Consider the following 129,187-nt stretch of genomic DNA (forward strand, 5'->3'; position numbering starts at 1 on the left):
ATTCCTGTCCTTTACATTGTGGAGACATGCAGTCCTACAACCACAAGAAACATCATCTCTCACCAGCTATCCAGGCAATTAAAAAAGTGAGAAAAGATAAATGAAATTTAAAATGTGAGCTGTTCCTCTCATTTGCAGTAGGAGTTTAAGCTAACCACATCACCATCCCAGAGACCCAAATGCAGATTGCTGCAATGTGAAAACTCATGACAGCCTGGCACCAGGAAAACACCATTTAAAGTACTCTGGCTTTGACTGCCCACCCAATTCCTCAGCCATTCCAGCTGAAATGTGCATTGTCCATTAGGTCCATGTAATACATTTTGGTGTCCATCCTGGGCCCACCCACACCCAGTCAGATGGATGTGATCAAGGCTGCTGCGCTCCTCCTGCACAGGCAGGGAGCAGCTGGCAGATATCCTCCATGGCATTTCCATCACTGCAGCCAGAACAGGCACAGCCCTCACACACACAGCCAGAGCACAGCACAAGCCAGCCTTTCATGTCAGAAAAACAAACACCTCTTTCCAACACCAGTAAGAAGTTTCTGGAACAGTAAGGGCCTGTTAAGTAACCCAGACCTGAGCTGTGCTGTGAAGCTTCCATGGAACAGCTGCTCAACAAAGATGAGCCTGAACTTTGAAGATGGCAAAGCCTTCACCAGTGTTCAAAGGAGCTTCCAGGAAGAAGAAAACATTAATACCCTTTTTTTAAACACTAAAAAAGATCAGGCATATATACGAGGTATATCATCATAAAAGCAATCTAGAAATTCTAGTATAGCTTCTTTTCTTCAGCAGAAAGGAAAATGTAAAGTCCCAAGGCAAAAACCTCAGAACACAGGATTCAGGCAAGAAAGATGTGCAAATATTTCTGAAGAAGAAGAGCAGGCTGCTAGTAGAGATGAACCAAATGTACCAAATGTTCACATAGAATGGCTAAAAGAGTTTGCAATTGCTGTCATGTCACATTTTCTTGTTTTTGTCATGGGCCTCCATTGTCTTTTAGGTCAACCAAATTTCAGTAGGAGTCTGTCACCACACTTGAACTCAGCTTCAATCTGTTAGATACATCCTTGCACAAGTGTAAGGTGAGACAGTTTTGAAAGAAGATACTTAATTACAAATGGGATCCAAGCTACAGACCTCCCCCTAGCCACGATAGAAATATACACATGTGTATATTTATATATTACATATGCACAAATGCACATATGTATTTGCATGTATGCATATTTTTAATATTTTAATATATTATTACACATACACACATGTCTATATCTGTTATGAAGTTCTAAGCAGAGAGATTTCACTGGATCAATAGTTATTATCAATTACTATCACAAGAGCTGAGAAGAGAGAGTGGGACATGAGAAAACATCATTAGCAGCCAGCCCCTGAATAATTCCCACAATTCAAGGGACATTCTTTGAAAACCAACTCGAAGTGCCCTGCACTGAATTCACCTGAAATGAAAACAAACCCCTTCAGACCAGCCCAAGGGAAAGTCTGAGCAGAGAGGCCACAGCTGATTAGGAACCCACCCTAGGCTCTGCTGCTGTTGCTTAAAAGTCACCCTGTGACTGAGCCCAGACTTACCACAAGCCTGTTCTCCCCCTCTATGGAACAATTAAATAGGATCCCATTAGCAGCATCAATTAAGGCAGATCAAGTAATAGCCCAATTGAATGCTCCAGGAGGCCAATGGCTCTGCTCTCACTCATAATGGATTGCACTCCCTGCTCTGTGCTATAGAGCCAGACATGGGATCAATACTTCCTTCTGCTTAGGAAGCCTGCTTGCCTGGGGCATAATAGATATCTAATTTAAGAGTCTTTGCTCAGGCTTTCTTCTCTTAATCAAGGAATAATATATCATTTCTTAAAAAGTACTTTTTTTAGAGGTGTAATTTCCCCATCATTGCATTTTAAGCAAGTTTTAAGTAACTTCTCCAGCTTTAATTCCATGGAAGCAAAAGGTCCATTTATCTTAGGACACATTCCAATGCTCCCTTGGTAAAGGAGACACTGCTGACCAGCTCAGCTGCAGGAATGTGTCCCTGTCTGCAGCCTCACTCTCCCAGAAGGGCTCTTGAGGGACTGCAGAATGCAGAGTTTGCATGTTTACAATAAAATTGTGGGGGAAATCAGTTTGGATAATTCCATTGCTTTTCTTGTTCAAGGAAGCATATGGGTTTTTTCTTCCTCGAGGAAGGCTAAAGTGAACAAATTTTGTAGCATTCCAACTCTGAATCAATGCAAAGGAGAACTCTCAGCCCCAAAATGCATCAGGAGACTGGATGCATGCCAGAAAAATGCAGCTACATCAATATAATTGAGAGCTCACATTTTCAAGGACAATAAATACATACTTGCTATTGATTGCTGAAAAAGTTTGTCATGAGTAACATGGAAAAACCTCTCAGGTTATTGTAGGAGTGGGACCTCTAAAAAAAATGAGTCATGAAGAAGGAAATAGTGACCTTTGCTACATTTTACTGAAAAGATGCTTCTATTAACAGAGACTAACCAAACAGACTAAATGGCTGCAAATGAGGATTCAAAACACTAAACAAATAATGGCATAATAAGATTTGCATTTAGCACTGAAATCAGTGAGTAGCTTTAGCAAAGAACAGCTTTTTTAGGCTGCTGATTCTGCATTTACCACAAAAATTAGAGCAATCATGCTCACAGGAGCCAAGATGTGAAATTTGTTAAGGATAAGACAAATCCAAGGGGTTTTAGGACTCTGTCCATTCCTGAGGGTGACAATACTGTGGGTCTCTGGTGCCTGGTGGTGCCCAGCAGAGGATGATCACACTCAGTGAGAGCTGGAAGCAGAAGGAGAAACAGGGAAGAGCTGCTGCTGGCACCAGGTGCAGGCTCCAAGATGTGCTAAGGAGGGCTCTCGGAGAAGCACTGGATAAAACAGGAATCCCAGAGCACACCCCTCTGAGCAGAGACAAGCAACACCTCCAAGGAGCCACTGCCAAGGAGGGAGGCTGAGCTATTTGGGGACTGAAAGCAGTCACTGACTTCAGGCAGTGGTTATAGATACCCTAAATGGGTCACACAATGTCATTTAGCCACTGCCACCATGGCAAAGGGGGACTGGAAACTGCCTCTGAGACTGACATGACCTGATCCAGAGACAGCTGGAACCAGGACTGAATGAAGCAGATCAGGTACCTGGTCCCAGAGTGATTCCTAAAGACTCTTCAACCCTGTGCCTTTTACAGGTGTGCCATGCAATAAACATTTCAAATATTTATTATTTAAAGCAGCCCCTCCAAATGACTCCCTTTGCTACTCTGAGTTGACCAGTCTGCATTATCAGTCATTCTCCTGAGGAATTCCCAAGCCCCGTCCACCACTGACTTGGGTCTGAAAAAGCTCCACCTCATTGAATATTAGTCCCGATGTTTCCAGGTGTGGGGTGCCTGGCTTCCTCTAGCCCTCGCTGCTAGATCAAAGGCAGCAGCTGTGGCGTTTTACCCCTGAGATACCTTTGGCTGGCTGGATTCTGCAGCTAGGCACTCGGAACAAATCCAGGCAGAGTAGGAACTCAGTTTACCTCTGGTGGAAAAGGTTCAGGCGACAGTGAAGAGAAAAGAGTGGGTTCTATCGTAGAGTCTTAATCCAGAGTTTTATTTCAGGGTGGTAGACCTCTGAATGTGGTAACAGCTCACAATAGAACTCCCGGCCGCATGGTCTCATGTCCTTTTAAGCCCCGGAGACAGGGGGAGGGAAGGGACAGGTGAAGGCCAACCAGATGTGAGGAGGGGAAGGCTCAAGGGATATAGACGCTTGGACAGGCCAATGAACCCAGACCTGAGGAGCATTTTTGAATTTCTGCCAACCACACGATGCCTTGCTGGAATGTTAAGATTGATGGACAGCTCTTAGCAGGAGGGCAAAGGGGGAGGGGAAAGGTTGGCACACCTGAGGGGGTTGGGATAGGTGAAACAGGAAATCACACTGCAACACCACCTCAGCGCTATCTGTATTAAATCAAGAGATTTAGCTCACAACTTGAATTACAGGAAATGCATATAAATAACTTCTAACACAGTAAGACGTCAATTAATCCAGAAACTTCACTGTGAAGGCTTCCCCATATATAAAAATTCTGCTTTATTGCAGTACCTAGACAAATTTCTGAAGAATGGTTAAGAAAAAGGTTTTAAGTGTCAATACAGAGGAGGTTGGCAACACTTTCTGAAATATAAATGAGTATTTATATATCTTTCTAAAAAAACCCCAGTAATCCCAGGAAATGCACGCTGCTTCTACTGTTGCTTTTTACTCATGGACAACCCAAGAACTCTTTAAAAGCCCTCTTAAACTGGAAAACAAGGTGCCTGTTCTAGGAAGGAAAATGCAGACAAAGCAGCCAGATATAGAACCTGGCCTCATGAGCTCAGACATCACATTTCTGGTCTGCACATGCTGAGAATGGACACTTGCAATGCTATATTCCATTCCTAAGGATGCTACAAATGCTCTTATGTCAGGGCAGAGACCTCCCCAGAATTAGAATGAGAGACAAAAGGTATGAGCAGAACTATTTTACTGCCATTTAGCTCTTCCCAGAGGTGCCCAAGGCTTTAAGGCTTGTCTCCCCCCAGCCAGTCTCTTGAAGTTCTTCAGGGTTTTTCAGTGAGCTCCCATAGGTTTACTGGGACCTCTCTGATTTCTGCAGTCCTGCTCTAAATCCAGAATTATTTTGCTTTCACAGTCTCTTCTCTGCCCATCCATGGCCCCCAGACACTTTGTGTTAAGCCATTATAAATCAGAAGTGAGGGAGGTTTTGTTTTTCCTCTGCCACCATTCCACCATTCCTGTCTGCTCCCAGTCCAACAGCCCACAGGAAAACCACCCATCCTATCCAAGCGTGCATTTGTACTGCTCCTCCCTGAGGGAATTTCAGCTCCCTGTTCACTCTCTGCACACACAGCATGAAAGGAGGCTGGGCTTGCTTCTGCACTCAGGCTGCCCTTCCGAACTGGAACCATTTCCTAGGGACTGTCAGAGAACAGCAAGGCACTCAGGACTGCCCAGGTGAGAAGGGAGGATGCTCACTAGGAAGGAGGTAGAGACAAATTCCTGATGTGCCCAAATGAGGTGTCCAAGTGACAAATTGAGGTAAAATGAGAACCAACATCACTATCAGAGCTTACCCCATGAATATTTCTTCATAAAGACATGTTGCAGAAAGCCTGGCTAAACACATCCTTTGCCTACTTTGAACTTAGCATTCTCAAGACACCAGCTGCATGAAGCATCTTGTCATTCTAAAATTTAATTTGATAATCATTTCTGTCTCCTCTATTAACTCGACTGAAGCAGGCTCATTAATTTTCCAACAGGTACTGCTTATTTCATCAAGATGATCTGTCAAAGCACAGCAGTGTGAGGAGGGCATTCCCTCCTTCTCCAGGCCTGCAGAAATTGCTCTGAAAGGCCAAGGGCACACCCTGGGTTCAGTCTGGGGTCCCAGAAGAGTCACACTTTGTAAAGCCTTGCAGAGTTATTGCTGCTGGACTGGAGACAGCAGCACTTCTGTGACACATGCAAGGACACCAAGGCAGTGCTGTTATCCCTCTTACCCCTGACAGATGAGGAGCACTCAACAGAAAAAATTAAGTCCTTTCTGATGTCTTTGCACAAGGCATATTGAAATGCTTAGAAGACACCAGCTAGCTCTTTATCTCTGGGAAGTTAAAAACACACACATCAATTCTGTCACTTCATCTCAGGTAATAAAACTGCCATGCACAAGTCACCCAAATCACAGCAATGGGGAACAGTGGCAAAAAGCTGAAGGGCACCAAAATCTCAACTACTGGCAACACCTCTGACAGGAGAGGCTGAATTTCCAGGAGAGAGCAAAGCATGGACTGTGGCTGCCTGCTGAAACAAGAGACATCTGTAAACCCCTGTAAATCAGAAGCTGCCAACAGCTTCAGAGGTTTCTATAGCAAGAAATACCCCATGCTAAGTGGAGTTTTAAGCATACAAAAAGGAGACTCAGAGAGCAGCATTCTGGAATTGGGTAGGCAAAAAAAATCATCATGTTTCCTATAACTAGTTCTGATTTCTCATTATAAAAATGTGCCTTGAGGAGTCACATTACTGCAGGGTTATTACACCCAGTCACTGCTGACCCCTAGGTGACAAATTAAAATCAACCAGATCTACAGCTCTATTTAAATTATAATACACCTCTCATTTCATGGAGGAATCTCATCATGAAGATCATAATTGCAAATTGCCCACCACACACATTAGGCAGAAGCTGGATTTATTTTAAATTAAAAAGTAGCATTTCTTGTACCCCACCAGCATACTGTAAGGGTCATTAAAACATTTTGGAAAGCTCCAGTTTTAGTTTGCCTTCAACTTTTCTGCAGTACAAAAATAAGTTCCTTATTTGAATTTACATTCTTGATCCACGATGTTAACTCTTTTCTGACTTATCTTGTCTTGGGTTATCAGAAACAGTTAAATTTATCCTTCTACCATAGAACATCAGAAGAGTTTAGGACCTGACTGTTAAACATGGATTTAAAAGAAATATTTTGATCAGGTTAGACTTCGTTCAAGTTTATGCTGCAAGGAAAGGAACATCTGCATCCAAACAGGCCATAAAAAAGATATTGATGGCACTGACCAAATGTAAACTGTTTGATAATCTGAAGTGTGTCAAGACAGGTAGAACTTTTCCACAAGACCTGTCAACAATACAAAATATTTCAGAGAAGAAAATATTTCAGTTGGAAGGGATCCACAACAATCATCCAGTCCAACTGCAATGTGTATCACCTGTAATTTTTATCCCAAAAGAGCTTAAAATGTTTGTCTGACTTTGTGCATAAGAATCACTTAATCCACTGAAATACAGCAGCTAAATTAATTAGGGCTGGAATTGAAGAATAGGGATAAAAATTTGAGAGAACATTGTCACTGTTTAGAGTTTATAACATTTGTTAAAGGACAAAAAAATCCAACCATGGAAGAGCACTTTAAAAAAACAAGCAGGAAAATAAGCACTAAAAATTAGATATGAAACTGAAGCAAAGTACTCTGGAATTCAGTTTCAAAGCATTAGAAGTGAATCAATGCTTAACATCATCTGTGGATTATATGTTTATTTTTTAGCAATCCAATGAGACATTTTTCTAAGAATGCACCTAAAATGAGCAGGGCAAAATTGTATTAACATTTATATTTCCAGGAATTTTTTTTTCCATCTCTGTTTGGCCAAAACTGAAAAATATCTATGTGACACACAGTTTGACCCCTCAGAGTGTGCAGGGTGTGATCATTTTGTCTAATGCCATATTAACAATTTTTCTTTTACATTACTGCTAAAAGTGTCAAGGAAACATCATATCCTTGTCTAAGCTCTCATGGTATAAAATGAAATGAAGTACAAAAAATTGAACAGAAATCACAAATACTGAAACATCAGCCAAGTTCAACTCTACAGGCAAAATTCTGTTCTCCAAGCACCAAATAATTCCAAACAAAGGCTAATGGAAAATGAACTACCACGAGCTGTCAGCTCAATCCCTTTCTGGACAGGGATTATTTGTGAATTGTCCCTGTGCTGCCCTGGACAAAGGTAGGGCACAGATTTCTCACATTAAGCAGTCAGCCTTTAAAGTGAAGGGCTCCCAGCAGGAACAGAAACCAAAGCCCTTTGGGGCAAACAGCACTGCCTAGAATGTCCCTGCAGCAGCCCTTGGGCAGCCAAGCCCAGGTTCCAGACTCACTGCACAACAGGCAGCAGGGAAAGGCAGAGCCAGGTAGAGCTGATGAACAGGGACAAGCTGCAGTGGCACTGGGAAATAAAGAGGGACACGGATCATCACGATGGACAGCTGACATGTACACAGGAGAGTCACTGTCAGGATCAGTAGAGTTCAAAAAAGGTGTTTGAGACAATGAAGTACAGATGTTTCTAGAAACTTTGTCACATATAATGTGGGGTCAATACACTGAAAAAGCACACAGAGGTGTATTTGAGGGAAATGGACCCAGGCAGAATCCAACCTCTGGGTAAACAACAGTGCAAAAAGGGGAAAGGGAAGCAAGGTCCTCTGAAGGTTGAGGTAAAATGTTTGATGTGAAAGAAAATTGGGAGGCTGCAGAGGAATAAAAAGCAAAGTTAAAAATGGTCAGAACCACCAGCAGTACATAATCTTTTGGCAGCATTCTCCAATCATACACAAATTTGTTACAAAAATTGGGACATTAGGCTTTGAAAGTCTGTTCAGGGAGCAATAGAGCAAAGCAACATCTTCAAGAGGCTTTGGGGAAAGAATCTGTAATGGTTAGAGGCTGAAAAGACTGAACTAAAGCAACCCAAGAACCTGATAATGGAGTCACAGAGCACCAGAAAGGAAACCAGTGTCAGTGTCCCTCAGAGCAAAGGGCAGAGACACAGCAACCTGTCCTACTCATCCTGAGCTGGATCTAATGGCAAAGGGATGGCCAGTGGGGTAGACAGATGGAGATGTGAGCTCAGAGAGAAAACAATTCTGAAAGGGAGCTGTGTCCAAGGGGTGCTCACATGAAGGAAATTATGTGCACATACTCACAGCAAGGCACGCCACTACACAGGCACAAACCACCCAAGTCACAGGAATAATATTCCCTTTGAGTATTTCCTGGTGCCAAAGTTTAAAAACATCACAAAGAACATCACAATATTTAGCCTGTTTTGTCCTGAGAACACCCATAAATCCTTTCTCACCAGATTTTGTTCCCATCTCAGCTGGAAGTATCCTTTTCCCTTTTATTCTCCTCCAGTTTTATTACTGGATGACAACAGGATTACAGAGGGCTTTGATCTCTGCTCAAGTACCAGGCAGACAAGCACTCAAAGTCTGCAGGTGAAATATAATTCTTACAGTGCTTGGGCTTGGGTTTATGGTTCTTTTTTTCCCTTTTGGGGGGTTGCTGGGTTTTGGCATGGGTTTTTAAATTTTTTTTTCATTTTTGCTTTTCTTTTTAAACCCAGTTTTTCATATTCACGTGTTTGAGGCAGTGATTTTTAGGTAATTTCAGAGAGCTGTCTGAATTTTTCCAAAGTTATTTAACTAGGTAAGTCAGCACTCAAATGCAGGTTGCAGCAAGGGAAATGCTTTAGCTGAACACACAGACAAGATTTCCCAAGCATGTTTCCTGTGCAAGTACTCAGCACAAGGAAACTCACACAGACCAAGCTGGTTTCTCTGCCAGACTTTATCCACACTCTGTGACTGAACTGTGGATAACTGAGTGGACCTTCAGGAGTACAAGATAATACCCAGAATTATTCTCTTTTGCTGCATATTTGCTTTTCATCATTTCCATTGTGGAACCAGCTAGACTTCTAACCTAGAGACAGTCCTTGTTTGGCTGGATAGACCCAAATATTTGGGTTTCTGTTTTTATGCAGCAATGGTTTCCAGTTTACAACCAACACAGAAGGCAAGGGACTGGAGAGGCTCAATTAGTACAAATGCTCTGGCCAAAGATTATCCATAAAGCCAATGCTGCAGAGTTCTGCAGGTTTCTGTTGTTTGTGTCAATATTCTCTGTGCAACACAAAGTTCACAACAAGAACAACTAAGAAAACTCAGATATGAGGTATTTTGCTGTTTATAACCCAGTCTAATGATTTAAATGAAACTTTAACTGTTTTCATGATGAAATGCCTTGTCAGTAACAACCAGGGCATCAAATTCAGTTTTATTTTCTCTAGAGGAGTGGCAGTGAGCTGTTTCAATTACAGTGAAATTGTTTTGTCAGCACACTGTTTAAAAGAGCAATAGGGCTGTGCTGTACAAAAATACAGATGCTGCTTACTGTGACTTACTAAACAAGAGAAATGGCATAACCTACTCATCTCTTCAGAGGGCTCAGTACTAGAAATATGTAAAAACTCCTGAAATCTCCATATTCAAGAATTTGAGAAGGTAGAATGTGAGTAGAAGACATTCACTCAAAGACATTACCACAAAGAGCCTTTGGAGCTACTTTTTACAATGTCATTCAATGAAAAGCTAATAGAGATTTTTATCTTTCCTTGATTGCTAGATCATTACATTTAATAAATGTAATGGTGTTTAACCCTATTGCAAATGAAATGTACTCTTCCAATGGCCTGAGTCATCTTGTGCCTTCACCCTCCTCTTCAAAACACCACTGGCTCTGGACTGACCATTAAGTTCTGATTTCATCTATAAATAATTGAGAGGGGAAAAGCACTGTTGCCACTCAAAAAGTAACCAAATTTTTACACTGAAAAAATGCAAACCTGTCCTGTAATGCTCCCTAATCTATAAATAATTAGATCTCAAGTACTTTCTAAAGGTCAGTGATATTATCTTTTCCCTCCTGAGAGGCAAACCAAGGATGAAACAGAGCAATGTGGCCTCTCCAGACCCACCCAGTGGCAGACAAAAACAAAACCAGATCTCCAGAGGTCCAACGGGCTGCTCCACTTTCAATCCTTGTCATACACCAGATGTACCTCAGGTACATCTTTAAAGATTGAAGGAGTCAGCTCTGACTTGTGTAACTTCCAGATTAAATGGAGCATGTGAATTAAATGGAATACCTAAAACATTTTCAACATGTAATATGAAGCAGTGATTTTAACCTCCTAGAGGTGGAAAAACGGCAGGTGAATTTTTGTGCTCACAGTTAGGCACAGACTTACCTGAAGAAATTAAGTTTGTAATTGAATGATGCACAATGATGCATACTCTTAAACATCTCTTGAAAACATGTGATTTCATTTAAACCAACACTCTTTATTCCTCCTGTTTGTTGCCGGTTTTGATTATTCAGAAGTTCACCAGTTTTTTTCCAGTTCCTGTGCTGACCTTGATCCTCTCGAATCTGACTGGAAATGTCACTTCAAAAGCAATAGCAGGCCAGGTCCTCAGAGCATGCAGTTTTCACTCCCTGCTTGAATTTAACACCAGCCTTCTCATTTGCACATTTTAAATTAGATTAGCACTTTTTTTACCTTTGGACACAGAACTCTTAATGAATTAGCTTGGTTACAGCCTCCTCTACCAATTTAACCATTACATCAGGGTGGGTGGAACTGGATGATCTTTAGGGTCCAATACTCATCAAGTCCATTTCCCATCACCTTGTACCTTCTCTCCTCCAATTGCCACCTCAAGTGACTCAAGGGGTCTAAAACAGATTTACCTATGGCTCAGAGATCTTGGAACTCCTGAGATAGTTTGAAAGAGAGCAAGCCCCAGAGCAAATAGGGATCTAAGGAAAACAAGGTGGGAAATCCACTGTCAAACAACAGGACAAAATTAAAAAAAAAAAATTCCCAACAGGTCATCTGCAGAAAATGTTATATTGGTACCAAAATACCAGAATGTGCTGATTGAAATCAATTCTTTTTTTTTAAACCAGGAAAACTCAAAATGCAGAACGCAGACTGTTTTTATCTCATCTTAAGTTTTCCTTTTTCTCATTTCAAATTCCCTTGTTCCATTTATCTTTAATCCTCCTGTATGCATTGATATGAATTATTCAATTGCAGTGAAAAATAATGTCTTCCAATGTTCATTTGATTATTTTAGCCTTTCCTTGAAATATTTTGAGACTTTGATTTTTTGCTATACTTCAGAGTGAAACCACTAAATCGATTGAAAATTTCCCTGTTTTTTTTCCAGCTCATGAAATAATAAAGTTATCATGGGGGAAGAAGCAAGAATATTCCCTCAACCTGTTAAAAATCAAAGAAATAGTGTAGAAACAATTTCCAACTAAAACCTACACGGTTTTCTAGCATGATGAAAACACCAGACTAGGAAGGTACAGCCCTCTGTGAGGTCATGGTACCTGAAGTCCAAATAAAAGCCAATAACATTTTGTATTCCTGTGTGATCTGCAATACCCAATGGCCCCTCATGTTGTGTCAGGTTAGGAGATTCACCCAAAAAACATTGCCTGATAAAATACTGTGAGGAACTCTACTGCAGGGCAGAGCTGACCTCACACGGCCTAAGGGCAGGTGCCCGGGAAGCACTGTCACCACCTGAGGTGAAAATTCACCTCATTTCCTTAACAAACCAACCTGATTTACATCCTTTTTTTTTTTCCCTGGAGCTGTGTAAGAATGTCGGGACCTTACCTACTCTGAACCTGCTCCCTAAGGGACAGAGTGCCATTTTTCCTTACTGCAACTTTCATCTCTGAGGTGAGGAAACAACCACTAGGAATGTCAGTTTTATGGTGTGTCCTGGAATGATTTGAGACAGGAAGCTCCTTTTCTGACATGAAAAGACAGTTTTCTACTGAGTGTCTGAGGCCAGCTACAGGAAAAGGGTTATTAGCACAATAAAAACCATGAATGGTTCACAACCATATTCCAAAGCCAGAAACAGCATCTGGATTTATGAGCTATAAATGTTCTCAGAGTCAAAGGAAAGCCCAGCTTCCTTGGGCTCTGTCCCTATCACTCCACCTTTTCTTCAGGGAAAATGTGTAATAAAAATAAAATACATAAATGGGTATGGAAAGGCTGGAGCTGCCCTTTCTTTTTCTCTAGAGTTTGCAGCTTGGTACCATGGACAAGCGTCTGCTTTAACTGTTATTATAAACCAGTACAAGTGCCACCATAATCTGGCAATTCCTCACACCCTAAATTCCACCTGTTCACCCAGAGCAAAGTTCCTGACAGAAACCCCCAGCCTATGCTAAGAAAATTGGCACTTGCAGGCTCCCTTCCCTGGAATTCAGCTCAGGCTGCTTTAGGGCCACCTGGATATCCTGTCAGACCCCTCCTGATGAGAATTGCCAAATGAAGCTCTTCCCCTCAATTGTCACGAGTGCCTGATTCCATCTGCAGCCTTGATTGCCCCTTCAAGTGCACCAGGGAAGAACTTGCTGTGCACATCAAGCAGGGAGATGGAAGAGTGCAAAACAGAGATCTAGGGTGATTATCCAAAAATCACACTGCTGAGAAATGAGCATTATATCAGTTCAAGTGTCACTGAAACACAGCGATGAGTATAGTCAGGTAAAACACTTGATAATTGCTTATGATTTTCAGTGTTTGGTAAACAATTTCCTGGCCAGATGCTTTCACATTGTATCAGACATTTCCCTCCCTGTCAAGTGTTGTACATTTTCCCCAGTTTATGATTCAAGGTGTTAATCATATCCAGTCTTTCAAGATGATTACCTGGTAGCATTAACATACAAATGTACAGTGATTATCTCTGCTTTTCAGAATTCTTTGCATTTTGCACAAGGAAAACAAATAATAAAAGAAATAAAGCAGTCTCCTTCAACTTGCATGTTGCCTATTACAAAATGAAATTACTATGAATTCACAGTCTATGAAAATTAGGTATTAATCAACTTCAAAGTACAAAGTACAGAAAACTTTCGCCTGATCTTGAAAGTAGCAACACAGTCTTTCAACAGGCTAGAGCTGACAGGCATTACTGCCTCATAAAACAAGCACATTCCTTACCTCCAGGAATCATCCAGTGCTTTCATATCCTGTTGATCACACTTACCAAGTACTGAGTATCTGCAGCCATTTCTGAGAAATATACACCAATTTACATCAGACAATCATGCAAAATTAGGACACTATTTTAGAGTGTAAAATACTGTTGAATCTCCAGGCTTCTATCATGAAACAGTAAAAATTAATGTAGTTAAATTGGGTCATGTTCAACACCACCTGAATCTAAAAAAAAATAGAGGTTATTTACAAAGGAACTTGATGAAGGCAGTATGATGGGAATACATCTCCAGTTTCCAGTGATTTCACATGAAGGATATAAATTTGTTCCTAGTGCATTAATACAGTGATTTTTCTGTGTCTGAATTCATTATGTGCTGCTTCTTAAAACAAACACGACAATCCCAGCAACAGTTCTGTGTGGAGTCATTGCCAGACACATTTATGCAAGATTTGCATTTTGAACCCTTGTCTTGTTAGATTTCTGAATGAGTTCATAAGATAAACTTTCATGTCCATAGCAAAGTGTCCTGTAACTGTGAGATATCCAATGGCTCATGACAGGTGTTCAGAGGAACAGAGCACAAGCCTCCTTCACTCCCAGCAGCAATCAGGGCTGAGTCCAAGGGACCACAGCCCAGGCAGGAGCACCAAATCCAGATTTACACACCCCCCACTAACATGGCCCAATGCCTTGGCTAATTCCTGCTGCTGTGCTCTGCCCACTGCTCTTGCTTCTGTTTTTCTGTTGGGCCTTTCATGCTACAGCATCAGGGCTGAGTGATTTAAAATGAAATAAATCTGATTAATCTTCCAGTTCCTTCAGTTCATTTTTACTCCTTTGCTCTCATGGTTGATACTCCCCCAGCCCTTTTGGCCCCTCCACAGTTCACAGTTCTGGTACTGAAAGATATTATTTTCAAAGAATATGGGAGAAAAAGCCAGAGGGAAACATCAATGCATCCACATTTCCCTTTGTCTTTCCTCACTAAATTCCTACATATTGGTACTGCAGATTAACATACAGCTCCTCTTATCAGGCAGGAGCCAGGATCACCTATTCCAGAGTTTTTCACTATTATCTAAACACTTGGACTCAAAACCAGAACTGATAAATAATTAAAAGCAGCAAATGAAAGGAAATGTTTCCTGAGGTTCAGAGGAGAAAACATAAATGGGAAAGTTTGGATCAAATCAATCACAAATGAGTTGCAGCATTTTGCCAATAATTGATTAGTTCTGATTTCACTATGATGAGAGTGCACCTGCTCCTGCTCATGTCTAGTGCTGGTAGACATTTGCTGCTTCACACTGAGTGCTCTCTTTCTTTGCAAGCAATGCCAACTCACTGCCAAGCCAGCTTTTGAGCTCCAGTGGCACTGATGACTCCAGGATTTTTTTGGAGTGAGGTGCCACCAGTGTCATCCACAAACCCAGAAAACCAAACCTGTGCCTAAATCACTCTCCTGTTCTGCGTTCCAGGCTGGTTCTCAGAAGTTAAGGTAAATTCCTGGTACTTTTGGCCATTTGCTAGTAACTTGCATGAAAACAGAATGTCACTTTAAATCTTGCACCTCAGAGCCTCATTAAACATAGAATCTGCTACTGAAAAAATGCCATAAAGACAGTAAGAGCCAGAAGAATGAATCCTGGCTTTTATTCAAGCCACAGGCAAAAGGATTACAAACTTCATGATGTGAAATGATGTCTGCACAGAGTAGGAATGACAATTAAGAGCTGGGCAAGGGATTTATATCCAACAGGCACAGTGATGATGTGTTTTGTCTAATGTGTTCAAGCCCACATTCTCAATACATCTCTGTATTTAATATTAATTTTACTTTTCTCTGTATCAACTCCATCATTTATCTATAAATATCTGATTTTATTTTTCTCCAATTTTTAAAGTCTAGCTAAAAAATAAAGCCTATGCAGAAATTGCACCAAGCTTTGCCCCCAGTGACTCACCAAAATCCCTGAACCATTTAAGAAAACCTGCTCAAAGCTTATCAGCCCACAGCATGTTCTCTCCTTGACATTGGGCTTTGAAACATCTTCTGGTGCACTCCAGTGTGCTCTGCTGAGTTATTACCTTAGAGGCTGCATTTCCAAAGAAGGAGACTGACTTTTGCTTGGCTGTAAGGCTTGCCGATTGACAAGGGGAAAAATCCCCACAGTGCTTTAAGGGCACAAGCCCCCATCACCACCTTTCCTAAACCTTGTTTACTCTTCCTGAGAGAGTTCCTAGAGGTAAGTCAGCATCCAAGGAAAAGATTGAAAGGATTCTTTTAAAAAGGTACCTCAAAAGAGGAACTATTAGCCCAGCAGATAGTCTTCATTCTCCACCTCATGTTCTGAATTATGCATCTTTTATTCCATATGACTTTGCTTTAGCTCCAGAGCAGTATCATATAATAAAATTGGAGACAAACAACATTTACCTAGCTCAGTTTTAAATGAGTAATTATTTCAGCAGAGAACATGACTTAGAATTTCAAGCACATTAAACTATACTGACACATGCTGTTACTTTAGATATTTTTCTGTTAAAACTTTACTGATTATTTAGAAACAAGGAGGCAAAGTGAGTGTTATTTCTGGAAAATGAGCCATCTTTCAACATTAGCTAAGACAAAGTCCCAACAAATGTAACTGTTTGAGGAGTAATTAATGCACTTGATGTCTATTTCTATTGCAGGACTACATGATTAATGAGCTGTCATGTTCCTAAGGCATTCCCTGGCATGTCTCTGTGAGCCTGTTCAGATAATGAGCCTTAAGAGATGAATGAAGCATGTCCTGCCAGACCTGCTGGGATGATTTCCTTGTACCATAACCAGGGGACATGAACTATCTCAGCTATTCCTAAAACAAATCTGTCTGCTCATTAATCACATCCTGTCTCACACTGTGTGAGAGCCACGATGAAGAGGAGAAGCACACGACAATAATGCACACACAGCATCCAAAAGCCTGGACTCCTCAGCTGTGTGGGCTTCCCCAGCTGGAGGAAAGGTGCACACAAGGTGTTGTCAGTGTGCAGTGACCATCACCAACAGATCACCTCAGACACAGCCAACAAAACTTACCTCAACCTGATCAACCATTTTCCAGGATCTTGGGAGCAGGACTTCAGTCAGGAGACAGCACAGCCCTCCAGCCACTGTCCCTTCCTGTGGGCTTACCTCAGAGAGAGCAGGTGCAGACAGGACATGGGGGCATCACTGCTCCAGGAATGAGTTCTGCTCTGGAAAGCAGGATCAGGGTGGTCAGCTGGCAGGTTCTTCTGCAGAGACTAAGTCAAGAGGTCATTAGAAAGCATTTTTAAAACAGAGGAATTCTACAGCAAACACAGGGTACCTTTAAAGCCTCTTTGTCTATTTTCTGGGTGGTGGTGTAGTGTTTTGGTTGCTTTTTTTGTCTTTCTTCAAAACATAATCCGAACTGTGACTTCCCTGACTCAGATATTGCACCTAAAGCCATGTGGACAGAAGGCACTGCCCAATAGTCTTTGCTCACTTAAGTTATTTGGCAAACTCCTGAAATGCACCTGCTGATACCAGGAAATTATTTGGATGGCTTTCAACAAGTGTGGAGCTAGACACAGTGAGAGCTAGAACTTGTGCCCTGATGGTCCCTCTGTACCTACCAAGTGAACGAGAGAGTGCAGCAGAAAAGCCACCCCTGCATCTACAATAGCAGCTCTGGGCTATTCATCACTAACACCAGCACCAAATGCAAAGTGACCAATTAGAAGTGAAGCCCTATCACCTCCTGGATTTCTTTTCCCTGCTGTCATGAGCAGAGCTTTAGACTGTCTGAACAAAAAGGAAAGCTTGTGAAACAAGCTGTAAAATTTCACATCACTGTCACATCCAATGAATTTAGAGAGAAGCATCTCTGGACTGCAGTGTACTGTGAGAAAGTTGACAGGAAACAAAGTATTCCTCCTGTTCTCTCTTATGTTTCTCTAACCTGGTTTTCCTTTCCCTGTTCCCATTCATCACATCCAATGACTTGTCCACCTCATTTTGTACCATAATATTTTGACAGACTACAGATTTTTGATAGTCAGATGGTAACTAGCTTTACTAGTTTTCAATTGCAAAAGAAAATAAATCCCAGCACAGCCAGCATTTCTTATAACTTGTCTCTTTTTGTTCTATTTCTTTTATTTGCCAAGCATAAAACAAGGACTGAAACTAGATTAAGTAATTTTCACAGTTTGTTCCAGCAGAGCAACAGCAAGTTATGATGCTTTCTCTCACTTCCTAAAGATCTAGGAGACAGGATTTGGGTTTTATGATTTGTTGGTTTTGTTTAGGGTTTTTTTAAACAAGAGTTAAAATCTGAAGGATTAGTTTGAACAAAGAGGCTTTCAAAACAGAAACAGTTATTGTATGGTTAGCTGCAGAGAATCCTGATAGAGATCAGGGAAACTGGATGCAATGATTACAGCTCATCTCTTGACTGAAGTCTAGGCCAGAGAAAGAAAACTGCAATCTTCTAACTAGACCACTACTTTTGCAACACAATCATCCCATGCTGGTGCTCATTAAACAGCAAAATCTGTCCACACCAACTGAATGAAATACATTTCTAATGCCTGAGGAAACAAACAGAGGACAGGGGAAATCTCTTCCTAGTCATTTCTCAGCTAACTGGGGGGAATCAGCTTTACTAGAAGCATTTTTGCAGTAACAGGTATGGCTTAGTACATGATTTATTGTGATGCAAGGGAATGCACATCTAAGTTTACATCAAGAATTAAGTCCAATATTATGGGATAATTAATGTGACATTGACAGAGCAGCTCGCTGTATGCACACATTACTTAGCAAGCCTAAAATACATTTGTCCTTTTCTGATAAGCAGCTGTGCAATAAATCACAGAAGCTTTTTTGTCTAATTCTGCAAACTACAACTTAAAGACTGACAGCATTAAATCAGGTCACTTCCAGCTCCATGCAGGATCCAAGCAGTTTCCTGAACTGGGCATGGCCGCTATTGGAATTCAACCATGGCAGGCACCCGGGCCTAAACTCAGCAAAACATGGAACCACACAGGATACCACAAGGGAAATTAAATTCCCTATGTCCAGCCCAAAGCAGCACAACCCCCCCACACACAATGGCAACACCTGTCAAACAAGGCTCAGTTCTGAAACCTCAATAGCTGAGACCTCCCACAACAAGACAGGCCCAAGGAAACCAACCTCTCCTGTACTCAAATGACAAACTCTGGGGGATTTTGTGTGTCTGTGTGGGTGGGTGGGAGAAACAATGCTGTGTGGTCTGAAAAAGAAAATATGAAAACAAATACATAGAAACATTGCTTTCTTTTTGGAATTTACAGATGACTTTTCAGTGGGCTGCCTTTCAGCATCAAATGCTTCATTAGACTGAAAAAGTATGGAGGTGCTGGAGTCTTAGGAAGCTTTTAAAAGAATAAAAACCAACAAAACAAACCAGAACATTTGCTAGTAAATAAAACAAGCTGCATCAGTTCTAGAGGGTAAAATAAGACACATCTCTCTGGGGTGGACACCATGAGAACACCGTTTCTGTCAGTCCTCAGAGCAGGGCCAATCAGGACCTGTCACCAGAATCACTTCTCAATCAGTACTAATGTGCCACGTGCAACACAGACCATGTGGAGGAAAATGAACAAACGCTGAAGAACATCACAGAGCTGCTGTGTCGAGCTGCCTGGAAGGCTCAGATCTTGTTTTGCTCTGAGCAAGACCACACCAAGTCTGCTCCTAAGCAAGCACAAGTTGGGTGTGCTTGTGGTTGCTGTGCTCTGCCCAGGTTCAGCTCTGCCCTATACAAACACACACAGTGCAGAAGGTAAAACTGAGTTTATCACACCTTGTATCTCCCTGAACTCCCCCAAAAAACCACTGCCACCCCAGGCTCTGTTCCTGGCGCCGTGTGCCCGAGCACAGGAAGCCCAGGGCCGGGGCCGAGCAGGAAACAGGGCCCCGCCGCGGGGGATTCAGGAGCCGGCAGGAATTGGGAACAGCCCCGCCGCTCCCGCTCTAAGTACCCGGCACTGCCCCCGATGAGCTGGAGCTGCTGACAGGTGACAGAATCATTTGTCTTCTATTCAACTCCAGCGCTGAGTTACTGCCGGCTGGATCTGTCTGGGGCCTAGAGGGAGGCATCGTGCTGGAGTTTCATTTGCTGCTATCGAAGCCAAAAGGTTTATAAAAGAAATACAGCCAGCAAAGAGACTGCAGAGGGTCTCCATCTCAGCAGCAGCACATAGATGCCTCTGGCTGTTACACAGGGCAGCAAAAAGGCACCAGCCTTTCCAGGCTCCAATGCCATCCAAAATATTTAACATTTTCACTGGAACTGCTGGTTTTCCATCATTTGACTAACTGCTAGAGCTGTTAATTTTCCTGACTTTTTTTATATTTTAAGTCAAGCACAGCAAGCTTATAGAACAGACACTGAAATGAAGACAAAATAGCCCAATGCTATTGAATATTTTCATGCCTTAAGAGAGGCTCTCAAGCAGTTCATGCCTACAATTGGCACAGTTAAAAATCTGCAGTTGAAGATGTCTCCTGCACCAGCCTGTTGTTAGGGATATGGTCTTCACCTAAGGAACGGGTCTCGTGGACTCTGACTACAAGTGCAAATCATTTCCAAAAAACTTTCTGACAGTTAAATTTTTAATCCTATATGAGGCACAGAAAGTCACATAATCCTAGTGTAAGATGAAAAGCAATTTGACAGAAAAAAAAATTAACATTGCTTTAGAGTCATCACTAAAGGACTTAACACCCGTTTACAAGGCTTGGTTGTGTGGGTTTAAAATAAATCTCACTAATACTTTGGGAGAAATCATGATGCTATTTGCTTTCTGGGATATAAAAAGAGATTAAAGTGTCAGGAAAAGCAGCACGTTTTCTAAGATGCACTGTTTACTGATAATGGCTAAATAACTTTCTCTCATTACAAAGGAAAATGATTCTGTAGCAAAATATCCATGGATATCCAGTGTGAGGAACTCTGTCTTTAAAGCAGCAATGCTCTTCCACTAGAATAACTTGGGGAGAAGAATTGCTCACACTTTTCTCTTTCAAACGAAACAAGGGCAAAAAGGTTGACCTTGAATGTCACTTGTATTACAGCAGTTCCTCCAGCTCTGTCACAAAGCCCCAAGGCTCTGGAACCCAATTTCCCTGCACAGCAGCACCAGTGCTGCTCTGGCTGCTGAGCATTTCCTGAGCTGGGCAGGGGAACACCAGGAGGGCTCCAAAGGAGTTTCCCAGTGCCTTGCCTATCAGAACCCCAAGCCTGTCTTCTGTGCTATCAAAGCTGCTGCCCGCACACCTGAGCAGTGTCCCAGGGAAGGTCCTGCCCCAAACTGCACAACACTGAACTCCTTGTTCTTCACCCAAACTCTCTCTCCATAAATCTGCACACTCTGCCCCTTCTACAAGCACCACAGCAAAGCTCCTGCCGGAACACCACCTAACCCCTTCCCATCCCCTGCAGCTGATTTTCTGGGGAAGCTGAATGTTGCAGTAATTCCTGTTCTGCTTTTGACCATCTCAGTCAGAGAGGCAAATGAATAAACAGGACAAAACAGTGAGAATACAGGGGCAGGTGTATAGGAGGCCAGAGGGGAGCACAGAAGAAAAACTGCTGCAAAGAACCAAGAGAGGGGAGAGGAAGGGAGAGGGAAAGTGTCAGAGGAGGGGAAGGAAGTGGCTGAGCAGCACCCCAGGTGAGGCTTTCCTGTTGCTTCTGATTTCTGCTACGAGCAAAGCTCCTCTCCAGTTAAAAATGAGCTTTTTCAAACTGCTGCAGAATAAAGCTGTACCCACACAACCCCTGAACTTCTCATTTGTCCCTGGGTGAGCTCTTAATTCACTGCAGCCAAGCACTGCTGTACAGCACCCTCCAGCCAGAACCCCTTATTCATACGCAGATACAAAAACACACCAACAGTCCCACACTTGCACATTTATTTACAGCTCCCTTCAGTTTTCCTTCAGCATTAACAGCAGTGAGATATCAAGCATTGTGGGTTTTACCTTGAAGGCTTCTGCATGTCTGAGCAGGCACACTCTTACCTGTAAAAACCCGGAGGCTGCTCCTCACCTGATAACATTCAGCCTTAGGCCAGGATGAAAACTTCCTTTGCAAAGAAGCTCAGAGGCAAACAAGCTTTATTTACTCACAAGACTTGCAGAAAGGTAACAGTGCATTCAGAGCAGAGAGAAGTGAAAGTTTTTCAACTGAAAACCGATGTAGGAACAAGTAAAACTTGAACAATGACTTCAATGTTCTTTGATGCTCCATGAACTATTTTCTTTCCCCATTATGCTGTGTTGCAGATTCATTTAGTACACACCAGATACTCTTTGCTCTGTGGAAATGTAATCCTATTCTCTCCAAGTAAAGCAGATTTCTTTCCCAAGAAGAAGCGGGATTGCACCCTTGCAATTACATCCCCCAGAGTTACCAAAGTACATTAAGCACTCTTGTCAGAAGTAGTTTTATCAGTCTGTCATTTCATAAAAGACTAAATACTGTATAAATCCCTGGAAATGATTGTGTTGACCATTTTAATACTCTCTATACTCCGTTTTCACTGCACTGGAGAATGCTGCATGCATATTTGCCCACCGTGCTCTGCCTGAAGATACTCACTGGTTCTGCACTGGTGGAGAAACACACTCAGATTTCTGAAAAAAATGCTTCTCCTTAAAGTTTAAAGCATTTTCTTCTTCATTCTTGTTCATTCTTTGATATATCATTTCTATAAAATACCTGCTTTTATGCTGCTCTCTAATCTTGTTCAAGCACTTGAACAAGTTGATTTTAGGGGAAGTTTAGGGGTTTTGTTTTGTTTCTTTCCTTGATCAGTTCATTTATTTTTTCAGAAAATTTATTTAGTTGGTTTGGGGTTTTTTTGGTGTGTTTTTCTTTATTTGATTTTCCTCCTATTATCCCAGATTCAGATTTTTTATGCCAAATTATCTAGGTTCTCTTGTCTCACATTTTCCCCCTTTTTCCATCCATGGAACCAGACTGTCTTCATGCTTTCCAAATGCCCCAGCAGAAGCTCTGAAATCACGGGAGACTCCTGTGGAAGCTTTTGTACAATTGTGCAGAATTGTGTTTGCCCTGAAGAATACTTTGTTAAAAATTCTGAAGGTTAGAATGTGCTCAAAGCTCATGTGATGCTCAATTTTTTTTTTGCGCTAAGCCAAGCACAAAAACATTGAAATGCTTTTCAGATTATTGAGAAAATTGATAGTCTTCAACAAGCAGGACTCACCTTTCAGCACCTCACCATGAAAAAAGCTCCACAGGATTCCCACCCGTTTAGCTCAGCTTCAGAAGCAGGAAAGCCAAGTTTCTGTAGCAGGAACACAGCTTTTCTGTCCTTCAAAAAATGACATAGGAAAACATGATATGCACACAAATTTGAACACATGTCATCAACCAGACACTCTACACTGAACCAGCCATGCACGAGGAATAAGGTTAATCCCGTGTTCCTCATTTAATCTCATTGCAAACACTTGGCTGATGTCTAACTGTGGACATCAACAGGAAAACCAGAAGAAACCTCGCAGCAAAGACAGCAGGGCAGGTAATAAAACAAAATAATAAATATAAGTTTTTATTTCATGACCCTAGGGTTTAGGGCTGCCAGGCAGTGTGCCCATTCCCATCCTGCCTGTGCCTGAAGGAGCTGTTCCAGGGCCATGTTTGCTGGAACCCCCGCACAGAGGATGGAGTGCAGGGTTTCAGCTGGAGCACTCACTGCTCCCTTGGCTGATACTGACTGACACTCCTCAGTGCTCCCTGCTGGTGCTCTGCAAACCCCAAACTGGCTGCAGTGCCACAGTCCATGCTCCACAAGTGCCTCGGGCCAGGATTGCAGCTGGAAGTTCCTGCTAGAGCAGCCTGTCATTTCCAAGAAACATTATCATTTTCTCTTCACCTTCTCTCCTTCCTCCCCCCGGAAGACTTTGTTTAATCCATGCTGAAATAGGCTATTTTTATTCAGCTGTCATCAGATTTCCATACACCTGCTCAAGGCACTGGGGTTTGATGGTGATGCTAAAGGTCATCCAGCTGCACATGCAACTCGATTTTATGTCTATGAGCATCCACCTACACACAGAAATGCCAAGTGGGGTTTTTTTGTTTGATTAGAAGTTTGAAGTCTACTGCCACTGATTTCCCAAAACACTAAGCTTTTAAACAAAATTCACATGCACTGAACATACAACACCTTGAGGTTAATCAACATTATTTGCACTCGATTCTCCCAGGAAATGAGGGAGGGTCTTACAGAAAGAACTTCTGCATGACAACAGAACCAAGCAGATCTGCACTTGCCGAGCACAGTAACACAGCAGCTCACAGCTCCCACCTAGATGTGTGTCAGTGATTCAGTCCAACCCTGTGTGACTTGAGGAGCCCTGGAAAAACTCAGCTGTGGCTGCAGCCTGTGCAATGCTGCAGAGCAATGGGTGCTCACAGCTCTGTTCCCCTTCTCTCTCTTTTCCCTGCCCTCACACCCCTGCTCATTTCACCCTCCCACACTGTACCCAAATCCAGGAACAGACACAACTGATAATTCTGCACTGGGAAAGTGCTGACTCCACACAGACTCCTCAGTGTCCCTCTGCCCCTTTTAGGAGCAACTTCAGGATCCCTGAAGGTGAAGAAGTTGAGAGCTAAGTCAGAAATCCAACAGCCAGCCACACTCTTTTCCTGTAGGATTGCTGTTCAGCCTATGTAGGAGCTCCCTCACTGCACTGGGTTTGTGCTTCTTTCACACCCACTGTCTGAAGCAGACTCTGGCCTTGTGAAAAAGGCTTTTCTGCAGCCCCCACATGTATTAATTATGGGAAAGATTGCAGATTTTTACTATGTTTTCTCAGAGAAACTGAATGAAAAGTATCTGAAGATTTTCATTAAAACCTTGCCACAAGCAAAAACCCTTATATTCCGCCAGAAAATGTGCTGGATTTCTCCTTTGTGGCATGCAGAAACAAATGACAGAATGGTTTGAGTTGGAAGGGGCCTTAAAGACCATCCAGTCCACCCCTCTGCCAGGAGCAGGGACACCTTCCACCAGCCCAGACTGCTCCAAGCTCCATCCAGCCTGGCCTCAAACACACCCAGGGATGGGGCCAAGCCACAGCCCCTTGGACCAACAAACTGGGGAACACCAACAGCACTGCAGAGTCCTCCACACACATCTGCACAAAAGTCATGAGGAAAACTCTCCCCCTTTAAACCTTCCATCAAGTGCTGCACCTGGTTTAATTGGAAGCCAGTCTCCCCCACTATAATGGACACTGAATTCTCAGCTCCTGTAGCTTTCAGACTCCTTGTCACAGGAGGGAACTCTTAGGACAGTCATTCTGTGTGGCCTTGTGTGCATTTACTGTTCACAGTCAGGCATTGACAAACACCAGTGTAAGAGTTTCTGAAGGGGATGTCCCTGCACAACAGAAACCATTGTCATTTTGGCAATTCAGAAAAGTCTTGAGCTTCAGCCCTGTTTAGGATGGGAAATACTCAGAATGACATGCCATGCCTTTCTCTGTTATGGGCACTGTTCAGGGAATGTGGTCAAGGAGCTGTCAGCTCCCACCAGAGGAGCATTTCTGCTGCACTCTGCTTGGAGCATCTCCTTTCACCAGGAGAGAGAAAGGAAAGGGTCAGAAGCACACACAGGTTTCCTCCAGCAACTTTCCCAGGCAGGGGTTTGGAGCATTTTGTCACCACCCATGACTGGTTGGGCTCAGTCAGTACTTTGTACTCTGGCTCTCCAAGCTGTACCCAAAGGGAGAAATATGCTCTCTTTAGATAAAGATTCATTTGCTGCGTCACACCCGAGGCCCTGTCTTGCTGTGCACGGATCTGAGGCTCGGCACAAAGGGGGGTTTGTAACCCGATCTGACCACGGGGATGCCAGGCTGCTTCCACAGGGACCCTTGGATTTGGGAGGCTGTGAGCCCGAGATGCCAAACTCTTAAAGGCTCCTCCCCAACATCTTCTGAACTGCTTTACAAGTCTGACTTGAAAAGTCCCCAGCATGCATTCACAAAGCCAGCAATAATCCTTTAGGGGATGTGAAATGGCGTCACAGCAGCCAGGGCCCAGACATTTCAAGGCCCCAAGATAGAGGCTGGCTGGCATAAAAGAAAATGTCTTGTACAAAAAGCTTTAAAGGCTTTCAAAGCCTGCAGTAAATTCCTGCATTCATTCCTTTCCCCCGTTACACACTGCAGTGACTCAGCCCCCTGCAGTTACCCTGCACTTTAAATACTGTATCAACATCTTGTTTCAGACAGAAACAGTTTCACAGCCATCACAAAAATACTGTGTCTTCCTGCTACCGACACCAAAGCCTTGTCTATACTTACACCTTCCATTTCCTTTTCTCCTCATTTGCTGTAGTTATAGCGTTGGACCTAATCCTTATCCCTTCTGCTTGAGGCAACATTAACATCAAGGTATTTCCAAGCAGATGTTTGCCAGTTTACAGAAAACACAGAACCTCCCAAAGAACTTACAAGTATTTGCTTCCATTAGAGATAGGACTAGGCAAAAATGTAACTCAGTTAAGATACATGCAATTCGGTAAGTTTGTGCTGAAAAAACAAACATGGATTTTATACAGAGTAACCTTGAAATCAGCTGGAAAAGTAACAGCCCAAAGCTGCTGCACAATTACCCAAAAGAGTGGTAAGAGGTTAAAAGCAATACAGCTAAAATGCCATTATTTATTTAACATAGTAAGCCTCTCTCAAGAACATTTTAGTTTTTACTTTAGGAACAAAAGGCTCTCTAAGAAAAGATGTCAATACCACCATGCAAGTTTATCTGATAAGAATCGAGATAATGGTAACCAAAAAGCCAGGAAAAAGGAATTCCTAATTAGCCCTGTGCCCTTACAGCTGGAATGGCAGCCTGAGTGAACACATGGGCCTTCTTTTCTCTTAGGTTCACCTGAAACACCTGGTGGGCACTCGAAGGCATTTCATCTCTTGCCTTCACAGCGGCCCAAGCATTTCAGCATTGAAGCTAAAGATGCCAAACTTGGACATACACACTAGAATTTACATAGTACTGCCAACTTCAAATAAATCAAGACATGAACTATACTTTCTGTCGCTGTTGTGAAATATACCTAACACATACAATGACACATAGCACATATACCTCAGGGAGCACAGTATATTGGAATAGGAGATGTCAGGCTCCCCATGGCTGGAAGACACACCAGTGTTAGCTAGGAAGTGGAAGGAAAACCAACCAGGCTGTTCAAACATATGAATTAATGGCGTCCTCAATATATTTTACATCTCATACACACATAGCCACATTTCTGACATAGCTATTCTGCCGTTAGGATGTGTTAAAGTGAGAAAGTGGGAATGGAAATTACAGTACGAGGCCAAAAAATCCACTTTAGCCCCCAGGGAAGGGGACAGAAACCATATCAGCCCAGACAACCGCAAGAGACCTGTCCTCACCACCCTGGCAGCCCTGAGGGGCCCTGCCCTGCGGTACCACCAGGCTGTGCCTGCCAGAGAGACTGCCGAGCCCTCATGGCCTCCCCACAGCAACCTCCTTCGCTCAACACCGACAGAACTCGCCCATCAGGCTAATCAAACACACCTACCTTCAGCACTGCAAAAAGTCCCATCCATCCATGTCTTTCCTCGGATCAGTTCCCTTTCCCTGGGTTGGAAGAACCCCGACCCCCGAGGGGCTCCGCCTCAGCGCCTGGTCCTGCCGCCTTCGCACCTCGCCCCGCCCTCAGCGTCCTTCACGCCGCCCTATCGAAGGCCAGAGCTCGCCAAGACCTGGTGAAGGTCATTGGCGCAGTTTAATACTTGCCTGCCCCGAGCCGCCTCGTGTCCATCTCTTACCCTGGAGGCTCTTACAAGGAAACAATTCGAATTTACACCGCTCCTCCCGCTCGCCCCCCGCCCCAGCCCTCAGCCACCCTCGCGCGCGAACCACCAATTCCCGCCCTCAGGCGCCGCACGTGGGGGCTCTCCCTCAGGTGCTCCCAGCCTGGTGGGCCCGGCCCCGCTCCCCTCAGGGGCACAAGTGGGCAGGTTGGTGACAGGAGCTGGGCAAAGGAGAGCGATCGAAGACCAGAGGCAGCAGCGGTGACCCGAGATGGAGGTGAGGGAGCCCCGTCCCTAAGCCCCCGCTGTCGGCTGTAGCCGAACTGTTCCCGCTCAGGCCGTACCTGGTGAGGAGCTGCTGGCTCAGGTTGATTTCCAAGAGCGCTGTCCCTGGGACTTAGCAGGTGTGGTGGGCAGGCTGCCACTAGGTCTTTGAGATTCTAATTGTAGATCACAGGAAATACCACCAAACTGTTCCATTAAATCCCAGATAGATTTAAAATCATATTTCCTAGACTGTTATACCATGTGGTAATTAGTAATAACAGTAATCCAAATCTTAGTACCTGTAACCTCACCTATATGACCTGGAAGTGTGAGCAATCTCTAATTAAAGTTTGGTAAGTGGCAGCTGATTGCAAAAGAGTTGATAACCCACAAAAATTCAAAAAGTCTCTGTGCAGCAAAACAGCTCATAGCTTTAGCAGAGAAAGTTTGGGGAACATAGAAGGGTTTTTGCACCAGTGCTAAACCCAGTATATTTTGTACTCTGTATTTCACAAAGTGCTGCAAAATACAGAGTACAAAACCTTGGAGAGGAGCAAAATGTTTACCAGTTTCCAAAACTTCCATCTTGGAAATCAGTGGTGGAAAAGCTAAACAGGGTTACGTAGGCCAAAATAAAACCGAGAGAAATGTGTTATGTGAAGATTAGAAAAATTAGGCCCAGTTTTGAAGGAAGGCTTTACCAAGCCTTCCATTGATTCCATTGATGCTTTTCATGGCCATTACCAGCACAGTTTTTGTGAACAACTTGAAGATTAGCTTCCCTCAAAAGGCCCATCCCATTTCTTTGGCGATAAAGCTGATGGGATTAAGAATAAATCCATTACTGTGAATAATGCATCATATGAGGAGTTATATTGGCTGAGTCTGAGTACCCTCTCTGTCAGAGGTAAATTCAGCACAGAAATGCTGCCCACCCACTCTGCAGAGCCCAGTTCAGTCACACTGAGCTCAATGTGTTACAGCAGAAGACACCAGGCATGGCTTTTCCAGCAGAACACCGTGCAGGAGGCTGCAGCTCATGAATGTTTCACACAGGTCGGGTTAATTGCAGCAGTAATAATCAGCTTTTTGTTGTATGAGGCACCACAGTCAGATTCAGCCTGCCCTGCCCTGGCTGTGGGGACGTGCAAGGAAACATTCCATCAGTCAGCTCCCAGCAGGCCTCTGCCTTATCCCTGTGTTAAACAATTTCTAACAGCCTGTTCCTAAGCACAGCTTTCTCCCAGCCTTCAGAGCAATCCAAACTTGCAAGCAAAGCAGGAGTTTAGGGGTTAACAGTAATTGGAGGAAAAGGTTCACCCATTGTAGTTGTTAAATGGGGGTTTGTTTCACTCTAATCACCCATTAATAGTGAAACATTATTTGTGTGCCTCTATATAATTCAGAATATATAGCTCTATACTTAATGCCTATATTTAGACGTGTATAAAGTATATGCATTTATAATTCATACTATATAATGATATAATCAAGTTTAACTTCTGAAATGAACAATTCATTTACATTTTTACCAGGCACCTACCAGAAATACGGGAATGCTTAGATTAGCCTGATCCACTCTGACTCAGCTTGGTTATGGAATGAGTGGATGGCAGCAAGTGTCCCCTGAGATGTGGAGTGCAAGGAAGGATCCAGCACACCTCAAAGTGGTTTTGTTTAATTCATGCAAGTCCATGGGTCTCAGGAATTGGTTTAAGGCTTTCTTGATCCGATTTTGTGTAGCTTCTTCCCCTTGTATGGTGTTACTGTGCTCAAGGGGCCACAGCTCAGGGGAAAGTGGTTCTGTTCTGCTCGTGGCATTCCAGGCTTAAGGCCAAATGGAGCTGCACAGGTGTAAATAAAGAGCAGATTTGGTTCCCAGTGTCCCTCGTGCAGGACTTGAAGCCTAACTCGTAAGAGAAAGGAAAAAGTGGACTGAGCTCCTGCCTTATTTAATTCCCCTAGTAACTATCCTGTTCTTTAATTACATTTATGTAATTGCAGAACCTAGGAAAAGACTGACATGTAGTCCCTGTGACTGGAGTTTCTGCTTTTAAATTTAGATCACTGGCTCGTTAAATACATCCTGTAGTTGTATGGCCAGGAACTGACTTAGTGTTGATCTGTTTGACATGATAATTCCTCCTGTCACCGAGTTTACAGCTTCTCCTTGGAGCAGGGCACTCCAGAGAAATCCCTGCTCAGAAACCTTCCTGCCAGGCAGGGCTGTGGCTCAGAAGCTCTGCAGCACTGCTGATCCATGAACTGGCAATTAAGGGCTGGTAATTCAGGTACTGCAGGGCACTGAGTCTCTTCAGCAGCACAAGCACACCAAGGTATGAGTCTGTGCTGAACTCACCTGATGGTCCTTGTTCATGGATGGGCAGAGGAGCAAATGTCCCTTTATTTTTCCCAAATGGAAAAAGGATCTCAGGAGAAACAGGCTTATTTAGTGTTTGCCTCCCAACTACATTTGACTTTTCAGTTTCAGAGAACTGATCCTGTTTTTACTGAGGAAAGGAAGTTTAAGAGCAATCATTCTATGCCTCCGTGCAACTTATCCTTCTGCCAGGTTTTGGTTCCACTAAAGAGGGAAAATATCCTTGTATTTTAGATTTGCTCATTAACCAGAATTATGAGATAGCAGACTCTGAACCTGAGCTGTAGAGGAAGCAGAAATGGCTTTGACAACACCCACTGCAGCAATTTTGCTCTGTGGGTATTAATTAGACAACATGAAAAAAATGCTGAAAAGCTCAGGGCTGAGCTTCTCTGGCCCAAGGAAGGAATTTAACTGTGAGAGCAATTCCTCACATTTCCAAAACCAACTCCTGGTCGGTGCAGTGGACAAACACCATCCATGTGTTCTCTGGCCAAAGGGACATGCTCTGATTTTCTCAATGCAAACTCCTCCAGTCTCCATGGAGCAGGACCCCTGGACTGCCTGGCATGAGAGCACGTGGCCTGGCTGTAAGGCAAGACATCTTCATCCTCATGCACACTGCTAATGTTTAATTTAGGTGTGCCCAGTGAGCAAACACATGAGTGTATTAATTCCTTTGCAGTCTCCTGATGTATACAGCAGCTCTGTGATTTGATTTGAATTGATTTTGCTGCTAACTCTGGTGACCTCCAATAAGAAATGGTTGCATTCGCCACAAAGTGATTTATGATGGCAGAACACTCTATTGTATAAATACTTTGCAATGCATTAGTCAGAAATCCACTATCTTACTTCATTAAACCAACAAATACAATCAATTCTTATCTGATTTACAGTTTTTATGCATGGAAAAATGATTTTACCTTTATGCCAAATGGAGTTGAAACGTAGCTCACATAATAAGAAATGTCTCTGCCTCAGTGTGTAAGTGCCACTAATCGCAATCAGAGCCTGCAGTCCAGGACCGAGGCTCTGATCACTCTCTGGCTGGCACATTACAGGAATGAAATGCACATGCATGTTTAGGTAAACAGTGCTGAGCATTAGCACCGTGCCTGTTTGCAGCTAAACACCCACCTCGTTTTAATCACAATGGGAAATGAAAGGCATGGCTGGAATGCCAGCATGGAACAAATGGCATTAGGGGACCAAGTGTTTACCAGCAGTACATTATTAGTTACTGTTTCTCCTCTCAAATATCCCCCAGGTCTGTAACAGCTGATATGTGTCTCTTAAAAATATCATACACAGGAATCACTTCAGTCAGACCTGAAATGCAGAGCCAGGACTTGCTTGCTGTATGTATGCAAGCAAAATAACACATTTTCAAAAGTAATGCATCTTCTAATTTAAAAGGATGGATGTGCTGCTGAATCTATGGCTCCTTATTGCAACACAGAGTCAATGAAAAGAGCTCTCACCCAACTGCTCTGCAGTCCATCCATAATTCTGCCAGAACCTCCAAACACTACATTGCCCATGGAGTCCCTCTGTCCCAGTTATTTGCATCACGCTCCAGGTTCTGCTGATGCACAGCCCTCCCCTCTCTCCCATACTGATGGGGAAAGGGCCCTGCCCGTGGCTGCTGCTGCTGCTGGGAGGGCTCTGCATTTCTATGACATCAGCTGCACCTCTGCAAAGGCACATGGCAGCTCCTGAAGGAACAATCCCACACAGATCCATTGCTGCATTCCTATTCTTTGTGGGCACAGGTCAGACACCAGTGGGGCACTGTTAGCAGCACACTCAGCATCATGTCATTTGCCAGACAAGTTATTTTTGAGCTTTTAGGACCCAACACTTCCAGTTCCACAGTAGGCTTTTTTCTGTAAGGAATGGCAGGACCCTGGACAGATGCCTGGAATGTCAGGGGACACTCACAGAGGAATCAATCTGTCTCTTTTTGAGCCCCTCAAGCTAGAGCAGTAACTCTGCTAGCTGTCAGGAAATCACAGCCCCCCCCCCCCCCCCCCCCCCAAAGCAAAACACCTGATCTTGATCATAAAGCCTGTGCCCTACACTATAAATAGGAAAAAAAAAATTAAAAACCAGGAAACACTTGATAGCTGGGAAGGAACAGAACCACAAATCTTTGCGGCATCTAAGAGTAGTTTCTGTTCTCTCTTGATGCAAGAATAAGAGGGAAAGGATAAAAACCACTGGTATCAAAGAATTTTTCTTGTCAGAAAGGCTGCATTGTTGTCCTTAGTAAAGGAATTTCAAGTGGGTTTGATTCATCCAGACAGTTCAGTGATATCTGTACCTGTCAGACCTATGGACTTTTTCCAGCTCATACATTTTTTATCAGCAGGTAAAATGTTGCTACATCTTCCAGGAGTTCCTAAACACTAAATTGCTGTTTCTGGAATCAGAGATCCTTTTGTACTTTTGTACATGATCCAAGAGGTTGGATTTCCACTAGTTCTAAGAAACCTGCCCAATTACACTGCAATACACCATGAAAGCATCTTCATAAAGATGAATTAACAAAGATATCAGATGAATACATAGACAAAGCCTGACTTCCAGAACCAAAGTCCATTTAAGAAGATATTTCTCCCAGGCAAGGAGATTTCTCAGCTTGATGCACTGTCAGAGCATTTTCCTCTAAGATTTTTATCTTAACTTCATGCACAACTGAGTGCACAATTCATAGGTCAAAACTCTTTGTTTCATATTTTCCCACACGCTCCTTTTCCCTTTGCCCCTGTCACACCGTGGCACTGCAGACTGTGCCTGTGCAATGTCACAGGGGGTGTGCTGGGCTGGGACAGAGAGCAGTAACACCCTCCTGGTTACAGGGTACCCCTGAGGAGTGGCCAGGTGTGAGTGCAGCTTTTTAAGGGCTGACCTTTGGAGAAAGGTCAAAATAGAAACTTACTTCTGATTTGGCATCCCCAGTTTTGCAACTGAGTCCTCTTGCTGAAAGGTGAGAATGAACAGCAGGGACATAAATGGCCCTCAAAGCTCTTTAGGCTGGGGCTGACCAGCTGCTGCAAACACAGCTGCTCACAGGCACAGGGTAATGAAGAAAAGGAGTTTTATAAGTGCCACAAAAAAGCCTTGCTGGTTGTTCCTCTGGCTCCACTTCTCACTGGCGGAAATCTGTGCTTGGGAGTGACAAGTAGTGCCTGAGCCAAGAACCTGACACCTGGTGGAGGGGAACTACCTCATTGATAAATTAATGGACAGAGTGCTTTTCTGGCTGTGCATGTGCTCCAAAATGGAACCAGGAATAAATAAATGTTTGGAAGATCCTCTTGATTATGAAAAAATGAGTTTGCATGTGTTTTCAATGAGATGAAGGCTTATTTCCTGCCCATTTCCCCACTGAGAGCCCAGTTGTAGGGATGTCTGCCCCTGCCTAATCTTTCCAGAGTGGGAAAGCCACTTAGCTTATACACCAAGAAAAATATTGCAAAAGAAAAAAAAAAAAAAGGTATGAGACAAGTTTGATGTAAGCTGCAAAACCCCAAGTATTCATTCTGTGACCAGGTGAGAAGCTCTCATTAGCAGGTGCAGTGCTCTTACAGAGAAAAATGGCATTTGGAAATTACAGCCCCCATGCTTTCTTCAAAGCAAACAGCCAAGGGCACAAAGAAAACTCCTCAGTGAATCATGAACTCCTGTAGTGCAGTGTGCCTTGTGTTCAGAGGTTTGGCTGAAAGGGTGAAAAAATCACCTCCTTTGGTGGAGCTGTATTAGCACAGTGCCAGACAAATGAGACAGAAGAAATTTCTTGGTGGCCTAACAGTAGACAAGCCTTGCTTAAATGATATTTTGCCATGTGAAATGTGTGTTTTTAGCTATTACCTGTAGATATTCCTTTCAAAAGTGTTTTCTCTAGAAAGGATTTTGCCCTCAGAATGATGTGAGACCATTTATCCATGAGTTTCAGGCCTATCACATGAAATTAAGCACCAGAATGCTCAGTAATTAGAGACCTCACCCTGGAAAATGGATAATGACAGAGTCCTTGAAATCAATGAAGGTTAAAGCTGCCTGTTTATAACAACACCTCTATAAACCCAAAATAAGATGTTGATTAGGATATTGTATCAGCCACATAACAATTCTATTTAATGCTGTAGGGAGAGTTTATTTTGAGCATTGCATGACCTCACAGGTTTATCCAGCAAATAACCCCCCTACTTTGCAAAGACACAAATATTGTGCTTTGTTTCAACTTGTCCCATGTGCATACACTTCTCCCAGATAATCATTTAGGGGCATAAAGGACACATGAGGGGTTCCTGAAAAGAAATGTCTGCAGCAAATCAACAAGTCCAATGTTGTTTTTCCCAATAGGAATGTATAAATGAGCCATAAGTCAGCCAAAGCTCAGACAAAAGTTCCCTACAAAATAACTACAAATTGTATTTAGGTCAGTTTGGAACCAGCTGACTGTCAAAGCAAATAGATGTGGTGCTCTCCTCTTGCCCTGCCTGCCTGAGAGGCTGCCTGGCAGGTGGCAGATGTCCCACCCTGGAACCATTCCAGGCTGGGCAGAGTTCTGAACACCCTGATGTGGCTGCAGATGTCCCTGCTCAGTGCAGGGAGCTGCTCCAGGTGCCCTCTAATGGTCCCTTCTACCCCAAACCATTCTGTGACTCTGTGACCTTCCCAAGGGACTGACATGGGTAAACAGAAACTATCCCTTGGCCTTTTTCTCATGAATTCTCATTATTAAGTAATTACAGCTTTTGGAAATATGTTGGTTTAAGTTATGCTTTTAAAAGAAGTTTATAAATATTTTATGATTTCGCTTTCATACAACAATTTTAATCTCACAGGCAATAAGGTTCTCCAAAATGATCTGTACAACCTCATATCTACCCCTGAGCAAGGATTCTCACACAGGCAGTGCCTAATGCAAGGTAAGCCCACATTCTTCATTTCTCTGTTTGCATCATTCCTGCAGTTAACCCTTGAATGTGCCCCTAAAGTGTTAGGAAAGATCAGACTTCCTTAAAATTTGATGCATGCTGTTCATAAAGAGTTAAAGATTTCAGGGGGGGTGGAATTGTTTTAGTACTTCTCAGGCCTTACAAGCATTTGGGTGTTTGCAACAAGATGTGTTTTATTTTCCTGGTCAAGAACTGAAAAATAGGATTATGAGGGAGAAGGAAAGAATATCTGACCTTCTCCAAACACTGCAATTTTTGTCACCTGAAATCAGATCTGCCTTCCATTACATCCACACAGCACTGTCAGCATGTACATGACTGGAAAGATGAGCTCTAAATCCTTCTGAGAAGTTCAAGTCCACAGGTTTGTAACAGATCTTCCTTTGTGCTCTTTTGTCTTTAAATTTGCTCTCACAAAGAATCCATGAACTACAGGATTTATTATTTCTCACTCCTGGCTGCATTCAGCTTTTGGAGACCAGGCCCTGATCTAATTTTGGTGGTTGTGAATAGTTTCTTTAACTGAAAAGAAAATCACCAGAGAATTTCATTGTATCGCCCTGTCTCCTAATGAACACAGACAGTGCTGCTCTAGAAAGTTCCAGATTTCAAAGGACAAGGTTTTGAGTTTTAGTAGTCCATATTGGCCAGTCAGAGACTTCCTTCTGGCAGCATCAATAACCTTCAATGCTGCAGATCTCTAAACTGTGGAACCTGTCAGCTGAGAACTTGCTCTACACTGACTGTGATGAAAGTGCTAGGTGATAAAACTTTCCAGCTCAGCCTAACTCTGTTATTAAGCCTTTTTTATGATTTCTAAGCCAAGGCTCATCGGGGATTCTAAAGTGAATGGAACCCCACACCTGCAGCTGGACAAGAGGCTGTCTACACTCTGCCTTGTTTCTATGCCAGAGCCTAAGTAACCAAGGAATTCTTTCTCAAACATCCCTTTGTGAAAGGTTACGTTGTTTAAATAACAGCTTTAGGCCTAGACAGATAAAATAAGACACATCTGTTATTTTTTCCTCTTAGCCTTAGTATCTGGTAATAATAAGAATCGTTCCTTCAACTGACTCAAAGCAGCAGGCTTGTTTCTTGTGATGTTCCTGCTTTTGCTGGAAGGTAAGTTAGCAGCATCAATTGTATTAGTGCTTCTGTCAACACCCACACTAAATATGTTTCTGTCTAGGAGACATCACATTCCAGCCTACTCTGGACATCTAAATTTATCAGTCTTTCATCACATCCATATTGAAATCCAGCTACCACCTGGATTCCTGTAGGGTTTACTTCATGAAATGTTCAGAATATTTCTGTTCCAAATATCAAATTAAAAATTAACTAAAGTTTATATTTAGGCAGGACAGCCAGTAAACCACAGACACTTTCTCTTCTATCTTTCTGCTTTTTTGTAGTGTCAGAGCAAATTCCCGTTATCCAAATCAGAATTTGGTACATGCTGTGCTTTTTTGGTATTCCTTTATGCTGCATTTATTTTCCCTTATTTTCCAAGTTTAGAATGCCTTAGTGGCACACCCACTCAGCTTTGCACTCTTGACTCCAAAACCAGCTCCAAAAGGGAAATATTCCTGCCTACAGTTTTGTTTGCTGATTCCTTCCAGTTTTTTGTAAGACAAGATACTCTTGATTCAGGCCAGGGAAAGCCATGACAGGCTGGAAACAAAGGTGGAAATTCTATAAGCCTATTAAAATCCCAGCTGAATGCAAAATTTAGCCCAGGCTTAGCTGTAAACATTTAAGTGGCCTTGTTTTGCTGAACTGGGGTCTAAAGCTCCCTACTTCTAATGGACAACATAATTTAACTTTACACTCAGGATCACTATGAATGAGCTAATGCAGAAATCAATGGTAAAACCTAATGGAAAGTGAGAAGATTTGAAGTTTCACTTTTTCTTTCCTTTGGAAAGAACTATGCCCTTTTTCCCCTCAGTCCTCCCCACCTACCATGGCATACCCATAAATGCACATTTAAGAATGCTAATTAAGAACATATTCAAAGCAAGAGCAGTAGAAGGGTGGACACAGAAAAAGAGTTCAAGCACCAAAGAGCAAATTAATACCCATAAAGAAGAAACAAAGACAGGAGAGAGAAAATGAGAAGGAGAGAAAAGAAGAGAGTTTGCTCTGTGCCAGTAAATAAGCTGAAAATTACATTCCCAGATGGATACCAATAGCCTTTTCTGTCTGCAGAACACCAGGATTACTGCCACATGATTGAACATTATACATATTTCTTGAAGTTTACAGGACTTTATGTGAGCATCCAGCAAAATAATTAAGGAGCCACTCCAAGCTTCCCCCATAAAAGCGCTGTGGTGTCTGGTTTTGCAGAATAATAGGGTATTAAAGCATCCATGGGAATGCCCATTTACCTGCTAAATGGATGTGTGCAGCCCTAAGTGTGGATACAAATTCTCCAGGAGCAGCTTTTCAGCTGCCATTTCGGGTGATGCTTGGTAACAGCACCCTGTGCCTGGGCAGAAGCACAATTGCCTGAACAGATGTGGGACACTGACTACAATTTTCCTTTTGTTAAGGTCAAGGACCAAAATTTCTGGTGTAAAAAAATTATTGCAGGTAGCCAAAACATCTCAATCATTGTAAACAACACAGCTACTGCTCAGAAACTCTGATGACAAAAAGTAGTCTTTCAATTATCTTTGAACACTTGCCCTGAAGTTTTGTTCATGCACACAGGTATTTGTATTCAGGGATGTTGATTTGCTGCCATGGGATGAGACTGCTGGATCCTGTGGTTATCAGCATGTGGTTAATGGAAATATAAAAATGTGGTGGGAAGAAAGCACAGCCCCTTTGGATCCTATTTGATATCAATTATTTTTTGAACAAGCCTGTCCAAAAGAGTGATGTGCTGTGAGGGATTTCATCTCAGTCCTTGTTTCACATGAGATTTGGAGGTGGGAAGGGGATTTTGTTATGAGTGCCTGGCAAAACACCTACACACAAAGGATACTATGTAGTGTACAAAGAGTGACTCCTTGTTCTTGCTCACCAGAGTCGGTAAGGGACACTTGAAAAACATCATTGTTACCTGAAATGCCTTGGTAGTCTCCAAAAAAATTTCACAGTGCCCATCAAAAATTTATTAGCTAGAACAAGTTGAAATGGAAGGTTAGAACTGAGTGCATTACCTATAACAGATTATGAGTATGACCAAGGCAATTTTTATCCACTTTTAGGGACCCATTCAGATTAATTATGAGAGGCACTGCCACCAGAAAACACATGAGCAGAAGAACAGGATGTTGTAACAGGTTTAAAATGTGTCCAAGAAAACACTGAAGGTTTGGATTAGCATTTCCTTAATTGCTGGAGCTGTGAGCTGTCAGGAACCCCTCCCATCTAGCTCTGTGCCTCAAGCTGTTTAAAATACTGGTTCATCCAAAATAACAGCATTGGCTGAGTTGAAGCTGTTGCCTCAGCTGGAATTAAAGCTGGAGCTCCTCCTACACAAGAGGACTTTTACTGTAGTCCCAGTTTCTCTGGGAAAAATGGATGAGTAAACTGCCTTTAGGGCAAGGGCACCTACAGGCTGAGCAGACCTTAGTGCATCCTACTGCAGCTAACTGAGCCAGGAATGAGCTTCCCAAGGAGTGCCAGGCCAAAGGAGAGAGACCCTGCCAATGAAAGCACAGCCCTCCTTACAGACACTCAGCATTTCCCCACTGCTGTGACATGTTCTGGCTCATTTTACAGAACCGACAGTGCCTGCAGCAAGGGATGGCTTGGAGTCCCACAGGTATTGATGCTGGGGAAGCCTTTCCCAAGTGCTGAGTGCTCATTTCTTGAAAACCAGCTACTTGGAAAGTGCTCCAAATTGAGGAGCCAAAACCACACCTGTCTTAACACATCAGGTTTGTCATGGAGAATGCCAAACACAAAGCTTTTCCAGTCTTTACAAGGATTTTTTCCATTATATTTGGAGAGCCTGTAGAACACAGAAACCAGCTAAAACCCAAGCCCTGATTTACTCCGTGTGTAAGCTGTGCTAAATCACACACTGAGAAAACACAGCATCTCTAGTATTTCCAGGCTCATTTAAAGTTAGATATTTAATATTCTGTCTTATTTGTTGGATAAAACTTTTAATTTCTTGGATTCAGATTATTCCTGAGCAACCAACATTTGACATGAAGAACATTTTGATGGAACATTTGGTGCTCTCAATATAGGTTGCTTCTTGATTGTATGCAAGCCCTTAGAAAATCAGAGCCATGCTGCTTGTATTCACAATTCCAAATTTAATTGCTGAAACTGTTCTGCAATTGTTGCTTTAAAGGCTCTGGTTTGACCAATGCTCATAGTCTCACAAGGTGAACTAATACAGTTCAAATACAAAAGACCTTGGTGATAGAGCAGGAGGGACAAAAGCTCTCTCCGTCCATTTTCATGTCAGGTTTCTTCAATCAAAGTCCAAGGGTCACAGGCACCAGGGCTGGCACAGGAAATTCCCTCCCACAGCTCCAAGGACAAGCTCATCTCCCCTGCAGTGCACCCCCTGCACTTTGCTCTCACTCTGTTTCCCACTTGTGAGCATCTTTTGCTCAGGCAGGGAAGGCACCAACTGATCATCTGTCCTTCTGCACTGGGAGCTGCTCTGTCTCATGGCTGGGACAGCAGCAGTTTCTCTGCTTAACAGATTTTCAACTCTGTTTCCACCTTTTTTCCATCTACCTTTCCTGCATTGTGAGATTTCCAATATGAACAGGACTCCTGCTGGCTACTGGAAAAGTGAAATACCAATAAATAATTTTGCTGGATGGCAATCAACCACACTTCTCCCACCCATCACTATTCAGACATGCAACTAAAGCAGAAGTATTGGAACAGAGATCCCTTATTTTTATTTTCTTTTTCCCCCCTTTCTCTTCATTGTGCTTTATTGATAGGTGAAAGGCTAATTCAGTCTCAAGAGTGTTCTGTGTCCACCCCAACTATTTCACTGCAATAAATGACCTTGCTGTGAATACATTTTAATTAGTGATTTCATAGTTGGAATTGTGCAATTGGAATACAGTAGGCGTGAGGAGCAATTGAAATAGTATAAAAAGGCATAATTATTTTCAAAAGCTCTGTGGGAATAACACAGGTAAAAAAATCCCCTGCTGGCACCTGTTTTCTGTGTCCAATGTATCATTAGCACCTCAGATTCTCTCTGTGTTCATCAAAGGCTAGATCACAGGTGCTGCAGGATGCTCCCACAGTGCTGGAGATTTTTCCTTCTTTGTTTGCTGTTTCTTGCTGAGGTCATTATAATGAAGACAAGATTTTTACTTCATTTGACAATTTTGTTCTAATTGACTGAAAGATGTTAGAAAGAAAAATGGGAACAAACCCTAGAGATTCAGAAGGATTTTCCTGACTCTGGGCCTGGCCTGGGATTCTTTCATGCAATGTGGAGTAAGTGAAGTAGGGCCTAAGAATAAAAAATCAAACCCTTGTCATATGCGTTACTGCTGAAGGCAGGCTGGCAAGGGCTCTGAGGAGTGAGCAGAAGAAAAATCTTGAAAGAAGCGTCAGCTCATTTCAGATCTGAACTCGAACTTGCACGCAAGATACTGGGCTAGAGGAACTTGGTATAAAATGAAGGCTCGTGACAATGATGTCTGGGATGGATTACATCAGGCACTGGTTACATTTACTGGGATGCAGTTCTCTTAATTTGGCCATTGCTCTCAGGACACCCCCTGTGGCACAGAAGAACAAGAGTGATAAAGGCCAGCTGCATTCTTAAAACCGGCTGCATTTGATTTACATGCGCCCTTGAAGGCCCTTTTTGTATTTTATACAAAATTATCATGTTTAAGAAAACTGCCAGAACTTCACTGGCATGTCAGTGAAAACAAGAAAGTTGTTCTTAAAATGCAGCAATTTACACCTACTTAGAGTGACTACAACTAAGGAACAGCACACATGAGCTGTCATGTCTGCTCCCTTCAACTCCCTCACGTGTGCTGTGGCCATTCTGGGAAGATTCCTGCCCTGCACAGGCTGAGGGAGTGGCTGCCTTCAGCTCCAATGTGCTGGCACCTGAGCCAGCTCTACTAGCTTGGCCAGAGCAGCCCTCAGTCCCTCTGCAGAGAGGGGAGCCACAGGGTGTGCCCAGGCTGCTCCTCCTTTCTGGGATAACCACCATGCTGGTAATTCCCACCCTACCTCTGTGCTCCCATCTCCCTTTGGTTCTGGACTGTAAATCCCAGAATTAAGAGAGGAAGTAGCTATAAAGCTTGGATCCAGTCCCTGTCTGAGCTCAGCCCTGTCCCTCACACAGCCACGAGAGGCTCAATGGGCTCCTGGGAACGATGGCATTCCCAAGAGGGAAGTTTGCTGCACGTGCAGCCACATGTGCCTCTGCAGAGGGAGCATGGCAGTCCTGAGCTCTGCTGTCCCCTGGGCCTGGAAGTGGCAGCTGCCATTGACTGGGTATGGCAGCACCGAGTTCAATGCAGCTGACTGCTCCTGGCTCCACTGTGCCTTGGCGGCTCTGTCAGAGATTGTGTTCACTGCTCTGCTCAGTACCTAACCATAGTTAATAGGGAGAGAAAAACTGATGGTCTCAAACCAAATTCATAAGAAAGGCAGTGAAATGGGAGTGTTGATACTCCATTTGAAACTTGACTAATTCAGAAAATGAGACTTTCCAAATCCTGTAAAACAAACAGACAACAAAAGCAATTCACTGAACCTGCCATGCCTTTCAACATGTATCTCACTGCAAAGGCTGACAGTGTCTCTGCTTCTCCTCTTGCAATGCAGATTTGGCCTCTGCCTTACTCATCCCTCTTTGGTGTTCAATTGTTCCACCATTTCTCCTGACTGGCTCTTAAATTTCTCCAATCCTAATCATCAGCTGAGAGGAACAGGACTGACAGAGGAGGAGCTTGCTTGGGAGTGACCTCCTCAGCACAGCACAGCAGCATCCCTCCCTGGCAGCAGACTGCTGGAATTAATTACCTGGGGATGGCTCTAGGCAGGAAGTCATCGAGAGCACCAAACAAACAGGAGTCCTGTTTGCAGAGAAACTTCAGGATAAATTATGTACAGGTGTCATGGGATCTCCTGCCTGAATCCATCTATACTAAGGGCTTTGGAAGAGGAAGAGAAGGTTCAAAGATGGGGACTGGGAGTTCAGAAAGCAGCCAGGTCACCTGAAATGCAGCAGCCCTAAAACCTGGGATCAAAAGCAGAAAAAGGCCAAAAATCATAAAATAGTCCCAAGTATGAACACTTGGTGATGCAAGACATGAAGACTGAGAGTATTTGCTGTGCTTTTCTATAGAATGCTTGGGAGGAAGTCTGAGCAGCCTGCACAGACTTGAAAGGAACATGTAGTAAAGCAACTCAACAGCAGAGAGTTTAAAAACTAGAGAGGGGTGGATGAAGAGTTAGGATATAAAGGTCCCTGTGCAAGGATCTTGCCAACTCTGTATTGGGTGCTTTCTTGGCTATCTCAGTTCTAAAAGGGAAGAGAAGCTCGCTCACTCAAGTTGCAATGTGGAATAGACTCCAGTCTGTTTTGTACAGATAAAGCTCCCAAAATGTTGCGTATCACTGAGGAAATCAAAACACAAAAAAAAGTTCTTCTGGGAAAAATAAAGACTGAAATCAAGAAATAAACAGAAAAAAATTACCCCCACCTGCTGCCTTGCAGTTGGAAATTGAACATGTTGGATGCATCTGTCTGCCCTGGACAAATAATTGCTGTTTACCATCCTAGGGGAAAGCCAGGAAAGCAGGGGAGTGAGATCATAATCCTCAGAGCATTCCACTCCTTTTCATGGAGTGTACTCAACAAAACTGTGATCACTTAGAACCCCTGATGAGATGCCTTCCCTGGTGATCAAAGCTCAGCTTTTCCCAGATATGGCAATCTTAAAAAGAGGAGAGCAAGGAAATTGTCCACTCCATTTATATATTGCTGAAGTCTGAGTGAGAACAAGTACCTCCAGCTGTTCAAGGAAAGGCAGAGGGATGCACCACGTGCTCTCCACCTCCCTCCCTGCTGTATAGGGCTCTCTGTGCACATCAGTAAGAAAAGAGGCCGAGTTCTATTCCTTCCTGAAGTTCCAGAGAGGAGCAAGTACCTAGGACTGCACACCAGCCTTACAGAGATTGCACTCTGCTCCTACAGAACAACCCCCCCTTCTCCTGGTACTTCCTGAATGGAGGAATGAGATGTGGGGGCTGTGTGGTTGAACAGAGGGAAAACACTGCTGAGACACTCAATATTAGCACTACACTTTCTGGGTCTCCAAATTAGGATGCAAAAGATGAATGCAGTCCCTGCCTTAGCCAATGTAAAGGGAACATTTTTGCATATTTTTGATATGTGATCTTATCAGCAGACAGCTTTTTCTTTTCAGTAAAACAAATCCTTGTAATTCCACAGTACAGAAATCTGACAGTACAGAAAGGAATCTTTATGATGGCTGAAAGTCTCTGCATAGCACATATTGCAGCTTAGGGTAATTATTTATTACTGGTGCTACTATTCCTGAGCCTTTAATGCACTTGTGGCCAGTGGGCAGAAAATGAGCAATCCCTGGTGACAACAGCAGAAATGCACTTCTTCCCATGGCAAGTAACTTTTTCAAGTTCCTGTCAGGCTGCAATATTTTTCCCCTCCATGCAAGAGTATTAAAATGAAAACTTTGGATATATAAATCAGAGTAGGGTGAGTTCACTTCTGTGCCAAGAGGGAGCCAAATGAATCCTGGGGATGTTAAAGCTGAGAGGGGCCTCCTAGATCATCTTGGTGTGCCTCCCTTCCCCTGGCCATGAAGAGCTGCTGCTGTCACTGGAGCAGAATCCTAAACAGCCCAGGGATGGGGAAGGAATGCCAGGCTCTCCCCTCCAGCTGCTCATTAGTGCATTAACATTTTCTACAAGATATTTACTACAACAAACTACTTCCTATTTACTTTTCTATGCCTCTCAATTTTCTCCTATATCTTATCAACTACTCACATCATCACCTCTACAGTTTCACAGTGAACTTTCTCTAGCTAGGTAATTGTCAGACTGACCTTCCCTCAAGAGGGCCTTTTTCTCCTAAAGCATAAAAAGAACTTTCTTTGTTCTGGTTTCCGTCCACCTTTTAACTACCCAATAATTCTTCAGCATCTTTAGAGTCACTACAGTGCAGGTATTTATAGACAAGCACATCCCTCCCTCTCTGCTCCAGTATGGAGGCACAGAAGTGACAGCCATGTAACAAACAGCCAAGCTGAGGAACCACGTGGGAGCCTTTCAGAGCCATGAAGAGGAATTATCAATCCCCAGTGCCAGCATGTGTGCACACACAGGTGTGCCAAGGCAGAAGCAAAGAGAGCAGGGATTTGCTGCATGACCAATATTCCTCCTCCAGGAATGGCTCTCCTAAGGTGCTTTCAGAGCAGTCAGATGGATCTCTTGGGATGCAATTTCATCTCTTTCCACTTCACAGAAACAATCACTCTGGGGGTGAAATAAGTCACATGAGGGGATCCCAGCCATCTCTTTGCCATTAGGCCCTGCAGAATAATGCCTCATGTTTCCTGAATTCAGCTGCCCAAGCCTTAAACAACAGGCTCTCCTTGCTTCCTGCATTAGCACCTGAGGTTTAGCCATGCCATGCTTCCTTACTGGCTGGACCAGGAGCAGAGACCTGCCAGTGCCCAGCAGGAGCTTCATCCCCTTCCCCTCTAGGTCTTCTGCAGCTGCAGCACCCAGGTTATCCACCACCACTTCCCTTAGGTGGAATTTATCATCCACACGTGGCCCTGCTTCCTCCTGGTGTAATGGTACCTGTGTTTTCCCTGAAAGGACTTTGCAGATGTTATCTTGAAAGAAATCTACCACAATGTTTTACACTCACAGCTGACTGCATTTCCTGGTTTTCCAAAAGGAAAACTCTCTTTGCCATGTTCCTTCTCTCACCAATCTCCTTGTCACAGCTTTTGAATATCTTCAGACCCTTTACCTGGTATTACCTTTCTGCCTCCTGAACACCAGAGTACCTGCCTAGCAGTTTTCTGATGGATCATCTGAATGCAGGCTACTTTTTCCCATTATGGAATTTTTTTTTTTACTGAGACTTTGATCTATTTCCATGTACATTAAAGAGTATAACAGCTAGTGCTCTTATCAGTGGCTGCAACTTAGACATATCCTGAAATTAACACCATTAATGCTGGTAGTATAAGCTTAGTAACAGATAAAACTTACCAAAAAGTGTTGGAAAAATAAAAAAAGTCCAGTAGGTTTGGAAGAAAAGGCTAGCTGAATCCTCAGAGTAACCAATTTAAATATTGCTAAATATAAAGTTTTATCCACTATAAAAACTTCACAGGATGGTCTCACGTTGGATTTGAGTTTAGTTCAGGTCTGTCATTTTCAAAGGCTTCTTTTGCTATAGTTCAAAGCTCCATAAAGTAGGTGCAGAGATGGTAGCATAGCAACCACCACAAAGTGAGTTTAAACACTGAGAAAATGAGCTTTTAGCTTTCTAATAGCAGAGCTTTCATATTCATATCTTCTTGCTGGCTTTGAAACACCTGTATCTATCTCAGCTGACTGGGCTTCATTCTATCAGTAGAGAAAGCTGCATGGCATTACTGAACTGCAATTAAATGAACCTGGTTTATGTGAATATTCTTTGGTCATGGACAAACAGAAAACTGAATTGTCAATGGTGAGGAACTAATTTAGTTTTTAAATTAAATTATCATTTCCTTGAAACAGAAGAAGGGTGGTTTTGTGCATGAAGCAGAATTTGTTCCCAGAGTGGGCACAAGAATAAACCTACTTTTTCCTGCTGACTCAGGAAAACCAAATAAACCCAAACATTCACCACTGTGATTTTAAAAATCAGTTTTGAGGTTATACATGTGCCCTGTCTGCACAATAACATGAACTCTGTCAGAACAGCTGAGGGACCAAGAGTTCAGAGTTTTGGCACCTTGGTGACTTTTCCTGTTCACCTGAACCTGAGTTTAAAACCATGACTGGTCTTGGCTTTGCATCTTTGTTTGAAAACATCTTGGTGCCTGGAGAAGTGGATGTGAAATGCTGATTTAAAGAGCATCTCCAGCTGGTAACATCTGCATGCCCATGCAGACACACAGCCAGAAAAGCAGTGGATAATAATCAATGAACACTTTTGAACTCCAGTTTTGCATCTTTGTTAGGCTTGAAGCCTTTTGCCTTCTCCATTATTTTTTCTAATGGGGGTGATTTTTCCTGCTGATGTATTAACTGCAATAGACACAGAAGATCCCCTGGGAGGTATCTCACACCAGGCACACCCTCCAGCCTGGATTTATCCTGGAATGAAATGATTTCTACCCCACTGCAATCTCCCTATCCCCACAGTGCAGTTACTGACAGGGGATCTTGGGTCAGTGCATTTTCACCTGCTCTCTCTCCTGAGCAGTCAGCCCCACAGACACACACAGGAAGACTCTAAACCTCTAATAGCCAAAATTGGTTCCCAACACACCAGTGCAGATGGTGCAGCTGGGTGTGATCCTCTGGGAATGCCAGAGGTGGCACAGACGTGTCCAGGGCACCTGGATCCTGTCAGTCCCACTGCGGTGCCTGCGAAAGGCAAGGGTTGGATGGCAGGGCCACGAGGCAGGATGGAGAGCTGCTGGAGTGCACTCAAATGAGCTTCCACCTCCAGGCTTGTGCACAATGAAATAATTCCCTACTCTTACACCCTGCATGCAAATCTTCACTTCCTCTCCTGCCTGTTCCGTACCCAGTTTTCCACAAAAAGTCAAAATGAGAAGTTCTTCAAGAGAACCCCACCACTGAGAAGCAGCAAGCTGCTACCACTTAGACATAAAACCTTAAAACTCCAGTCAATCTTTTGCATGACTAAGCTTCTAGGATGCCCTTTACTATGGAATCTTCCACTTGTCACCCAAACATTCAGTTTTCCTCTTCCAACAATAACTCTGTTGGCAGCATTTCAATAGTTCTAGAAATGGTGTTATAATTCTTCTCATCAACATGTGCAAAGCCTCTCAAATTATGGAGCTTTAGAAAGAACCTAAAATTCTTACATCAGGGTTACAGGGGATTATCCAAACCCCCGAGGTTATGCAAATTGGCTGTAGTTATGCAGAGCAGAGCTCTGGAGAACATACTCATGTCCTTACTCCACACCTCATTCCTGTCTGACAGGAAACAGATCCATTGCCATAATCAGTGCTCCTATTTATGACTGACATCAGCTTTCAATATATGCTGCTTACTCATCTTCATTTTCCATAAACATTCTGCATTGGAATGTCATTGCCAATGACTTATTAGCAGCAAAATAACAACAGCAAAAAAGAACAGCTGTGTTGGATAGTTACTGATTATTGAAAAATGTGTTATTAAAAATGTCAAGTGCCCATGTCATTCTAGAAAGCCTCAAATAAATTTATCAGAGCTCCCTTCTAACTGTTCTTTTGGGTCTAATATAGGTATTCTTGTATTCACCAATATAGGGGTGTGTTGGGAAGTGTTGCTTTTCCCTACTCTATGCTCCATATTAAATCAGGATCATACAGATTGATGGCTACAAATGCCATGAGGTGTCATTAACTCATTTTTAAATAACCCCTGAATGTGTGAATTAATGAGATGTAAACTGCACAGAAGTTCAGAGAAACCCACTCTGCCAAATCTCACATTAGTTAAGAGCTGGAAATGGTCATTTACAGAGCACAGACCCCTGCATTAACTGTGAGTTTCCTGTAATTCTTCTCTTTCATTGCATCCACCTATTTTGAGACCCTGGCTAGTACAGCCAGCCACAACCTGCTCTTTCCCACTCTCTCCAGATTCCTGAAGTAGCAGAGAGCAGAAAATGAGACATATGGCTCCAGAAAGGAGGCCTAGGCTGCCAGCACAGACTGCCACATCAGCAACAGGAGAGCCCCTAGGGATGCATCTAGATGCTCAGGAGGGGACCTGGCTTCAGGTAAAAAACCTGGATGGAAAATTGAATTCAGAGTAAAAACCCAAACTCACTCATACACCCAACTATTTGATAGCCCATATTCACGTCTTGGACAAAGGGGGTTTTTTCTACTCCTTTTTGTATCTCTGGTTTCTGCTCCTGTTGGTTACTTTTCTTTCCTATTCTGTGAAGAATTCCAAGATACCAGCAACAAGAAGCTGCTGTGAGGCTCCCTGGATCAGTTCTGTTGGGAAACAGTGAAACAGGGAGTGCCACGGATTTCAGCCTCACTGACTGAGCTCCAGGGCTGAGTACAACATTTACAGTGGGGCTTGTCCTTAGTGTCACTGCTGGAATAGAGATGTAATAAAAATAATTTAACCATCTCTGTACTTCCACAGCTTAGGCAGGATAACATAGGAGAGATTTCAGGCAGTAAATAAGTATAGGAGAGAAATTTAGGATATGAACTTGTTTTAAAGGGGCATGGATCTTTCAGTGTTCCAACTACCCAGGGGGTTGAGACAGATGGAAATCAGAGCCTTGTGCTGAACAACACAACAAAACCAGAGAAGCACAAAAGGAAAGCATAACTATAACTGTGCTCATGTGTCCCACAGGAAGGGAACAGGGGATACAATCAGAAATGCAGAGGATTCCATGCACCCCAGACACATGTCTACAAATGCTGTGTCCAGGACAGACACCACAAACTTGGGTCCTTTTTCTTATGGCTTTGTCCAAGCACCTGTATTAAAGGAGGGCTCACACTTGCTGTGACCTGGTTACTGAACAGAACACTGTAAGCTAAAATGGGACTTTTCCCCCTACAACCTACAATTAGGGAATCTACAAAATTAATCTCCTTCATGTCTAACGAGGCTCTGTGATGTGGTTTGGCGTGCATTACTGCGTGTGTTAGTCACAGCCTGGCTGAAGGGAAATGCACCATCAAATTTACTGTAACAGCGATTTTCCTTAAGGTACATCAGCACAGATGAATTGGCAGACCCCTAATCCAGGGCTTAAAACCATCTGTGATACAACATTGCCCTCTATGGGAGCCCAAGGTGTAACAGATTTACAACAGAAACACCACGCTGCTGCTCTCTGGTCCTGTTCATTTTTTTAGCATAGTATCTACTTTCCTAAAACACTTCTCTTGAACATAAAAGCTTTATGCCACCAGGAGAAATCAACCTACTATCATCTCATCATGTAGTTTATTTCTTTCAAGCCTACCCTTCAAATTGTAACAGATATCTCCATTACTGGTATTTAGCTTTTATGTGATAATTTCAGTTCACAGAAGCCCTGCTCCAAGTGTGTCAGCATTTCTATCACATTCAATAAATAAACAAAACTTAAACCCAAGTGCACACAAGGCAGTAGCCTCAGCACTAGTATGAATAGGCAAACAACACTTGGAATATTATTTCTAAAGTGCCCCAAACTCTTCAGAGAGACAAGATGTAACTCCAGAATACATTACAGATATTTTCAAATGTAACCTGCTGAACATTAGAGCCACAAGTAAAGCAGGAATGAGCATGATAAAGAAGTACAATGGTTAAGTATCAAGCTCTTATTCACTGGAATGCTCTCTGGATTATTCCATCCATAGTTTCCTTTGCTTATTTTAATGAAGTCACCTTTGTTTTCTTTACATGAGAAAAATATATTTTAAAAAGAAACCTCAGTCAAGAGATGGCTGGAGAGCAATGATCACTGGACCTTGTTCACACTGAACTGTATTGCATATCCAAAACAAAAACCCAACCATTCCTTCTGCCACCATCCTGATATTTTAGGGTTAGTGCTGGAAGTCTGTAAGCAATTCCTACCTCCAGCAAAGGGAATCAATAGCAGGGAGACATTAAAAGCATTTCTTTAGCTTATTAACTCTGTTCTAGCAGATGTTGCAGAGAGATTTCACATCTCTAGAGAAGGCCAGTTCAAAGTAAATATAACATCATGATCTTGATTTCCCTTGTCAGACTAGAGCATTTTCAAGTCTTTAGCCTCCCTTTTGCTGAACACAGGTTTGTGTGCGTTTTTTAAATTTTATTTTGAAGCACAGCCTAGTCACATCAGTCTAAAAAGAGACACTTCCATTTGAGGATTTCCCACCCTACTGGAGCATGAGCACGAGGCCTCCTCCTATAGCACCAGATAAAGCAGAAAACAAATTATAATAGGATGACCTAAAAAATTAAAAATTAAACATGGCTAAGAGGTGAAACAAAACCCTGCACAACAGGATCATTTATTACAGCAATTCTAGAATACCAGTTTGGGAGTGTGTCAGTAATGGATTTTTCACTTTGAGGGTTTTTTAAGTTTTAAATTATGGGATATAAAAAGCTCTGCTTGTGCAAGCTAACCTAGAAAAGAGTCATCCTTAGAATGCAATGGGAGCTTGATATCTAGATGGTAAGGACAGAAGAGCAAAAAGAGAAAGATAAATGTTCTTTGTAGTTCCTCCTTTGAAACTACCATTCCTGGTTTCACCTTTAATTCAGAGGTGGATTAGAGTATTAAAAGAGTCTCTGTAGACAAGTTAAAGGGGACTCCCACTGGAGCTCTGGTCTAATTAAGCTACTTTATGAATCATTCCAGTTTGACTAACTCAATTTCTTTTAAAAAGTAATGACTTAATACATCAAACTGAGAATTCAAGCCCCTTTGTTTTTAATAATCAAAGAAGAAATGTTTGAGATTTGTAAGCCATCACTTCATGTTATGGATGACACTCTCTATGATAATTGCTGTGCCAGCAGCTGGCCTGCATTGCTGTCTGTCAGCAGTCCCCTTTCCCCTGCCCTCCTCAGCAGCCCTCCTCAGCTCAGACATGGCAGCAGAGTGCTGCTGTCACACAGAGATCATTGACCCGACCCATGGAGATCATCAGTCAGATTTTGGTGCTGGCTTGGCTGGAGATCAGCAGGAGCTGGAATGGCCTTGCTGAAGTTCCTGCAGGGAACAGCAGAGCCCTGCCCAGCCTGTCAGGAGCCCCTTGCAGTGCTGGGGGCAGAGCTGTACAAAATGTGTCACCACCCAAGCCAGCCCCTGGCCAGCCTGAGCTGGGGCTGGGAGCAGCTGCACAATGGGGTGACCCCACTTCTGTCTGCAGCACTGGGGACCAGAGAAACCCTGTGGTGGTCCCTGGTGAAGCAAAACCTTTGTGAGTCACACAGCAAATGATTCCCTGAGCTTTCACAGGAAGGGGACATGGGGGCACAGCCAAAGTTCCTAGATCTGGTTTTGTGACAGTTTGCCATGCAGGGGGACAGCAGCCAGCTTTTCTGGGTGAGGCAGTGAGGTGAATGGGACCTGCACCTGCATTTAGTCTTGTTCTTGCAAGGATTTACAAAACCAGACTGACTTGCTTACCAGCAGGGAGGTCACAAAAAGAGTCATCATGGAAACAGAGCAAAGGGGACACAGCTCTTAGACAGTGTCACATGCTACAGGGACAAACAACAAATCCAAGGGGGCTGAGCAGAGCTTAAACCTGCTCGCTGCTTTAGTCTCTGCTGCTACATTCAAGTGTGGCCTGGGAAAAAAAGTTCTTCTCTCTCCAAGCTCCAGTCCTGCCCCCTTTCACTTCCCAGGAGCTGTCAGCTCCTTCAGGCCAAAGCAGATCCTGGGAAGGGTTCTGTTAGGAAATTGTGGGGCAGAGCCCAGAAGGCTCCATGGATGCACACAGACATCCATCTCTCTCACACATCAGGAGCCCTTGGCTCAGTGTCACAAGTGGTGACAAAGGTCAGGCTGTGGATTAAGCACAAACCCAATTTTTGCTTTGATGGTATCTCAATAGGAGCACTTAAAACTGCAGTTTATATTTTCATAGCTGAGTAAGCACCTAAGACATAAAACAGTACTGTAATTAGAGATATGTGGAGAGCTCTAATGCTGGATGTAAATGAATGTGCATTGGTTTAACAGATATTTCTACATCAGTTTCTATCAGCACCCTCTCTGAAACTAATACACCCAAAGCCATACAGGAACAAAGCCACATTAGGATATCAAAGTTATCTTACGGAGGAATAAAAGCATAAGATAAAGGTCATTACAGAACTGGTATGCACTGATTTGCCTTTATCATCTGTACAAGTGTGTCCAGACAAAAAGAGGGGATCATAGAAGCTGGAAAAGAGATTGTGTAGCTGGAGAAAGTCAACAGTCAGGGAATCCACCTACCTATTTTTTACATTCTTTAATTTTACTTGAGGACTGAGCAGCATTTTGGCTGCTGATGTTGTTGCAAATCAGCACTTCATGCTTAAATGCACCACCAGCAGCATGTTCTGCCCTGACATCTGGGAAACAAGAGCAGTCTAGGACAAGGCAGGCACTTCCAGTACAAGACATGAAGGCCTTAACCAAGTTCTAATGCACAAACCTCAGCTCCAAGAGTATCCATATTTCATCCCTACATTTCTGCTTCTGTAAAAGCTCTGACATGTTTTGAGCCAGAGACAAAATATTCAGATGAAAAACCCTAACAATTTATTGAGACATCAAGACAACAACATAGACTTTTCTTAATGAAATATATGAATACTCAAAGAAACCCAAACCACATTCCAGTATGCCTTTGTGTTTCTTGCACTTTTGATGTTAATTAAGTTCTGCATATCTCAAACTGCTGCTGGAGAACTAAGACTAATCTATAACTCTTATAAGTTGTCATAGTTCCTCTGAAATCAAGGGAGGTTTTGACAATTTACACCATCTGAGGAACTGCTCTGTGTGTCTAATAAGGCACACTGCTGTTTAATTACAGGCAGGTTCAGAAGGAAGCTCCAGAAAAAGCTGGTTCTGCCAGGAAGAGTCTTTTTTTTTTTGTTCTCTTAAACTTAATATGAACTTCAGTGTCAAAAGCCATCTTTCTTTCACTAAAGACCACAGATGTGTCTTGAGCTGAAAGAAAAGGTTCTGTATCCTGCAGGCAGCTTTGAAGTGTGGCCTTGGTGCTGTGAGGGGGTTTTTGAGAGCAGAAGAAGGGAGTGCCTATTCCAGTGTCCTCAGAGCACTGGAATAACAGGTGGGGAGACTGGGAGCAGCCAGACCACAGAAACTCAACATAGAAGCAACAGAACATCAATCCAGACATTCCTGTGACAGTTTTCAGACAGTCTGGAGAGTGAACCAGGGAGATGCCACATCTTCACACACTGACTTTTGAGAGGATTCGCCCACTCTGCAGCACATTTAGGAACATCATTTAGTGGTAGGCTTGGCAGTACTGGGTTAATAGCTGGACTCCATAACCTTAAAGGTGTATTCCAACCTAAATGGTCCTAGGATTCTGTGTTTCCAACCACAGAACTGCAGGAATTGTGTTTTCCACATCTGCTGGTGTGAAGATGAATACTTTAAAATATGTACAGACATTGCAGTGAGAGGTGTGTAAACTGCAAGAAGATTTGGACACAAGACAGCAACACTGACTTTCACCTGACCAACAAAGCACAACGACAAACAACCAACCACCTAAAACAACCCCACCAAAACCCAAAAAACCCAACCACTGTCAAACCCACAGTTCAGAACCAGAAAGTCACGTTTTCTACAAAGTTTTGGGCAAAGCAGTGGTAGGTTCCATCTCTAGGTTTTGTGCTACCAAAATAAGTCGAATAAGCTGTTGTAATTGCCTGCCTGTACAGGGAGGAAACAAACCACATGAGGATTAACAGCTACAGAATAATGTACATCACCCAATGCAAAATCTGTGCTGCAGGGTAAGAGCCAGAAAAACTTATATCCCGGGGCAAGGATCTCAGCATAAGTATGCTGCTTCATTAATAGAGTGTTTTATTACTAGGATTTCTCTTATTTTCTTGTTTCTCTTCATCCACACTCAATTTCTCTTTCTTGCTGTCCTGTTTTCTTTCTTGTCTATTTTCCCCTCAAGCAGAGCTTGAGAATTATGTCATGATCAGAAGGACATTCCAGGTACCACGAGTGCATCTGTGACCGAGATGGAAGAGTTCAATTCTCTCTACTACCCAAAGGAGAGGGAAGTGAAAATTCAAACTGCACTCTTGTCTCCCAAGGGTTGGTGTGCTCTTTCTGCTACACAGAGTTGGAGCAATTCCGCCAACAGATTCCCACATGTTTCTCATGAGGGCAAACCCTGGCACAGTCATTCTCCTGATCCTGCACTTGAAATGAATCACCAGCAGAGCAAACAGCTCTAGAGGCAGCCCTGTGAATCCACAGCCCTGCCCCTTCATGCTGAATTCACCCAGCACAGCAGGGCTTAAGCCAAGGATTTCAGTTCAAAGAGTGACTTTAGCATCTGAATTAAAACACTCTCAACAGTTTGTGCAAGCACTTGGCCGCTGGCCCACCCAGGAACATCCACAGCGCAGCGCTGGCTTCCAGGGGGCAGAGCGCTGCTCTCACCATATCTGGATCAGCACAGCTGTCCCTCAGCCAAACCCTCCTGCTCACAGGCACCTCTGCAGTGCTCCAAGTGCAGCCAGGAGCCAAGGACAGCAGTACCAAGAGCAACAAACTGGACTTTTCACACCATCAGAAAAGCAATGGAAGCTCTGGCACTTTTCAGACAACCTGCACCAGAAGATTTCCTCGTGTTGGGAAGAGACTCTGTAACTCAGTTTGGCTGTTTTAGTTTGCAGCCTGACCAAAGCTCTTGCCTTCACATAGAATGCAAGGAGGCACCTGCTCACCACCCAGCTGCAATGGGATCTCCATGCCCAGCATTCCCAACAGTCTTTGGAAAACAAATCCCAAATCCAGAGCCGGGCCATAGGTGCAAGGCATTTTTTAAAGATCTCTCAGCAAGTGCTTTATAATTAGGAATTGCAGGAAATTACTCAGTGGTTTGAATCTTAATTTTCCCTCAGTTTCCAATTTAGCCAGAAGGAATCAATTAGTCCCCAGTTCAGAATCTCTACCATCTCTGAAACTTGGATATTCACAGAGAGCAAACAGCTCTTCATGTAGAAGGTCCCAGCTGAAGGATGTAAATGCTGAACTGCGTGGAACACCATTTATTCACGCTGCTTTGGAAACACAAAAGGTTGAGCTGACCCTCCTATGATTCAAATCTGAGTTTACAGCATCATTCATCATCTCAGAACGGGTCTGTTCCCATCTCCTTGAACAAAACTGTTTTCTCCTCACATTTGCTGCACAGAACTGGCTGAATTTCAATTCCAAGGTGTATTGTACAAAGAACAGTTTTGGAGTGAAAGATGTCAAGCTGGCAAAAATTGAAAATTAGATTGGAATGAAATCTAATTCTTTTAATATAGAAAGTGTTTAGTTTTGCCTCTGTAATATAATTTGAAGTCACGTAGCAATCATGTTACTTGGCTGTGGAGGTTGGTTTATTCTCCAGCTGGATGAAATGAAGGATTTTAATGAGAAATTATGCAACAAATAGGTGGAACTTGTGTCACATAGAGCAAGAAAATACTTTTCATCTCCAGGCACTGAATATTCGCTGGTGCCAGGGAATATTTGCTGGGTGACTCCTCCTTGATTTTGGTCGTGCACTTAAACCCACCTTTTATTGTACCAGGTGATCTTATCAGTGACCTAACAAGAGTAGGAACCAAAAACCTTCCAGCGCTGGGATTTTGTTAAGCCTCTTTTTTTAGTGCCTGGAGACAGTGAGAAGTGATGGGGGGCACTGGGGGCACAAGCATCCTCCTGCCAGAAAAATGACTCTGCCAACTTTGCCTTGCTCCAAGGCTTTCCGCTGCAGGCTCCAGGTGTAAAACCTGGAGCTGGAAGAGGCACTTCCCTCCCGCATTTGGGGCGGGCAGGAGGGGAGGTGGTCCAGCCGCACGATGACAGATGATGCAAATCCTCGCGGAGCGCGGAATCCATCGGGGCGGCGGGAGAGGAACGCAGCTCATCTCCGAACCAGCCTCCGCCGCGGCGTCCTCGCCGAGCATCCCCCCCTCGGCCGGAATGACATCAGAGCAGCTCCGAGTCCCTGCAAGTCTGCGGGCTGAGTAGCGGCAGGAATCGGCCGCTGCTGCCAATCGCAGCCCCGCGAAGCCGCCTCGCTGCTGCCGGAGATCCGCGGGAGCCGGAGGCTGGCTCCGGCACTCGGAGCGCGGCGCCGGCGGCAGGACCGCGAGCAGCGGCTCCTGGGCTGATCCCAGAGTTCTCGCAGCCTTTCTGCCGGAGCCTGGCGGCTCCCCGGCGTCATCCCCGTGCCCAGGAAGGAAGCTGCATTTGGAACGCTGTGCTGAGCAGAGGTTTGAATCGTTCCAGCTGGCTGCTCGCTCTGAAAGGACAGGCTGCGTACAAATGAGATGTGATTGTGCCGGTGGAGTTCAGTGGCTGGGGCCGGAGCAAGAGGAGCCTTCCTGGGATGCTGCTGAGAGCTGCTGGCAACTGAGAACTCTGCCTGGTTCACCTGGAGCCCTGTGAAGAGCTTTGAATAGCAGGAGTCTCTTTGCTGCACACCAGGAAAGAAATTCTTCTCTAGGTAAGCTGTTCAGCTTCTCAACCTCTGCTTGTGGGCATACACTCACACCAGCACACAGACAGTGCCTACACTCAGAGCAGGTACAAATACCCAGAGTGTGCCCAATGATCTGCCTGGAACCTCTGCACAGTGCTTCCAAAAGCTGCCTGGAGCCTGGCATCCCAAGGATTATTTGGAAGTTTGGGATGAGATAGTCTTTGTCATGCAAGTGCCCCTGATTCAAAGGGATGTTGTTCCCAAGGGGAACAGCTGTTGGCCTACATGCATGAAAGACCACAGAAGGGAGAGCACGGGAAGTTAGGTGAGGGGGAAAAGAGGATACAGTTGCTTCTTTAGTCTTCCCCACATCCTTTGCCTTTTTTGCTACCATCCAGTAAAGTCCAGCAGAACTACTGGACTAAAATGACCTGGTAGAAGCTTTCCAGGAGATACATTAAATCTGCAACAAAGTAAGAGTAATTGTACTGTGAGGAAGCCAAAACCTACAGATTTGCTCTCTTCCAGCACTTTCATAGCAAACTATATCTGTCTGAAACTTTTTTTTTAAAACAGCATGATCATTTATAGAGTGGAAGCAAGGATTGTTAGAGGCAGTAAGAGCTAAACTGAAGAAGTCAGTGGGGGCTCTTCAGATGCTCCAGAGCCCAGTCCAGCAGCAGGCCAGGGGTTTTATCCCACAGCTGGCACAGGGGCTCTAAGTCACGGCTGCTGGGTGCTCTAAGTCACTCCTTTCCTTTCACACACAGGAAAATGCTCAAAGGTGAAGAAGTCTCTTCCCACAAGCCCTGCACTGTCCTAACCACACATACCAACAAAACCCCACACTCAGGAAGTTCTCTTTTCCCCAGGGAATTTACCAGGTCATTTTTTACTAACTCCTGTTAGTAAAACATTAGTTTTCCACATTCTCATTCATATTGGCTGAAGCCTCCCTCCTTCCCTCTGTGTGAATCAATGCTGCAGAATCTGGCCTACCCCCTGTAGCAGGTTACTCCCCCTCTCCTAGCTGTGAATGCTCTCAGAGAACAAGAGAAGTAACAAAAGAGAAGTAACTCATTTTCACCCCATTTCTTGAGTAGCTTGAATCACGATCCACCTGCCATAAATGTTCAGCCTGTGCAAGGACAGCAGGATCTCCTTGTTCACAAAGTTTCAATAGCTGGCCACATTTCCAGGTGGCTCCCTGTCTTGCCCCATCCTGTCTGTGCACTCTCCCCATGCACCTTTTCCCCTCCCTAAAGCTGCACTGCCTGCCTTGCTTTTGGGAATGCTGCTCTAAAGGAGGGGCTGCGGTGGGCTGTGAACTGCCAAGTCCATTTAACTAAGGAAATTCTTGGCTTTGAGTTCCCTCCTGAATCTTATCAATCAGACCCTATGATCTGCTCAGCTGGGTTAGATGGTTCCTCATGCCATTGCTCTGTGCACAAGTTTACAGCTGTCTGTCAGGTTTTGTGCCATTTCCCCAGAACATGGCCTTTTTTGGACTCATAATAGATGCCTAACGTCTGAAAGCCTCAGAATTGAAAGCAGAGTATCTTCATGCCTTGTTGATACCACTCTCTTCTCCAAGGCTGGGGAAATGCTCCTCTAACTCGCCTTTTATGAGAGTAAATCAAATTCAAAGGGTTACATTTCAGCAGAGAGCAGGATGCTTCAGTGACTGACCACTTACACACACACACACACCCCGCATACAAGTCCTTTTCAGCCTGAACACCCTATTAACTCACACTATCAAGTTCTGCAAGTCCTATTAAAACTTTATGGGTGTTCAGAGGCTGTGATATCTGCTGTATCACTCTCTGTAATGGCCATGATCAGCCTTAGCACCGTGCAGGAATCATGAGCTGCTCTAGAGTTCAACTGCCATACTCACTATGAGCAGGATAAAAATATGCTAATAGTAAAGATGGGCTTTTTTAAGGTTGCAGTACAGGAATTATCCCAGCAGTGTAATGAGATACTTTAAGGAAAATGTGACCATATATTGCAAACCCATGGCAATACTGAGCACAGAAAATGCTGATGAGTTCCTATTAGTTCTGACTATTAGTTTTCAGTTAGATAAACAAAAAATTGCATTTAACTCTATGTCCCCAGAAAAAGATTAATCATTTCTTCTACAAGCAGTAAAGGAAGCCATATCATGAACTTCTACCAAAAAAAAAAAAAAAAAAAGTATCATTTCTGTTCCAAATCATCCTGATTTGCCCACAAACAATTTTGCTTTGACTGCCTCTATGACCATAGGGATGGCTGAGCTTTAGCTGCATGAATAATCTGCTGTTTGCTTCCATCAAGTGTTTGCTTTGCAAAGCTTCCATAATCCCAGAATCTAAGAATGGTTTGGGTTGGGAGGGACCTTAAAGAGTATCCAATCCCAACCCTCTTTCTGCAGCTCCATAGGTGCATCCAAGAAACTGCTTTCCATACCTGCATCATTGGCTTTTCTGGACAAAGCAAGCCCTGGGCTGAGAGCAGCAAGGCACTGAAGCCGGGGCCTGGATGGCTGAAGAAAAGGTTACCTTGGAATTGTGCAGGAAGCTGCACTTGGCCCAGCCTGGGGAGTCTTTCAGGAACAGGGCATTGAGCTTAGGGTGAGAGCCAAGGGCTCTCCACACCTCCCAAAGGGAGGGGAGCCTGGGTTGAAACCGTTTGCACATGTAAAGGAGCACAGTGTATGGGGGCAGCCCATCAGATCCCTTGTTCTCAGGCCTGGGATGCAGTTGAGGACCATTAGAGCAGGCAGAAGGGCTGGACTCTTGGGGAGAAGAAGGGTCTCTGCTGGAAATTGGGTGGAACATCAAAGAGTCCTGTCTCCCATGTTGAGATAGGCTGAAGAAGGCACAGCTCCCAGCAACAAGTCTCTCTCTCCTATTGAGATGCTAAAGCAATGTCCCCCACCACGGTAAGCCACCCAGAAGAGCGCTAGATAGAAATTCAGAATCAATTCTCCATCTATGTCAATATTCAAATTAGAAAAATTGAGCCATTAAAAGCATCAGGTGCTGGAAGAAAATGAAAATCATGCAAGTCAATCCTAAACATTTATTACAACTACTGTCTCTAATAATTACAATGGAATTGAAATTCCTACTGAAACTAACAGATGCTATAGAAAAATAATAATATTTTACCTAAACAGCAATGCCAGCAGAATTACATGGCAACAGCACACCAGTGTAGAAACCATGTCAGTATTTGATGAGGAAAATGCATTGGCACCACAAGTCATGGATGGCCATTTGAACTCAATTCAAAAGGAACAGAGAAATATTAAAACCTATTCCCTTCCCTCTGGCTATAGAAGGGGTCACAGCTGCTCTCCCCAAGTGGAGGCAAAGGGAGCAAATTCATCCTCCCTCCTCTGCTGCAAGGATGGGTTTAACAGAGCCAGAGCAAACACAGAAGGAGAAGCCAGAGCAGGGTGGACTTCCTTCATGAGGAAGGAAGCACAAAGGAAGGGATTCCCTCTTCTTCCTTGGATGCTGGTGGCATAAGAATTCTCCTTACTAAACCTGGCCAAGGGGGATCAGGCTGATGCCCCACAGCTCCAGACTCTTACTAATGGCTGGGTTTTCATCTCCCACATGTAAATATCAGTACTAGGCACAAACAGCAGAGAGAATCATGTGGACAGGCTCTCCCATGAGCAGAGCTCTGCACAAAACCTCCCCTCCTGAAAGACTATCCACAACTACTTATTACAGCCCACACTCTGCCAGGCTCCACTGAAAGGACTGAATTTAGCTTTTAGTGTATAAATAAGTGTCCTAATAAATAATTAATGGTAGCTGCTGGCCGTAAAAGAGGCGGCTGTTTGGAAGGTTAAAGCAGTCTGTCATGAAATATGCACCCATCTCCTCTGTGCTCTACTTCCAGGGGATGTTCCAGCCAACATCTTGTCCTTTTCCATGGGACCATATTGTGCAAGGAGGCGGCCAGAGTTCAAGTTCCAGACCCTCAGGGTATTCCTGAATTTAATCTCTCTCACTGGGGTATAGATCACACCCTAAAAGCACCAGAAGGGAGGGCAGGTGGTCAGTGATTCACAGAGAAATGTTTGGAAATGAGAGAAAAGTGCACTCTTCTAGGCTTCTAGGTAAGATACAGAAATTAGACTTATTGATCACATTTGATTTTAAAGCCCTCAGAGCATCTCGGGGTTTTTTAATTTAAATAAAAAAAAAAAAAAGCAGGGCCCGCTGCCTTGATATTTTGCCAGACTACCTGCACTCCATCCCCCTAAATAGCTGGTATAACTATAGGGCATTTTTAGTTATTACTGCTCTGTAGACCCTATTTGGGGTGCAATTTTAAATGGCTCCACTACTCTGCCCCCTTAGTGTCCTGCCGTTTAGAGCGGAACTATGCATCAGCGTCCTGGTGAATTAATCACCTGCAGAAGGGCATGGTACCATTGTTTGTACCTCAAAAATCACAATTAAAGACTAAGAGAATTCTGGCATATCCAACGTGCACACAGCAAGCAAAGTGAGCCATGCATGCCTCCAAACACCTGACAGGCTCCCATCAGACTAACTCCCCATCAGCCTTGGTGCAAGCTTCATGTGCCTGCATCAACCACAGGCAATCATTCTGCACACTCAGATTTTTAACTGAAGGACCTCCCAAAAGGCTTTCTCCCCCATGGAAAAACATATTTGTATTCAGGCAGAAAATAAAGTCTCTACGTATATAGAGTTACCTAAAACTGAGCTTTATAGATTACAAGATATTGTGTCAAATGATGAGACACAATTTTCTCAGCCCCTTCCATAACCCAGAAAGCCAGGCTGGATTTCCTTGTCCATGATACGCCCTGGAGATTGTTTTTGAAAACCAAGTGGAGTTATACATTCAGCCCCCAGGAGAGGAGGACAGGGATGTAAAGACAATTCCAGCCTGATTCAGGGGCACTATGTTCAGAAAGACTGACAACCATTTGGATTTTTTTTTTTATTCCACACTCTGCCCCTTCAACAATCAGTTAATGCCTCAGTAGTTCAATAAACAGAGATTTTTCATGAAAGCAAGAGGTTAATCAATGCCTCTCTATTCCATCACAGAGCTCTAATGGCATTAGTTCTAGTTCCAGTCTCTGAGCTGAGCGTGACTCAACAAAAAAATCCCTTCAATTCCCAAGCAGGACCCTTATCCTACTAGTGGCATTTCCAAATTGAACTTTATCTAGACAAAACAAAGAATAGATCTTTCAAAAGGAAACATTTGTTTGTATTTTGAACCAAGAGCAAAACAGTATCTATAGGTCATAGATGACACACCAGAAATCTCCACAGAGATCTTTCATTTGGCTGACAAAGTGGCTCCTCTCAGAGAAACCCCATAAAGCAGCGGCAGGAATAAACACAAAGGAATTTAACCAGGGTACAACAAAAAAGAAGAAACAGGAAGCAAGCACAGCAAATACATTTGCCTGCACATGAAAGCATGAATTTTGCACTGGCTTTCCCAAAAGCACACTTTGCAATATCCCTGCTATACACATCCAAACCAAACATAAATAATCTTAGAGCATTTTACAGCTAATGCCCGTGTAAAGGTAGAAAAGACTACTATTCCCTCAACAAAGACAGGGAAAATGAAATACTGAAAAAAATCATTGGCCTCCAGAGGGCAAAGCATGATAGTGGCAGAGACAGAAATCAAAGGTTCTACTCCCTGCCTTATTTTTTCACCATAAAGCATTTTTCCTCTTGATAGGCAAACAGTACTCCTCCAGTCATTTCAAGGTAAGAATTTCAATTTGTGTTCATTATCTTGCATAAAACTTCCTCTGACTGTCTTGTCTGCAACACTTAAGTACATTAAAGGGAAAGTCTCTTGGATACTGTAGTATTTTTGTTACATGACCACATTTCTCTGTCTAGATTAGGTTTACTGACAGCAGTCATGTGTGCAGCCCTAAGTGGTCCCCATAAAAAGCTGATCTTGCCTGTAAAGAACTGGTCCTAAGACTCAAAATTTTCTTGAGGACTGCCTAGAACCTAGTGTAGAACTGCCTAGAACCTAGTGTAGAACCAAGACTAGGAAGAGACAGGAGAGATATTATAAACTTAAGTTGCCGCTCCCCAATTGCCATGCAATTGAAGCAGTGCTAAATGTAAGTATTTATGAGCAAGGTGGAAGAGACTGAATTTTCCCCTTTAGAAGGTGTTTGGAAGTCCAAGAAGCACACACATACACAAAAAAAGTAGGCACACATGGTGGGTCACCCTGGCTTCATTTACTCTCCTTGCTTCATTTTGCTTGGAAGCCACTACTTGCCAAGCCCTGCCAGGTTGTCACCAGGACTGGGGGCTTGGATGATGCTCCAGCCCTCACATCTGCTCTGATCAGAGATTGGTGGGACCAAACTCTGTGTCTTCCTCTTTTTCTACCAAATCCTCTCAACAATAACCAAATCTTTCAGCCAGTGAGGACAAAGATAGGGATAGGGGACTCCAGCAGAAACTACTCAAAGAATAAAAAAGGGAAGCTGTTCTAATGAGAATCAATGTACACAGAGCTTGAAAACTGTGTCTGACTGGCTGGAACTGGGCTTGAGCAAACTCAGAATAAAGCCCTGTTTAAATTTCATGTGGCAAACGTGCTGTATGAGAGATTTAAGTACAAAGTCTTTGTTATCTGGGTTTAAATAGACTTCCTCTGCAGTAGCAATAGATCACTACTATGTGACAGCAGTAGTCCCTCTGAAATAAGTTAGTGGCCTCCTTTTAATTCCTAGCACAGATGTGACCACATCTGACTTGCTCACAAATGGTCCCTGTGACAGGATACAGACACCACAAAACACGTTATTCAGTGAAATATATTGGCATTGGTATAAGAGTGGACACATTTTAATTATCTCACATGGTGGCAAACATTTTTAGCTCCCAGAAAAGCAATAGGACAACAAAGTGTGGGAAACAATTAACTACTAAAAGAAAAAAAGCCATAAAGACCAAATAGTTCAGCTTCTAACAGGCTGTTCCAGAGCCTGGGACTATATCTCTTTTTTTTGTAAAAGTAAAGTTTTAGTAATCACCCATAAACCTGTAATCCTTGGTAAATTTTCAAAATCAATACAGAAAATCTGCAGCTACTTGGTTCTAATAGAACTATAAGAAAGGGGTTTAGCAATTTTTTTTTAAATGGCTTAGCTTGTCTACCCAATCAAGCAACACATACAGAGTTTGGCTACTGCATTAATTGACTTTTAGGAGTCCTAGTTAGGCAACCATTCTACTGCACAAATGTTGTGTCTCAGCTGAGTTCACAGCACAAATCATTCTCTTGGAACTGGATAGCTAATTGACAGCCTTAGGAAAGGGGAAAACAGTACCAGAATAGATGGACTATAATAAAACATCTGATACAGCGTCTCACAGAAGTTTTATTTGAAGAGTTAAATGAATTCAAATTGGCTTCCATTGGAGCATTAAACTATGAACTGAAAAGTGATGAAGAGCCATTAACCAAGCGAGAGGAGGAGATTTGCTGCATCAAGCAGGACAATGTTTTGTGGGCTGCTTCAGAGCACCACGCAAAGCCTGCTTTTATTCACCTGTGCTTCCCTGGGCTGGGGCACTGACAGTGTGGTGATTGCACTGCTCTCTCCAGTAATTCCACCAGGAAAGCAAAGCAAGGACTCAATCCTGCAGGGCACACACATCTGTGATTGCAGCCCCAACTCCCTGCCCTGGCATTTTGGTTCTGTCATCGTGGCTTTGGCTGTAAGCTGCTGCCCTTCAGATCATCTCTCAACACCACCTTCTCAGCCTTTTGCTGTCCTACACACATCAAGAAACAGCTGCTGAAGGGCATCATGCAAGGGGCTGCTGTTTCCAGCTCAGCCACGGGGTGTCTGAGTGACCTTGGGAAAGCCAGGCTTGATCCCTTTAATGCTGTTTAGCTTTTTGAATTTTTGGTGAGTTACTGGTGAGAAGTGGTAGATCTTAACACCATCACTCATGCTAGAGAGACATTCATTAGAAAATGCATTGAGAAGGTATATTTAAAATAATCATGAAATTAAGTCTGCCCTGAGAGTTAAGATGCTTTGCCTGTGACATCAAAATATCATGTGTATTGTGATAATTTTGGTACCACCACACAACATCTGGAGCTGCTCAGAGGGTGAGTGTGGTCACTAACACTTATCTGTTGTGATGATCACTAGACCCACTCTGTCAAAAAACAGAAAACACATATATAGGTTCTCTCTTCATGCATCGTTCTCCTCAGACTATACCTTAATTACTGATTTCTGGGAGCTTCCACACCTGACACTCCAGAGAAAGCATGAGTCAGAAATTCCTGAGGAAATATTGCAACTACTCGTTATGTTCAGAACTACCAACGCATTAGAGACCCATAAATGGTTCCATTTGGAGGAAGCCTCACTGAAACATCCCAGATGGGATATTTATGGGATTTCGGGGTGGTCCAAATGACTGTGGGACTGCTGGAAGTTAATGGGTCACAAGAAGGAAGTGGTGAGGCTGAACATCAGGCAACACTCAGCACAAGGGTGGTCTGGCTCAGCCTTAAAACACATTTCTGCAAGGAGCTAAGCCACATGAAATGTCACATTTGGGCTGGGGAACCAAAGGATGTGCACAGGTGTGAGAAGATCTCTATGGGCAAAACTCATCTGCAAATCACCCTCCAACCACTGCTCCACCAGGGAGACTTTTCACCACCTTCTGAAATCATCTGGAAAAGCTCAAAGCCAAAGAGAAATAGAAGTCAGAAGGGTCAAACAGCTCCCTTCCAAGTACTGTTTCATGCTAAAAAAATCACACCAGCTTTCATCAAGTGCACAAGTTGAAGTATTTCAAACTCTTTGCTTTATATTCATTGATTATTGACTTCACCCTCTGGCATCATCTAGCTTTCTGAAATCACACAAGATTACGTGTGCAATATAGACTTGATCAAGCAGATGAAAACACCAAAAAATTGGGCGTTTAACTTACACATGATTATGCATTGAAAAGAAACAAAAGAGGTGAAAGTACTGAGCAGCCTCTCCACTCAGAAATGATAAAATAAAAGTCAGAACTCTCCAGCCCTTATCAGCTCAGAAGCTGGCCTTATCCTGGGTAAAAAGAGTTTTCTAATACCTTGTGATGAGCTATGAGAAGCTGGTACCAACAACCCTCTCAGGCAAAGCCACATTTACAAACACGAAACACATTGCAGCTTGGTTAAATCTGAAAAAAAAAATTACTTTCAAAGAGGATGTAAGTTTTGTGAGCTCAGCCAAAAAATTTCCTGGAAACTTTGCTGAGAGAAAGAAAATAAAAATGCTCTTTTTCTCCTTCCTCAGTGAACAGAAACCCTGAATTTTTGCAAATGGTCACCAGGAGTCATTTATCACTCAAATCAGGCTGCTTGTTTCTGTAATAAATGAGGAGTCCCATGCAAGGAGCAGCAAGGCAGCTGTCATAATTCATTGGACTGGTAGTAAATGACAGGAGTCATACAAGCTTAGAAAGAAAAGAAAAAGGAAAGGCTTTACATTAGGTTTTTAGCCTAAAGGGAAGTGTTATATATAGACAATAAAGACATTCTGACTTCTGATTTATGACAGAATAAGGAAGGGAAAGCTCTGGCCTGCCTCCAGGTCAAGTGCTCCCAGCAGTGCACCGTGGTGCAGACAGGAGATTGGGAATGGCCACAGTGCTGTGGAACAACCAGGGTCCTGCTGCTCTGCTGGGCAGTGCCAGCACTGCCACACTCTGAACCCACTGCAGATGTCAAGCCCATTAGCTCCATCCTCAGGGTGAGCCAGCACAGCTGATGGCTTCATATCCATATTTCTACTTCCCACAAGCTCAAGGAGCTCAGAGATCCTCTGCCTACCATGATCAGAGGTAAGAGGAGCTCCCCCAGCCCACACACCAAGTGTGCTGGCTCAGGCATCGAGCTCTGGGGGAAGCTGTGCCCGTGGGAGCTGGCCCACGAGGAGCCAGCTTGAATTCCTGCTGCACAGCTACCACATGGCATTACCAGGGGGCTGCTTCTCCTGGCTGTCGGGCCATCAGTTTTAAATAGTCAAGTCCTAATCTCCCAATCAATCATCTTCAGAAGCAGCACGCTTTAGTCATCCATCAAATGCCTTTCTGCGGGCAAGCAGGAAGTGTTATTTAGCAAGGAGGCAGCAATTTTTAAACCTCCATTTTTCTTCAGCTGCCTGAATTAAAGAAAAATTAGAGTCCCTGCAGATGTGTCTGACATCACAACAGAGCTGTACCACAGTGCTCTGCTCTTGCTGGGCCAAGGCCCCACATGGAGGAAATCAGCTGAATGGACAAGATCTACTGAAGGACCAGCCCTGGATGAGTGCAGCCTTGATTCCTCAACCAAATGTGCCCAGCTTTGGCCTTTACCTTCCTGGAGAGTCAGTGGATGCTCATCAGTGACCACAGGAGCACAGGACCTCAAATACCAGTTACCAAAATGAAACTCCATAAGTAACACTAATTATGAAATATGGCCTATTTTCATGTTGCTCAAATTCATCTAGTACAGGAACTCTCGAAGATAGTTGAATTCTGGAGTGAATGTAAAGCTGTTGAACTTTCAGGAGGAGAGTTTCAAAGGCACAAATGGCACTTAACTTCCAATTATGCCTTGGAGAAAGTTCCACTAATGGCTAATTTAGCTGATTTATTTTCATAACCTTTAATTACCTCACACCATTCTTTTTTTTTACTGAACAGTATAATCAGTTCAACAGAGCAGTTGAAAAACAATGGGTAGACTAAAAAAGGTCTGCTCCAATGCCAGGTTTCCTTATGCAGGTTTAAATTCTTTATCAATTTTATGTAATTATACATCTCAAGAAATGGGAATACTTGCACTTAATTACAATGTCTACATACAACAGATAGTAGCTAACATGAAATCTGATTATTAATATTTTATCTCAATGAGATTTTACCAGTGTTATTGGGAGGAAATAATTAGGGATGAAGATCATAGTTTTGTGTTGACTAGTATAAAGTCAGGGGCTTCTCCTGTTTTAGTAACACAAGCTGTAATATTCGTGAAGTTTATTGTTTTGACAGCTTGCAATACCAGTACCCAGGAGATCCGGCAGGGCCAAACACTGAAGAAAAACCGTGCCATTTTAGGTCTTCTCACAAGCTATTCCCTTGTGCCACAGGTGGAGGCTGGAAGATTTGCAAAGCATTCAGGGTGATCCAGCGGCACATTTCTTCGGGCAGAACTCCTGGCTTTTATTTAATTTTAAACATGGGAGTCTTAATTAAGGTGTTTTACGTGCCCTGAGGATTTGCGAAGCCTTTTGGCGGGAGCGTGGCCGCAGGCAGGGAGGGCTGCGGAGCGAGGGGAGAGCCGGTGCTGCCTCGCAAAAGCAAGAAGCGATTGCCCTCTAGTGCCCAAAGCAAGCCGAGGATGCACAGCCCGGCGAGCGGGAGTTCAAGATTCTTTCCCAGTCACCTGCCTGTCTGGTGCTGACCGAACAGGCTTTTTGCAGTCACCTCTTTGAGGGGGGACACATGACCCAGCCCTGGAGGCTGCCCCTCTCACGGAGAGCAGGAGTCCTGATCTGATAAAGCCCTGAGTGAGTCCTCAATGTCACCCAAACTCCAACACTGTCTTGCAGAGGATGCTTCACTTGATCCAGTGTTATCTTTTGAAGGAATCTTAATTGGAGGTTTAATAAGAAGTGAAATCCCAGCAGGCAGACAATTGTAGAACAAGGGAAGCACCAAAGCAGGGCAAATACTCTTAAGATTATCAGGACAACTTCAATTTCCTAATGGTAGCTGTGATTCCTCTTACATTTGTTCTCTCATACATAAGAAATGAGTAAATGCAGAAGAGGTTTCCTATTTCTGTCCCTACCTCACTCCCCTCTTGGCCAGTTGCGTGACACAACAGGATCACTTCTGGAACACCCCACAGTCCAGGGGTATCAATATCTCCTTCCAAGCTGCCAACTGAGGAAGGTAAATCAGATAAGAGCTTGAACCTGCCAGAGTCACAAATAGTTTCAGAAAACAAACTCGTTCTTTCTAAATGCTTCTTACAAGCATTTCCCAGTTTCAGGTACAAACCTTAGGATGAATGAATAGTTTTCAGAACACAAGTCAAAAGTGTAATCTGAGTTAATGGAAGAGGACATGTCAACTGGAAGGATCTGCCTGGAAAAAGCATTTCTTCCCAGCAGTTCCAAAATCGTTCCTTGTTTACTGTCTCACATTGTTCCAACAGACAAACAATATCAATAATTCACAAAGATGTTAATTCCTGCTTAAATCCATAGAGAAGCATGGGCTATTTATTTAGTTAGCTTTAACTGTCTCTGAGTCATCGGGTTTACTGTTACCAGTGGCAATTTCTCATGAACTTAGGCGGAATTGCACAAGGGCTTCAGAGCAATGAGGTTTAGGTACCCTATACTTCATGCACACAGGGGCAGACCAGAGGCTGAGGGCTTCAGCCAGAGGTGCCATGGATCAGCACACACAGCACCTACTTGCCCACCTAGCACTAAAACAGCTTCCTTGAGGTACATCTCCTGCTACACAGCACCTCCCATTGATCCCTGGGGGAGGCAGAGCCAAGCACAGCTGCACCCCACATTAGTAGCAGCCTGCTCATTCACTTGGAAAATCCCCACAGAATCTTTATAGTTCCTAAACCGGACCATGAACTCTGCTTGCTCCAATTGCAGAATGGAAACTGGAGAGAAAGCCCTACAAATCTCTCCTCAAGCTCCTGTCATGTCTTTCACTTTGGTCACATTAGTTTTCCAACCCAACACAGAATTTATCCCTTATGCAGCTTGAATTTGATGCAGAATATGGTCCCAGATTTATCAAAGATTGACTTGGTCCAAATTTTGCCCCTAAAATCTTCCATTGTTCCCATCTGCAATAGCAATGATGCATTTTAGATAAGAAAAGCAGATAAGGAGATGCACATCCTCAACAAGTTTTCTTCAAAGTTCATTTCTGTATCCTAAGAACATGGAGGAACTGTTTAATGCTGCTTATTTTAATGCACCAAGAAAGAAAGTGACACTGAGTGCTCCTTGAACTACTCAGGAACTTCCCTCTTTACTCACATTACCAATACCAATCACTGGCCTTATTAATGTGTGGTTTTAATTACTTTATGGATTTTGTTTTACTTACTCTTCTTTTACTTCTTGTTGCAGATAATGTTAAGAGTCCTCTTCATTGATTATTGGCAGCTGCTGCTCTCTGAGAAAACCTCTGCCAATTTGTCTTTCTGGATCCTTTGACTTCCCGCTCTTACAGCCTTACAGCCTCCCCGAACGCCCCATAAATGCACTGCAATGGTCACATGAACACCTTGGAAAGGGCACCTCTGCAACTCCTCGTTCCCATGGCACATTAGGAGGCGCATCTGGAAGAGTGCTAAGTCCAGCAGGAGCTGGAAGCCCTGCCAAAGATGAATCTCATCGGGAAGCTCCGCAGAAGCTTCCGAATGCTGGTCATTCTCCTGGCCACCTTCTGCTTGGCAAGTATTGTCATCTCCGCCTATTTCCTCTACACTGGCTACAAGCAGGAAATGGCCCTCGTGGAAAGCACTGGGCAAGCAGAGTGCGAGGACCTCAAACTTCTGCCCTACAGGTCTGCGGAGCTGAGAACACCTAAGCCAATTGATCCCTCTAGGACTGATCCCACTGTGCTCCTGTTTGTGGAAAGCCAGTACTCCCAGCTGGGGCAAGACATCATAGCCATCCTCGAGTCCAGCAAGTTTCAGTACCACATGGTCATTGCACCAGCCAAGGGGGACATTCCCCCTCTCACAGACAACGGGAGAGGGAAGTACACCATTGTTATATACGAGAATATTTTAAAGTATGTGTCCATGGACTCATGGAATAGAGAGCTTCTGGAAAAATACTGTGTGGAATACAGTGTTAGCATAATTGGTTTTCATAAAGCCAATGAGAACAGCTCCCCCAGCAGCAGGCTGAAAGGGCTGCCCTTGCAGCTGTACAACAACGTGGCGCTGCGAGACTGCGTGGTGAACCCTCGCTCGCCCCTGCTGCGCATCACAAAAGCGCCCAGGCTGGAGCAGGGCCCCCTGCCTGGTCAGGACTGGACGGTGTTCCAGTTCAACCACTCCACCTACCAGCCCGTGCTGCTGGGTGAGCTGCAGTCCGCCAGGCCCACCCCGGCCTCGCTGCCCCGCGCTGCTCTCCATGCGACCGTCATCCAGGACCTGGGCCTGCACGATGGCATCCAGAGAGTCCTCTTTGGGAACAACCTGACCTTCTGGCTCCACAAGCTCATCTTCATTGACGCCATCTCCTTCCTGTCAGGGAAGAAGCTGATGTTGTCCTTGGAGAGGTACATTCTGGTGGACATTGATGACATCTTCGTGGGGAAGGAGGGGACGAGGATGAACATCAAGGACGTGAAGGTAAGGCAAGAACTGGAGGCTACCATCCCAAACATGGGTGTGTGCTAATGGGGGTTTAAAAGGAGGCAAAGCTTGAAAAAGCTCAGCAGCTCTTTTTCCTGGTAAGGGCTGGAAGTGCACAAGTGCAGCCAGCAGATACATAAACCACAGCCTGAGATTAAAAGCCATTTTTCCCATATACATGCAGAGAGATGCACTTATGGATGTGTATATGTAGGGGCATACACATGTATGTTGCACATATATAATATCTTCTAGAGGCCTGTTCTGTATTATTTCTCTCACTATTGCTGTCAAGTAGCCAGAACAGTACAAGACGGTTGCCTTTTAAAACCTCTCCATCACTGCATTTACAAAAACCAAAAAGAGCAAAAGGAAAAAAAGAGCCTGAAGAAGTCACAGCCCCAGCATGACTCCTAAGAGTTAGCAGGATCATTTTCATTACCAGACTAGCAGGTAAGCATTTAAAGTTACCAGTTACAGGGTGGAAGCACAGCATGCACTTGAGCAAGTGACATAACCATCTGACAGAGTGAAAGGCCCACAGACTACTCACTGGGGGCTCCTCCACACTTATTTTCTTGATTTGTTGTATCCAGGGACACCATTAAATTTGTTCAGAGTAATTCTCAAAGATGTGTGCAGCTTGGAAAGAATAGACAGAGCTCAGCAGCATGACAGTTAGTTCTTGTCATTTTCCACATGTGGGAATCATATTCAGACATTGAATCCCTAAGCATGCACTATCACATTCTCCAGCCTTTATTCTGGAGGGTTTTTCCTGCAAATACCCAATACTTTCAGGAAGAATAAGCAAGCCTTTTGTTTTTAAAAGCAGATTTCTTTTTAGTTTCCAAACCCTTATTTCCATTTCTACAATTTCTATATTCATTTGCCTCTTCTCCAGACCATTGCGGTAGCCAAATACCCAGCAAGAGCAGTAGTCTCACATACAACTGAAACAATTTTGTACATCAGAACACTTGGGGTAATTGCATTAGCCACACCAGGTGTATGAATGCTCCTCAGGACTGATTCTGAGCACCAAGCATGTGGAGTGCCTAGTGCCTTAGAAATCTGAGCACTGTGCACAAGCCCAGCAATAAAGTGCTTTCTCTCTGGAAATACATGGGGAAACACTCTGAGCAAGGGCTCGTACACAGGAGGAAATTCACTCCAAAGGCACTTGTGAAACAAGTTTTTCAGCAATAGCTTCCTGCCTGCACCTTTTTGAGAGAGTCTTTCTGACATGGTTTGCTGCACTAAGGAAGCCTTAATGGTACTGTTCCACAGCAGTTCAAGAGCCCACACTACCAGCAGAGCAGTGTCCACACAGGGACACTTGGAGATTCAGAGCTGAGCTCTCACTGGAATCACCTCATTATGCAGGAAAAAACCCAAGTCACCCCCCATTACTATCCAGCAGTCAACAACATTGCCAGGCAAACCTTTCCAGCTGTGCTTGGCACAGCAGCCACGCTTCTGTGCTCATTACAGGAGACACAGCAGAAAACTCCACATCCAGGGGCTGCAGAAAGAGCTGGATGCTGTTAAAAGCATTCAGAATCATATTTATGTGCTGCTTGCCTTTATCCATCTGAAAACCAACCAGTCCACACTGCTGAATATCTAGACAATAACAAGGAAAAACATCTGCCTGGGATTCAGACCTTTTTAATTGCTTTTTTTTTCAAGCAAGGCATGGTGAGCCTTCTTTCATTCATTATGTTTGAGTCAGGGTACAAAGGGAAGCTTTCATTTTTCCCGCACTTCTCCAGTGCCAAATTAGCAGCCCACTTTCCTCACAAAAACACCAGAAGTGCCACTCACAGGATAAATCCCCTCCTCACCTTACACATTAATCACCCCACAAACACCAACCACAGGGAGAAATCTTCTGCAGGCACAGGCTCAGAACCAACCTTCTCCTCAAGCTCTCTTTTGGGGACAATATAAAGTTTATCTCCCCTTTTTAGGTGAATGTTTCACACATAAATCCACCCTGCAACTTGAGCACCCACAGATACTCTGTCCTCAACATTATTGATTTCATTTCAAACCTGGCAGAGATTTGTTTCAAGGTATCTCACAAACACTTGCTACAAAAATCAGTCTGTTCCTACAGACTGGACATTCTCAGCATACATTAACCCACTGAACAGAATCCTGTTAATGAGCATAACATAATGAGCATAACACTGAAAGCAGAGTGCACTTTGGTTAGCTTACAGAAAAGGGTAATTACAGCCAGTTAGAGAACAATCTCCCAAGTCACTGGGGAAGGAGGCAATTAAGAATCAGCAGACCTGCCTTCACCCTCTAAGGCACAGCAGCTTTGCTTGAGAGGCAAAAATAACTACTTAGGAGGCTGATATTTCAGTGATGGCAAAGCCTTGCCCTGCCTTTGGGAGACGGGGCTGTGGCTGCTCACAGAGAGCAGAGATTTAGGGACTCTCTGCTAGGCTCTCCAAATGTGCCATGCCCACCCAAATCCCTCAGAAATGCTTTAATACCCAGCCAGTCTCCTGATAACAATATTGGCATGTAACAGTAATCAAACAAGTCAACCTGTGCCTGTGTAATTACTTCCTGCAACCTAAATGTTCTTATTCCCTCACAAAGCCATTTCTCAATTAGGTGCCTCAGGGATATATATATACATATATATATATATGTGTGTGTGTGTGTGTGTGCGTGTGCGTGCGTGTATGTGTGTGTGTATATATAGACACACACACACTTTTATAAAGGGTGGCATCAGCTACAGAAACAGAGATTAGAGAACAGGGTTATTATGGGCTCTGTTTACCACAGAAGATCTCCTAGTCCCTGGTGTTGAAGAAGTTGTGCAAGGTCATGTCTGGCTAAGTAATTAACAGGAACTCAGCAGAGCCACAGAAACCTGTTTTTCCCAGCTTTGTGGAGTTCTATCTTGAGCCTAGCGAGCCTCTGCAAATGAATTTCTCCCTTTCCTGCCTGCCAATATATTATCTCAGCGCTTGATTTTCAAAGGCAAAAGAATTCTTCAGTTAATTTGCAGAAACAGTGAATTTGTGCTCTTGTAAATGATCCTGCTTCCCAGCTACATGAGTCCAGTATCACTGGCATCAGTGATTTGGCAAAAAAACCCTGGAAATGTCTTTTTATGCTGTCTCTGGGAGAGCCACACAGAAAAAATACAAAGCTTTCACCTTTAAAGTTTGCTTTTAACTGAGCACAAAGAGGGCTGCATTTCCCAAACAAGGAGTAAGAGCTTGCTGAAGTATTGCTATTTTTCCTGTTGCCATAGTATGAGCCAGTACAATATTTACTCACCCAGGAAGAGCTCCACGCAGCCACCAGGGTTTTCCAGCACCTTTCACAAATACACTTCCTATTGTTAACCCAAAAGCCCTGCAAGAGCACAGTGCAAGCTAAGGCATTTACCCTTCAATAAATAAAACAAACAAAAAACTACTCTAAATGAAGAAAAAATCTTGAGCTTTTCACTTGGTACCCTCCTCTCAGCTCCAGGATTTAGACTGCAACAAACCTTCTTCCAGGGGGAGTCAGGAACTACCTGTTCCCCTGTCTTATCCCACTCTTCCAGCTGGAGCTGATGAGATAATCAAGGAGAAATTGCCTGTCCCAGCACCACCATATCCCAGAGCCCCCTTCTCTAAAAGCTCCATTTCCCCTTTCTGTAACCCCTCTAATTGTCACTGTAGGGATGGGAGGATCCTGGGACTTTCTGAGCTGCAGTAAAGTGATGGAGCCATGCTTGGGAATGTAATTTCTGTTAGTGCTGACTGCAGGCCTCCCTTCTCCCTGCAGCCTGTCTGCCTTCTCCTGCTGCCTCCCCCTCTGAGCTCCACTTCCTTCAGTGGAAATAACAATTTGTCTCTGACACCCCCTCACTGCCACAGTCTGCTCTTTATCTTTGACCTTCACCATCATTAAAATGCCTGGAACACTTAAAGCCTGTGATTTCTGGCTCGTTTTAGTGTTTTCAAGACAAAAAATCATGTTGGAGTTGCATCCTTCCTGGCAATTCCAAATTAAAAAGTACTGGCACAGCAGGGAGCTGAGCTCAACCACTCCATCTCTCCAGCATATGATTATCCCTGATTTTTGTGCAAGGACAGCTGCTTTTGGGTGGAACTACTGGAAATGTCTGGGCCCCGTCACCAGGCATGGCAGCATGGTCAGTCCTGAGATAAAACACTCACCCTGATACCCTTTTAATCATAATAAGCCCCTTGCAGTAAAGTAGCCATGGCCATGGCCAGCCCAGGGAGAAGCTGAGCCCAGGAAGCCAGAGCAGAGCCAAGCATTAGTCACTGAGGCTGGGTGACACTTCTGTCACCTTCTGAAGCACTTGAGAGTGACACAATGAAGTGGAGTCTGCAGCTCCCATTTTTGGACAGTCTCCAAGTCCTTAAAAATGAATTCAAAAAGCAGCTGAGAGGCATTACATGAAAACTTTAATAATATTTTTTTTTAAATGGGAGTGCCTGCTCCATTCTGCTTCATCAGAGATGACAGTTAATTCAGTATTTTCCTTGTTCAGGTCTCTTGAATCACCCAATTCTTCCTGTAATTTGAGTGTTGAATACCGCTCAAGTGCCTTGTCAAGACACATCAGACAGAATGTTTCATACTTCTTTTGTTTCAACAGGGCCTGTTCTTTCATTCAGAACTTCAGTAGCAGTGTAGTTAAACACCACAATTCCCTTGGCACCAGCAGAACCTGTATTCTTCTCCGTGGCAGCCTGATGGATTGACTGTCTATCCAAGGACCCTCCTGAATTCTAATAGATTTGGGGTTCTCTAGTCTGCCAGCTTTTCCCACTCAAAATTAGGTGGTCTTCAGAGTGTTTTATAGAGTCTTGCCAGAAAACACATTCTGGTGGCTCAAATTTTCCACCTCTTGAATTTATTAAACAATTATCTCCCTAGCAAGATTTTCCTCAATGTTTAAAAACTCACTTGGTATTCTTCTGTCGCAGGGAACACACTGGTTTTTGATCTGTAGGGTTCAATTTGGTATTGTTTGTACAAGCAATTAATCTCAGAATAATCTGTTAAACACAGAATTAATCTCCGATGTTTGGGGGTTTTCCCCCAAGGAAAAAAGTCTAATATTCCACAAAACAACAAATGAATTCTTTTAAAAAGTGAGATAAATCATCCTTCATTCTGGCTATAAGAACTCAAGAGAACTTCATTTTGAAAAGCATTTTAAAATTTGATGTTTTTAAAAACATCACAATCCTTTTTATAATATAGAAATGGCAGGTCTTCCAGGTCAAATTCAGATTTCTGGTGCTCACATCCTGTGCCAAGCTGACTTGTGTCACATTGCTCTTCTACACTTGCACTGATTTCCTGGATTTGTACTCATTTCTTGAATCCTTTCTCCAAACCAATTCTGAAGTCATAGGTTATATCAAAATGGAATATATTTCCAGGATACACGTGGTACTCTATTTAATTTAGCCTCACTTAGGGAATCCACAGGAGCCAAAAAACACATCTGCTTAATATCAGCCCCTCCAGAGACCTGCATTAACCTGAGCTTTAAAACAACACATATTAGTTAAAAAGGAGCCCTAGCAGCTGCTTCCTGCAGAAAACAACACTCTGCAATGATGGAATGGCCTTGTAGAAGAGCCAGGCAGTGCAGACTGCAAGAGCAGTCATAATTATTGCCTTAAAAGCACTTGAAGCAGCAATAAACACATTAGCAGGAGCCCATCCATAATGCAGCTCCTTCAGGAGCAACGTTACTTAAGTGACTTTAAATAAGCCTTTGTCATCCAAATGGGAGCAGGAGGAACACTTGGAGCAAAAGCTCAATTTAGCACTCTTGGCATTATTCAAATGATGTGCAAGTGGCAGTGCCCAGGAAAAGGGTGGGGACAGGGAGGGATGGACAAACAGGGGAGAAACTGAGAAAATCTCCCAGAGAAAATGAGAAATTTGAGACTCCAATTACTTAGCAATAATTAACCAGGAGTTTTCTGTCAACCTCTGTGTCACAATGAAGTATAAAACCAAATATTTGACTATGTCTGGCTTCAAATCCTTAGACATATCCACCCACCTCTATAGCTTTACATACATATCATCACAGAAATTAAGTCTTAGAGTCTTTGTCTTTTCTGTGAATATGGCCAAAGATCCCTTCAGTGACTGCTTTTACTCCCAGTGTTCTACACCTCCACCTGTCTTCTTTCCATCCAGGCAGAAAAAAACCCCAAAAAAGTACTACAGAGTTTTTTTCACCTCATGGGAAATTCTAATATAAGACTATTTAGTAATTTAACTTTGTCATTTTGTGTCAACAAAATTTCTAATGTTAAATATGGTAATTTATAACTTAAATAGTCACACCCATTTTAGAGATAATGTCTTAAGATATAAAGTTAAGTTAGTTAACAATTTCTCTCCAGAAATGTCAGGGAGAAAACAAAACCATTTTTATTCAATTCCATTAAGAATTTAATTTTCAGTACTTACAAGAAAATTAAAGGACAAGCTAATAAGAATTTCCTGCAAACCAGTGTTTTAGTTAAAACACTTCATGGCTTTCTTTAGGAAACAAAGCCATTGATCAAGTATTTTTTTCCTCTTCAGAAGCACAAATTTTAAACGTCCTTTACCAAGCCATGAAAATTTTCTCTCAATATTTGTTAGCCTTCCTCTTGTCTGTGTTTCTGTTCTTTCTCCAAAGTACCAGCACTTTCTTAGTCTGCTGTTCCCATTTCTCATCCAGACAACACGCAAACACAAGTGGGATCTGTGGTGTGGGACACACTCAGCTTCTCTGGCACATCACATCCCTGCTATTTTTAATAATTCTGCCTGGTAAAGGATGAATCCCTTATGTCAGAGTTTAATTTTTTAATGGATGCCATCATTTAATTTGAATTTTAGCATTTCGTTTTGAAAAAACACAAACTAAATCTATTAAATCTAATACCACCTTCCCAATACTTTCTGATCAAGATATGGAAAAATTCAAAGTGTTAAAGGTTAGTATTTTAATTTTCCTTCCATCCTACTTCTTTAGCCATTTATCCCTATACTTATAAATGGGCGGAAAATCCTTCTAAAATGGCAAAGTGACAAGGCAGAGGAAAATGAAGTTTATATTCCTGTTACTTGATCAACATGGATTGCTCCAGTGAAACAGCTTCCCGTGGCAAAATGTTGATTTATGAAATGCACAATGTTTCACTGGAATATGATTCAAACAAAATTGTGTTCTGCCAGCTCATCTGCTCTGGCAGACTAAAGGAAAAGGGGGCAGTTCATAGAATATTAAAAAAATAAACTCCAAAGATCATAATTAAATGTAGCCTTGGAATTGCTGATCTTCCAGAAATTAAAAAATGCAAGTAATTCACACTTTGCTGAGACACTCCTTTAATACAAGAATTTCCCAGGAAATGGATATTTCCGGTTTTGCTGCCTCTTCATTTTAGTTAAAAGACAAAATTATTAACATAGCTTTTACATTACATATTAAATCTAAAATAGCAACACTGAGGCAATTCCTAAAAGTTGTCTCAATATTTCACTTGAACTGCTGGGATTGAATCAGACTCCACTAAAGCCATTGGCTTCAGCACCTGTGTGTTTTTCACCCCAAAACATCAGCCCTTCTAGTAAAAAATGGTATAAAAAATGATGGAATTCACATTTTTGACAGCAGACTGTATTTGCCTGCCTGGCCCAAACCTGATGAAATATTGGCTCTTCAAGCTGTCAGTGATTCTTGATAGCACAAGTGCTTTTTTTGGTGGAGACCCAATTGTTCTTTGAAGGCAGCAAGTTGTACCTGGGGAAAAGCAGCCTGGTGAAGAGCAGGACAAGGGAGACAGGCTCAGGGGATGAGGATCAAAGTGCTTTGTCCATTTTCCAGTAATATTTAATCCCTGAGGGTCACAAGACTGGAGACCTCCTTTGTAATAATATTTACTGTAGGTTTTTCAACAAATTAGCACACATGTTTGGGAATTAATTGAATATACATGCATAAATAAGCATTAATCTATATGAATCTACAATTAATAGAGATTAAATACTCTATAATCTTATTAATTTAGGAGTTCCAGGGACAAGTGTGAACTGCTGAGGCTATGTTCTGCATGGTTAATACTAACAATAATAATAACAATAATGCATTACATTTAAAAAATAGGTTCATCTGTAGAAGGTGAATTCTTTAATAAAAAAGCTCTGCATGTCTCTTCCTAGTAACACATCCCAAGATTTATGTGCATCATAAACAAACATGTCTGTGGTATTATCAAGTGTAATTCCTCTGTATTTGTTATTAGGAAAAGGAATATGGTTTCCCATATGTTTTCCCTCTTATTTCTGCTGTATCTGGGCACAGGCTCCCAGTACATTATCAGGAAACAAAACCCACCCATCCCTGATGTAAATATTGCAAGGTGAGTGTTAAAGACCAGAGGAAATTTTGGGCAGGAAACCTGTGCCTGGGAAGAGCCCACTGTAGGATGGTTAAAACCACCTTTCTGTCTTCAACTGCTCAAAGCCAGCTGAGATTGCACCCACAGAAATATTCTGGATTATTCATTTCACTGGTGACCTAACACATGGGTGTGCTGAACCCCAGCAGAGCAGAGAGGGGGCAAACAAGGGGAATGCACAGCTCAAAGGATAGCTTGAGGTGTAAGGAAGGTTTTCCACTATGGAAAAAAAGCACCCAGCTTTTAGCTCTTTCTCATTTTACAGCTGCAAATTATATCCAGGCTCTGGATGTACACCTTGCCAAATAGACCTGTTGGGCTAGCAGAGCATTACCCAAGCAAAGCCTGTCACAGCAATTCAGTATTTCTCATTTCTAAACAGCTATTCCCATATAATATAAAATTATGGCATTACCCTTCAGCTGTGAGAGTAACAGAATCTCTCACTTCAGAAATGAGTGGAAATTTAGTGTAACAACTATAATTAAAAGCTTGATAGTTTGCGGAACATATTTTTCCCAGTTTAATGATCCTGTGTTACATGAATTCATACTTTACACTACAAGTAGCTACAGTTTTCAATGGGAATATTTAGAGGGAAAAGTGCTGCCTTTAATAATTAAGATCAAAAGCAAGTAGATTTAAAAGTTAACTGCCTCAGCCACTTTCTGGCTGCCACCAAAATGCATATGAATGGCTCTGAAACAGCAATCTGTTGTAAGCAAAAACCAAACCTTCCCCCCCAACCTTTCTGTCTCAATTTAGCACTCTTGGCATTATTCAAATGATGTGCATTGTCTTTTTAAGACAATGCCATACAAGTATTCCATGTGCTGGTGAGATCAGCTCTCCTCCCTGTTCTCACGTGCTGGAGACCTATCACCACAAGGGCTCACAACCAGGGCGCTCCTGGATGTGAATTCAGAGAAAAGCCATGAGTTTCAACTATTAGGAGACTTAGGAAAGGATCACAAACACTGATTTTTCACTGGGTTATTATTGCCATCAGCCATTATTACTCTTGGAAGACATACTGCTCCTCTAGGATGTGCTCAGGGAGCTTGGGAGCAGCTGGCTTGCTGTGGGCACTCACACAGAATCACAGAATAATGAGGTTGGAAGAGACCTCTAAGATCATCGAGTCCAACCTGTGCCCTAACACTTCAACTAGACTATAGCACCAAGTGCCATGTCAGTCTTTTTTTAAACACATCCAGGGATGGTGATTCCACCACCTCCCTGGGAAGAGCATTCCAGTACACATAGAAAAAGGCTGGAAAAGCCATGTAGAAGGGCTTCCTGTTAGCGGGAGTTTCCTCCCTAGGAAGCTACCGCAAGGACTGAAAGATTCCATCACTTTTCCACAATTACATTGCACCACTTGAATTTCTCAAGGTGCAGGTTTGAGTTTTTTGCCAGATTCTATTCCAGAGTGATCTGAGGAGCAGCAGTACTTCAGTTTTTCTCTGAGTATAATTTTCCCACATATAGGAAAGGTGTGGTGATACTTTTGAACATGAAACATTTCCTTTGACTGTTAAAGAGATTTGTTCTCAATTTTACCTGAAATCACCTAATTTTATGAAGAAGTAGCCTACTGAAAGTTCTGCAATGGTTCATTTCAAATGTGCCAGCCTCAGCTGGTGGTCTGGGTTGATTTTGTTGGACAACATACCGGCCTTTCATGTTTCTGGTTCAAGAGAACTGAGTGGAAGTGTAACATGGGCATTGCCATTTAACTTTGGATCTTCCAGCCTCCTCCTCTGGACAGCTCACTATGCTGTCTTCATGCTGGGAAGGATAATAAAGCAGTGGTAAGCAGGAGGATTTTCTGGGATGGAGGGATTTTAAACCTATCCTGAAGGACAATAAAGGCTTTAGTTCCCTCTGCACTGAACCTGATGGAGCAGGGGGTGGCAGAAGCACTCTGATCTCTGGTGAAAGAGATGCAGTGTAAAGCAAGAACATTTGCCTGGAAATTCCCTTTTCGTTCCACAGAAACATCCAATTCTAGTTATCAAAACACTGAAGCCAGCTCCCTGGATAATGGAAGGCAGCATCACAAAGAAGGAAGAAAGGTCAGAGAAGTTAAGCTCTGCCAGACAAGTATCAAGCATCTCAAAAATATTAAAAAGCAACACTTAATCCTAGTGGTTTTTAAAGCACACCCTTACTCATCAAGATTCTGCAAAATGAAAGTTTCACAATAACCAAGGAAAACAGTTCTCCAGACTTCCCTGGAGGCCGATTTTTATGGAGAGGGTGGGCAATGGGCAGACTCACACAGGGAAAAGCCCCAAACATGGAGGCACTCTCTTAAAGCCACAGGACACATCCATCCTTGTGCCAGCACGCCCATTCTGAGCCCTGAAGGACACATCTCAGTTCAGGATGTATCACCTGCTCCAATCTCTCCTCTATGATTGAATGTGTGCAGAAAAAAACCCCTTAATTCCCCACCACAAAGCATATACAGCAGGTAGTTTTTGAGCAGTAAATTTAAGGCAGGGATTTGACATTGCTGGTAGGTGCTCAGAATTTTGAGATGAATGTACATGATGAGAACTTGAAGAAAGTTTTATTTTTGTGACAAGCTATCCAAGTGAATGATTTCCAAGGGCAGTGAAGGAACAGAAAACCACTCTGATTAAACCTTAGTAGATCCAAGTCCATAAATTAAAGAAGATAAATAAGGTAGCCTCCATTAGTCTGGCCTTTAAATAATTTATAGCAACTGAGTACCCACCTGTAACAGATTGTAGAGCTTATTTGTAATTTATTTTTTTTTTTTTTGCTTAAGAAAACAAGTCTGAAGCACCAAAACACAAGAAAAAGAAAGAATATACAACTCAACCAAAATGCAGTTGTTGCTGTTACTTGTCTTTTACCCTATATTTGTACTGCACCAAGGAGAGAGAGGGACTTTGATCCTTTTTTTTGGGCATGGCCTAATCATGACCTGAGCTAACTAATGAGCAGTGTGGGTTTTAGGTGGGTGACATGCAGCACAGTGACTGACACCAGCACAATTTTCTGCCACAGGACCACTATGGCTCAGCAACCATTTTTTATTAACGTACTACTTTAGACCTTGATGTTGTCCCTGTAAAGCCTTGAGATGGTTTTGCCATTCAATTTGTATTTTAGGGATTAATTTTGTGATTGATCAGAGCTGACATGTGGACTCTGTCCCTGCCTTTTGGGCCTCTTTCTTGGGAGCTCTACAGTGGAATTAGAGAGAGACAAACCCCACCTGCCTTGTGCAGATTGGATATGGGGAAATAGAGCATCTCTTCTTTATTTCATGGAGCTGTTGTGCTGGCCAGGCTGAACTGCAGCCACAGGGAGCAGAGCCACTGAAATCAAAACAAGCATTCCTGATCATGTTGTTTCAAAAACTGGACCAATAATCCTTGATCTCCCACTGGCAGATTGCCTTCCCCTGATTCCCCTGCCTGAAGAGTCATTCCTCAAGAGATTTCTATCACTGGAGATGCTTAAACTTCTCAAAAGTCAGAACTGATAAGAAATAATCTCTAAACCCCCTCGCTGCTCTGCTCCAAGTGCCACCAGCTCCTGACCCTGCTGCATGGACCTGCAGGGAGGGATCCTGCTCAGCCTTGGGCTTGTGCCAGCAGCTCCCCACAGCCCAGGGGATTGCCCCCTGCTCTCAGCTTGGGCACAGGCTGGCTTTTCCCCTCCGAGCACTTGGCAGCACATTTGGTTAGTATTCCTAGAAAATCCTTCAGCATCAGCAGTGATTGATACTGGAGACCCTCAGTGCTGCCCCAAACAGGCTGTAAATCTTCTCTCTTCTGACACAGAGCAGCAATCACTGCTGGCAGGGAGCCACTGCAGCCACTCCCTGCTCCTGCAGCTCCTGCAGCAGCTCCTGTGGATGCTCCCAGCCAGGCCTAATGCCTTTGATCCTCCCCAGAATGAGAGCAATTGCCTTAATTCATCTGTGTGGCCCTGTTAAAATAAACCCTGCTTCTTAGTCAGGCTCCCTATTTTCCATTCATACTTTCTGCCCTGTTAGACTGTCCCGCTGCTCTTCATTTGAGCTTTTTGCTGCTAGATGCTCTAACAAGGCCAGGAAATCCTTTTTCCAAGAAGAGAGACTGGATGATTGCCATGGATATTTTTATGTATGTGTGCACCCACACTTGAGCAGTTGGTCAGGGTGCTCTCATTGCCAGGCTGTGTCACACTCAGCATCATCTCTTCTAATACTAAATCAAGAGCCACCTCCTGAGTTCTCAGGGATGTTATTCACCACTTAGTCATCAGCAAGTAGTAAATTTGCTGCAGGATCCCCCCATTCATCTCCTTCTGCTGCAACTGGTTGAACCTCTACTGGGACAGATGCACTCCTCTAGGTCAAATTAAATGCAGGTAGGCTCCTGACAGTTTTCTGACTTCAGGACAGAGTTACAGCACAGCAGCAGAAACAGATCTGATAAAGTAGGTTATTCCATTCAAGAAGTAAAAACATCTTTTTTCCTGTTTCCAATAAACATACTACACAAGTATTTGCAAATCATCACCTGTTTCTTGCTTCAAAGAAACCCACCTATCCTGTCAGACCTCACACAAAGGCAGCAAACACCAGGGAAATGCTGAACAGGCTCAGGTAATAGCTCTACAATGAAAAATAGATCTGCAGCCAGAGCTGGCTGTGTTCAGCCCCAGCTGAGAGCTCCCTGTTAATTATTTATATGGCACTATGGATTAGCAGGCTGCTTCACAGGAATAAAAACAGAAGGAAATGCAGTCCCAGCCCTAGGGAAGGCAGGGCCAAAGCCCTGGCTGTGCCCAGTGCTCTGCAGCCAGCACTGGGAGTGGCACCATTTGCAGGAAGGACTGGGTGAGAAGCGTCTCCAGGTCTGTGAGGTTTGGCAGTTTCCCTCTGATCCAGGCCCTGCAATTCCAGTCAGGTTTGGCATAGGGTACAGGACAAGTGATTTCAAAATCCCATTAAAGATTTTACTAACACCAATGCCTAAACTGCTTTCAAACTCTGGCCACTAAGTCAGTAATGTGGATTCTTGCTAATTCCTACACTCTGGTATTATCTGCTATAAGCATGGGAAGCTGGCTAAAATCCTCACCACACAGAAATCATCAACTCAGCTTCCCTGGGCTTAAAAATTCCTCAGCAAGCTGAGTTTTAACAAGTGCAGATACAGCTGAGTTGATTGTCCCCCTTATGACAGAAATTTATGGTCCAATCTCAAAGCTGAAAATAAGGAACTTAAAATCCCGGTCTTGCAGTGACCCCATCAGTAATGTCAGGCTAGACATCACTTTTTTACTGACAGCTTTCCTGTCGGAAAATAGCAGTGGCTAGTTATTTCACACCTTCCTTACAGTCATTACTATGATTTTAACTGCGTTGTGGTATTCCTATCAATTCCAATTCCACCAGCTTTGAAAATTGCCAAGACCACAGCACACTTAGTCAGACTTTTTTATCCTAGCATAGATTTCAGGGAGGGAGCAAGAGCAGGAAGAGGCAATCAAAAAATCACATCCTGACAGCAGCTGCTTGCAGTGCAATGAAATATTGCTGGAAATACTCTTTGCTTTTTCTTTTTTCCTTCCAAAAATTTCAGCTGGAAATTTAGAGTAAAAACTATTACTTTGTAGCCCTCCAGCTTTGCACAGACCAGCAGCAAATTGCTGCACAGAACAGCTTGGGAATGAACCACAGGGCTATGTAGCTGCACAAACATTAAGGACATGTTAGGGACAAAAATGAATAAATGCATTAAAAAGTTGTTATTAATACCATGTTCTTGGTATTAGTAACAACTATGTGCCACAGAAGCCTGAGAAAACTGTCTGGAAGTGAAAAACAATTTTGGTTGGAAGGAATTTCTGGAGGTGATCTAATCTAAGCCCCAGCTCAAAGCAGAGGTAATGTTAAAGTTATGTATGTGCAAATATTTGCACGTATTTTCTGCCCACAGTATAGATAAATAAAAAGTATTGTGTATATGGTGAGCATATCCATATTTTATACACACACCAAAGAGCAGAAACTTGCAGCAGTGCAATCACTATCCAGCACTAGGATCTGCTCCCAAATGAACAACAACTTTGAGTAATGGCAAGAGAGCCCATTTTTGACAAGATTCTCAGTCATACCCCTCAGAAGGCGATGGGACAGCGTAACCTTGGCCAGCACCCCTGGGAAGCCAGGCACTGGCACATCCTCCTGTGCCAGAAACACTTCCTCAAACAGTCTGTGCAAGTCAAATAACTCAGGATGACAACAAATTACAGATACACTGCAAAGCAGGGATATCCAACTTCCCCTCCTTGCCTAGATCTCCTTCCAGACTGAGTGAAGAACTTCCTCATCTGCCCTACCCATTGTGCATCCTCACCAGGAGACTCTGCAGTAAATTGGGATGGGGTTTCCTTGGGCAGCTTTCCCTCGTGGAATGCCCCAGAGCACCACAACCACACAGATCCTGCCATGGACCTCCAAGATCTGGAGGTTTTGCTGCTTCCCAAAATTCACATTCACAGCATTGTCTCTGGAAGGGCACAGGTATGAGCAGGAGCCCTAATGAAATGCCAGGCTGGCTGCTCCACGCTGGGGAAATGTTCAGTCCTGCAAATCTTATATTCCTCCTGTGCTTTTCCTGATGCTCTGTTTCTGGCAATGTTCCTGAGACACCTCTGAGTGTCAGGAGTTTGGTTCTACTTTGCAGAAATAATGTTTAGAGGTGTCATAAAGATGTTCTGACAGCTGCAGTTTTCAAGCTAAACAATGTCTACATCTCAGAGACTTTCAGGATTTTTCCTCCAAAACTAGACTAAGTTTTCACCAGCTGATCTCACAGGCACTGATCCTTTCTTTCCCAAGAGCCTTTCTTGTCTCTAATGCTGTTACCTGCTGTGGGAACAGAATGAAAGGCATATGAAACAATACTGGCTAATAGAATACTAGAAGAAGGACAAGGATCTGTGCATCAATTCCCATAATGAATCCTTTTTTGGTTTAACTGAAGTTTCAGTGAGCACCAGTCCCTGTCTGTGCAGTTGCACACACACCAGCCCACAGCTGCATGTACATCTGTCTCCCTACAAACAGCCCCAACATGGAGCCCCAATATCTGCCTCACTTTCCCCAATAAAAATATGAGATTCCATTGTGCTAGCTCAATCCATGTGGCATCTGTCCCCCTCACCCCAAACACCACTGCCCATGCAAGGAAGGGCTCGTGCTTTAGCAGCTCTATTGATCCACTCAGACCTTCGGGTGGGGAGGAAAACCTCTTTAATTACTTTGGCTGATTTTCAAGTTCTGTTTTGCCTTAACAATATCTTCAGAAATCCAGTATGCATTTTAGCATTGTTATCGCTTAACTTAGATTTGGAGTTTTGCTCCCTAGAGAGGCACCTTCTACCTCAGCCTGGCCAGCCCATGCTTGGCATCAAAATCACACAGTGTCATTCATTTGCCTTCTCTTAGGATTTGATAACCTCTACACTTCCCTCAGCCAGAGGTGTTTTGACCTTTAATTAAAAGGAAAATTTGTTGTCTTCCACTCAGAAGGCAGCAAATAATGAACTCATTAAAATGAGGTTACTGTTCAGGCCTTAGAGCAATAAGAGCCAAAGTCTCATTAGCAGCTAACAATCCAGAACATAGCACGTAAATAAACTTAATTTGGCAGAGCAAAATGCCTTGGTGCATTAAATTTGAGCAGAATCAAATGTTTACAGTCAATGATGTCTGGGGCATGAAGTTTTAATGTACTTAATGAAGGAAAGCAAATTGCTTCTTATTAGGCATGAAATGTTCCTGCAGAAATTGCCCCAAAAAGTTTATTATGTAAATGAGGGATAGAGTTAGAATTAACAAGGACATAGCAGGGAAATATCAACTTCTTCCTAATAGACGCACCAGTTATGAGGAATAAAGACACAGCAACTTCAAATTTAGAAAAGGTAATTATATGGATTAATGTAAAAAGCTACTGAATGCAATATAATGAAGAAACTGTATTTTGTGAGTGTCAGAGAAAAGCTTCACTGACAAAGCAAAGAATCAATTAATCAAGTTAAATCCATGAGTTTTGAGAGATTCCAGGCAATTAAGGGCTTGTATTTGAAAGTGCAGCTTAGATTACCTTAGAAAAAGCCCTGGCTTTGTTTAGCCAGGCACAGAAACGTGCCTGTTTGTCCCTGCAATGTGTACTCCGTGGCTCTTTCCCTGGAAAGTGATAATTAGTAAGCATGATCTATTCAGCTGTCCAAAAATAACCACCTGTGGTTCGACAGGGAATGCTGGTTTTACTTCCACAGGCATGCAGTGGCGACAGGGGTGGGATGGAGGGCACTGAGCCCCCAGGGAAGGGGGGGATACCTGTGAAGCCAAGGACAGCAGGCAGAGTGGGAATAGCTGTGTGGCACCTGGCCTTGGAAAGGGAACAGCTTTCCAGCTGTTAAAATTCAATAGCCCTTCCCCACCTTGCAGAGCCTTCAGAATCAAATAAAATATATACCTTCTGCCTCCCATGGAGCCCGTGCAAAGATAGGGATGGCAAACCCTAATCACCTAAAAAGTTGTTCCATATTAAGGGTGTGGAATAAATGAATGCCCTTCCTCCACACAGACAAGCAGTGACAAAATAAGTTTGGACAATATCTTCTTAGCATTAAAAGGAGGGGAGGTCATGACAGCAAAATTGAGCTGCATATTATATAAATTAATATGCATATATGGAAATTGAAATGGCAAGAAAAAAGCCTTTAGGACCAAGCCAAAGCCAGTTTGAGTGACAGATTTGCCCTTTAGACAGAGGAAAAAGCTTGACACGCTGCAGGTTCCAGGATTTACATCTTAATCCTCGCTCTGTGTTTTTAATGAGCCTGGCTGGGTTGGAAGGCTCTGCCTATCCTGCAGCTCTGTCATCTTGCTGAGATGTGAGGGGAGCAGGAGAGGAGCCCAGGTGATGAAATGACGTTTGTTCCCTGCCCCTTCTCCTACTGCACCTTAAGCGATGATAATTTCTCAAGATGTTCTTCCCTCAAAGGAAAATTAAATTGATTTTGCTCAGCCCATAAGTCTTTCTCAACATATCTAAAAGGCTCTAGATAGCTTGGAAAGTTATGTTCTAAGATATAACGACTCTGATTCTATGCTTCTGACTTTAATGGTGTCAATTTAGTGATGGTTTTTACCAGCTGGGGATTTTCCTCAATGTCTCAGCTACCAGTGGTGTTCATCTCCGAGGTTTTGCATTTTAGTGAATGTTTACTTGTTATACATTGTGTAAATATAGTCCCACATGTGAAATTGTCACAGGATTGAAATAATCAACTTACTAAATGTCTGGCAAAATAGGCTGGAAACCATACAACCACCTTAATATTTAATGCTAAAGCACAAGATTTACTGTCATAAGATTGCTTTATTTCCTTCAGCAAGGAGAGGAATTTGCTTGGTGACTGTTGCAGCTGAGAAACACCATCTCAATTTTACATCTTCCTTGCCACCCTAAGCATGTTTCTATTTTAAAAAATCAAGGCAGACGCACCCTGCCTGGAAGTCTCTTGTATTACACTCACACACCTCAGCTGCTTAAACCCTGCTTTCATGGTTTATCCTGCACTGGAGATAGTTCTGGTTTCTGGTCCTTGCTTAAATTAGACCAAAAAACTATTTTCCTACACAATTAAGGGAAATTAAGGCCAGACAGAATGTAATTTTTTCAAATGAAGGATATTAGCTGGGCTGGGGTAGGGTGTAAACCACTGCAACCATTTTATCTTTGAACTCTACAAGAACATGAAGGTCCAATCAATAGGAGTGTTATTAATAGATAATAGGAAAAGTTCTCAAGGGCCACATAATGGAGGCACAGAAAATTGATGGAAACAGAATTTATAACCTATTCAGCATTGGCAAGGCCAATAGGGAGAGAAATGCACTCCCCATCTCACATGCAGCACCCCCAAATTCCAGGGGCTGGGAACCCAAAGCAGATCTGCACACAAGGAGCAGCTCCAGGAGCAGTGCAGAGCTAACAACCAGTAGTAAACATCAAGTAAAGCTCACACAGGCTTAAGCATCTCCTTTTTCCTAGGAGCTGGAATATATGTCCAGAACAAAAATTAGACAAGTGGCCAAGACTATTTCTTCCATAAGCAGCACCCTTTCCTTCCTTTAATTTCCAGTGGGCTTATCTTAGCTTGGATGAGAGAATAAACATAAACATTAATTAAATTTAAAATGCATTTATGACATGGACACAACTTCTACCACAGCCAAACCTGAAGCTTTGCTCATTCCCACTTAAGCCTGAATTTGCTATTCAGACGAAGCCCAAAATGGTGCTGCAGGTAAGTAAATCCCAACACCTTCATGCCTAGATGATGAGTAGTACTCCTAATTTTATTTTGGTGTTTAAGCATATTTTCTCAAGCTTCACTAATGAAGTGAGCCAGTATATTGCTGCCTCTGAGTGGCTGGATTCAAGTCCTGCCATGGATCAGTGCTCCAGGGGAAAACATCCTGGGCCAAGGCACAGAACCATCACCTCCTTGGACACTCAGGCACTCCCACTACCTTTCCTAGCCCATCAAACCCTCATGGAGCATTAAGCTCTCTGTAATAGTCCTATAAAAAAAGGTGAGCCCAAAATAGTATTAATTTTTCTAAATCCATGTTCATTTCTTATTTATTTCAGGCTTTACTAGAGACTCAAAATTTACTGCGCACTCAGGTTGCAAATTTTACCTTCAACCTTGGATTTTCAGGAAAATTTTACCACACAGGTAAGAAGGAACTTCATGCAGTTAAATAGGTGACAGAATTTAAAATGTAGCTTTAAACATTCCCTTTCTAAATATTCAGAGGCTCTGAGACATGATTTTCCCAATCTTTTATATTTCAGCATACCTATCACACCTGAAAAACCTTACTCTGTCTCCTGAGGAATTAGAGAGATCTCTGCAATCACTTTGCCTCCCTTATAACACTAACATTTACCACCACACATCTTTCAGGAAAACACCAAGGGCATCCTTGTGTACCTGAGCAGCTCATCCATAGTGTGTCTTTACCCCTTTGGACACTGAAATGGTGGAACATCTATTGATTCTTCATTAAAATGGAAAGCATTATGCTTCCTCTTGTTTGGGTTTTGTTATAGTAAAAGCGCAAACTTTTATTAGGTGTATATCTAAATTTACAAAAAAATTAATGGGGAAAAGTAGGATTTTTTTCAAGAACCACACTCTCCTTCAGAAGTTAATAAGGCACTAAATTTTACTTTGACCTAAATCTACAATCTCTGCTTGTAGTTCTTTATGTATTTCAAATACCCACCTGTTTCCTCTCCATCCCTAACTTGGGCTTATCAAAGAGACCCTCAGCTGCCTCACAAACTCCATTTTCTCCCTACTCTGTCCCATTTTGAAAGCCTGGGTTAAGTTTCTTCCCTTGCCCATGCCCGAGTGACTGCAAGTGAAGCACAAACCCCAAAACCAGCCAGCAGTCACTCCCAAAATGCAGGGCACAGAGGGAGCAGCCATCAGGCCTTTCTTTTCAGTATGGAATTCTCCAGTAAACAAGGTTGTTTTCTTTTTCCTGAAGCACTCCCATCATAGGAGAGCAGCTTCCTTAGAACTTGCAGAGTGCTGCAAAGAGGGGAGCAAAGGGATTCAGTGACTCTGGGAGAAAGTTTCAAAGTACTGCTCTCCTTGTGTAGTGGCATTCTTCAAAAACCACTGCAGAAATGGAAAATAAAGGCCAAGAGCTAGAGTGCAGGCACTGAACAGGCATCTCTGGATGTTCCTGCCAAGTAAACAGTGACATCTGTGAAGCTTTTGCTTCCAATGAGTTTTGCAAAACATTGAAGGGCCGGTAAGAAGACAGGATTTCTGTGTTTGCATCAGGAAACTGATTTTGGCAATTATTTCTTCGACTAAGGCAAAATGAACGCATTCAAATGGCAAAGAACACGAAGGAAATGTGCTAAAAAACAAATATTGTTGGGTAGCTTGAAGGTGAAGCTACTGGAATATCACTGTGCCTTTCCAGTCTGGAAAAGCAGGGCACATGTGTCTGCAGATGGGGGGAGCAGCATTGTGTCCTCTCTTAGATGGAAGGTTTTCTTTGTTACAGCCACATAGCCTCACTTCTGCCTGAAGCAGATACCCTTCACTAACACAGGAGGTTTTATTGAGTTTCCTTCAAGATTAAATCTGGCCAAAATTGAATACTGAACCCTAAGAAATATTTGGAAGTCTTTTGCCATTACAGCTTCATGCTTTCCACCTAATTGTATTTTAAAATTTGTTCCACACTTTACCAGAAATGATCAGATTTCAATTAACCAAGGCTAATAAAGTGGCAGTTATAAGGACAATAGAGGGGAATCGTTGATAAGATTTCATTTTTATCCATATGTTGCCTTTATGGAGAGTACTTTGTATTTAACAGTGACATTATTATCAGGACAAAAGGGAAAATAACTGATACCTTTTCTTTAATATCAAACATCATCATTTGTCCAGCTTTCAAAAGACCTGGAAAACAGCATTAATATTCCTGACACTGTTTTGTCATGTTAAATCCATCTGCCAGGTTATGGGGATAAAAAGATAGTGTGGCATTAAAATAAAGCAAATAAAGAAAATGGGGAGGGGGTGGTTTTGAAGATCATATATGTTAAAAGAAAGTCCTACTGTTTATATTTAATATTCCCATAGTTTGTAAACATAACAGGAACACAGTAAGACAAGCCAAGGACACCAGGGGTTTTGGCAGACTCTTCTGTGTTTAAAAAGCAATTATGGGCCTTTTCTGCTTTCTAGTAACTTTTTTGTCCCTTTCTTCCCTCTGCAGGGACTGAGGAGGAGGATGAGGGTGATGACCTGCTGCTGAGATCTGTGGATGAATTCTGGTGGTTTCCCCACATGTGGAGTCACATGCAGCCACACCTCTTCCACAATGAGTCCTCACTGATGGAGCAGATGATCCTCAACAAAGAGTTTGCAATGGTGAGGAAGAATTCCCAAGAGATTTACTGGGATGCCTTGACTACCGTGGCCATGCCTTCCCCACTGGTTTCATGCTTGTCTATGCAATACCTACAATTTACTCAGGCATGCAAACAGAGGCAGTGAGGTTAGAAACTCATCCCAAACCCAGCCTGTTTGTGACTAAAACTGAATTTTGTCTTGGCCTTTCCCACTGACACAGGCTCTCTGCAGAGGGAGCAGCCCTGCCCCAGTATCCTGGCAGGACCAAGGGGATCAGAATCAGTGCAAACACAGCGGACAGCAGCTGGCCTTCTAAGCTTTAGGCAGCACTTGGTACACAGGTTATCAGCTTGGGAAACTCTGCTGCAAACATCCTCAGTAAGGCAGGGAGGAAGCTGCAGTGAACTCTAAACGTGGTGTGTGGTTTGGGAGAAATCTTGATGCTGACAGAGCCAACAAGTGAAGCTGCTGGGTTTCACTGTGCCTTTTTAAATGACCTGCTTGGAAAATGCCCTTTATACAGCTAGCCTCTTGCTGATATTGACAGATAATTGTGCTTCCCTTTTCTTCATTTGTGCTCTGAACTTCCATGAGCCACCCTCCCCCTTGCCCAGAATTCACAGTACTTGTACTATTTACAGCCTTTTCAGGATAATTCTGCTGGCTTATTGCACATGACAAAGAAAACCTGAAACCCCTAAAAGCTGGTTTTGGAAAGACACTGTGTGGTCTTTGGTGAAGCACAGAAATGCCAAGCAACCAGAGCTGCTCACAGGAGCTGAGGGACACAGTGGGGCTTTCTCAGCTGCTTTGGGAACAGCAATTCCCCAACCCTTACCAGCTTCAAAAGGCCAAGCCCCTTCCTCCCAACCCTCACATGAGCCAAGGCACACCAGGAAAAAGGCAGAGGCAAATGCCTGAACAAGCAGTTGGAAGCAATTTGTTCCCTTGTTTATGGAAATATTTCTCTACCAACCTTGAAAGAAAATTAATTAAAAATGGCTTAACTGTTTACTTGTTATGCCAGACTTGCCTCCCTTCCCATCTCCTGCTTGGCAGGATGGCTTCTTTTCCTTTCTACACTCCTGCTTCCCTGTCAGCCTTCCTGGGACAGCCTGTTCATGCCTTTGGTGTAGCCTGGCCCAGAGACACAAACGGAGCTGAGACTTGAAATGCAAGAGTAATTTTTTAAACAATCCATATCTCAAAAATACACAGCCCCTTCATCTTTAAACCTCTGGGGAAATTCTCCTAGTATTTTCAGGAAGCATGGAGTCACCCAGGTCGAGCCACCTTTGGGAGTAAAATCTATAGCATGGCCTGAAAACAGAGCTGGTAATGGAATCTGTTTGTAACTTCCGCTCCAGAAAGATAAAGCCTGTGTCCTGAAGGGTAGAGACTCCTTAGGGTGCCTATAAATAAGGAGCTGATGTCAGTGAAAAGCTGCTGTTATTACACTTTTATTTCCTGCTAACATTGCAACTGGGGTTGTATCAACCCCTTGACCTTGAATCTATATGAGCTGTACCATTTACTTATGAGAACATTTCTTTTCAAAAGGCTTCCTCTGAAATTCTCTCTTGTGGGAGAAATTCATCTTCCTTCTATGACAGCCTCCCTGATAGCTATCAGAGACGTCCCAGCCATGACTTCAGAGTGGTTTCATTCCTCCCTGGCTGTCTCATCCTCATCATCATATCTTACTTGAAAAACAAACTCCCCGTTCTGCAGCTGCACTTCTCTAAGCCCTCCAAGTTAAAGCAAACCTCTTCCCATTATTCTCTGATGTCACAAGGTGGATCCAAATTTAAATTAGACATCTGGAACAATACATGGAAAATTTGCTTGATATTACACGTGTTTTGTTTGTTGTCCACTATATTATACTCTGGAGAACACAGCTTGATGCTGGTGCCATTTTCTCCTGCATTTCTCATTTATTGACCATGTCTCCCCACCTCCTGTTTTGGCTGCACATACAGGTGACACTTGGTGTCAGCTTCTGCAAGAAAAGCTGCAGTAATTATTTGGAAGTGTGATCACATTAATTCCTCACTAGGGTGCTATTTCTTTGTTCACTTTTTTTAAACATGGCTAAGGAGGTAACAAGGTTTTCAGAAAGGGAGAGCGCACAATTATATCCAAGAACAATACTCAAGGTTGCTGAAGATGCCAAATAACACCCAAAAGTTCTGTTTATTATGACCTTTTGTCTCCTCTGACTGGTAGATAAGAGCCTTGGCTCTGTTTCACATGGCTTTATCCACACCTCCTAAGAAAGCTCTGTAAAATGGGAGATTACAATTGCAGCCTGCCTCAAACAGCCCTGTCAGCACACAGATAGAAATCAGGTACCTAAAGCCCTGTCAGCACACAGCTTTTCACACACAGAACTAATTGTTAATTAGGTATCTAAGTGCCTTGATCTCAGTGCAGATATGGACACCTCTGTGCATCTGCCTTCAAGGATTCCCTTTCATGCACATTGTATGTGAACCAGGAGGCTGCCTTCACCCAGAGTCCTCCAAATTGTTCCATGCATCCCTGAGATATTTATCATTTCCACTGCCTCCATGGTGAGAGGAACAAACTTCCTCACATCCTGCAATAAATGTCATTGTGCCATTGCTCTGGATCTGGTAGGCAGCAGGGGAAATTTTCCTGGCAAAATCCTTATCCATGTGTACCTAGGTGATGGCCCCACAGCTGCACCATGCATAGCCCAAAGTCCTCACTGCCAAATCTCTCATCAAGCACAAGATCCTCAGCCCCAGAGGAGCAAGAGGCAGAGGTTTTAACTGTGCTAAAGTCACAGGCTACCCAAAGCTTTGCTATCCCAATGCCATCCTATTTATGGAAATATGGATGGTGTGTTCCAGGGCCTGCCTAAGGAGGTGGGAAATAACAGTTATTTTGATTATCAGTTGGGTTTGAGTTGGTCATGTTTTGTGGTTTGGGTTTTTTTCTCTATCAGAGAATCCCAAAATCCTTTAAAAACACTAACAAACAAAATCTCAGATTAAATTTTACAAACTGATAATTCCTCAAGTATTATTCTCCTTGTTTATAGGCAATGCAATGGATATACAGAGAGGCAAAAAAATTGCTCAAGGGGAAGTCTCTGATAGCATATATTCCAAAAATAAAGCAAACCAAGTTTTCCCTGCCATCAATAACAAGATATTCCTCCTCCCCCTTTCTACATCCTTATCTGACAAAACCAAGTAGAATGTATCTAATCCAAAGCCTGTAGCTCTTTATTCCATCCCCTGGTTTGTTTGCTCAGTGATTATCTTCTGTGCTCATTTGTGAGTACAAAGCCCAAAGCACAGCAGAGACAGGGCAAAAACTGTCACTGGCTGCACGAGGCAGCTGGGAGCTGACAGGAAGGAGAAACAAAGATGTAGAACTAAACAAATCAATTGAGAACCTGTCTAGCAGCACTCCTTGGCTCCCACCTCCTGCCTACAGCCAACTACAGATGCACATTAGCACTTCCTCTGCCTGCACCTCTTGAGCTGCTCAAACCACAAGTACACCAGGAGCTTTTAATACACCAATTAAATCTCAACAATGGGAGGGCCCAGCGACCACACAGCCGAGGCTAAAGCATCTACATGTGATGAAAAGAGCCTCATTTGGCCCATTATTAATATCTGTACTTCATGTGGGGAAGGAGAGCTGCCCACTGCCTCTAAAAATGGACTGTGAATATAAGATAACATCATCCTGTGCAGCAGGATGAGATTTATTCTGCCTCACCTTATTTTCTTCTGAAATACTCATTTGCTGCATCACCTGCTATCAAAGCCAAAAGGTTGTGCAAACTTAGCTGAGGTTGAATTTAGCTTTTTCATCTAATAAAAGCCTTCACACCTGCACCTTGACTGACTGTGTGCAAAGACCTACAGTAGACATAAAATTTATTCAATTAAAAGTTAGCATTCTTATTTTCTCTAACAATGGCAAATCATACCTACAGTCCAAACTAAACCAACACGCACAAATTTTGAAATTAAAAAACCCAATGTACATTTTCAATGTAAAACTCAAGCAATTGCTCCCTAGAATACACAAGAAAAATGCTCAGTACAGGTATTTCTCATATCTTGACACACCAGTATACTCCTCCTTTAACACATGAGTTTTCACTCCCAAAGTAAGTTTAATAACAAAATGAGAGGAAAATAAGTGCAACAGAAAATCATTACAAGGGGACACACAGTATTTGATCTTCCCAGGTAAACTGCAAATAGAACTGCCCAAAGAAAATAAAATTATTTGATAGTTGTTTCTTCTTAACTCCATATTGGCTATCTGGGTACCTGATGTATTTTTGGGATGAGCTATGTAGTGAGCAGGTTTTATTCATATTCAGAGACTAACTTGTGTTTTATGTTGAGAACTCCTGAAAAACTGCCTGATTTGATTTGTGAATGGCAGATCACCATTTCAGCATTCTGTTGCTATGGCAATTCCAGCATCAAACAGTCAGGAGATAAACAGGATCTTACCCATACTCATCCAGATCCCTACTTTGGGATAAGTCATCCAGAGCAGTGTTTATTGTCAACCCCAGGACACATTTGCCTTACATCTCTGTTTCTGTGTACTCCCTACCCCACATTTTGTGAAGGTTTGTCCATAAAAGCTGAGACAGGATATTCAGGTTAACATGTGACAATCTGAGCATCACAGACCTCCCAAGCATGGCAATAAATGGGCCAGATTCAAAGAAATCTTTTCATACAGCTTTTTCCTTTTTACATGTCCATGGCAAAAAAAAAAACTGAAATAAAGAACAGGGTGATTTACCATCTCTCATTATAGAGCTATCCCTCATTCCACCCTTAAACTGACTCATGCCTCTCAAGTAGGTAACAGCATTAACAAACTGAAATCACATTTTGTTCTCAGTAAATGACAAAATAGAGAGTCTGGGTTTCTCTTTTACAGGATCAGTCTGTAATCGGAGGTCTTTACTATAAGGAGTGGATCATTTAAAGTGGTTGCATTATGTAATGTAGGAATGAGTGTTCCCTACAGATTTAACCTCATTTTTGCCAATGAATCAAAATCCTTTCTTTGTTAAGTACTTGAGGATGCCCAGCAGAACCTGCTGTTCCTGGAATTAAAGTAATCAATGAATAATGTGGGCAAAAGGAAGGACAAAAAACCCCCATAAAATAATCATCTCATATTTTAGCCATTTCTCTCTGCAGATCAGTTTTAAAGGAGTAGAAAAGAGCTGACATGTCTGGTAGTACTGGGAGCAAGATGAATTTGTGTCTTTGGAGGAAATTTGCAAGATAACCTATAGATTATACAATGAACACGCACATATTTCCATAGAGAAATTGAGCTAAATATAAATATTGATAAAATGTAAAAGTAGTCCAAGCTATTTTTTGCTATACTCTAACACCATGGAAAAAATCAGGAGGTTCAGAAGACATGAGGAATATTTATTTATAAAACTAGGAAGGAATCTTTCTCCTATGCCAGAACTAGGAAACAAAACCCCACATATGTCACTGCAACATTTTTTCCGTCCGTTTACTAGCTTAGTAAATAAGCAGCAGTGGTTCACTAGATTACCTTTAAAAAGAACCAGGCAAAATATGTGCAATATCTAATGGAACAGGAGGCAAACCTATTCCATGCAACAGCAATGGAACATAATCCAGAAGGATTACTCCTTCCTCACTGCAGTCACCCAACTGTAATTCCAGTTCCCTCCAGCTCATGCTACAGTAGGTACAACTCTTGTCTAGGGACAGCAGCTTCTCCAGTGCCACAGTGTGCAGGAATACAGCTTTGAATGACGACATGTTCTGTGTGTCCCTAACTTGTCCATCCCTGTGGTGCCCTACCCTGCAGGAGCACGGCATCCCCACAGGCATGGGCTACGCGGTGGCCCCGCACCACTCGGGGGTGTACCCGGTGCACGTGCAGCTCTACGAGGCCTGGAAGAAGGTGTGGCACATCCGTGTGACCAGCACAGAGGAGTACCCACACCTGAAACCTGCACGGTACAGACGGGGCTTCATCCACAATGGCATCATGGTACACTGCATTTCCATGTTCATAGCAATACTACTGCAGGGACTCCAGAGGGGGCTGCTCTTACTGCAGGCCTCACGTCTGCCAGCATCCTTAAAATTCCCCGGGATCCAGCAGCTGTAAGGATGCCCAAAGAGTGCATTTGTTAGGCAGTTTAAAAGAGGGGGACAAAAGTCACACAGACTCAGGCAATTGCAGAAGTATTCCTCAGAAACTAAATGTGCTCATGGCCCCATCACTACCAGCCGAGTCGTGGCTGCACTCTGTGAAATCATTAAACTGCCTAAGACCTCTGTTCCCAGCTCTGCTTCATGTTTATGCATGAAAGGATTAGAAACCCATCACCTGGGAAGGTGAACAGGTGTAAGTAATCTCCTCCAGCAATTCTGCAAGGCTGAAGTTTCAGCTCTGCTCCTGAAATTCCCAGAGGCAGGACTGGGACACCTGCCTGACTCTTACACCCCTCACCCAGGAGAGAGAAGGCTCCTCCCATGCACTTAAAAGTGCACAGAGGACAGGAAAACTTAGCAAGCCCTTTGGCCTGTCCTACCAAGCTGGGTGTTCTAAAGTAAACTGACAAATATTCTAAGGGATGGTTTCAAGTCCCAAAAGCTGCTCTGAATATTGCCTGTGCATACCAAGTGCAAATTGTGATCCCCTAAACAAGGCAGAGGGAGTGGCTCAAAACCAAATTCCTGCAGAGTCCAATTACTGCTGGAACAGACTCAAAATCAGCAGTGTTTTTACACATGTACCCAAATGCTCTATAAATGCAGGTTTTGGTTGTTGTTTTAACTGAGTAAAACTATATAAAATATTGAATTAAGGGAAACCAAAGTCCTTCCCCAGGTTGATTATGGCACTGCAATACCTGAGTAAGCTGCTGTTCCTCTGTTCCCAGGTGCTCCCTCGACAGACCTGTGGCCTTTTCACTCACACTATTTTTTACAAGGAATATCCTGGTGGTCCTCAGGAGCTGGACAAAAGTATCCGAGGAGGGGAACTCTTCCTCACCATTCTCCTGAACCCTGTAGGTACCATCTTTTGCTGTTTTTGGATGTGCTGACTGGCAGGGAGGAGGGAGGGGGAAAGGGAAGGAGATCAGGCTGGGAAATCAAAACCAGGACAACTTGCTCAGAGGTAACTAGCAGTTTAAGAAGAAAGGAGAAAAATGTCTTCTGCCAATTTCCAGCTACAACTGTACCTGCAACAATTTCCTGGGAAATGCATTAATTCCAGCTCCTTATTGCTTCCCAGCCTGAAGCCAGGTCCCCCTGAGAGACACGTCTGAAGCTGAAACTAACCTGTGAGGGTAGAAAAACCTGATCTTGTTGATTTTTTTCTTTTTTCCATGAGCTTGGCTCCTCAGGCACTCCTCATACAGCTCAATGGAAACCCCAGGGCTCAGGCCTGATATCTTTCCTCCATCACCAGCTCCTAAAAACAGGTTTTGAGCTGCTAAAAAACTGCCTGGTACCACTTAAGACAGGAGCCTAGATGTGCAAGGAGCAAGGGAAAGAGCCAAACCCCCCCATGTATCGATTATTTTTTCTTGACATTGTCCTCCCTCCTTCCCATTGCTCCAAACAAGCTGCACCAGGCCCAAGATGAATGTCCCTGTCTTGCCAGGTGGCCTCATTTTCAGTGAGTTTAAACTCCAGTACTCATTGACTCCTCTGCAGAGCTAAAGAAACTTCAGGTGGAGCTGACTGTCAAATCCAGGTCACTTTTATTTAGACACCTAAAAATAGATTTTTGGTGCTATACAGTTAGATACTAGTGAGTGAACATTTGGCTGGACAAGTAAGTTGGTGTCCGAGTGGGATTCAGTGGTCTTAAAGAAATGGAACTTTTCTATCAGGAATTTTTCTATACCATACACATCACACCTCACTTAAGAATAAAACCGATCCCTCTTCTTTATCCTGCCTCCCCATTACCTGCAGTTCTCTCAGCCTCAGAAAAGGCTGGCTTTTCTTCCCATGCTTTCCTGAAGTGTAGCTTGGAATTCACACTGAGCTTTAGCATACTTGGATGAATACCTGTGCATTTCTCACTTAGGTGAAGATTTTCTCAGATTTGGGCAGTGCAGCAGCCTGCAGCAGAGCATGTACAACTCCTAACCCCACAAGCAATGCTTAGAGCAGCCCAAATTCCTCAGCCAATCTGTGTCCCACTAACTTGAGAGTGCCCTAGATATTGGTGGTGGTATTTGAAAAATCTGCCATGATCAACTTTTGATGAAACAGTTTTTCAAAAGATATATACAAACTCCATCCCTTCCTCAGATCATGGTTAGCAATTTCAGCAAATATATTACAAATACCTATTAAGCTCAAATACCAAAAATGTTTGTGCTTCCATGAAGCAATATCACACAGGTGGTTAAATTAGAAAATGCCCAAGGGACACTGCATTGGAATAAAGTTTGAAGAGAGATTGTCAAGGGGATCTTCTGATGGAATTTTTTTTAAATGGCTTCTACTGAATACTCTGTGGCTCAGAGAGATATTTTCACTGTCTAATTTATGAATCCTAAAGATGAGTCATGTCTGGCAGAGATGATGTAGTAGTAGGCAGAGGAGGGATAAATTCCACCAAGACAGACAGAAATCAAACCAACTTCCTTGGAGTTTTAATGAGGGTTACAAGAATCCCAGGCAGACCTTTCCAGAATCCAGCTAAGGCAGCAGGCTGCTCAAGTCTGCAGTTTGGGGTACTTACTCTTTGCATAAACACTTCAAAGCAAAGCTCATTAAAGTTAGTGGGGAAGGCTCAGCAAACAGACTGGCCTTGAAATAAACCCAAATAGCCAAACTCTTTCAAAGGTATCAATCCAGCTCCCCTCTGAAGGGTCTTCTTCATGTGGAGGCTAAGAGCAATAACAAGGAGCTTCAGATGTATGTACAAATAAGAAATACAAATAGAGTTTGGGGCAGAAAATTAAATATTATCTTCTTGGACTTTTGCTTTACTATTTGATACAAGTAAGAAAAATTTCAGTTTAAAGTTTCTTATCTCCCTTGACAGACCAAAGCTGACTGTTCAATCAGAGTTAAGTTATAATCATCTTTGATGTTATTTACTATGTGGTTTGAGAAACATCAAAACCCAGTTAGTCACTAAATCTTAATTAGGAGAGACCTCCCAAAAGCTGTAGCATCAGCACTTGCACAGCAGCAGTGAAAAGAGAGCAGCAAAACCACCACACTCGCTAGAAAGAAGGGAAGAGGGAAAAATTACATCTAAAACTACAACCAACCAAAACGTAAAAAAGCTTTGCAAAACTGGTTTTGTGCCCAATCTAATTTTGATAGCAAAATAAAACTTGTCCCAACACTATGATTCTTCTATAGAGATGCTTACAGCATCTCTATTAAGTATAGTTAGATCTTAAGCCAAGAAAACACATTAATACTCAAAAAAGTACATTGCAGTTCATGATGTATCTTCAAAGACAGGAGTGCAATACCAAAGAGCATCTTACAAGAAAATCACCATGTCCTTAATGGGAATGTAACACTACCCAGCTATGTAAATACATTAGAAAATTCTCTGGTTCTGATCAGCATTGGGAAAAAAATATTTAGGTTTTCTGCAGGTGTGCAGCATTCCACAGCTCCAGCAGCAGAGGCAAAGTCAGCCTGAAACTCATAAAAATTTATTTTCTGTTTAAAATCATGTTGAACAACATCGTGTCATTTTTTCTCTTCCTAAACCTTCTCAATACTTTACAACTTTTTGCAGTGCTTTGAGATATCTTTTTAACATTTACTTCATTGGGTTATATAAGATGAAAAAAGAAAGCTTATGGCATTTCAAAGGAGTGCAACATCTCAGTTATTTTCAGCCTTTTTAAAATTCTACCTCTCATTATTTGCTTAGCTTAATTGTGCTTTATAATAATTTTTTCTTCTCACAGAATATGTTCTTACAATCTCCCTCCCTCATTGTTTATTTCACCAGTGCTGCGCCACATTGGTTTTCTTTTAAACCTCTTCCCATCAGCTCTCCAGGCACTTCTGGTTTTGCCACACTCCATAGAGAAACCAGCAGTAGAACCAGCCTGCTTTAAGGTGCCTGCTTTTTTTTTGGGGAAGGGAATTTGGTGTGGAAGTTGTGCTATTTTCCTAGACTCCCATCATCTGCTATCATGACCAAACACAGAACAGGAGATGTAACCCGTGAAAATTCAGAATTACAGGCAACCCAGTTGTAACAAAGTCCCCAAAACTGAAATACTTTCAGCAGCAAAAAAAACCAAAAAAACAAAAAAACAACAACAACAAACAAACAAACAAAAAAACAAACAGCTTTCTCATAGGCAAAGTTAGAGAACTCCATTGGTGCTGAAGTATTCAGGGAGATTTTCCACATCCAAATGTCAGGCTCAAAACCGAGTGGGTTCTCTGACCCTGCCCGTCATTCAGTCTCCCGGGAAGAGCCTGACATGTTTAATGCTTTTACAAACCGTTCTATTTATCACCTCTTGAGCATCCACAAGGTCTCCCACTATCTGTTTGATGGCTCCTTTCCTTTCCTCCCCTGCTCCACAGGCCATAAACAACAGCCATAAACATTTAACAGCCAAGATAAGCTAATAAATACAGCCCTAAATATTATTGCCTCCACAAACAACAGTGAGAGAGTCATTTCTCCTAAAAAAACCCACCTCTTTAAACCAGAGAGCTTTTTATTAAGCCAGCAAGTGACAGCACAAAAGGCACCTCAGTTAAGCACAACAGCAAAAATGAGTGCATGGGGCTTCAAGGAGAAGCAGCAACACCCACGGGCCTGGTCGAGCAGTCAGTGAGTTGGATTTATTTGCCAATGTGATACACATTTTCCCATTACCTGTTCACCTTGAAAAGCCTTTGGATAACCCAGAATCCTGGCATCCCTTTCCTGCAGCACCCTTTCTTTCTCTCCCTGTTACACAGGAATTCACCTGGACTGACTCTTCCTTTCCCCTTCCTCTCACAAGGTGTTTTTACTCCATCTCCCACTGACTCCTTTCCATAGTTCCACCATAAAAATGGGCACAAGTCATTTTTCTCCCTATTTTTATATGCATAACCCTCCCTATTCTAAGTTTACACCTGCCTCACCACATAGGATGTAGTCAGGCACACCCTGCACAGCATTTGGCCCACAAAGCCAACCAAGTATCACATATTTGCAACTGACAGATCAGGTTAAAAATGGAAAAGCAGCAGAAAAAGGGAGAAGCTAAACACTTCGGGCTTCTCTTCCCACTTCAATCAAACACCCCTAAGAAGCTTTAAGCAGAGGTGAAACGTGGCAGATGAATTTCAGGAAGATTAGCTTTTCTTCACAGGAATTTGGTTGTCGAGAGCGAAATCAGACCTGTGATTGAAAGGTAACTTTGAACTCCCATCAGCAGAAGCTACAGGCAGCCCATAATAAGGTACATTATTATTCCAACTCCCTGGGAAGTGCCATGGGATACTTTTAATTCTGAGGGCCACTTAAAGGCATTTCCGTTTTTAAACTCTCCCCGTGACTAAAGGGCTCTTGCTCATTCCCAGCTTGTTGGATCTGCATTCTCCACATCCTGCATGTGCCACACTTGGAAGATTTTGTTCTTGTTCCCTGCTCCCTCTCATCACAGAGACAGGAGAATCACACGTTATTGCTTTGGCATATTAAAAGCAAATGCAGAGAGGGGTTAATTTATACCTTCCACAAGAGATTTGGGAATATTATTATGGAACATCTTGAGTGCTGGTAATGTTTTTCTTTTTATTTGCTTTGTTTCTCTGAGCATAGTTATAGAAAGAATAAAAAATAACCTTGGGCATTGTAGGAAATGTGCTGCAATCCAAAAGTAATTCACATTGCAGTTCTGCTGAGGGCCCTGTGAGCTGAGCATCTCAGCACATTTTGGGGACAGAAAAAATCAGGCAGGCAACCTCCCAATAAAAAATGTCAATATTTGTGGAGCTGCAGTTATCAGGGTGCAGCCCACAGGGACACACGTGTCCCTCTCCAACCTGACAAGAGGGAAAGGTTCATTCCACTAAATTAAAAGGGAGTTTTGTTAACAAGTTACATCAGAATTTAGCTTAATGGACAAACACAAAAATCAACCCTGACCTTCCTCATGGTCCTGAATATTTTTCCCTCCTTGGTAAATCATTATTTTCCCCCCTCATCCCACATGGCTGCACAGACTACTACAGGGAAATATTATCCCATGGAAACTCAAGCCTTCTGCAGCACATTTAGAAACTAATTAGCTTGAAACCCAGAGCATCAGGAAAACATTTCAAGGATAGTACATCTCCTTTCCTTTCATGACATTTTCCTGCTTTATGAAAGCTGCTGCTCCACTCCACACATTTTGATATTTCACCAGAATTCCTTCCCAGCAAGTTGGGTGATGGCAGAAATAGCAGCAAATGACTGCATGTCAACAAGGGGGTACTGGGGACAGAAGGAAAGAATCTGATACCTTCATGCACACACCATGCAATTATTTATTCAAGTGTCAGGAGCAAGTCTTCCAGGTGAAAACAAGCTGACTCAGAACTCCCTGATTATTGAAAATGAATCCTTAATAGAAGTAAATGGCCAAGAACTAAATTTCCTCACTGTGCTCGCTGTTCAAATTAATTGGAAAGTGGCTGATTTGAGAATATTATATCCTCTAGTGAACTGAAAATGCTGCCTTTTTTTTCTCTCTGAAACCAAGAGTGGAGAATTAAATTAACTCTGAAGTTTGTTTGCTCAGAGTAGGCCACCAAACTGGATTAATTAATCATCATTTATGAACACTCTATCACCCAGAGCAGTCAGAAAACTGCTAAGATAGCAACATGACAGTAGAACTGTTATAAAAACAAATGATACATTTCCTGCATCTCCAGCCTATAGCAACTTGCCAGGCATTTCTTTGCGGTTCAAAAGAAAATATCCTGGTGAAAACTCTTTCTTAGGAGTGAAAATTCTTTCTTTTATAGGAGTGCTGAGAATAAACAGAATGATTTAGACTTGTTCTGTAACTTGGTGTCCATCGGGAATGCCAGGGAATGTTTCCTTCCTCTGCCTGGAGTGTCATGTCAGGGATAAAAGACATCATTCATCCTATCATTCCAAGACCAGTTAGAAGCAGATCTTAATTTACCACATCTCTAAGGAGAAATGGCAGAGAAACTGTCATTTATGGGCACTTAGCCAAAGACATCATCCTTTGGGCTTCTTTTTACCTGCGTGTCCCTTGTCCTTAACAGCTCTGCCTCATGTTCAGCTTGACCTAAACCAACAGTACCCAAAACCCCTGCAATCTGCTTTATTTCCTTAATTTGAACTTGGGTTTGTCCTTAAGTCTGAACTGAGTAGATTTATTTCTTTTCTTTAAGAGAGAGTTTGTAGTCTAAGGAAGTCTTTTCAATGAGAAAACACAGATGGCAAGAAAACAAATTCCTGTATCATGAATTTCACTAGAAAATGGAAATAACAAGAGAATTGAATTGCTGTATATTTCTGCAAAGGCTTCCTGAGGCCCACAGATGTGAGTGGCAGCAGCTTTGGCCACAATTAGCTGTGCTGCTGATCACAAGTGTCACAAATGAACAGCCATAAAACAACCATTCAGATCTTCCATCCTCACCCAGCTACATACTAATTGCACAAATTTATCAGAAGCAGCAGTTACTTTTTTCACAGCCTCTCAAAGCATGTGCTGAGAGGAAAAAAAACCCCAATTTTTTAATTTTTTCTACTAGCAGGCTTGGGGGGGGGCGGGGGGGGGGGGGGGCAAAGAGAGATATTTAACTAATATATAAAACTAATGGATTAGAACCTCCCAACCAGTTTTCTTCATCTGGGACCCCACACACCTTGTGGTGTCACAAATGTATATGACCTGGGGAGCAGTGGCTGTGTTGGAATGTGCTCATGATTTAGCCTTTACTTTAGAAGCAAAACTTGGAGAGATAACAGAAAAAAAAAAATAAAATATCCACCCTAACAACTGTATTCTCAGAAGGAAAGGAACAAGGCATAGGATTGTTCTGTCAATACTGAGGAATTCATTTAATCCTGCCAACTAAACAATGGAAAAGCAGAAAGCGTTCCTGGGTAAATGAGAACCAATTTTCTCTTCCAACAGGGAATTTTAAAACAGCATAGAGGCTCTGCAGCATTTGTACAGCTATGCCAAGGCCACTTCCCACCACTGCTGGACAGCAGCTTCCAACTCCCATCCTGGGAGCACCTCTCTCAAGGTGGAGAGCAGACACAGTAATGAATATGGGCACAGGAAATAAAATGCCATTCCGTGTTTTTTTTTCCCCTTCAATCAAAGACAAAAATATTTCTGTCCAAACACTGACTTTGTTGCTTTCTTTAGAGATATTATATTTGGAAAATATTTGATTATCCTGTCAAGAGCATTAAAGCATAAACAGATGTGCAGAGTGGAAAGAGAGCAAAACTAAAAAAAAAAAAGTGCGATTTTCAGGCATATAAATGATTTTGCTTCAGCAGCAGAAGGGTCATGAATATGAATAGTGCTGAATTCTAGATAAGCCATTTGTCATTATTAAAATTAGTGCTTTGTCAACACAAAAATCTCCCTCCCAGCCTCCCCCTAGCCACAGAAGAATCCACACATTAATTTCTCCCTTCTGGCAAACCTTATTTAAAAAAGCTCCAGACACTAAACATCCATTTCCCCTCAGAACAGTGGAATTCCCACATGACACCCAACTTTGGCTCCTGGGCTTTCCAGCAATGGGCCAAGCAGCAGGAGGAAAGGACCTAAAGGGGAACATTGATCCTATTTAATTGTGGAGTGGCTGAGAGGATGAGGTGGAACACATTTATACCTAAGTTTCCTAATGGATTTTTTCATTGCAAGTGCTTGATCGATGGGTAGGGAGAGTTTCAGATACCAACAGAAACAAATCAGCCAATCTTTTATTCCCAACACAGAATTGCCATCCTTGAGATTGTGTTGCATTCCAGCTGTGCCCTCCAGAGGCAGGTGGCTAATCTTTGTCCAAAACCAAGTGCTTTTAGCGAAAGCTGTGCTAAGTTTGGCAGTTACAGAAGGAAAAAAGCTCTTTATTCTGAATTAATAGGGCTGTGCATCCAGAGCAAGCACACAAACTCTGAGTACAGAATACAGTTTTGAGGCACTGGTTTCTATTAGAATAATTTTTTTTAAAAGCCCCTAGTTTCTCTCTACTGACTACTGTAAGTTTCATTTTCTATAACACAAGCCTGCATATACAAACATTCCATATAGAGAAAAACAACATTCCATATAGAGAAAACACTGTATATCTAAATTCTAGATGTAAGTGACGTGAAATAGCCCTAGAGACAAAAACCACACAGTGAAATGGTGTGATAGTCCTGCCATTAGTTTGCAAACAATCTGCTATCATCCATACTCTAAAGTGAGCAGTTAAAACCCATCACCTTTCATCCCCAGTGATTTGGAGGTAGATGGCAAAGCATTAAATCCCATTTTACTCCATGAATAATGCATCATATCTGGGGCTTTTTCACTTCCAAAAAGACCACTGGAGCAAAAGAAGTCAAAAGTGTCCAAGATCTTTTGACTCCATGAAGAGTGATTACTGGATCTTTTAAATGGTTTTGCAGCATAATGAAACTCCTAGAATAAGCTAATACTCATCTCCTACAAGTACATTTTAACATTAAAAAGAATCTCATCCATTTTCAAGTGTAAACAAAGCACAAGGAGCACACAGATTTACTTGCATACTTCATTTGGTGCAATAACATTAAATGTCATTTAGCACTCATCAAACAAATGCTCCAGAAACAAGGTGATATTCTCCAGCAACATTTCCTACAAATGTTTTCCTTTTCAGCACTTTAAAACAGTTTACAGGAAGAACTTTGCACATTTGCAGGAGTTGAACTAGCAAGGATCTGTTTGTGTTGGCTGGGGTTTATTTTGTGAGGAGAGGATGATCTATTACCTTCCTTATGGTTTCTGGGGTAGTACTTAGAGACATGCACCAAGTTCAGGGTAATTTTAAGATTCACTCTGTTTATGTCAAACACTTGGGATCATAAAACATACAAGAACTGGAATCCACCAAATCTACCCACAGAAAAAAAACAACTTGTACAGCTTCCAATCTCTGCTTAGCCCAGGCCCAGAGCAGAATAAAAGGGAAGAATAAATTACCTTTTGTGGCATAAAGTGTGCAGAATGCCATCCCACTGCAGAGGGGCCATGAGGGACACTTTCTCCTAAGCTCCATCTGTCTCCCCCTCGGAGGAGCACTAAAAGCTCCTTGTTAATAATTTAAGAAACTGATGGACCCGTTTCCAAGCACTGGGGGCTGGTGGTTAAAGAAGCACCACCTTGGCACAGCAAGAGGGTGAGAGTGGGAAGCTAGTAGCTTCTCGTCCCCTGATGGACTGGGGACAAGCCTGGGACAGCAGAGCAGGAACCTGCAGGAGGGAAAGCTCTCTCTGCAGGTGGATCACTGCTAAAAACCTTTCTGAGACACACACAGAGGTATTTCAGAGCCTATCTCAAGCATATCTGACCTACAGCCCAGGCTCCAAAGGAGTGCTACATAAACACTGTCCCCAGGCCTGGGCTGGGCTAGGCATCACTCAAAACACACCCAGACACCCTCCAGCACATCAATTCTATTCACTTTGAATTTAAAAACTCAAAATGCACTGGCCTGAACATGACTCCTGCAACAGCTCCCAAAAGAAGAAAGTACAACCTCTACCCTACTGTCCTGCACATGACTTTATAAACTTCTCCCATTCCTAATCATCCCAGACGAGGCTCACCTGGACACAATTATCTCTGTGCAGAGCAAACCATTTACTGGGAAGCAGGTGTCCCCACTGTTGCCAGGTGTCCCGACTGCTGATAGCTCATTTCTTCAGAATGAGGCTGCTTCAGTCCCTGAGATCTGCCTGCAGCTGTGATCCAATTTCACTATCAGTCCATCCCAGATCAGGCCACTGCACTGACTAAAACAGCCAAGTGACAACATCCAGTCTGGTGCCATCTTCATAAAAGTAAATAATGACAATCTACTGGTAAAACAGCCACAAAACTGAGTGTAACCAGCTTGTGGAAAGAAAATGCTGGGAAATACATTTGTCACATTGTTCTTATAAACTCTCTTTATTCCTCTGAAATAAATCATGAGATCTACAAGGCAGGGGCCACATAACGGCTGATAACAAGAAGCTATATCAGCTTTAAGGAGAAAATGAAGACAGAGATACTTAGCTGAGGTACCATCCTTCACAAAGCCTGGGAGTGTTTGTGTCAGAATTTATTCCCTTACAGCCATGCTATTCTAGCCAGCACCAGGGGGGGACAGCAAATTGGATTTTTGGTGTGCCGTGCCTGAAAGGCTCCTCTTGTCCCCAGATCAGCATTTTCATGACCCACCTGTCCAACTACGGCAACGACCGCCTGGGCCTCTACACCTTTGCCAACCTCGCCAGCTTTGTCAGGAGCTCCACAAACCTGAGGCTGCAGACGCTGCCCCCTGTGCAGCTGGCCCAGAAGTACTTCCAGCTCTTCCCCGAGCAGACTGACCCCCTGTGGCAGGTAAAGGCACCTCCTTTTCCTCCTCCAGCTGCAATCCCCTTGTTGGAACGAGCATCTTTTCCTCTAAAAAGCCTTTTTCGAGCATGGGAATGTGAGTTCAACACTGTCATCTAACGGTTACATGTACCTGCCTCTTCTACCTGGAATACCGTTAGCCACACTGAGCTTGTGGTTACACAGGCTTAAATCCAGGAGGACACCAAGGAAACCTGTGCAGTTACTTAGGGCTTACACTTGCGAAAAGGTGCAGAAAATTTCCCCTATAATTTTTGGCCCAGCTACAAAGGAAGTATAAATCTACAATATTTCCACTGGGCTGTAGCAATTCCATTCAGCTGATGATTTTCTCCATCATATTTAGTTAATTTTATTCACCAGCAAAGTGTATCCTCTGTTACCTCTGCAAAAGCAGCATCTGTATGGTAACTGCTTTGAAGAGTAGCCGTCCCAACCTCTTCTGCAGGGCCTTTTGTTCACAGGTTTTTATTTTGCATTCATAGGTAGGAGAAAGATAAGGAGATGAATAATATCTCACATTTCTATTTTGTCCTTCCCTTTTGCATTCTCACGTAAATTAAAATTGGCACTAAGCCCCATGCATCCAGAACCACTCTGACAGCTCAAAAAGTAATGCCTCAAAGCCATTCAGAGGCTTCCATCTGAACCTCAAATGGAAACGTGATTAAATCAATGTTCCAATCTTTTTTTTTTCCCTTCTTTTATTTTTCTGCTAATGATTGAACCTTGTCCTCAGTCATTCAAAACCACTGTACACACACTGTGGGATGTTGCTGCTCAGTGTAGGGCTCTGGAATTAGTGCAGAACACTCAGACCCTGCAGAGGTTTCAGATCCCTAGTGTGATGGGCACCACCACTTTTTGTCCTTCAGAACCCGTGTGACGATAAGAGACACAGGGATATTTGGTCCAGAGACAAAACTTGCGACCACCTGCCCAAATTCCTGGTGATAGGACCCCAGAAAACAGGTAAGGAGCACAAGGAGAGCTTTTAAAAGTTTCTACAAAGTCAAAGGTCCTTTTAAAATTTTTTAATATTTCCTAATGGCACCTCTTTTCGTTGTCATAGGAACAACAGCCCTTTATTTATTCCTTCTGATGCACCCTTCCATTATCAGCAATCTCCCCAGCCCAAAAACTTTTGAGGAAGTTCAATTCTTCAATGGCAACAACTACCACAAGGGAATTGACTGGTAAGAAGAATGACAAAATCGAGGTGTTCATTCTTAATGCATGGAAAATCACAGTGGAACAATTCCAGGAGCGGGTGTGACATCCCCTAATTACTGGATGAATTTGTTATGCTGGGAATTATCAGATGGAAAGAGAATCTAATTGGTAAGGATGGGGCATTTAATCAAGCCCCTAATTTTGTTTAGTAGTAATTGCAGTAAGAATTTTCTGAGTTTTCACACAAATGAATGCAAGAGGCAGTTCTGTCATCAGTACATCTCTGTCTTGTCATAGCTGTAGCTGCACTGACTTACACTCTGTTCCTTCCAAAGTGGCTTTTCATGAAGTGAGGTTCCATTTATCTCTTCACAAGGATCCATCCAATCAATTTTAAATGGAAAAGACCATTCAAAGCCAAAATTCAAATCTTGCATTCTGAAAGCGTCCACAAGCAAAGATATGTCAGTCCCAAAATTAAGAACTTCAACAACGTTAAAATTAAACAGTTTGACATTTAAATGTTGACATTAAATGTTGACATTTTGAAGCTTTTCCCAATTTTTTTCTGCAGATAAAACTGAACTCACTCCAAACTGGTGAAAGATATCCCTTTGACACTGAAGTTATTAGCAAAAATCCCATCCATCACAGGAAAAACCTAATTACCCGACTTCATGAGGGCTTTATTACCAGCACCACCTAAGAGCCAAGATGCATTCCCATTACTCCAGTCTGGGCTGAGCTGAAAAATTCAATTTTGCTTCTTGAGAATTATGTCTGAAAATTCACCTTGTCACCCACCATGAAATGGGAAGCATGGGGCCATGACCCTGTTGTGCTGCTGTTCATTCTGACAAGTCTCTTCCCCTCCAAGGTACATGGAATTCTTCCCCACTCCTTCCAACACCACCACTGACCTCCTGTTTGAGAAAAGTGCCAACTATTTCCACTCTGAGGAAGCTCCCAGGAGAGCTGCTTCCCTCATCCCCAAGGCCAAGATCATCACCATCCTCATTGACCCGTCAGACCGCGCCTACTCCTGGTACCAGGTACGGAATTCTGTGCCCCAGAATTGCACAGTGAGGCCACTGCCAGGGGATGGTGGTGGCATCAGTGGGAATCTGTGTCCTTGGGCAAGTAATGGGAGTTGTGGCACAGCCTTGGCACCCCATGGGAGCAGGAGGGTGCTGGATGCCAGCTTGTGCAGCTGGCACCTGTGACACCGGTGTCAGGAATGATGGAAGTTCCCAGAACAGAGCTGCCACCAGCTGGGAACAAACAGTTTAATCTCAATTACAGTTGACAGGGCACAGAGGGAGAGCAGTGCTCCATGCCCAAGGAGATGCACAGGGAAGAGGAGCATGGCCCAGCCAGGGAATCAGAGCTCTTGATGCTGAGGTCTGGCCCCACTTCCCTTCCCCCAGCGTGTACTCAGCAGTGTGCAGAGGTGCCCAGATGGATCCAGTGTCTCCTGAAGTTTCCAAGGAGGTAAAAAGAGTTGTGACTGGAGACACTGGCTTTTTTCTCTCCTTGGAAACAAAAGCAAGCCTGTTGTTTTCCCCAGAAAACCCCAGGATGCTTTTCCTTGCCTTTTACTGAGCCCACACCCTTCCATACCAAAATCCGCACTATTTAAAAATTCTATTTTTAGGGAAATATATAAGCATGCTTGTGAAAATGGCATAGGCAAACCCATAAAGGAAACACTAAATGCAGTGTTAAAATAGCCTCAGATTAATAATGCTGGGATAGCATGAAATACATCATTTCTGATCCTGCCAGCAAGTTCTGCAAGGAACAAAGCACGGCCAGGGGCTGCAGTTTGCACTGGGTCATATCTCACTGGCAGCTTTCCAGCTGCCGAGGCAAAGCAGTAAACAGTGATTTTTAAGATTTTTAAGAATTCAGGCTTCATCTGCAGCATCCATATTGTGGCACGTATTTCCTTCCCTGTGTCCCCGCAGCACCAGCGCTCCCACGAGGACCCCGCTGCCCTGAGGTTCAATTTCTACGAGGTGATCACAGGCGGCCCCCGGGCGCCGCAGGAGCTGCGGGCGCTGCAGCGGCGCTGCCTGGAGCCCGGCTGGTACGCGCTGCACATCCACAGGTGGCTCTCGCACTTCCCACCCTCCCAGGTAAGGGAGCCCGCCCAGCTCAGCCAGCCTTGGCATGGCCCAAAGCTGTCCCGAGGCTCCTGTGCCCCGGGAAAGCCGCAGCTGCAGCATCAGACCTTGTGCCAGGGCTTTTCAGAAATACAAATTTCATCCTGCTCCCCACTCAGTCCCTATCATAGAAAGCTTTACATGTCCTTGATCCTCAGATAGAATTGGCCTTTCTCAGGGCTGGAGCACAGATTCCTTCTTTTGCCCCCTCTTCCTTCAGATATTTTATTGTATTGTCTTTTATAACCTTTGCCATGAAAAACTTACCTAAGCCCATAGATCTAAAGAATATTTCCATTGTTGAAGTAATAATAATAAAATAACCTAAAGCAAACATTTTAGTACTGCAAAGCACATGCATGGGCACTCTTTGTCCAAGGACATGGTCACATGGCAGTTCACGTCTGTGCCTCATGTCAGGCAAAGCTCTAAGAGGCTCTGTCATCAGCAAGAATCCCCAGAGTGCTCTGGGTGGGACAGAATATGCTGAAAGGAGGCAGAGCTGACATTGCCTACTTTGTCAGGGACCTGGGGAAAAAAAACCAAACAAACCAAACAACAAAAAGAATTAGAAGCTCTGCCTTCTTGCAATCCTCATTTTTCCTTTTATCCAGCCTCAGCTGTACTAAAGAGAAGAGAAGCAGGTCAATCCCATTTCCAGGAGAAGGGAGGAAACCTCAGTCATTTACTTCCTTCTTTCCTCTCTGGCCTTTCTACCCTTTCATAAATGGGGAGGGAGTCCTGCCCAGAGCTGCTGAGCTGGCAGCAAGGGCAGCATTGCCCTGGGAGCAGACAGGCCACGTCTTCTCCTTGCCCACCTCATCCCAACTTATTCCTCCAAAGGAGAGGGGGATGTCCTGGCAAACTCTGAGCATGTAGAGGGTGCTGAGCATCCCATGCCCTGTTCCCTGGGCTCCTCCTCTGCCCTCACCTGGAGCTGCTGCCTTCTCTCCTCAAGATCTCCCACAGACACATCATAAACCTCAGCAATATTTTACATCCTTTCCTTCTCTCTTTTCTCACAGTTGTCTGAGTGTCAGGTTTGGCTTGTGAGGTTTAACTCCTGCATTTGAACAAGGTGCACACACAGAGTTACAAGGTGCCCACCTATGCAAATCCAACTCAATAAAGTAAAAAGCAAACCTAAAAAGGAGTTCATCCACATGAATGTTTTTAGCACTGTACAAAGTTGTGTTAATTTAAATCCAGGTTATCACAGAAGTGAAATAATGCCATTTTTTGGTCACCCTTAGTCCTGTTTCCAAATCAGTGCCATATTTATCTCTGCAGTTGCTCATTATTGATGGACAGCAGCTGAGAAGTGACCCTGCTACTGTGATGGATGAAGTGCAGAAGTTTCTGGGAGTCTCTCCTCACTACAATTACTCTGAAGCTCTAACGTGAGTGTATTCCCTTTCTTATCTGCCCTGTGGGATCCCAGGGCACATCCCCTCCCACCAGAATCCCTGCATTACTAATTACAAACACATCAGGACAACAATAACTTGGAGAAGCCTGGAGTTCTTTCCCATCAGTCTCCAGGAGCTGAAGCCTGCAGTGTCAGGTGTGGAAAGTTTGGCTTTATCATTCCAAATGAGCCCAATGGCAGAGGCTGGGTGAGAAGCACTTGTTCCCCAATCCCATTTTCCTGTCTGGATTTCCATGTACAGCTGAGACTCCTGCAGGGGAGGGAGTAGGCTGAATTCCCCTCTCCCCTCTTAGTCCAGCAGAAAACTGTAAGAAGCTTTTGCCCTGAGCCTCCCTGTGTGAGGAGCACCATCTCTTACAGCCCCAGCCCTGGTATATCTGTGGCCTGGGAAGCCTGGCACTGCTTTTCCAAGCCCCTGAGCCAGCACATGAGGTGGGAAGCAGCAAAGCCTCTGCTTCACCTTCCCTGCAGGCTGGTCCTGAGGGAAACAAGCACAGACTTTGCAGCTGCCCCACACTGCTCCTCTCTACTTACAATTTCCATTTAATGTTTCCTCCCCTAGCAGGGTTCGGCTTATTTATATCACAGGTTCAAAGTAAGACTTCAGTGCTTAACGAAGTTGCTCTGCCAAAACCTTTTTCTAGAGAAAGAATTTTGGATTTCAGAATGCAATTTTTTAAGTCACTGGTTTCCAAAGCGGGTGGAGGGGAGGAGGAGTCTGATCACAGAGCTGAGCTATTGATGCTTGAACAACTCACAACTGCACATCTGCAGTGCCTTCTGCTGGGTTTTTAAAATCCACACCCACAGACATACATCTTCCTTGCTGGAACTAAATCAAAGTCAGTGGAGTTGCACAGCAGGAAAAAATTTGGCTTCTCATACTGGTTTGGACAGGAAAAATGGATTGTAAACAGATCCATAAAATTATGCACTCCCTGTTTAGAGGCATAAAGAATGCAAATGTGCTGTGGAAGCCCTCACTTCTGCACGGATTTGGGATGGAAGGGGAAAATGCATTAAAGTGTGTAGCTGCTTTCTGGCAGGGCTTTTCAAAGGGAAAAAGTTTGCCTAGGATTGTTCCTAGTCATTACTGCCTAACCACTGCACAGCACACATTCCTAAAGGTGTCAGGAAGCAGCCTAAGGAGCCAGGCCTGTGAAGAGCACTGAGCAACAAGTCCATCACCCTGAGTAATTGTGTGAAAGTCCTGCAGGAGAATAAAATCAACCCAGGCAGAAGGGAGCCATGGGAGGGGAGCAGAGGGGCACAGAGGCAGGGCTGGAGGAAAACACAAGATGAGAGGAGTGTGCTTAGGAAAGTGTTCTCCCTTGGAGGGCTGCTACATTCTGTCAGATAGTGAGAGAGAGATCCTCGTGGTGGCATTGCTTGGCTCTGCCCTGGCAGGCATTCCCTGCCTCTGGCATCAGGTACTGCTTTCCCAGAATCCTGCCTCTCCCCCAGGCTTCCTCTGCAGGGAAGGAAAGATAACCAGGCCTCCAAGGATTGCTGCTGACAGTTCTAAAATGCTCCCCTGTAGCTTCAGCCTTAGGGCTATCACTATTTTTAAATAAATGCCTCCACTGTGCCCAATTACATTTACAGAAGCCCTGAGAGTTCTGTGATTTCTAAACACAGAGGGTTGAATTCAGCCTGAACTGTCTCACCCTCTTTTCCCCTTCCCAAATTTGCACATCCTTTTCATAATGTTCAATAAGCTTCTTCTGAGGCAGAAGGATTGTTTGGGGCATAGTTTTGCAGTTTCCCTTTTACCCAGCACATGATGTTGCTGCTCCTCTTGGGAAATCAATGCAAGGCAGCTACAGCACTTCACCATGCAAGGAGCAGATGGGAAAGGCCAAAGCAGAAATGAATCTATCATCAATATACCCATTTAATCAATGATTTATTTGTTTTTAATTGATACAGCTACAGAGACAATTTAGGAAACAAAGGTCAGGCTGCATTAATAGGCTGGGAAAGAAAAACCCATGGAGAAGTTCACCCTTCTCCTGAAATTCACTCATTTCTGCATCTGTGTCGTAGGGACAGGGCAGGGGCAGAAAGGTGGTGTGTAACTAATTAACTCTGTGCTCCAGCCAATTATCATTCATCCCTCTCAAACATCTGCTGAGCAGCAGGAATGAGCAGTGTTTGGATGTTTTATGGCTGCTTCCAGTCCCAGAGCAGTAAATTCCAAACCCAACGCCACATGGTGCTGTTCGTTCCTCAGCAAACGCGCATTTCCAAGCCCTCATCCAAACCCCTTCTATCTCTGCATTCCAGACACCACAATCAAATGGCATGGTTCAGATAAGGCTGCTAAGACAGTGTTTATGCTACAATGCCATACTAGGAAGGAAAATGGTACTGAGATGCAGTGATAGGGAGCAGCCAGCTTCTTCCTCAGGCATGTTAAATCATCAGCACCCAAGCAGCGCTTCTTCAGGAGACCTGCACATCACCCTGTGTGCTGGACAAGGACAACAAAAATTACCCAGTGCAGGTAGTGGGAAAAACTTCCTGCCTTTAGGCACTTCCAAGGCAGATTTGTGGGAAAAAAGTGAATCCCCAGAGTTTACACAGGTTGCCCCCTCTGTCCTCAGAATTCCAGTCATTTAGAGAGATGTGTGCAGCACTAATTGTGGACTAACACTGATGTCTCAGTAGCCAGGAGATGTTTCTGTAGCAAGGTCTTTTAAAAGATATGATCCTCTACAGGTTCGACCCTCAGAAAGGCTTCTGGTGCCAGTTATTGGAAGGAGGGAAAACAAAGTGCCTGGGGAAAAGCAAAGGTCGGAAATACCCACCAATGGACCAAGAGGTAAGGGCTGTTCAGAAATTTATGGGAGCAGTTTTAATACTGACCCTAAATAAACACACTGATTGCTTTTTCCCCTTTGTTGTGTTTTCACTGCGTTGATGTTTTTAAAAATCAGAAACTTGAGCTTTGGAAGAGAGGGCATTGAGTTCCCCCTATGAGAGCCCATTTGTGGGGTGGGTCCCCTTTAACCTGATCTTGGTTTGTTTCTCCCCGCTCAGTCCCGAGCGTTTCTGTCGAGCTACTACCGAGAGCACAACGTGGAGCTGTCCAAGCTGCTGCACAGGCTGGGCCAGCCGCTGCCCTCCTGGCTGCGGCAGGAGCTGCAGAAGGTCAGGTAGCACCGGGGGCACCCGGCCCGGCGCATCCCTGCCCGCTCGCACCCCCCCCGCTCCTCCGGCTCACTCGGCATCGTCAGGACAGGACCTCACGGACCCCGCCCTTCCCAGCGAATCCAGACAAACCACAGGAGAATAAATAAAAAGCCCCAAACCCAAGCCCGACAAGTGTTGGAATGGCCGTGCTGCCGGCGGAGCGGCACCGAGCCCTTCTGGCAGCTCCCGGATGCAGCCCCTGCATCCCGGCCGGGGCCGCGCCGAGCCTCGCTCCTCCCTTCTCCAGGAGGCACCAGGAACTCTGCGTGGAACGGACGGACACCGCATGGACAAACTGCAGTCTGTCAGGATACGGGCAAAGGATGGGAACGTCTCTCGCTGGACTGGGAGGTTGGTCATGCGCTGGGCTTTTTCCGCTTTTGTTTGCAAATCCTTTCACGTTCCCAGCAGGCCGTGCAGCGGGGCGCTGCCAGCAGCCTGGTATTGACAGCTGAGCTTCTGTCTGCAGAGCAGCGCTGTCCCTCTGAAACCTCAGACACTGGGTGAGTCATTTAGGGTCTCAGTCTGCAAACTGGTGCGGAAAAATAACTTTAATTACCTTTTTCAATGTTCTGAACACAAATCAGTCTGCTGGAGCACAAACCCTTCCTGTAGACTTTTATGGAGTTGAAAGGACAAACACAGCCCCTGTATATCACACAAACATGTATGACATACATATCTTCACTCCTGAATATCTGCCTTGTGTATCTCTAGATCAGACACACACTCACTTTTAAATATCTGCTTTTTGTGCCCACAGGGAAATGAAGGGGGGGTTTACCAGAAATATGACATGAACTGTGCTTGGTTCTCAGAGCTGTGGGGGCAAGGTCAGCAAGGCAGGACAGAAACTCCTTGTCCTGTATGGAGGTCATTCCTCAGACCTGGAAGTGGTAAACACATGTATTTGTATTTAACATAGAAACCCACAATCCCTTATCTTAGAGCACTGGCAACACCACAGATGACTGGAATAATGAGAGCTCTGGATAAGTAAGGCTTGGTCAGAGAAGAGTATCTAAATGGAGCATTGATAGAATTATAGCTGTTAAAATGCATTAAAACTGGCTCAGCTTTAATTAAAAGAGGACTGCCTCACTCTTGATTAAAAGCTGAATAAACATGACACTGGTTTCAGGAGCTTTTCAAGGAAATGAGACAAACACTAGAGAATCCAGAAAATTATTTCTTGTTCTTAGCTTTTTGTTTAGAAAGAAGTCCATCTCTCCAGCTCTCAGCTCTGTAATGGCACCATGTCCTGAAAATCCACCAGATATTTTTATACCTCACTCTTATTTTTTAAGTTTGAATGGGCCTCACATTTCTGAGAGATCTCATGTTCCATTGAGAACTGACATTTGAATTGACTTCTTTATATGTCACAAAGATGAAATAACATTATTTCCAGGTTTCACTCCCTCCACTTGTAACAGGACCCACCAGCACAGAGGAGCCTTTGTGAACTGCCTGGAAATCATCTCCTTTGCTTTTTTATACTTTTTTATGTCACTGACCATATCGTTGTTGGGATTCTTACAGACCAGCAAAACAAAGGCAGCAAAAATGCAACAATTATTGATGGCAAGAGGGCTGTGGCTGGGAAAGACCATGCTGGTCCTTCTTTCCTGTCTGTAAATCACAGGATTCCTGTGCTGCAGGCTGTAATTCAGAATTCCACAGTGCTGCAGGGGGGCTGCAGCTGCAGTTTGCTCCCATTGCCCTGGAAAAGAGAATTCCAGGATGTGACCCTGTGGGGCAGGCACGGGAGTCAGGGCCCATGGCAGCAGAGCTGATGATGAAAGCAGAGCTTTGGGAAAGCTGAGCTCCTATAACTGAGGTTGTCTTTGAGCAAGAAGCAATCAGAATGGAATCCAAACCCCTCTAAATTATGCATTGACCTCTCAAGGTCTAAAATAAAGTTGCAGGATTAACTGCTCCAAGATATTGTCTAATAAACCAAATTTCCTCTCTGATAGGGGAGCAGGCTGCTGAGAGTCCCCCAAACAAATTAAAATGGCGGAATTAGAAATTCTTGGGGGAGGAAGAGGTTGTGTAATGAAAGCGCTGATGGGTCCAGGCTCTCTGATGTGATAATGAGGCAGTGGGGATGTGCCCTGAATACAGAAGCAGGAGCTGAGTGTTTGCTCCTCTTCCTTCTCCCCCTCCCCACTATGAGGCAGGGAGATGGGGGATCTTTCATCCCCTGAACGATCAGGGGCTGGGGTGCTCATTTCCCCTCTGCTGGGCCACCCAAAAGGGAGACATCAACCACTCATTTAGCTCCCATCAGTAACAAATTATGTTCATAATAGGCTTAAAATTGATGTTTCTAATAGGAATGTGTGTGACATCTGTGTCAAGCAGGGACATAAATCAGCAGTGACCAATGGCTGATTTGATTGTACTGAACTAAGGCTAGATTTGGGGTTTCTTCTACATAACTCTGTGTTCATCGGACAGGAATTTCCCTGTCAGACAACATTTCTTACACTGTCTTTATTTCTCTTTTTGTCCTTCCAGTTCATCCTTCTAGTGTGACTGCAAAGGTGTGGACCTGCCCACGGACTCGATTCCTCCATCACTCTCCTATCTAGAAAAGCTGCCAAAAAAAAATCAGGATTTGCAAGTGACACAGATTCTGAAGTGTTCAGTGACTGGATAACTTTTATAATACTTCTATGATTTCTGCATTATTTCAGAACAAAGGACATCCTGTTGATAGAGCTGAGGAAAAACTTCACTGTCTTGCCCAAGCTCTTTTTTTTTAAATTTTTCTTTCCCCTTCTACGTGACAACAGCAAATCCAGTTGAACAAATACTTGGTGTTGAAGCAGAAGGAATTAAAATAAATTTTGATCACTCAAAGTATTTTTGTTGGGGGGGTGGGGATGGTGAGGGAGGTCAAGGGCTGTACTTGCTGGAATTGTTTTAAATAATTGATGTGCTCACAGCTGATTATGGGTTCTTCTCATGCCACAGATTAAACACTTCTGATGGTGTATTACAGACAGAGCTTTACTTCTTCCCTCAAACCCTCCTTCCCATTTCCTGAGCCCAAATGTGCTTTTCCACAGCCTCTGCCATCTATTTCAAACCCTGCACCTTCCCAGCTCCTCCTGCCTCAGCACCTCCCCTGGCTTCCACCCACCCTCAGCACAGCGGCCCCAAAACATGGGATTTCCTGGCAAGGCCACTGACCTCCTCCTCCTCCTCCTCCTCCTCCTCCTCCTCCTCCTCCTCCTCTTCTTCCCAGGAAGGCACATGGATGCAGGCACATCTGACCCTTCAGTATTTGTTACACACATTTCTGGGCCTGCCCTGCCAAAGTTTGGCCTCCCTGCATAGGAGAGGGACATGCAGCCCCAAGCAAGCTCTTGCCCTAATTAAAAATAATTTCCTTCTGCTCCGTTTGAGGAATCTTAAAAGGCCCTGATTCCAGCTACTACAAATTCCTCAAATTGTGCACTCAGAAGTATGAGACAGCTTTTTTTCTCTCCCTAAAATCTCGTAATGCTTCTATTTTTTATTATAAAATATTCATTTGTTTTACTGATCTGTGTCAGAATGAGGTTAAATCATAGCAGAGTCGAGGATTCTTTCTACAAACCTTCCAGAATAGCTAATTCCACCTCCCAAGAGCTTCAATCATCGAGGAAATTACAAATGACATTACAGATATCTCACCACAAATTTTACCCTTTTTTTCCAGGTCTGCCTGATGCTTGTAGACAAATTTTCAAAGGTAGCTAAATTTGAAAAATATTTTAGGAGTCTAAATCTGTTAAAAAACCAGAAAAACAAAAAACCCAAACTTGTGGGCCCCTATACTTGTAGGCCCTAAAAATCAGCTGGCTTTCTATCAGGCTTTCCAGGCCCAGGCAAATTTCCTGCCTCAGTCTTATTTAATAAAACAACAGCCGAATTCTTGAAAAATTTTACTACTTCTATGAAATTCATGAATCAGACTATTCCCTCCTGGAACCTGGAAACCTGAGCTAACTTGTGAGGTAATCTGTTTGTGTAAAGAGCCTTTCCTATGTCCAGTGGGAGAGGAGAGGAGAGGAGAGGAGAGGAGAGGAGAGGAGAGGAGAGGAGAGGAGAGGAGAGGAGAGGAGAGGAGAGGAGAGGAGAGGAGCTCTTTGTCAGCCCTGTAAATATCCAAATCCCAGTCAGCAACTGATTTATAGAATGGCAGAAATGAATCCTGCATATAATTTATACTCCTATTTCCGCTCATGAGGAATTAAAGACTTCCCAGGAAAACAGATTGATATTTGCATTTCAGTCAGCTGCAGCTGCTGGGTGGGGAGAAAAACATTTAAAACATCTCAATAAACCCAGATCTGCCACTTTGGGTTTGCAAAGCTGTTTGTCCTGCTGCAGCTCCCTCTAACCAGACCTGGGCTAGTTTTATAGTGCTCCTATTTCTTTGGGAATGGGAATGTGACACGTTAATACACAAATCTGTCTCCATCACAGAAGGTCAGGAGGGTTTATGGATTGGCAGTTGGAGTTATCCTGGGGTTTTCTCAGAGGTTATTTTCAGCCAGGAGAAGGTCAGCAGCGGGTGGAGTGGGATTTCTCAATCTGAATTGCAATTCCATAAAATGCTGTGGGGGTTGAAAAGTGTGGTTTATAATTTGGGAGATAACTGCATGCCATTCAATTGACTTTGTACTTGCCACTTCTCAGAGTCTGGTGGATGTTCTGCTGCCTTGCAGAACTTATCTGTAACACACATCCCCTCTTGGTAATTTAGCTTCCCTTCAGAGGAGGAGCTGAGCTACAAGGAATAGCTGGATGTTGGAGGAGATGAGTTTTTTCAGAACTTGCTCTGAGGCAGATATTTATTTACAGTTTTTCTTTAACTCTGTGTGTGTGTGTGTGTGTTTCACTGTGTTTGCCTTAGCTGGGGAATCATCTCCACATTAAATCTGCACGCCCTCCAAAGGCTCACAATTCCCATCAGCATCAGTGACAATTAAATATTCTGGTGAAGGAGAGAATAGACCCACCAACAGAAAATGTTATTTAATGACATTGTAGCTGCAGCACATCTTCCTGCAGAGCTTTGTGTAATCACACCAAGTAAGCAAAGAGAAATTGTGCTGCAACGTGAAGCATTTAATATTTCATAAGCAATCTGATCTAAAAAAAAAGGCACAGAATCACCTTTTGAGTATTTTTGTCTTTTAGGAGAAAGTTTTGTGTCTTAGATTTTGGGGTTTCTGCCTTCCGACAAGGAAGTGCTGTAGGCCTGCTTCCCCTTTGTGCTTTCCTACTCACCCACACACCTTGGGGCTACTTCTCATCATCAGCATCTAGTCATTCACCTGCAAATTTCAGTCCCAACTGACTTTCTTCCTTGACTAAATTCTGCTCCCTGCTTCCAGAGAGGAAAACTGCAGATCTCCCAGGGAAGCATCACTTTTCATTGCCTAGACCATACAGGCTTCAATTACTTTTAGGTTATCCCAGTTAATTAAGACAATGTGTTCTAGGAGAGTGCTGAGGATCTCTCTGATGTGGTTTTCCTGCATCATTCCCACAGTTTTCCCTCTGTTCCAATGCAGGGAAGCTTCTTGGTCATAAAGCACAGAAGAGCTGGATGGCACTGTGATGAAATCTGCCATCATTAGGCTGGGAGCTGCAGCTAAATTATAAATCGTCATCCTAAGTAGAAAGAACATTTTTATGGATCCTGGCTCACCCTCTGCAGACTTCAGCTATTTCCAGTAACTGCCACACAGAACACACTACAATTTGTCAGCTGCTTGGAAAAGGAGACTTGAGTCTGGGGACTTAATTCCCTTCAATCTTCTTAAAAGATATGATCCCAAACCTGGGGATGAAAGCCTAGCAAGGTACAGGGAGGCAATCCAAAGCAGCCAGGACAATCAGAAGGGACAAGCACCTCAGCACAACACTAAAACTCATTTCTCCAAAGGTCAGATGCACAGCCAGGAAGCCTTTTTTATTTGCCTCCACGTTAGAGAAGTGGCAGAGTAAGAAGCATTTGGAGGATTGCCTGGATTGCTGTGGGAAGGTGTCGTGTCAGGGCTTTAACACAGACCACGTTGTCACAGTCTTTCTAAAGCCCAGCTCATGACAAGCCATTTTTTCCCCCTCCCACATGAAATTTTGACAGACATGTTTTATATTGGTGACATCCTGTGACAGTGTTTTGGCTCTGGTGTGAAAAACATCTGTAGAACAGAGGATTTTTATTGCCACAGGAGCCTGCTCGGCAGCTGAAGGTTTTAGTGTGGATCCTAAATCACCATTCCTGTAGTGCTGCAGATCCTTTTTTCCAAAATAGCTCCATATTTTCATAAACCCCAAGTGCTTTTACTTAGGGCATGGCATGCTCACAGAGCCAAGCACTAATCAGGGAATGAGGTGAATTGTGCAGGGTGAGCCCATGAGTGGGCCTAGAACAAAGGCAGGAATCAGGGAAATACTGTAAATTAGGATGCTTGTTTAAAGGGAAATCCCTAAGGAAGAGAACTATGAGTCCTCTTGGAAAGCTCAGCAGCATTTAGAAAATTTCCACAAAGACTTCAGTGCTTTTCCAGCTCTGACAGTCTGAAAGCTCCAGTTCTGTCAGCAAAGCACAGGCTGGGCAATTCCTCCCCCTTTTCCCAATGTCAGGTGCCGATTCACCTGCACATGGACCTGTACAGGCTGTTTCCATCCATGGTCCTTTGGAAATGAGAAACTCTTTTTTGCCCCCTTTCACAAAGACCACCCTGAGGAATTGAGCTCTGAGGGAAGGGAAGCATTTACCAGCAGCCCACTCAGTGTGGGATTTTTTCATAAAATGTTCTTCGATAAAATACTGAGTGCTAAAGGAGAAATATCCCTCGCAGACTTGACTTTGCCATGGACCTATTTAATACTGGCACATTAAACACACTTTTATTTTACACATTAAAGAATATTAATTCTGGATACCTAACAGTGACACAATGAAGACATTATAAAATTTGGTAATGTGCAATAAAACTACCTTCACAAGTGCCCAACCATAAGTACATCCATTTTCTGGTTTCCTTCCAGTATTAAGTTTTGTACTCTTGCACCTTCAATTACAGAGCTTAGTGCCCATTTAAAATGACTCTAGTTTGCCCACAGACTGGGGCATCCATTTTGGCTGCCTTTTCCATTTGCCACCTGTTGATTAATGGCCTCAATAATTTATACCTTCACAGCTTTGTTGTTTTTCCAATGGAAGAGCTGAATTGTGGGGCAGACACCCACCCTCCTGTGTAATAAAGGGGCAGAGGAAAACTCTGCAGCTTCTTGTGCCGGGATTACAGAGGGCTTTCACATGAAGCAGGGGCTGGGCACTGCAGGCAAGTGTCTGCTGGGAAAGCTTGGAGATACATTTTGCTGCACTGCTGAGAGCCATCCCTGCATTCGGACATGTGTGGATGGAGAGGAGACTGTAAAGCCAAGGAGAAATCATTGAAAGCAGGGAATAGGAAATGAGTAACACATCCCTGAAGGGGAAAGCACTTCTTTGGAGGCAGAGCTTTGCTTATGGAAAAGAAAGTTGGGGTTCCTGGCAAAGCAACTCAGGAAAAACAAGCCCACAAGATGCTCTGCAGGGTCCCTTCTAAACCAAACCCATCCATGATCCTATGAATTGCTATATAAAATCCAGCTGACTGACCTGGCACCTGTGGCATTTCCCAAATTAAAAGCACATTCCAGTCTCTCCTCACAGCACACAGGTTTCATGAACTCTGTCACAGGGTTAAGCTTGTGTCTAATTTAAGAGGTGACTGAGATGTATTATTTTAGAAAGTGAGAGTAGGAGAAAATTGGCAGCAGCGCAAAGAGTGAGTCCTCATCCAAGGGAATTCAGTGGCACAGGGATTGGACATCCTGCCTCAAGAGCTGCTTCTGCAGGGCCTGGAGCACAGCAGCAATTACCAGGTTTAAATACTCCGTGTTACTAAGTGTTGGAGGAGTGCTGGGGGTGCTTTCAGACACAAGCCAGCTACTGGAAGCCAAACCAGCCTGGCATAGCTTCACCAGGAACTCCCAGTGCCGAGGGAGCTCCTGGGGTCCACCACAGCATCACCCAGGGACAGGGACAACCCTGGAGGTGCTGACCCACCCAACAGCTCACAGAGGCGGTTTTTTTTTGGCTGCAGACTCCCTGGGAAAGCCAAAACTCCCCCCTTCTGGGAGCCACAATTAGCGCAGCGAATCGCAACCTTTCTCCCCAGCTTTGCAAAATAATCAAAAGCCATAGGAATCCAAACCCGATCTCAAAATGCTGCTCTGAAGCTGGAATCATGGAGGGTTTAAAAGCATAATCCTGTTATGGTGACAGTTTAAACACTTTCCTTATCTGCTGGAGCAAAGATGACAGCCAGCACCACTCTGGAAAACCTGGGAGGAGCCTCTGGAAAATCAAGCCCCGTGACTGTAGGTGCAGCCAGGGCAGAGGAGGCTCATGGCCAGATCTGCATTTGTAGCACCACAGGAAGGAAGGAGAAAATAGGGATTGAAGGACCAAATAGGGATCAAAGGAAAAAACCGCGTTAATCTCAAAAATCCCAAATCGCCGCTTCAGGAATAAGAAGCGTAATGCCCTAAAATCCTTTGGCTAATCCCAAAACACCAGGATGACTCAAGGGTCCTGAGTCATGGACCATGCAGGAAAAGCTGCTCTGGTGAGTGGAGCTGCACAGAGCAGAGCTGAAATAAGGCCATAAGGGCTGGAAATAAGAGCAGGTGCTCAGAAAATTCCAACAAATTTTCTCAACTACTGGAGCTGAAAGAAAAGCTAGAGATGAATAACAGACCTCAAAATCAGGCATTGTGCCTCAAAGCAACTGCCAACTCAAAATTTACTAATCAGATGTAGAGTGCCAAAAGCACATTTGTTTTATTTGTCTCCTGACAGCATTTCCTGTCAGTGGGTAAAAACCCCAAATTCATTGCTACCATAAACTCATGGAATCAGAGAATCCTTAAGGTTGGAAGAGACCTTTAAGATTTTCAAGTCCAAACACGGCTATTAAAAGAAAAGGGGGAGGTGGGGAAAGCTCTGCCAAGAAATTAGCTAAGGTTTAGCCAAATTTAGCTAGAAATTAGCACGGTATTCAACTTCTCCTTTCCTCACACCTCTCAATATCTTGCAAATGTTTAACAGCAAATTCACAAAGTAACCTTCCGTTTTCCTGGACTTGAAATGAGTATTTCTTTAGGCAAGGGGAGAATGAGAAGTGGGATAAATATTTGTCTATAGGTGCAGAGTATGGCAGGTTAAAAATAAGATCCCTCCAGTGCAAAATTCACCCTGCGTCAGCCTTCATTTCCCTACCAGCCCAGCAGTGAAGGAGGCACTTTTAATTAAGTGCAAGATAAGTATGGAAAACTGAGTTGGAGAAACAAGGAGGAATAGGATTATTCTAATCCAATGTGACATAATTAAATGCAGGAATCAAAGGCTCTTAGTGGCACAGAACTTGTTAGAGCCTTGAAGTGGGTATTTGCACTTCATTCTGACATGCTGCAGCCTCTTCACAAAAGCAAAGCTTTTTCAGAAGGGATGAAAGGGTGACAGAGATGTTCACAAATCACTTGGAAAAAAGAAACAAGGAAAAAAATCCTTAAAACAACATTACAGCAAAAGGCTCTTCCTCAAAAACATCCAGCAAAACAAAAGCAAAAAAAAATCCTGGCAGCACTGATGCTGACATTATTTTGAGGTCTTTTTTCTCAATTGTATCTTAATAATAATAATAATAATAATCTTCCAAGCTACCAGAAGGAAATTTGCCCTCTGCAAAGGTGATTCCAGGGAATGCCCGGGGAGCAGAGAATTTAAGGCAGAAATGAATTAATGAACTAGCAGGTGTATTTTGTGTCTGAACTCCAGTTTTTGTTTGGTTAGTTTTGGTGGGTTTGGAGGAGGGGGGATGGAATGATCTTACATCACCCTGCAGTGATTGGTGTGGCTGGCTGCGGATCAGGGATTTGCCCTGGAGCTCACTAACTTCTCACAGGAATTTTTATTTTCCAGCACCACACCTCCTCCACACTGGCTACAATAACTACATTTAATTCCAGGTATCAAGCTGGAGAATTCCACTTGTTTCACTCACGTCCTTCACTTCTCACAGAGCTTCCCCAGACCCTGAGAGGCACCTGCTGCTGACAGAGACAATTCCAGCTTCTGCAGGAACTCAGGAGATAAACAGAGATGGGTGTCCTTGAGGGGTGGCCTTCCTGCCCAGAAGGAACTCTTCTAATTCCAGAATATGCTGAGCACACCTGGAATTTTGAGTGGGAAAAGTTGTGCCAAAGCAAGGTCTGGAGCGCTTGCAGTACAAGGTCAAATCCCCCCCCCCCTTGGAACACAGCTCCCACTTCCCATACCAATGAAAAGTAATCAGATTCCTGTTTTCAGTAATTCAATACTAAACCAAATTCTCATTAGATTAATAGAAGGATGTCAGGAGTTGTCTTTTCAGGGTTGGGTTTTTTCCCCTGTTTTGGCATTCTGTCCCTTTTAGCTGTCATCCTTGTTTTCTCTGCTCCCAAGATGGGAAAGGCGGACAAAAGGTCAAAAAAGAAATATATTAAATTTCCCCACTGTCTAAAAAAATAAAAGAAGACCCATCAGCCCCAAGCTCTTGCCATGTTGTTTTGGGGTTTTTTTCAGCTTCTCAGAAGAGAGAAATAGAGAAGCAAACCGGGCCATTTCTTTCCTTTTAACAGACTTGGAGACAGAGTGGGAACACACAAAAATTTATCCTCATCCCTTTCTGGGTAATCAATACACCTGAAGAAGTGTTTGCTATCAATCCCCAGCTACTGTACCCTTGTGCTGGTGTCAACACCACATCCAAGGATCCTGGGTGGTGCAGAAACAGCAAATAAAAGGCAACATGTCTGTTGTGATATATTGATTACCTGGCTGTAAAAACATTGGGAAGAGTTATCCGTGGGTGCCTGTCTTTTATTGCTGTCAGAGCCACCGTGCTTTGGTTGGAAGCCCCTTTGATACTCACATAGATCTGATATTTAGGGCAGACAGAGCTCTGGGAATAAATACTATGGCTCATTTTAGCTGCCTGAGTATCAAACAGATCTTTTT

The 129,187-nt window shown here is 43.4% G+C and overlaps 1 protein-coding gene across 3 annotated transcripts; it reads left to right on the forward strand.

The window, feature by feature from the left end:
* The first annotated feature begins 55,524 nt into the window (after window positions 1-55,524).
* Window positions 55,525-121,072, forward strand: LOC129120395 (bifunctional heparan sulfate N-deacetylase/N-sulfotransferase 4). 3 transcript variants are annotated; one of them, XM_077176788.1, is made up of 15 exons: window positions 55,526-56,499; window positions 69,701-70,938; window positions 90,131-90,218; window positions 92,293-92,447; window positions 98,310-98,495; window positions 99,394-99,522; window positions 109,906-110,088; window positions 110,979-111,075; window positions 111,176-111,299; window positions 112,154-112,328; window positions 113,244-113,414; window positions 114,732-114,841; window positions 117,592-117,694; window positions 117,913-118,568; window positions 120,589-121,072. In XM_077176788.1, the coding sequence occupies exons 2-14, from the start codon at window positions 69,958-69,960 to the stop codon at window positions 118,030-118,032; spliced, it is 2,622 nt and encodes an 873-aa protein (XP_077032903.1). In that variant the 5' UTR covers window positions 55,526-56,499; window positions 69,701-69,957; the 3' UTR covers window positions 118,033-118,568; window positions 120,589-121,072. The 3 variants fall into 3 exon arrangements, with proteins under 3 accessions (XP_077032904.1, XP_077032903.1, XP_054488957.2); XM_054632982.2 differs by having other exon boundaries at window positions 117,913-118,416; XM_077176789.1 differs by lacking the exon at window positions 98,310-98,495 and having other exon boundaries at window positions 55,525-56,499; window positions 117,913-118,416.
* Window positions 121,073-129,187: the final 8,115 nt, after the last annotated feature.

Source organism: Agelaius phoeniceus, chromosome 4 (genome assembly GCF_051311805.1).
Source record: "Agelaius phoeniceus isolate bAgePho1 chromosome 4, bAgePho1.hap1, whole genome shotgun sequence".
Taxonomy (NCBI): domain Eukaryota; kingdom Metazoa; phylum Chordata; class Aves; order Passeriformes; family Icteridae; genus Agelaius; species Agelaius phoeniceus.

What these genes read in the sequence shown, in the direction of transcription:
- LOC129120395 (XM_077176788.1), top strand. Translation starts at nt 69,958, where the DNA reads ATGAATCTCATCGGGAAGCTCCGCAGAAGCTTCCGAATGCTGGTCATT. An exon ending in TGAACATCAAGGACGTGAAG is followed by an intron (nt 70,939 to 90,130) that starts GTAAGGCAAGAA and finishes TATTTATTTCAG; the next exon opens with GCTTTACTAGAGACTCAAAA. An exon ending in AGGAAAATTTTACCACACAG is followed by an intron (nt 90,219 to 92,292) that starts GTAAGAAGGAAC and finishes TTCCCTCTGCAG; the next exon opens with GGACTGAGGAGGAGGATGAG.